Here is a 144,179-nt window from a genome sequence, read left to right on the forward strand (position 1 = left end):
GCCCTCAGAGGATGGATCCATGAAATCAATTTTTCTAATTCTGGAGCATGCTACAAACTCATCGTACAAAGAAAACGAGTAAGTTATTCCGATTTTATTGGTAGCCACTTTAGCTTGTTTAACCACTATCATCTCCTAAGTAGCAACTCCTTCGAACACTTGCTTGTTACAAGTTTTTCAGATGTTCCAACATAACACTCTAAATAATAGATACCAGTCAATATTATCATTTTGATCCAGCTTGTTATGGTTTCCATCGATCTCTATTTCACTCTATTGATCCATGTTGTCATTTTGTTTCAACGAGTTTCCTATTATAAAGGATAGTCATTAGTATGATCCAGCTAAGGATGTAAATAGGCTGGATCAGGTTAGGCTTTGGTTTAAATAGGTTAGGCATGTGTAAAATAGTTTAGGCCTAGCCTGGTCTGTTAGCCTTATGTAGGCCCAAATTACAAGTCTGCCTTGACCTATATTTAAGAAACAAAAGCATTGACATAGGTCTGTAAGCCTATTTAAGCCTATTAGGTATTATTTAAAAATAATAATTAAAATAATAATACTTTATTATTCAAAATCATTAAAATAATATTTTATATTATATTTTAAATAAATAATACAATATAGGCCACCTGTATAAGCTCGACATGTGAAAGAAAGCATATAACCTACTTTTTAAGGCTAAAGCATCGTTTTAAAATTTTTCGGCAAAAGAATTGCCCAATTAAAGTTGATTGGATAAGTTTTTTCAAAGTAATACAGTCAAACATGTCACTTATATTGACGAGACTAGTCCCATCAACAAAACTGACGAGACTTGTGCCACGTCAGCATCACGTAGGCAGTCTCATTACTGTAAAACTTCGGAACACCATAACTTTTGAATCAGGAGTCCAAATCAGATATTATTATTTTTTCACATAACTTTTCGATATCTACGCAATGACACCTCATTTGACATATTTTATCTCCCACAAACATAGTTTGAATTTGTAACAATAGTTTCACAATTACAAGATCATTTAAATCCAGAAGATGCTGAGTTCTTTCCGAACCAACACCATTAGCTGCTGCATGTGCCATCTAAAACGGTGGATAAAATATGTCAAATGAGGTGTCATCGTGTAGATTTCAAAAAGTTATGTGAAATAAAAAAAATCATCTGATTTGGATACCCGAGTCAAAAGTTATGGCCTTCCGAAGTTTTATGGTAACGGAACTGCCTACGGGACGTTGACGTAGCACGAGTCCCGTCAGTATAGTTGACGGGACTAGTCCTGTTAGTATAAGTGACATGTTTGACTGCATTACTTTAAAAAATCTTATCCAATCAGTTTTAACTGGGCAATTCTTTTGCCCAAATATTTTAAAACGTTGCTTTTCTCTACTTTTTAAAGAGACTTTTTTTTTAAGTCTGGACCTGTTCAATTTAACTATATATAATAGCCCGAGCTTGGCCTAATGAAGGCCGAGCTGTAGGCCCTTGTTAGTCAGCTAGCTCATTTACACCCCTAGTTCCAACTAGTTAAAATTAATATTTAATTAATTAAATTATATAGATTTGTTGACATTAATTAACATTCAAGGCAATATTATTGCAATAAATTCTAGGTAATAATATTAAACATTAAAATTATTCATATTAATCATCTTAATATTATATGTATGAGGAAGTAGCAATCAATACATACAATTATACAATCACATAATAATAAGCAAATCACACGAAAAAATTACAAAATAATTTAGCTAGTGTAGTTGGCAAAATGCAAGAAAAATAACCATGCGGACATTGGTTCAAATTATGTCTGACGACATGCGTTAATGCTAAGCATGCACCATTTAGTGATCAGTGGCGGAGCCCTGTGTTGTTTGGACGTGGTCTCTATCCGGACTAAATTTTAATAAATTATATTTATTATATATAATTATATAATTAATTATAATTTGACTTGGTTAAAATTATAATTTGTTCCGGGTTACAATTTATAATTTGGTCGTATCTAAAATTTAAAATATTTTTGATAAAAGATTTGGATAAGTTTTATTAGTTTATGTGTTCAATTTTCACTATATAAAATATATATATATAGTAAAATTAAAAAATATTTAATAAAATTATAATTCTTCTTAGTACTGTCTGCTCAGGTACTCTGTATTTAATATAATTTAAATATATTATGATATAAATTAACTAAAATTAAAAAAATTACACGTATAATTTTTTAAACCGAACTCAAATTAGAGCTCCGCTCTGCCACCGTTAGTAATGATACAATTTAAAATTAGAACAACAATTTACACAATTGACAATAGTGTACGTATCGTAAAAGGAAAAATCCCTACTACTTATGGAAGCCCGATGTTAAAATCTTTATTAGTGCAAATAGTTTTTTTACACGGCATTTAATTGAATAAAGGAAAGTTCTGACCACTGCAAGTGATGTTTATGAAATCAAGTAATACAAGCGAACTTGTATCTGGGTAACAACGTAACAATTTATTATTCACTCAATCAAAGTATCGAATACAACACCTTCATTTCCTATTTATACCAGTCAGCAAAAATTGCCACGTAGGCAAACTACTATTACATCATGAGACTAACCAACAGAGTATATACAACTAAGCCAACATGATTTCATTTTACATGGTCAATGGCCCAAGAAGGGAACCCTCTGACTCTGATAGGCCTACTCTTTTTTTTTTTTTGGAAATAATAGGAAATTAAAACAAAAACACAACAAAAAGAAACTAGGCACAAAGCCTAGACCAGTGAACACCTATAGTGTCACCATACAGACTATCAATACAACCTGACGGTGGACAATCAAATTCCTGAATTACCCAAGAGAAACCATAAGAGTAAGAGGCTAGAAAGTCCGCTACTCTATTTCCTTCACGGTGAATGTGAGACATATAAATCTGCCAATCTCGCTGCATCAAATTTCGAATACGATTCACCAAATTAGCCGCAGGGTAATCATGGTGGCACCCATTTGTAATGAGCTGTTGAGCTGAAAGAGAATCTCCTTTGAGCCAAACTTGCCTAAAACCTCTATCCCAAGCTAGCTCCAAACCAACCAAGCAAGCCCATAACTCAGCATGCAAAACTGTACCTGAGCCTAAATTTTTACAGAATCCAACGATCCAAGTTCCTGAGGCATCGCGAAAAACTCCTCCACACCCAGTCCTAGTACCATTAGCATCACATGCACCATCAACATTAAGCTTAACCCAATCCACAGGAGGACAACACCAAGCAACCAATCTCTCTATTCGATTCCTTGGTTGATTGCCCGCTCCAAAAACAGGGTTAGCTGCAAGAGCGACACTATCTCTGAAACCAATTGCTGAACGGATAAGTGAATAAGCATTCTGGCGATCACCTTCAAAAACCCAAGAATTCCTACATTTCCAAATTTTCCAGGCTAAGATTCCAAATAAAAGAGGCCAGTCCGACCCCATCCCCCAATCCTTTGAGCTGTCTAAATTAGAAATGATCCAATTGTGCAGGTTGAGGTTGAAAAATTCACGCTGATTTATATGAGGCATTATCATGCACCATACTTCCTTTGATTGTGGACAGTCGCGAATAGTATGAAGGATAGTTTCACTAGACTGATTACATCTAGGACACAGATCTGAAAGAGCCATATGGCGGCGGAGTCTACAAACATTAGTCATCAGCTTCTCCCCTGCCATTAACCAAAGAAAAAAGCGAATTATTTCTGGCCCCTGCCATCTCCAAACACTTTCCCAAGGAAACTGTTGGATTGTAGTATCTTTGATGGCTAATATTGCATATGCTGACTTAACAGTAAACTTGTCATCTGTCGTTCCATTCCAAATTAAATGATCCTGGTCATCTTGACTAGAAGGAGGAAGAAAATTCATAAATCGATGCAGCACAGAATCTGGAAGCAATTGTCGAAGAGAATTCCATTTCCATTGCCCCAATTCATCCACGTAGTCCACCACCTTCTGAAGAGTATCACTAATAGAAAACTGAGAACCTGCATATGAGATCAAAGGACCACAATTGGGCAGCCAGCTATCAAGCCAGAACATAGTGGACTGACCATTGCCTAACTGCACCCGACTATGATCCATTATAATATTCCAATGACGCGTAATTCCCTTCCAAAGCTGGGAGCTGTTGTTTGGAGCATGAATAATTGGTGTCATGTCTGCCTCCACATTGTACTTAGCACGTAATGATAGGCCTACTCTCTTGATTTGATGCTGCTATACCCCTATCATCAAGTTTGATTGTTCTTCGATACTTTGAATGAATTAGATAGGTATAAACTTATTAATGTATTCATTATCTTTAATACAGTGTCAATCGTTAGGTCAAAATCATTTGGCCAATCGATTCTTCGTATTTAAACTTGAATCTTATCTAAACTTTTATGATTGTTTTTTTTTCCCAATATATCCTCCAGTTAATAGTTCAAGATTAATTTTTTTAAAGCAAGAGATAACCAGTGGCAGAGCCACATGCATGCTAGGTGTGCTCTCAGTCCGAGCTAAATTTTAATAAATTATACTTATTATATATAATTATATGATTATATATAATTTGGCCCGGGCTACAATTTATAATTTGGCTCTATCTAAAGTTTAAGATATTTTTGAGAAGAGATTTGGGTAAGTTGTATTGGATTATGTGTTCAATTTCTACTTGTGTAAAAAAAATCTTTAGTAAAATTAAAAAATATTTAATAAAATTATAATTTTTCTTGGTATTGCCCGCTCAGGTGCTTTGTATTTAATATAATTTAAATGGAGAGAGTTATATTTACAAAAAATTTGTTTACAAACTACACTATACATTAGGTTACATTATGAATTTCCGAAAGTATATAGTATAATTTAAAAAAAATTGTAAACGGATCATTTCTAATTTTAAATGTATTATGATGTGAACTAACTAAAACTAAAAAAAATAAATACACATATAATTTTTTAACCTGAGTTCAAGGCTCCGCCACTCGAGATAACGTTAAATGAGTAAATCTTTTCCAATAAAATTTTTTCCACACATACAACGAGAGATTGCTTCACGGAGTGTTTGCGGTTTGTGTTACAGATAAAATTGTATACTGACCATCAGAAACGGAAAGACGGTGACCCTCCACCAAACCACAGCACCTCATAGAGGAATTGTTAATTGGGTTCCACTCTTCGACCAAAAAGTCCATATTATTGGAGGAGCCTAAAGTCTTCAAGGAGGGTGTTTTAAGATGGTTTTTTTAATAAGGCGTGTCTTATCCTGTTTAAGAAGTATTCATTAGGGTTCAATAAATTATTTTAATTATTAAGAACGAATATTTGTTTAATTTAAATGCTTTTATTTTGCAATATATATGTAATTTCTTAACTTGTGTTTTAAAGACACATATTAAATTTTTTTAGTAAAGTTATTATTTTTAAACTTCAATTCTGTATAGATTTTTTTTTTTTTTTGAGCTTTGGAATCCTTACCTAGTAGGGCTCTTTTATGCGGCTCCGTAAGTTCATTTAGCTATTTCGTATTTTTTTTTCCTTACTATATCATGTTAATTATAATCTTCCTAAAATCCTTTTAATAATTTAAATCAAAATATTTAAATGAAAAATAAAAAATATATATTAATTTTTTTTAGTATTTAGCAATGTTATTAAAACTGGCTCGGTTATTGACCCGGTTGAGGTACTGGGTCACTGGTTCAATCGCATGACCCGATAATTATATATAATTTTATAAAAAAATTATAAACATACTGAAATATCTAAAAAAATGATTAAAATTTCAAATATTTTAATATCAAAAATAATAAATCACGTATTATCATCCAATAAAGACTCAAACAAAAATATAATGATCGTGATACGAGGCTTTAGGTTCAGAAAATGACATCCCTAACTATAAATCAAATCAAATTTTTTTGCATAATGCATAATTGAGATAATATTAGTATTGTAAATACATAACTTATGTAAGTTAATAAGCAAAAAAAATTCAAATATGTCCATTATGATTTTTTTTTTTAAAAAATTGGAATTTTTTTTTGTAACCGGGCCGGGTCATCGGTTAACCGACCGGGTCACCGGTTTTCATAAAAACCGGTCGGGTCGGACCGGGTCACACCGGTTCTGATGCATGGCCGGTCCGTTGCTTCAACCAGAATTGTTATATGACTGATTTACCGGTTCCCGGGTCGACCCGACCGGGTTGGTCCGAGTTTAATAACACTTGGTATTTAGGTAATTAAAATATGTATTATAAAAAAAATGCCCTAAAAAGCTCGAGATTACAAATACTCAAGCAAATACGATACATTTAATTTTTTAGAGTATATTAATTGGGTTTAATATTTCTGCTATTATTGTAAAAAAAATTCTCTGTCATACTCACATAAAAGTGAATGGTCTCACTCACTTTTATGTGAGGATGACAGAAAAAAAATTTCTGCAGCAAAATAGAAATATTTTTCTCATACTAATTTCATGTATTTTAAGCTCAGTGTTGTGAAACTCGACCGAGTCGACCCGGAACCCGGCGAACCAGTCTTGGACGGCCATGCATCGAACCCCATCAAACCCAATCAAATCCAGTGACCCGATGACCTGGTTGGGTCATGCATTTATATATATATATAAAACAAAATTGTTTAATCTTATCATAAAAAAATTAGAACTCATTTTAAATTTTTTTGTAATTTATTTGCTAGTGGTATACTCTTCTACCATGACCTTAAATTTCAGCTTCCAATACTGAAGTAATTTGCGGAACAATAAATTAAGAGAATGTGACATATGTCATTTCAATGTAGGTGAATTTAAAAAATATGAGTTCATAATATCTGACCTTTGAATATCATTAAGAGGTATGTTCATGGGGATTCTTAGTAGCAACTTAAATTGACATAGAAATAACGTGCATTTTGTAGCAGACACATATGGGAGCAGACCCAAAAGACACACTAAGGAACCCAAATATTTAATGGATTATGAGAAGTGAAGCCCAGTCCCTATAGTTAGTAGTTAGATAGATGGTTTTATCATTTTAAATTCAAATAATTTGTTAGCTTAGCTTTTTATTGTTATCGCTTTCAGTTACGCTTTCAGCAATTGCAATTAGATTAGGATTTATTGTTATCGCTTTTAGTTACGCTTTCAGCAATTGCAATTAGATTAGGATTAGTTTAGAATTTCTTTCTTATCATTTAGTTATATGAGTTGTTCCTATATATTGCAGAAAATGGATTGAATAAAATAGCTTTGTTTAATCCCCAAATTCATTCCTCTCTTTTACTCTCCCTCCTGTCCTCATCCTTTCTTATTCTCTCCTCCTAATTTTCTTATATTATCCCCTTCATTGGTGCTTTCATATGATCTCTTCCTCCCATGGCAGAGAACACACGCTTACGAGAATTAGCACAACGTGTTGACTCCCTGGAACAGCAGTTACAAACTGCAAAACGGGTACGCGAGCAACAATTTCTTGGATTACAAGAATCCCACACCCAATTGCAAGAGTCTCAAGAACGTCAGTTTACTCTTTTAAACCAAAGTGTTAACAGAATTCTGGAGATACAACAAGCCACTACACATTCCAACAATTCCAGTTCTGGCATATTAGGGTCTGGACCTACACGTAATGGATCTAGTACCAGTGATCACGGTCAAAATAAACAGCATAAAGCGACTTTTCCACGCTTCTCCGATGGTGACCAGTCGGATTGGATATTTAATGCCACTCGGTATTTTGAATATTACAATATACCAGAACATGAACGTTTGCTGCTCGCCTCCTTCAATCTAGATAAACCGGCTTCAACGTGGTTTCAAGGGCTATTTAATGATGGCCTTTTGCATAACTGGCCAACGTTTGTCACAGCAATAATGCAGCGATTTGGGCCCTCTGAATTTGATGACCCAGCTGTAGCCCTTGCCAATCTACAACAACAGGGTACTGTTAGCGCTTTTCAATCTGCATTTGAAGCCTTGGCAAGCCGTGTTCCTGAACTCTCTCCAACAATGCGACGCGCACTATTCATTGCTGGGCTTAAACCACATGTTCGCCGCACAGTACAAACTTAGAGACCGACGGACGTTCATTCTGCTTTCTCATTGGCAAAAGTATTTGAAGGTCATTTTGCTGACACACATTCAACAGCAAAACCTAATCGGCCATGGCATTCTAGACCATCATTTTCCCAATCTTCCCACTCTAACACCAACCCAAATCAAATTATCCTTTTTTCTAAAACCCCATCACAACCCCCCTCACTCCCTATCAAGCGACTTTCTCCAGAAGAAATGCAAACAAAGCGGGAAAAGAATTTGTGCTACAATTGTGATGAACGATATGTTTTTGGCCATAAATGCAAAGGAAAAGCTGCCTTATTATTCTTTGAAGGCACAGACGAAGATAACCCAACATTGGATCTGGATGTTTCTGCACAAGATCATTCAGAATCATCCAATATCCCTGTGACGGAATCCTTTTCGGAAATTAGTCTTCATGCCTTATTTGGGAGTTTTTCATCCAGATCTTTTCGACTGACAGGATGTGTTAAAGGAAAGCCAGTACAAGTTTTGATTGATGGTGGAAGCACACATAATTTTATCACAGAGCGAATGGCTTATCATGCAGGTCTTATTTTACAGTCCATTACGCCGTTTAATGTACAAGTGGGCAATGGTGATGGCCTTTTATGCACTGCCATGTGCAGCGATGTCCAACTAGTCCTCCAAAATCACACCTTCAACCTGGACTTATTCGTACTAGATCTTAAAGGAGCTGATATAGTCCTTGGCGTACAATGGTTGGCTACCCTTGGGCCCATTATGACAGATTATGCACAACTATTAATGACTTTTTCCCACAACGATATGTCTATTAATTTACAGGGCGATCCACCTAACCTTCCCACCGCAATATCCTCCTCCACACTAGGTAAACTTATGTCCCTCAACACTATAGCTTCATGCCTTATGTGTTTTGCTACCACCACCACAAAAGCATCATCCACAGTTGAACACACTTCCAGCCTAAACCACCCAATATCAGACATACAATCCTTGCTTCAACAATACCATGATGTCTTTTCTACACCCTCAACTTTACCTCCAGACCGTACTCATAACCATCACATCAACCTATTGCCTAACTCCAAACCTGTCCAGGTAAGACCATACCGTTACCCTCATTTTCAAAAAAATGAAATTGAAAAATTGTGCAAAGAGATGTCAGCTGCAGGCATCATTCGCCCTAGCCGTTCACCATTTAGTTCTCCTGTCTTACTAGTAAAAAAGAAGGATGGAACATGGCGATTTTGTGTGGACTATCGCGCTTTAAATTCCATTACAGTCACAGATAAATTTCCAATCCCCACTGTAGATGAGTTATTGGATGAATTACATGGTGCCACTGTGTTTTCAAAATTGGATCTCCGATCTGGATACCATCAAATTAGAATGCATCCTGATGATGTCTACAAAACTGCATTCAGAACACATCATGGTCACTTTGAATTTCTTGTTATGCCTTTTGGTTTGTCTAATGCACCATCTTCTTTTCAGGCTACAATGAACGAGGTCTTCGAGAAATTTCTCAGACGTTTCGTGGTCATTTTCTTTGATGACATTCTTGTTTTCAGCCCAACCTTGCCAGATCATATTATTCATCTACAGCAGGTTCTGGCAACCCTCCGCACTCACCGCTTATTTGCCAAAATTTCAAAATGTTCATTTGCATCAGATGCTGTGCATTTTCTGGGGCATATTGTGTCTGCTAATGGCGTATCTCCAGACCCCGAAAAAGTCCAAGCAGTTAAAGAATGGCCAACACCATCTTCAACAACTCAAGTAAGATCTTTCTTAGGTTTATCGGGATACTATCGGCGATTTATTCGCCAGTATGCCAAAATTGCTGCTCCTCTTACCGATTTGCTTACCAAAGGGAAGTTTACTTGGACAACAGCAGCTGCTGAAGCATTTGATTGTCTAAAACAGAAATTGGTTGAAGCTTCTATCCTTGTTCTACCAAATTTTAATATTCCTTTTGTACTTGAAACGGATGCTTCGGGTACAGGTATTGGTGCTGTTTTATTACAGGAAGGTCGTGCAGTTGCTTATTATAGTAGCAAATTGTCTAAACGCATGCAACATCAATCTACTTATATCCGTGAGATGTTCTCCATCACCTCAGCTGTGGCCAAGTGGCGTCAATATCTCTTAGGATCCCAGTTTATCATTAGAACGGACCATAAGAGTCTGCATAATCTGATGTCCCAAACTATTCAGACACCAGAACAACAACAATTTTTAGCCAAATTGTTAGGTTATAATTATACTATTACTTTCAAATCTGGTAAATCAAATGCTGCGGCTGATGGTCTCTCACGTACACTCCAAGGGGATGTTTGGGCCCCCTTCTCTCATTTTACCATCCTCACCGCACCGCACTCAGATTATTCTTCACTATTACAGTGTGAATTACAACAAGATTCCTATGCGTCTACGATTATGCAAGCATTACAGTCATCCAAAAATAAATCTACCAACTGGGAAATAAACAATGGCCTTTTACTGCACCGTAGGCAAATTTTTCTACCAGCAGGATCCACCTTAATACCCAAACTTTTAACTGAGTTCCATTGTACTCCAGTGGGGGGACATGCAGGAGTCCATCGAACCTTGTCTCGACTCTGCACATTTTATACATGGAAGAGTGTTAGAAAAGATGTACAACGATTCATACAAAGGTGTGACATATGTCAAAGAATTAAACCCAACAATCACTGACCTTACGGGTTACTCCAGCCCCTGCCTACACCAGCTGCAATTTGGTCCGAACTATCATTGGATTTTGTCACTCACCTTCCCCTAGTGCGAGGATACTCAGTCATATTGGTGGTCGTTGACCGCCTCACTAAGGGTGCTCATTTCATCCCCCTTCCAACAAAATACACTGCTACAAAGGTCGCACAAGCCTTCTGGGATTCGGTGGGTAAACTGCATGGACCTCCAAAGAGCTTAGTATCAGGCAGAGACCTTATTTTCTTAAGCACATTCTGGAAGTCACTTTTCAAATACAAGGCACTCAGCTGCACTTTAGCTTAGCTTACCACCCTCAGACAGACGGGCAAACAGATAGGGTTAACAGAACATTAGAACAATATCTACGGGCTTTTGTGTTTGATAAACCAACAAGTTGGGTAAAGATGCTACCTTTAGCAGAATACCACTATAATACCGCTTTTAACAGAAGCATTGGGTTATCACCGTATGAAGCAACCTTTGGCAGACCACCTCCATGCACACTGCGATACTCTTTGGGTTTATCCCCATTGGAAGCTGTTGATTCTACTTTAGCGGAACGCACCTCTGTTCTGCAAAAATTGCGCAGTAACTTAAAACGAGCACAACAAGCAATGAAAAAGGAAGCAGATAAAAAAAGGACAGATTTCACCTTGTCAGTGGGTGACTTGGTTTTACTTCGGTTACAGCCCTACCGTCAATTATCCATCCATCGCCGTTCATGCCAAAAGCTTGCACCGCGTTTTTTTTGGACCATTCAAGATACTGGAAAGAATAGGGCCCGTTGCTTACCGCCTACTACTACCACCGGATGCTAAAATCCATCCTGTCTTTCACATCTCGCTACTGCGAAGATATTTTCCGGCGAAGGATTCAGCTCATGTTGCATTTCCGGTGCTACCTTTGCTACCGAAACTACATCATACACCTGCCGCAATAGTGTCAACTAGAACCATTTACTGTCAGGGACGTCAGATTCCACAAGTCCTGGTCCAATGGACAGACCTTCCCCCAGATGCGGCGACTTGGGAAGACGAAACAGAGGTGGAGCTACTCACACCACCCTTGACCGATGCTGACACATCAGCACCACAGCAAACACTAGACCCACCGGACACCAACACCGCCGTCTCAGAGAAGGCCGCCTGGTTAGAACCACCAATTTCGCAACAACGTGAGCTGGAAGGACTGGTCTCTCCACTGCAGTCATTGGGTAAGCACAGAAATGGCACGGATATACAAGCCCATCTACCGTCGGTCATGCGCGAACAGGAAGAACAACCGGAGTTTTCAACAACACAAGGACAAAACCTTCACAGTAATAAAAAGGGAACTCCAGATATGGTCAAGGCAGAGAAAGAAATAGCATTGTCTCGGAACACGACGCAAGGAAATAGTGCTTCTGCAATAAAGACATGCAAGCATGTACTTAAGGATTCAACATTTGAAGACTCTACATCTGCTACAACTCAGAGTGCGCGTCTCGAGGCTGACTTAGCTGTTACCAATACAGCCCCTCAGACTGCTAAGATAGGACTTGCACCACCTTTTCCACTGACCAATCAGATTGTAGAATCCAGATTTCCAACCAATCAAAATGTGAAGAGTGTGACTATTGATAAGCTTCCTTCCCAATCGATCACAGACGTCCATATTGAGATAGACCTTGAGGACAAGGTCAGTTTTCATGGGCCGAGAATTGTAGCAGACACATATGGGAGCAGACCCAAAAGACACACTAAGGAACCCAAATATTTAATGGATTATGAGAAGTGAAGCCCAGTCCCTATAGTTAGTAGTTAGATAGATGGTTTTATCATTTTAAATTCAAATAATTTGTTAGCTTAGCTTTTTATTGTTATCGCTTTCAGTTACGCTTTCAGCAATTGCAATTAGATTAGGATTTATTGTTATCGCTTTCAGTTACGCTTTCAGCAATTGCAATTAGATTAGGATTAGTTTAGAATTTCATTCTTATCATTTAGTTATATGAGTTGTTCCTATATATTGCAGAAAATGGATTGAATAAAATAGCTTTGTTTAATCCCCAAATTCATTCCTCTCTTTTACTCTCCCTCCTGTCCTCATCCTTTCTTATTCTCTCCTCCTAATTTTCTTATATTATCCCCTTCACATTTTCATTTATTTGTACTTCATGAACTTGTAAAAGTGTGATTAGGTAATTTTTGAGCTTATTTAGTGAACATTGTTTAACTTATTTTAAATATGAAGAATATAAATGTATATGTTCATATTTTTATATATCCAGGTCAACTCGTTCGACTAGTGATCCAATATTTCAATTGAGTCGATGCCCTAGTCGGGTTTAATAACATTGCTTAAGCCATCATTTTTTATGTGAATGGTAAATAAGCTCGAGCATTAAAACGATAAAATAGCTAACAACATTACCATACTAAATTTTTTTAATGAATGTCTTATCGATGTTGATTATTCACCTCAATTAAATGCTTTTAAGTATTTAAACAAGAAAACATTAAATGACTTATATATATATATATATATATATATATATATATATATATAGGTATAAAATGTATTTTATATTTTTAATATAATAAATATTACTTTTTATTTAATATTTTTACATTGTTTTCTTATCCAGCACCACCAAGAGCATATGCTTTAAGTCAATTTTCTACAAATTTCATTACGAAGATATACAATTTTCTCCCCTCCTTCGGCCATGAGTCTATAATTAAGTGCGGTGGGCCTCATCCACTAACAACTATGTCCCCAAGTATAACCAACGTTTTCTTCACTTGCCATTGCATTTGACGTTTGTCCCTTGAAGTCTTGGACTATGCACAGAACAAAAAGCTTGAGCTAATTTAATTATAAGCCACACACTGAACGGTTAGGAAATATTTTCCATTTCTCATGACCAAAGATTCTCAACACAAAAAAACAGGAAATAAAAGTCAAGGAAAGGAAAACAATTATGTGACATGCATGTATTCATAATTCCGGGAAATAAACAATCAAAAAAGGAGGAGATTAGAAAAGAATGTATAGGGACATAAAATACAAAAGAAAAGATGGAAACAAAAGTGATAAAGATTGGGTGGGTGGACAAAATCAGACTCCTCTATCCCTTGTCTTGTATTAATCTAAGGGATTCCAATGTCCTTAGTTTTGGGGGCAGTCTGTTGGAAGATTGCAGTTTCAAAATAGAACACGTTACACGGCTTCATTGAACGGTTCCTTACCACCCTTAATAATTTGGGCTTAATTAAATTTAATTAAAGTAATCAACTTATGTTGAATTTGTTCCGTTGTATTTGCATATATCATGCGCCATTGGTGTTAAACTAAACCACTGTCACATCTCACCTAAACTATTCAGGAACATCAATTATTACAACAATCAAAGGGAATAAAGTCAATCCATGCTTTAAAGTTTAACCCAATATCATCTGCATATTTACATCCCCTCCTCGTGGGGGAAGGGCATTCTTTTTTTTTTTTTTCTGACGAAATTTGAACTTGTGTTAGATTTTTCAACTTGTTTTAAAAAAAGTGCAAACATGAAAAGAAAGGTTGTTCTTCTTCCTAAAGCATGATCTAGTGCAAGCCCTTTTTAGTAAGAAAGTTGGCCAAGTAACTCTAGTTCACGCCATAATCACTTCGTCAATCAACCTGAGGAATTTGTAGGACAAATAAAATAATGCGCAAAGAGCATAATCTGTAGTACACCAATAAGAAGAGAAAGGAAATGGAAAAGGATGCTTTAATAGTCTTAGTCCTTAAGCACGAGAAAAAGTAGAAAAGCGACGTCGTAAATATCAGAAGCAAAAGCAATTCATGACATTGAGATTAGAGTGGAGACCACAATAAAACGGTGCCGTGCGGATGGCTTTACAACAGCGAGAATCATGGGATTGGGATATGAATGAATCAATGAGCTATTTTGCGAATCCCAATGCCAAAAAACGTAAACTCAAAATTAACAAAATAGGAAAAAAGAGTAAATATAGTGCGCTATAGCTGGCAAGGGTGGTGGTGGCCCATGACGCGGCGTTTCCATCACTTTCATGAGTTTACTATTTGAGGGTTCGAAAGTAAACAGACACCAACAGTATTTGCTACACAAGGATATGTTTGATTGTGTTTTAATTTTTTTTCTTTCTTAGAACCATTTTGTAGATCAATTTTTAAAAATTGTTTTGTAGAATAAACAAAAAAAAACTTGTTTGATGACAATGTTTTGAAAATAATTTTAAAAATTGAAGAACAATAAAATCTGTTTAAAGAGAGTGGATGCAAAAAGCAGTCTTTTTCCTGTTTAGGCACTGAGAGACACAAAATGCTCTTCAAATTTCTATTGTTTTCAATTCTTATATATTCATAGGGTAATCAATCGTTAATGTTACAGGATTTTTTTCGTTTTTCCTACAGAGACAATTTATCATGGGACCCATTCATTGTTTTTTTTCTCTCTCAAAATGTTCTCTCTGTGGGACAAATTTTTTTTTTTCCTACAACAGTACAAATGCATTCCCCATATTTATTATGTTGTCATTAATGAAAAAACAGCTCTCTGTGTTTTACCATGTTTCAGAGTCAAAACCCAAAGAAAGAACAAAAATATCTATGAGATGTTCTAGTTTTGGTTTTTTGACTTCACAAATGTGTTTTTTAAAATATTCTCCCAATTTAATTCTTTAACCAAAGTATTACTCAACTAATGTAAGAAGATGCGTATCAGATAGATACGCATCTAATATATGTTGGTTTCACGCACATATGCCTGTAACATACGTCTAGACATGATAATACCATGTGCACATTTAGACATATCCATATCAAGTGCGCGTATAGACATTTTAGTACTAGGTGCGCGTATAGACACTTTAGTACTAGGTGTGTGTTTCAGTTTGTCCAATCTGATCACATCAGTCAAGTCTGATCACGTTAATATCAGATACGCATTTCAATCTATCTGCCATGTAATACGCACACGTATACGCGTAGGCAACTAATACGTGTTTTTCTACATTAATCTGATAACACATTTGGTTAAAGAATTAAACTGGAGAAATATTTCAAAAAACGCATTGGTATGATAAAGAAATCTATAGTTTTAAAAATTAAAACAGATATAATTTTCAGATTTATTTTCATAAAATAACCATTATCAAGCAATTTTTTAAAAAAATTTGTTTTCAAAATTAAAAATCTGTTTTCCAAAACAGAAATCAAACAGAGTGACTTCTCCTACACACAAAAACAAACGGCTCTCCTGCTAATTCAGATACCGGGGGTGGTGACTTGACAATAAAGATGAATTAAAGAAGTGTGCGACAATCTTAATAACTAATCCAACTGGTGGCCATTAAAAGTGATTGTTTAAATTTTAAGATAAAAAACGTAATCCTTGAAGTATCACTACAAAACAATAAGATATATATCTAAAAATTATTTAATAATCAAAGATTTTTCATGTCATGTTAAAAATTATATTTATATTTAGAGAAAAATATTTGTCATTTTAAAAGATATAACTTTGCGTCATATTAGATCCTAACCGTTGATTTATGTCAATCAACGATTATAATTTATTGGGTCAAACTTTTAAATTAATTAGTAACTCACAATAATGCTTAAAAACTATCTTGAAGAATTAAATATATTTAATATTGTTTACAATATATATATATATATATATATATATATATATATATATATATATTGCATGAAAATCGAAAGGTAACTGGTAGGAAAAAATAATTTCTCTACAATATGAGAAAAAATTTCCCAATAAAAGATACTAGAAAAATGTTTACAAAAAAAAGAAAAATAATAGAAAACATGGTTATTAAAAATTAAAACTATTTATAATTAAATAGGGTTATATTTCGAAAGACTGTGACTGTTGGTTGCCATGTCAGAAGAATATGATAGATAGAAGTTTAAGGGCATGTTTGGTACATTGTATAAGATAAGGCCTAATAGTATAAGACCTAATAGTATAAGACCTGATTGTATAAGACCTGATTAAATTTTAATTCTATCCTGCGTTTGATATGGTATTGTATAAGATAATTTAGGCTTGATTAAGCAACATTAATACTGTACTTTTAATATATTAATAGTACAACATTAATACATTAATCCTGTATAAAATAATTTTAATATATTAATATTGAAATGATATATTAGTTCTTGGGAATTGTACTTTTAAGCAACATTAATACATCAACCCCTTATCAGGCCTAATCCTGTTTGGATCCTCTTATTTTTAAGCTAGAAGCTACTTATAAGCTAAAGCTAAAAAAAAGAGCTTAAAAAAATAAGCTAAAAGCTGTTTGGAAATTACATAAAAGTTTTAGCTTAAAAATTACTTAAAAGCACATATTTCAAGAAAATTATCTCTTTCTATCTTTATCACTTTCCATTTTAAAAAAAAAATCACACAATTCAAGAAAAACAAATAAGAGCTTAAAAAAAAGCTCCTCCTAGGAGCTTTTAGTTTTCAGCTTTTTTCTTCATTATAAAAAAAAGAGCTTTTCGTTATAAGAGCTTTTCCCAAAACCTGTTTGGCCTAGCTTATGCTTATAAGTAGCTTGTAGCTTAAAAAAGAGAGGATCCAAACAGGCACTACACCATTAGGCTTGATTAAGTTATACATTATTTTGATGTATAAAGAGATCATGCTGTATAAGCTTATACTATACGATGGTCACACCAAATAACTGAAAATGTCATAACGTATAGTATAAGCTTATACTATCAGGTCTTATACGTCACACCAAACATGTCCTAAATGTATCCACAAAGCACTATGTATTTTGAATGTTGCTAATTAAATTTAAAATTATTCAATTTAGAAACAATATTTTAAATTTATATATAAATATAGGGCTTTATACTTCTTATGCTACATGATAATACAATACTTTTCTGCTGATTCTTCGATTCCCGTGATGCCATTTTTCTCTCTCCCTCCTGATGAGTCTCATTTTGGTTGAGTTTGTAGGAGAAAAAAACAAACATATTGGATAAAAAGTATAAATTCCATAAATATATTGGTAATTGAATTCAAAAAGTAATATTTGACTATTTCAAAAATAATATTTGAACGATTAAAAGTTAATCGTAATTTTGTTAAATTTAAAAAAAAAAAACAACTCAATGACATGTATACTTGTATGTACCAATGTTTTAAGTAGATTAATACAGGATTATAAGTAGGGGTGTAAATAGGTTAGGCCGGTCTACAGGGGCCTACGGACTAGCCTATATTAGATCAGATTTGGCCTATTACAAATAGTAAAATAGAACAAGCCTGACTTTTAAAAAAATATATTTAAAAAACAGGCCATACTTTATTTTGTACATGTCGGGCCTATAAGCCTACAGGCCGTCCTATATCGTATTATTTATTTTAATAAAATAAATAAAATTATTATTTTGAATAATAAAGTAATATTATTTTAGTTATTCTTTTAATTGTTGAATGTTTAATAGGCTTAAACAGGCTAACAGGCCTAGCCAATGCTTGTATTTTTTAAATATAAGTAAGGTCAGACTTGTAATTTGGGACCTACACGGACTCACAGGTCAGGCCAGATACAATGTTTCTTACACAGGCTCGCTTATTTAAGCCAAAGCCTAGCCTAGCCTAGCCTAGCTATTTACACCCCTAATTGTAAGAGTAAGAGTACTTAGGAATTTCCTCAATTGATGAAAACAAATCTCCTTTTTTTTGTATAACCTGGAGATATCCATCCCCATTCAACTTTCTCCGTTTACTTTGTCTTTGGAGTACGGCTCTGAAGGTTACCCCTCATTAAAACAGCGGGTGCATTAAGCTTTGTCACCGGAGAAAGGATGAGACTAATCCTCATTCGAGGAGAGAGACATGTTCTCTGGCTCTAATTTTTTTTCAAAAATTTGCTTGAAGCAGAGTTTGAATCTCTCACTCATGTAAACTCTCGAAAGATTTGTGGATATATTAATAAAATTGAAATATTTATTATCATAAGTTATAAACAATAAACATTTATAATTCGTATTAAACCAATAAACAAATCGATAGAAATTGATAAAATAAAATAAAAAAGTAAAATATCATCTTGTTTAATTTATTCTTTTGGGGTGGGGCAAATTTGTTTCTAACATTTGGTATGAGGAAACTGAAAATAATTCGAGAATTTTTTTTTCCATTATTTTATTTTACACATCATATTCCCAAACAAAAATACCATCTGATATATGGTATTTTTATTTTCCCATAGCATCAGTAGAATTAACTCTACATTTTCGAGAAAATTTTGGACCTACCAAATACCTTTTCGTAACTTACCTTAAAAAAAAATTCTAACCATATTCCCAGAAAAAAAATTCAGTAAAAAAAATATCTCTTATACCAAGCACCTCCTATAATATAAATATGATTCCAAAAGTGAAACAAGACATCTGGGCCATCCAGCATAGTGAGTATTGACCAACGTTTCTCCCGTTGTCCTGTGGAGATTGAGCTATAAGGGTGTGTTTGGTAGAAGATTTTGTTAAGGATAGATAGGTAAATGGAAATGATATTTTTGGATGTCCATGTTTGATATCATGTTTTAAAAATTTTGCTAGGGAACTCATTTGCCTAGTATTTACTTTTTGTGTGTATAGAACACTGTTGAATAATACCACCTATAAGGTGGTATTTGCTGATAGATGGGAAAATCCAAAAAGGATTGCAAGCAAGGAGACCAAAATAACCCTGATGTTTGGGAAGACTACAGCAAACTAAAACCATATTTTCCTATTTTATTTTAGTCAAGGATTGTTGTGGTAATTTAACTATATTTTTCCACCATATTTTACCTTCAACCAAACATAGACTTATAAAATTCTACCCAATTTCTCCGGTAAAATTTTGGCTAACCAAACAAATTTTTTTTAATTTTCCTACCAAACTTCATTTTCTACCATATCTCTAGTAATTACATTTTCCTGTTAATTTTTTTTCTCTTCTACCAAATGCCCCCTAAATTCTTACTACCAAATTCTTATACATACTTGGCATGAGTGACGGAGGAATACATCATCGTAACACTAATTCACAATAATAATGTCGTCTATGTCCCACATTTGTAAGCCTCACATCCCTCAATCGTCGTAGCGGTAAAAATAGAGTATAATGGTGTTAAAAATAAGGATTTTATAATTTTCGTTTAACATGGGAATTGAAATTTTTCTACACATCTTCGATTTCAGTGCTGATATGGATCATACACATAATTTTTTTTAATATATGGGTCCCACATACTTTTTATCTTTACAACATAAAATTTTAATTATTATGTAACTTGAGAATTATAAAATCCTAAAAATAAACTAAAATTAATGAGATTAGGATTTCTTATATTATAAAATATAATTTTATTTCATATATACACATAAAAATATATAGAACATATATATATTTTTCTCTTTTCTATTCACATGCTATCATATGTTTTTATATATGTATAGAAGTTAAAATTATTTTTTACAATACGAAAAAAATTAATTCCAAAATTAAATATTAAAAATTATGAAAATATGAAGAGATGATGGGCAAAAAAAATTTAATTATTGCATTTTAATTAAATAATTACGCATTTATTGCAATTTTGGAAATAATTACGAACCTATTGCACGATGTGACGCTTTTGTTGGGAGTCACATGTGACGCCTCATTTAGGCGTCTCTCATCTGAGGAAAGACGCCCCAATGAGGCGTCTCTCACCTAAGGTTGACACGTGTCATTTTTTTTTCAAAAATAATAATAATTTAATCATAAAACTTCTGAAGGCCATAACTTTTGACTCGGGTATCCAATTCCGGTAATTCTTTTTTTGATTCCACATAACTTTTCCAGATCTACGCAATGACATCTCATTTGATATATTTTATTTCTCACAAACACAATTTTAATTTGCAAGAATGCTAGTACAAGAGCGGTTAAACCAAGAAGCCTCTGAGTTCTGGGTTTGTGATTTAATATAAAAAAATAAATAAAATTTTGATTTGTGATTTAATTTTTTTTATAATACTTTTTTTTATTATAACAAAAATTTGGTTTGTGATTTAAATTAAAATTAAAAATTATTATTAATAAGAAAAACAAAATAAAGATTTGATTTGTGATTTAAACTAAAAAATCAATTTGAAAAATCTGTAGAAATAAAGAAAATAATTAAATAAATATTCTAAATCTCTAAGGAAGAAGGAAATTATTTTTGAAATTAATGATTAATGCTATAAGCTTCTGGGTTATTATCCGTGGTCTGAAATTAATGATGGCTTATGAATCTTTTTTAAAAATAAAATTACCTAAATTAGGCGTGATTGTCTCTTGATTGAAACTCAATTTAGACGTGATTGGTGACGTGTCAGGTGTTGACACGTTTCACATTTTTAAACTCAGAAGCCTCTGAGTTCTGCGTTTGTGATTTAATATAAAAATAAATCAAGATTTAATGTGTGATTTAATTTAAATAATAAATTTTTTATTTTTATTATAAAAAAAATTTGGTTTGTAATTTAAATTAAAAGTAACAATTATTATTAATAAGAAAAACAAAATAAAAATTTGATTAGTGATTTAAATTAAAAATAACAATTATTATTATTTTCAAAATTGTAATAAATACATAATTATTTAATTAAAATGTAATAATTAAATTTTTTTGACGATGATGTATAGCGGAACAGTGACCATTGTGCCACTATTCCCACTGTTATTTACCTAAATGCCACGCACCTGAACTTTTTTCCCAAACTGCCACGCGGGCTAGTTCGCTGGCAGTAGTAGCGACCTCGTAATGCTGAGCTGTCAGCTTCCTAGTGATGTCAGAGTTCGCGACTGACGCAGGCGACCTCTGTTGCAATTAATGCCTGACCAGCCAGGCCACGTGGCGTGCATGCAAGAGAGGTCGCGACTGACGCAGGCGACCTCTGTTGCAATTAATGCCTGACCAGCCAGGCCACATGGCGTGCATGAGCGAGGTCGCTGCCCACGCAGGCGACCTGTGCCCAACGGATACTTTTTCGCCCTATATAAACCCTCTTCCCTTCCATACGCGTCCCCCTCCCCATTTTCTTTCTCTCTCTCTCTCTCTCTCTTAATTTTCTTGCTGTCACATTTGGTCTTTTTGTCTTCATTTGAGGTTAGTGATGTATAATTTGATTAATTTTTATTTTTTGTTTATTGTTAGTTAGTTGTTGTTTAATATATTATATGTAACATAAAATATTAGGTTAGATGACATTTTAATTGTTTTATTATTTTAATTAGTTTAATATTAGTAGTTTAGTAATTACATTTTAATGTTAGTAGTTAAATAACATATTGTTTAATTAATGTATGTAATAAATTGTTTTATATGCGTTATTCATTTATAGGTTTTAGAAGAAGATAATTTTTATGATTAATGTTATGACACATTAGGTTAGATGACATATTATTTATTTTATTATTTGAATTATTCTAATATTAATAGTTTAGTAATTGCATGTTAATTTAAGTAGTTAAATATTTTATAGTTTAATTAATCTATTTAATAAATTATTTTATATGCATTATTTATTAATAGGACTTAGTCAGGTTATATTTTTATATGTTAATGTGTCTATTTATGTAGTTAATAAGTTGTTAATTATGCAATAAATAATAATATTGAATTAAATAAAATAATTTATTTGTAGGATTGAAAAATAAGTTGTGTTAACTTTGAACATTGACTTATATAATATGTATGTTAATGTTATTAGGTGTAGTACTTTTTATTAATGTATAATTTAATAATATTAATTGTTTGATATTATTTATAGTCTTGGCATCTAGGTTAGAAAAGAATTATTTTAATTTTGTTAGATTTTGTATTTACTAAAATTTAGATTATGCAATAATTAAAATAACCGAATTAAATAAAATTATTTAGTTTTAGGGTTGACAAATAAATGTGACAAAGTTCTTTTACCACAATGTTTGTGTTTATTTAATTATTTTTTAGTAATTAGTATTTATTTTTAGTATTTATTTATTAGTAATTAATTATGGAGTATAGAATAATTAATTGAACTTGAAAATTAATATATTTATTAATCAATTTTGTATTTATTATTTGTAAATAGATTCATGGAGCAACAGAACCCACAACAAATGTGTCCCATCGATTTGGAGCATAGGCTTGCAATAATTAAAGGCATCACAACACTGTTTGAATGTCCAAAAAACCCTTTTAAACACCTTGTGCGAACCATCGAGCCGACCATCAATCCTATGTTCATTCACATCCAGTTTATAGGCAAACCCAGGAGAAAACAATAACATATAATCCAACCATCTTGGCAGAAACGCGTACGACTCATCCCAATCCCCAAATACCCTCACAATCGCCTTCTGCTTTGATTTCCAGGCTTTTCTGTATGATATATGAAATCCTAGACTTGATGCAATCCTCTCCTGTATTAACCCAATTTTAACACTAGGCTCTTCACGTATCATTTTTGCGGTTTGACAAACAACGTATTAGCGTTACACTCACAATATTAATTTAAACATTTACCAGATGGTTGACTTACCGATGATCAATTCACAAATGAAACTAGAGTTAAGTTGTTTGTGATCCTGTGAAAGTGTTTGAGATACACACGTATGGATGTTGTTCCACACGCCTATTATCCATTCATGACCGCCTTTTTTCAGATATGCTCGCATCCTCCACGGACAACCATCATTGTGATTTTGACAAATCATTATCAGCCTTTGCGTATCACTTTTTAGTACGACAGTTGTGCGATTTTTTGCCATACAATACTGTTTGATGGCCATTTGTACATCCTGCTTGCTTTCAAATTGCTGGTCCTTATAAAGCTCTTGACCTATTTGCCAATTTGGTACTTGTGCCCCTTGCATGTCATCACACTCTTGATCGGGGTGTGCCCAGTTAATGTGCGTGTAATGTGGTATTTCTGACCAAAATGGAACATTATCCACTGCTTTTTAACACACATTTCGAATGTCGTTAAGTACATAAAAATATAATTAAACTGAAACAGTAAACTATCTTAAAACTCAAATGGTAAACTACCTAACCTGCAGCAGGTGGTGGGTCATGCGCACCAATAATACCCGGTGATGGAATCGGTTCAACCAAAGCAGTGGACGTTTCCAACTCGAAATCACCATCAACGTCTGTATCCGACGAGTCACTGTCAGGGACTAGACCTTCATCAACCTCCTCCTTGGAACTATCAGTACGCCCCGATGGATCATCTACTTCATTGGCATGAATCACATCTAAAGGTTGTGTTATTGGGGGAGATGATGGTGGGGGTGACACATTCATATCTTCCGCATCTACTTCCGGCTCTTTGTTAATGTCTATGGAGTGACTGGTAGGGATGAAACATTGAGTGCTTGCCTCTCCATCGTTGTTTAGTTCCGCATATAACTCGATGTATGAGGACTCTCCATGCTGTCGAAATGCATCAACTACTAGTGACACATCTTCATCCTCAACCACCTCCACAGCAACCCATTGCACGGGGTTACCAGAAGCACATCTAACAATCAGTCGAGACAAGGATTGACCTCGTTGTAATCTCTACTTCTTGTATATTATTTTCTTGAGCTCATTATATTTGCAACGCGGACTCATGCGGAAGATCTTCGTATCTCCTTCAAACACTTGACCGTTCGGTCCAAAATATCTTTTCCCATTGTAATATAGAAGGCATATTACATCATTGTTATTCTCACTCATTATGTACTGAAAATAGAATTCACACACAGAAATGGAAAATTTTCCTTTGAAAACGAACGAGAATGAATGACTGATCCAGGAAGGGGGTCTAAATATAACACTGAGTTCGCTTTATGGCCCAGCGACCTGTAGCTGTCGGCAAGTAGTTCGCTGACCAAGGCAGCGGACTTCTAGGGAACTGCCACGTGGCACCTAGGTCGCCTTGGCCCCCAGCGAACTTGTCTGGGTTCAGACACGTGCCATCTAGGTCGCTTGAGTAGGCAGCGAACTCAAAATACGTTGCAGGCTTTATATCAACCAAGTTCGCGGCTTACACAAGCGAACTTGAGAACCATCAGCTTACTGACACAGTTCGCTACTACTCCCAGCGAACTAGCCCGCGTGGCAGTTTGGGAAAAAAGTTCAGCTGCGTGGCATTTAGGTAAATAACAGTGGGAACAGTGGCACAATGATCACGGTTCCGATGTATAGCCTTATTCATTTCGCTAACTGTCGTTTTTCACGTGCCTCAAATATACTAATGAATACTTAGTGGATGTACAACTGGCTAAAGTGGCCTAGGTAACTGAACCTGACAGGTGATACTATTGGACTTTGTTGTCTTCCCTTGGTTGCTTACCGCCAACTAAAATAACCATTTTTTATTTGTTCATACCGTTTTTTTAATCTTTACAACTTGTTTGTTACTTTCTTAATTTGCGGGGCAAATGGCTAGATCAGAATTTTCTCTATCCAAAATTCTATGGGGGCGTTTGGTTTCGATTTTTTTTTTGGAATAGTAGGGAAATGTAATAGATAGAGAAATGATGGGAAAGATAGATAAAGTGAGATAGCTAGACAAATGTAAAAAAAAGTAGTTTGGTGGGGAAAAACTTTACTGAGAAAATTAGATAACTTTATGAAATCAACAGTGCATTAAAAGCTAGATAACCGGTTTTCCGAAAAATTCCACCTTCAAATTGGGTTTCTAAACAGTGCGGATATCTATGTTTCTCATAAATCCAGACAAATTGGATAGATGAGTTTTTGGTGAAAATACGTTGAAACAAACATGGTGTTTCTAAAAGCCATACTTCAAAAACATAGATATCCGCTGAAAAGCTCCCAACCAAACAACACCTAAACTTATGTAACTCTTGGTCTCAACTGAAAAATATTTTCTTTATTATTATGGATGTATTAAAACATTTGGTATATTTTTTATTAAATATAAAAAAATAATATATTTATCCTATCTCTATTTGCTTAGAAGTATACTCATATGTGTTCATGTTTTTTTTTATTAAATACATGTTTGATTATAAGCTTGTAAGTTATTATTAATTAAATGTTTTTTTCTTATTCGAAGCAAGCTTTAGATGAGTTATCTTATTTGCAAAATCCGTTTGGATGAGCTTTTTCTCTCTCTAGAAGTTGTTTTTTTTTTGAAAAAAGCACTTTTCATTTTTAGTTCGTTTGGATGTCTGCTTTTAAAAAAAACATAAGTCACAAAAAAGACAAAAATCTATTTTTTTCTGAAGCTAAAAATTTTAACTTCTAAAAAAAGTAGAAGTCAAAAATCAATTTTTTTTTTCAAAATCTAAATATTTTTATAAAAATATAAATAGCTTTAACTTTTGTAAAAAAAACTTCTAAAATAAGAAAGAGATAAAAATTACTTTTTTCAAAAGTGTAAACAAACGTGCTCTAAGTGTACCCGACTCAACGTTTCCGGAACAAAAATACAAAATTGAGGTGCCTTTAACACATCCTCACTAATATATGTGTTACTTTGTTTTATCTAATTTGAGTGCATCTTAGCGCAGCGAGAGAGGGGGCATGAAATGAAGTTATTCACCTTCCCTAACACATCCTCGTCCGGTCATGAACCGTTTGTTCTCCACTGCAACCAAGACAAAGATGAATCGACAACGTCGTCAGATTAAACGATCTAGAGTAGAGCGGGCTCATCTGATGTAATATAAACTCACCACAACCACGGGTACTTTGGTAATTTAGTAGGTTGCCGCTTCAAGGGGAGCAAGTGCCACGTGTGTCTGCTATGCGCCACGCTCGATCACGTTATCTTCGCCCACGTGACTGTTGGAGTGCGGATACGAATCGAAGAGATTTTTTTTGAATTTGTTTAATTTGATCATTTTAAATGATTAAAATAACTCAATATGAAATATTGAATATATATTATATTTTTAATTCAATTTAATGAGTGTTATGCTTTTATTAGATTGAGCACGATAGATACAAGAACATGAGAATTTATCTCCCAAGCACTTGTTATTATTATTATTATTTTTAAAGTAAAGAGTGAATTATGTACTTTTAATAATTACATTACAATAACGTTTTCAAAAAAATAAAAAAAATAATTACATTACAAGGGTCTCTGCGCTAAGGCCTCAACAGTGTTAAGTAACAGTTTTTTTTTTTAAATGTTAAGTTACAGTTTTTTTTTTTTTTTTTTTTTTTTTTTTTTTTTTTATAACAAAGTTACAGTTTTTCGTATCTCTTGTTTTGGAAAAGAAAAAAAAAATGTTTATTTTTTTAAGAGAAAAGTGTTTGTCATCTTATATGACAGAAAATTATGTCATTTTAAAAGAGATACAGACACAGAAAATTTGAATTGTAAATTAAAAAAATCACTCATATTCTCTATCCTATGATTTCCGTTTTTCTGTGTCTATCTCTTTCCTAAAATGACATAACTTATGTCATTTAAAATGACAATCACCAAACCCTTTCTTTAAATGATATAACTTGTATTATTTCACTTTCACAAAAAGATGAATTCACATATTTTTTTTTATTCACTCTCTCTTCTATAATCTATTTTTTTTTATTTAAAATCACATAATTTTACATTTTTTAAAATCATACACACACTTATCTTCGAGAAATGCTATAATGAGTGATAACTCCCTCTTCAAAAACCCAATTTATGTTTCCCTTTAGTAAATACAGCTGTAAAATGCTAATTTGAAATGATGGTTAGTGTAATTATACACATCATTATCAAGTTCTTATCCACTACAGATTCCAATGCTCACTATATCTAATAATTTTTTTTTGGTCAAAACTGTATCTAATAATTAACTATACATTTTAGGGATTTGTATTTATTATTTAACATGACACAAGAAAATTTCCTACACATAATATTTTGTGAGACCCATACTTTTTGAAGAAAAAAAAACTATGGCACGCAAAATGAATCTCTATAACATTACAGAATCACTTTTCCTACGACATAACTTTTATAAAACTATACATTTTATGGCCATTCTTTGAAAACAATTTTTTTTCTCTTTTGGCTTATATAAAAAAATGTTATACTTTCTAAAATAAACACATTTGCTGACATATTTAGTTTGGTGGAGATCAACCTTCTGCTAATCACGCTTATAATCCCATTATTATCGTATGCTTGATGCATATTGACACAATTGTTTGATTTGATAATTTCAATTGAGAATTAGGGTTTGTAATAGTTATGTGAGAATGTCTACAACATATTTTGATTTTGTATCACAGTTGTTCAGGTATGGTGATGTCAAGTTTTTTTTTATATATAATTAAAATTAAGTTTTGAAGCGTATGTAAAAGAAATATATTAAAATAAAGAAAAAGAGAATATTATGGTGCATGGAGACGGGAACAGTAGGTAGTAGGTAGGGGGTAACAGGTACCAGAAAGAGATTGGATACGAATCCGTTGAATCATATCTTTGGCATTTTGAATTGGTGAATACCATAACCCAACCTACCCGACAACTCTCTCTCTCTACCTCTATCTCTCGCCCGTTCCCTATACCTTGCTTTAATAATTATACATCTCCTAATCCTCCACTTTATAGTTATTAATTCATTATTATTTAATAGTCTAGTACTTTATCATAACTGACAAATAAATAATAAATAATCATGGTTTAAAAACAGGGGCATGATGTAACATAAGAATTGCGGAAGATGAGAGGAATGTGATCCAAGAATAGAAGTGACCAACAGGTGTATGTGGATAAAGACGATGGAAGCAGGTAAATAATACAGCCTGGACTGACAGGAAAGCAGTAATGATTCTTGCTCCGATTCGGCAACCGATCTTGTCGTTTTATCCACATCAGCATATTGGTGGGGCCCTTTTCTCTCTCTTGTTTTTTTTCCTTCCAAGAAAAGGACCAAACTTTAATAATAATAAAAAATCCCTCACGAAATGCTCTACAGCCTGGAATAGTCATCGGTCAAACTCAAGCAACTAAGGAACCTCACTCATCATCACCCAACCGTTATCATCGTTATCTCTCTTTTTTTCTTTTTCTTCCTTTTCGTTATTTGTCTTATCTTTTACTTTATATAATATTTAAACCGCAGATTTCTGATTCTCAGCGTACGTTAACTTCTAAAACTGTTTCATTCACGTACTCATCCCAAATTCGCCCCAATCGCATCAATTTCATTTTCTCTTAAAACAACAACAGAGTAATAAATGCAAAAAAAAAAAAATTCTTAAATAAAAATAATAAGTTTGCTTTTTTCTGCAGTTACAATCAACTTTATTTTGGAACAAAAATCATAATATTTTTATAATTTTAATTTATTCAAGATTATTATAATTTTTATAATTATAATTTTTTAATGTTTCAATCTCGAAACGACATCATTTTTTAAAATAAATACAGACGTATCTGAAATAACTGCATAAATATTTTTATGAAAAACAATATAGTCTTGAAAATACTTAAATTTTTTTAGCTTATGGTTATATTTTAATTAAAAAAAATAAGGATTTAAAAGGATAAAATAAGAGAAAGTGGTATGACTTGTGTAAAGGGAAGCAGCTGAGAAGTGACGCGTGTCTATTTACAGCTGTATCCCAAAGCAGAAAGCAATCACTTTTACAGGTACAAGCAGTACCGATAGCGCCATAAGGTACGTTCAAATCCCCAAAAACATAACCTCCTTAACCGGTTTCCACTTCCCCAATCCCTCACAGATATAAGAAAATGGAAGGAAGCTCGAGCAAACCCAATGCTCCACAGCAATTACAAACTCTCCATTGCTATTCCCATTCCCTTCATCAGAAACCAACAGAACAAAAATTAACGCAACAAAAGAACATGATGGCCATGACCCGAAAGGACATGGATCGGATCAAGGGGCCGTGGAGCCCCGAAGAGGACGAGGCCCTGCAGAAGCTGGTGGAGAGGCATGGGCCCAGGAACTGGACGTTGATCAGCAGGTCGATTCCGGGCCGGTCCGGAAAGTCATGCAGGCTCCGATGGTGCAACCAGCTGTCGCCCCAAGTTGAGCACCGGGCCTTCACGCCCGAAGAGGACGAAACCATAATCAGGGCCCATGCCCGGTTCGGCAATAAGTGGGCCACCATAGCCCGGCTCCTCTCCGGTCGAACCGATAACGCTATCAAGAACCACTGGAACTCAACCCTCAAGCGCAAGTGCGTAATGATCATGGACGACCAAACCGCCGCCGGTGGTGGTTTCAGCCCGCGGCCGCTGAAGAGGTCGGTGAGTGCCGGAGCGGCGCTGCCGCCTGGTAGCCCCTCCGGATCGGACGTGAGCGAGTCGAGCGTTCCCGTCGCGGTGTCTCCTTCGCACGTGTTTCGGCCCGTGCCGGTTCGACCGCCGCCTGTGGAAACGACGTCGTCCTCCGATGACGACGGTCCTCCGACATCGTTGTCGCTGTCACTACCGGGGGTGGACTCGTTGGAAGTTTCGAATCGGGTGACGGCGGCGGGGACTAATTCCGTGCCTTTGATGCCAGTAACCGACGTAACGGCTCAGGCTACGCCGGCGGCGCAACTGCAAACTCAAGGGATTGGGTTGGGGGCAGTGAATTTGAATGGGGAGTTGATGGCGGTGATGCATGAGATGATAAAGATGGAGGTGAGGAGTTATATGGAGCAGCAAAATGGGATGTGTTTTCAGGGTGTTGATGGGTTTAGGAACATGTCGGTGAAGCGAATTGGGATTAACAGGGTCGATTCGTGAGAATTAGTGTTGGAAAAAAAAAATGGGGTTTTGCGACTGAAGAAGAAATGATAGAAAAAAAGGAAGCTTTTTTCCTTTTTTTTGTTAAGAATAATTTGGGTTAATGTACAGAGGGAGAGAGAAGCGAAGTGTACATGGAAATGGAATTTCATCCCTAACAAGCCCACACCGACTAGAGGCTTAGCATGGAAAATTTGAGATTTTCTAATTTTCAATGGCTTGTTAGCCTCTTGCTTCCTTGGTCCTGTTCTCTAGGTTTAGTTGGAAAAGAAAAAAGTGGGCTTGGAGATGGAAAGAGAGAGAAAAAAGGGTGGGATAAAAAAAAATGGAATATCCTCAAATTTTCAGTATTAAGTTCAATTTATTTTCTTATTTGCACAAGCATAATGTCAAATACTTGTTTTGGTTCAAATCCAAAATTAGGCAAACAATCTTTCACGCACCCTCAACAAAAGGAAGTGAGTACTTAAATTGAAGTTAAGAGTTGAGACTATGAAAAAATGAAAGGGCGTTAGTTTTTGTCTGTTGTCTTTTATGGGTAAATAACAGTTAATCAGACAAATGCTCGGCGTGGAATAGTACATCAAATTTTATCTTTTTTATAACTCAGACATAATCAGACAAAATGTACCAAAAAATAAAATAACAGTTAATCAGTTTCCAATATAATTTGGTTTTGATTTTGGAACCCAGAAAATTTGTAGACAGATTTAGTTTAGCTTAGATGTTTTGATCGAGTTATTGACCTTTGACTTAAATATAAAGTGCAAAACTAAAGTATTATACATGATTAAGTCGAAATATTCAAATTAAAAAAATTAAAATGATGAAATATTTTATAAGAAATATTATAATTAAAATTATAATATATAAAGGAGGTGTTATTCTACTTAATTTTAATTTGTCCACTCTTGTCTATTCTTTTCAATACCGTTAGATTATAATCTCATCTACTGGCGGAGATTTATCACATAAAACAAATTTTTTTACCCTATTCTCTCTCTCATCGTTTCTCTCTCTCATTGTTTCTCTCTCCTCCCCAAGCGTGGACGAAGACATCACTTTGAAGTCTCTTTTACAAATTGAACGATGATGCAACCAGCAACACCACCCTTCAAATTCTTGATCAGGTCTATCGGTTCCCTTTTCGTATATAATTGTAATTTGGTGAAAATTGAGAATGACTAATGTGGAGAGCAAAAACTATTTTAGGAAAATCGAGATCATTGTAAATTATCTTAAGGATGGTTGTGTTTGCTGTCATGTATGTATTCTTATCACAATTACATGTGTGTCTAATACATTCTGCACCATAAATAGCATAATGGATCAAATGGTTGAGCACTCTTTGTAGGCTTGCATCACTTTGTTAACTTGAGTCCCCTCACTAGGATAATTAATACATTCATCGTTCAAGTGTTTGGGGTAAAATCACTCAATCTATCACTGTAAGAGTACTACCATTGGCTTGATCCTATTCTCAAGTTCCGCCTGTCATGCGGACGACCCAGGTTCGATCCCCGGCAAACGACGCCAAAAACTTGTTGCGAACACGGCAAGTATACCCGTCGTACAAGTAATAAAGTGAAGAGTATTTCTGCCTATCACGCTTGTCGTTGTAGTATATTGGTGAGTAGGGGTGTTAACGGGCCGAGCCGAGCCGAGCTTTGGTCTTAAAAGGTTAAGCCTGTGTTTAAATGTGTCAGCCTGATCAAGTCTGTTACCTGTTATAAATATAACAATCGGCCTGTGGCCTGACTTATTTACAAAAAATAAAAGCATTGTTTAGTCTGTTAGCCTTTTTAAAAAAAAATAAGACAACAAAAATTTATCCAAATAGAATATACAATCATCAAAACTAGTATTTCCATGAATATTCATAAATTCAATTTATATCCAAACAACATAATATAAAACAAAATCATTCAAAAAGTCTGTTTAACCAATAAAATGGGGTGAAATGGATTGAGGAGAAAGAGAGGGCTATTACAAGTAGTATAAAAAATATAAAATATAAATAAAAAATAATATACTAGGACAACCTGAGAGGCTTTAAGGCCGAGCTATTAAATTAGAGCCTGAGGCTTTTTTATTAAACGAGATTTTATACAAGTCCAAGCCTGGTGCCAACAATCAATTTTAGACATGTAAGCTCAGGCCTTCACGAGCCAAGCCAAAGGCCCCTGATTTGTTTAGCATCCCTATTGGTGAGTATTTCCACCTGTCACCCGGACGACCCAGGTTCGATCCCCGGCAACAGCCAAAAACTTGTTGCAAACACGACAAGTATACCGGTCGTACAAGTAATAAAGTGAAGAGTAGAGTATCGTTCCCACGAGGACTAATTACAAGCAATAGTTTCCCCATTTTTATCTAAGTTAGACAATTCCAAAAGTGATTTCACATGTAACTAATATTTAATTAAAAATTTAATATAGATGACAATAAAAGAAATTAATTAAAAAGATTAGATTGAAATTATGAATAAAAATGCAGTTAGGTATATTTCACCTTCGATCCCCCTTAATTGGTTTGATTACAATTCAATAATATTCTATCTCAATTATTTCAAACTATTCATCATTTAAAAATTAATTGGTTAAATCCTAATGTCTTAGTTCTTTAACCCTTCAACCCAATCAGAATCCTAATGTCCTAGTAATCCCTTTTAGATTAAGCCTTAAGCGCGATGAATTACAAAAGTTTGCAATTCCTACAAGCCTATGTCTAGATTATGCAAGAATTGGTGTTCTACCTATGTCTAGATCAAGATCTCAATATGTCTATTATGATCCCTAACCCTCTTTATCCCTATATGGTTGGCCAGATCATACAAGAATTTAAATATGCAAATCAAGGTAAACACAAATAATTTGAGACGATTTATTAATGAAAAGAATTAAACCAAAATAAGAATTTACATCGGATCCATATTCCTAACTACAAAAGAAATTTAGCCAGACATAGCTAGCTTAAACACAATAAAGAAATAAAAGAAAATAGAAGAAGAAGAAATCAATGGTGCTCAAATTCTTTCAGTTCCTCTCTCTCTGAAATTCTCCAATCTCTAGCAAAAGCTTCTCTGTACTCTGAATGTTCTAGCCTCCTTTCTGTTTCCAAGAGTTGCCTTTTTATAGTGATGAAATCATATCTTTTAATTTCTCATAATATCTTCAATGGAATCTTCACTAGAATCTCCAATCATATATTTAATTAAATCCTTAAAATCTTTCCTTTTATATTTAGGGCTCGTTTGGTGGACAAGATAGGATAATGGTAGGATATGATATGGGGTTGATAAGCATATATCATGTCCTGTGTTTGATGAGCATATGATTAGTGTAACACCCCGTGTATACCCGGAATATTAACATTACATCGTATTAAGCGGTGCTTAATAAAAATTGCGGAATGTTCTTTTTCTTTTCAATTATGACGTCATTATCAATTACCAACTTGATTACTTAATCAATTTCATAAAATAACGCCTGTATGTAAATTGCAATACGACATCTACTGAAATGCCTCCATATATAGATAAAGTGTGTATCTAAATCACGGCATTACATCAAGTAATCCAGACAAATATCCTGATACATTATTACAACTCCAAAAGACTCAAGACATAATCAAGACATAAAAATACTATGTGTCATGGACAATCCCCATGCTCACCAAATAAACATAGTAAACAACAAGTCTCAACATAAATCTTCAAAACATAAACTGAAGCTATAAGCATAAAAGCAGCATGCAAATCCAGCATCCAATCAAGGCAGCATAATGTAACAGCAAACTAACTCAGCTCCGGCCTCCTGCCGCCTGAGGTCTCAACATTACCTGACCCTGAAATAAGCATTCCCCAAACGTGGGGTGAGATCTCTAAACTAGAAATCTTAGTAAAGCAAGGGGTCCTCAAGGATCTTCCACCCCAAGCTCACTTACATGTGCAATATAAGTTCAAAAAGCATTTATATCATTATCAGTTCCAAAACTATGTAGTGCAACAGATATCTATGGCATGTGTGTAATCACTATCTACTGGCCAGAGAAATGTAGGAATACGTCTATTCCCTACATGTAGTACAAGGAACACCGCTTGCACCTCACCCACAGCCTCACCCTATTATATGTTCTACATACTCAGGCTTACCGTATAGGTGGAACACCTTCATGCATATCAACAAGGCACTAACATATAATAGCTCAACAGCATTTCCAAAACATCAAAAGCATGTAACACAACATGCATATACCATATCCCCATGGAACATGGTGGAACCACAACATGGCTAAACCGAGGACACGAAAGCTTACCTCTAAGCTAGCTATCCAATGCCACAAGCTCAAAGTCCAATCACAGCAGATCACAATCTGATATGGACCAAACATAAATCAATAACATGTACCACATGCATACAAATTAAAGACAACGCCTTTTCATTACGTTTTCAAGTCTTAAAGATTCTAACAAAGCCACAAGCCCTTAATCCCATGATTCTGGCTTAATCCATTAAATACAGAAGTTCAACTTCATCAAACTAGGATCCACAAACCCCCAATAGCCTACTGTATGCACAACACAACTACTGTTCTGCGAAATCCCAGAATATCCGGATATCTCACTGTCCATATCCGGATATGCAATATCCGGATATACAGATTCACATATCCGGATATCCAATATCCGGATATCCCAAAACCACGTATCCGGATATCCAATATCCGGATATCAGTTCGACAAATATCCGGATATCTCACGACAGAATGCAGTTTCTGCATTTTCGTGAAGATATCCCTTAAAGGTTCCCTTTTTACCGATTTTAAACACCTAATCATGCATTTCAAGATGTGTTAAGCCTCGCCCAACAACAAGTTATCATCTTTTAGTCATTAGGTGCATCAAGGTACCATTTTTAAGCCTTAAAACTCAAGTTAAAGGTTGGTGATCATACCACAGCTCAAAAACAGCAGAGGGAGGTGCTCTTGGAGCTCACTAGAAGCTCCCACAGTTCTGACTTCACAAGGCTACGAAAATACACTTCAAGCTTGTCCCTTTATGCCAAAAGGTGGCTTCTTGAAGCTCAAGAAGCCAAGAACAAGGCTACACAACCCAAACTCAGAACAAACAGCCCCAAAAACATCCCACAAACAGCAAGCATCAACTCAAAAAGCTCCACCACCCCTTCACAATGCTCTCAAGCTTAGTGTTTACAACTCTCAAGAAGAAGACTCACAACAAAGATGGCTTCTTGGTCCCTTTTCATGATCAAAGGCCAAGACTTTCAAGAGAGAAGAGAAGGCTGGAGAGAATCAGCAAAAGAGTCACGTAGAGGCTGAGTATGGCCTAGGGTTTTGTGCCCTTAGGCTTATATAGGTTCACTTAACACTAACCACACTGTGTTAATTTTAATTGCTACGCTTAGCATTTAAATCCCAAACTTTAGATTCTGAAACTACATAATTTTCTAAGATTTATCATTTTTTTCTTATATTTTTCTGAGCAACTTTCCGGTACGCGCTTTTCCAAGTCAGTACCGGTTTCTAGCACCAGTTCTCATTATTTGGACTTGAAACTCGTTTTACAAGTCCTACATGTTATTATAGTAATTATCATGCACTTACTTTAATTTTCCGGGATACTTTTTCGGTACACATTTATACCGACTAGCAGAACCGGTATCTGCACTTTTCTTCCGAAAAGCGACTTCTAGCATTCTTAATCACTTATTATGATTATTAATCCTCATAAATAATTATTAGGGTCAATTATGGAATCATTTCTTATCTTTTCATAATTAATTAATTCAATACCTTAATTAACGGTGCGGGTTCTTACAATTAGCAATATGATATGATTATGTAGAAGGAGAAAGGAGAAAGAAAAATAAAATATAATGCAATAAATACAAATATATTTGGTAGCGTGGGGATATATTAAGTAGCGTGGAGATATATTTGGTATTCAATATTGGTATCCTATCCTGTTGAATTCTAACGCAGCTCCCCCCATAGGATAAGAAATCATGTATTTGATAGGATAAAATAAGACAATAGGATAAGTTAATCATATCCTATTGACCCACCAAACAAGAGATAAAAGTAGGATATGATAAGTTATATATCCTCCTACCTTCTTTATCAGGTGCTCCAAACAGGCCCTTAAAGGAAAAATTTCCTTAAAAATATTCAAGGAAATATTCAATAAGATTTTCAATGAATTATATGATTCAGAAATCCAAAGCAAATCAACTTGAACTCTCAAATTTATCTCTTTATTGAGATGAAAATTACTGCAAAATATAAGAATTTTTTATGAGAATCTTAATAAGAATAAAATAACAATTTAATTACAATTGTCATATCTTTTAATTATTTTAAATCAATTTCATGCTTATATTAATCCTTAATACATAATAAGCGCACCTGCAAAGAAAGAAATGTGCATTCATTATAGATTTTTATTTATTCAATTCTCTATTTATAAAATTTATTTTATGGTTTATGTTATTTATTTATAGATTTTTTGTTGTGGTTAATAAAATGATTTTTCATACAATTACATAAGCTGACAAATGCCGACTCATACTTGATTAATTCTTTCTATAGTCTCTGTTACTGTCATATTGGAGAGCTTATGAATTTTAATACTCAAATGATAACATATACTGTGTTTTACTGAAAGAGGTCAATCAAGTACATATGAGAAGAATACAATTGTTGAAAGAAAAGAATCAATTTTATTGATATGAAAAATGTTCTGTTACAATCCTGGCATGATTACAACTGAGATAGATACATTGAACTATTGTAATTTTGTTATTGCTGAGCATAGAATTTGTCAGCAAGCCAGCTATCTTGTGTTGATTGAACTTGCTCTCCAAACTGTGAATCTTTGAGCATAGTGTTTAGGTAGGATATAACCAATTCTCATATCCTAAAATGAATACTCAAATGGTTGAGCAATCTTTGCAGCAACTATAGAACCAGGATATACACTAAGCATGTCTGGGGTAGTGGTAGTCAACATAGAGACTGAAGTTAGAGGGCTTCCTAGTCATTGGCGATTGATTTTCAATTTCCTTTTCTAGACTGTACACAGTCTTCTTTACTAAATAACCAATAACTTTAGAGGTATCCTTTCCTGCACAGGTTTCCATTGGTAATAAGAATTTATACTTTCAAAAAATATCCATTGACAAGCACTGTCAAGTTTAAATACAAGAAAAATATCCTTTACTGAAGTTTCTCTGCATTTCTTACATGTAAACTGATGTTCAGTAGGGAGGAACCAAAAACCACAAACTCGAACTTTTGATGGCCAATATGTTGTCAATGCACTAAAATTAATCAGGTGATGAAACTGAAAATCTAAAAACAATTGTACCAGAGGAATCATGCACAAAATTTCATTTTGAAGAAATTTCTGCTTAATGTTATACTAATACCTGTTCAACAATGCACATAATCAGAGATAAAAAATAGAAATAATAATGCACATTAATTGAAAAGATCATGTAAATTTATCTATAACACAAATGTTTGAATCAAAAGGTTCTATCATCAAGTCGTATAAAAAGGAATGAATTCTTCCTCAGGAACTTTAATGTGTATAGTATTAACAAAAAATTTGCTTAGTAACAATTTTACTGGCTTAACAAAAATTTTACAAGTCATATACAATAAGAAACACAAGTTTTTGATATTCTGTATACAATATAATTAATAGAACTCAAGATTTATGAAACAATGGGAATTTCTTGAGGCTGTTTTTCTAGATAATGTTGATTTCAAACTACCACATGCCCTGAATTAAGACTGTTTAGCTAAATTACCCTAAAATTCCACTATATCCTAACTTTCCTTCATTAGTTTCCTGAACTATCGTATCACTAAAGAAGCATGACCATATCCACTGGCGGACCTACATAGTTGCCTATGTGTGCAAGTGCAGACACACACAAAAAACGTGAGTAAATACCATTTTGGGTCCCTAACAAAAAACACGGTCCCCGCTTTAGTTCCTTACAAAAATAAATTAGTCAGTTAGTCCCTAACAAATTCAAATAGGACCCATTTTAGTCCTTTTGAGGGACTAACATAAGTCTTTTTTGAATTTGTGAGGGACCACAATTTCAACTAAATGGGTCCACTTTGAATTTGTTAGGGACTAACTGACTAATTTATTTTTGTAAGGGACTAAAATGTGGACCGTGTTTTTTGTTAGGTACCAAAAAAGGTATTTACTCTTAATAAAATACAATAACAGAAAGATCATAAGCACAAATAATAGCTTATCCATAAAATCATAATAAATGGACAAAAAACAGCATTTACAATCATAATCATATTAAAAAAAACATAATCAGGACAATGAAAAGCTCAAAATAAAAATATTGACAAATTAACAAAAATTAAAAGCTCAAAATAATAAAAATATGGACAATAATAATAATATATTTGTTGTGGACAATTAAAAGCTCAAAATACCTTACCAAAAAAAAAGCTCAAAATAAAAATAAAAATTAACAGAAGCAAAAATAATTACAGCTCATATATAAAAAAAATACTAAATCATAAAATTAGTAATTCTCTCTTTTTTAATGCTTTTTTTATAGACTGGTACATTGTGAATGCTTTTATTTATAACAACATTGATGCACGATAAAAAAAGAAAAAAAATGAGGTTAAAGAAAAGACAAACCGACAGTCACAGACGCAAATAGAGAGAGGTAGACGTAGAGGAGAGCAAAGAGATTGAAAGAGACCTAACCGCGTCGAGGAGAGGGAGAAGTGAGTTGGCACTTGCGATAGATCAGAGATGGCATACGACAGATGCACGAGGAGAGGAAGAAGTGAGTCGGCCGACATAGACGGCAGATGGCAGTGAGCTCTCAGCGATTTTAGAACAGAGATGGCAGAGGTGACTAGGTGAGTATAGAACTAAGTGAGTCAGATTTCAATTCAGGATTTTTTTGCCAAAAATCTTCAGTTAGAAAACACACTTCAGTTTGTTAAAATTTACAAACATGGCATTTGACTGTATCAATTTTGTTGACTCATCCGATACGAGAAAATGAGTATCGCCAACCTATCCGTCTGGGACGCGTATCAGATACGTAAAAAAAAATTTAGCCGTATCGGTGCTTCATAGATATCCCTTTTACCTCCAATAGATGTATGGATGTGGTTCATCATCGAACTATACTCGGGACTAAGTGCTTGTAGTTTTACTGCAATAACATATGGCTTCTCAGTGGTATTTGTAACCATAGTTGATGAACCTCCTCTAAATTATGACTGCACCTTTTGATCTTTCTCCATTGCTTCCAGAATAGGCACCTTTTTATCTGTAATTCTATCCAGAACAACTTTCTGAGGCTGCAAATAGTTGTGAACAAGTGATTTTGCGACCCCATTTTTTGTCACTACCAAGGCTTTAGTTTAAGGAAATACAACAAACTTCGAGAAAGGGGAGTGTTTCTGCACCATAGATGAATTAGGTGGTTAGTACTAAAAAAAATAAAAAGTTAGGATCATAACAGGATCAGCTCAAAGAAAAAGGATATGCCCAACATAAACTATTCGATAAAAAAAAAATTGACTATAAAAGTAGGGACTTGATACCACAATATCGAAGTATTGGGAATAAATTCCTTCTACATAAAAACTTTGATTTATATTAGTCTCAGAGAAACAGAACCATGAGAAAAAAACTATATAAGCATTTTCATTCATCGAGAGAATCGTTACAAGGGTGAGAATATATTAGTCACTAAAGGTGCTAACAAAAAAGCCAAAAAATAAGCTCTCTAACAGAATGCACACGTGCTAGCATAAAGCACAACACTCACACCACACATTTATCATAACAGAATCAACAACCAAAAATTTAATCAATAAAAGATAAAAAAATACTGATATACTAATAGCCCCCCTCATGATGGAGAGTATATGTTCAACATTCCCATCTTGGACAACAAAACAGAGAATTTAGAAGGCAGAAGAGGCTTTGTGAATATGTCAGCCAGTTGCTTGAAAGAAGGAATTGGAAATGTCTTCAAATGTCTTTTAAGTATGTGCTCATGAACATGATGGCAATCAATCTCAATGTGCTTTGTCCTTTCATGAAAAACCGGATTAGCCGCAAGATGCCAAGCAGATTGGTTATCACAAAAAAGATGAGCTGGTTCAGGATGAAGAACATAAAGATCCTTAAAAAGAGAAAAGAACCACAACAACTCACAAGTAACATTGGCCATGGAACAATACTCTGCCTCAGTAGATGAACGGGACACAATGGGTTGCTTCTTGGACTTCCAAGACACCAAAGAATCACCAATAAAAATAAAGTAACCTAAATTGATCGACGAGTATCAGGGAAGCTGCCCAATCAGAGTCACAGAAGGCATTAAGATGAACATGAGATGTGGAAGATAAAAATAAACCCTGTCCAATGGTTTGCTTCACATAACCAAGTAAACGATAAGCAGCTTGAAGATAAGGAACACGAGGAGAGGTCATAAACTGGCTGAGATGATTCTCTGCACAGGAAAGGTCAGGCCGTGTGATGGTGAGATAAATGGGACGACCAATTAACCTGCGATAGATTGCAGGAACAGAAATCAGATCACCAAAATTCAAAGAAAGTTTTAGTCTAACATCCATAGGAGTGCTCCGAGGTTTGTAACCCAAATGACCTAAATCTTTGAGAATTTACAATGCATAGTGTCACTGACAAACAAAAATCCTTTTGGTATTGCGAGCCACTTCAAGGAAAAGAAAATACTTTAAGTTTCCAAAATTCTTAAGCCGAAATTTATCATTTAAAATAGAAGTAAGAAGTTGAACTTCAGTAGGATTGTTAGAGGCCACAATGATGTCATCAACGTACACTAAAATGGCAGTAAAAGAAGCAGTAGCAGATCGTACAAACAAAGAATTATCAGATTGAGACTGAACAAAACCAAGCTGTAACAAAGTAGATGAAAACTTAGCAAACCACTGTCTGGATGCTTGGCGAAGCCTATAAATGACTTATGAAGACAGCAAACAACATTGGGAGGAAGAGAAGAAATCCGAGAAGAATATCCATGAAGTAACTGCATGTATACCTCTTTAAGCAATTCCCCATGAAGGAATGCATTATTAACATCCAATTGAATTGGTATCCAGTAATAAACAGCAGCAAGAGCAAGGATGACTCTGACAGTAGTTAATTTTGCAATAGGTGAAAAAGTGTCCATGAAATCAACACCTTCCTGTTGAGTAAACCCCTTAGCTACAAAACGAGCCTTATAACGTTCAAGAGAGTCATGTGAAATGTATTTGACCTTGTAAATCCATCAGCAGCCAACCACATGCTTGTCCTTAGGAAGAGAGACAACAATCCAGATCTTGCTCAATTCAAGTGTTGATAATTCAAATTCCATGGCGTCCTGCCATTCTGGTAATTGAGATGCTTCAGAATAAGAGGTGTGCTCAAAATGTGAAGAAACATAATTTACAAAAGATGTATAAGGTGGAGACAACCGATGATAGGAGATGAAATTGGACAGAGGATGATGTGTGGATGAAGAACAAACATAATCGGTAAGGTGGGCAGGGGGGTTACGATTTCTCTGAGGTCTCAAGAGAGGATGATGTTGTGGGGAAACATCTGAAGAAGGGGAATTCAGAGAAAATGATAAAGATAAAAATTCAGTATGGAAAGAGGATAGGGAAGAGTTTAAGGCAAAGGGAAAAATGTGTCAAAAAAAGATCACTTCACGAGAAACAAAAGTAGAATTGGATTGTATATCAAGGAGTTTGTAACCCTTATAACCAGTTGGGTGACCAAGAAAAATGGCAGGTAAGGCACGAGGTTAATATTTATGACGATGTTTGGGAAAAGTGGAGCTATAACAAAGGCAGCCAAACACACGAAGATGATCATAAGAAGGAACTTTGTGGCAGAGGAGTTCAAAGGGTGATTTAGAAGAAAGAAGAGGGGATGGTGTTCTGTTAATGAGGTAAACAACTGTAAGAACACAGTCTTGCCAATACTGTAATAGGACTTGGGATTGCAAATGTAAAGCACGAGCTACATTTAGGAGATGCTGGTGCTTTCGCTCGACAACAGAGTTCTGCTGAGGATGGTCAACACAAGAGTGAAAAACTTGGATTCCTTTGGATGAAAAGAAAGAAGATAAAGTGAATTTAGGGGCATTATCACTCCTAATAGATTTGATAGAAACACCATACTATGTGTGAATTAAGGTATGAAATGCAAGAAAAACAGAAGAAAAGTCTGATTTATTACGAAGAAAATATGTCGATGTGAAACAAGTAGAATCATCTACTATTGTAAAAAAATACTTAAAGCCTTCCACAGAGAGGGTGTTAAAAAGACCCCAAATATCAAAATGCAGTAAATCAAAAGGGGAAGCAGAAAGTGTGGGATTTAAAATGAAGGGAAGCCATTTTTGTCTGGCTAGGGGACATATGAGCAGTAATGAGATACATGCAAATTATCAGAAAAACCTAAAGAACTTTTCATAGAATTCAAAACATTTACAGATAGATGACCAAGTCTAGAGTGCCATAGTATGAGATCTTTAACACTTAAAGAAGAACACAGGGGAGAGGAAACATCAAAATGGGAAGAAGACATTTACTATCCAGAATATATAAATCTCCACAACGTTTAGCAATCCCAATCATCTGGGATGAAACACGGTCCTGAAGAAAATAATAAGAAGAGGAAAAATTAGCAATGACAGGTGAATCTCTAGTCATAGCATCAATGGACAGAAGATTAAAGAAAAAGGTAGGAACACAGAGAACATCGAGAAGAGAAAGGGAGTCAGATAAAAAAACTGATCCCACGACAGAAACTACATCAGAAGACCCATTAGGAAAAGCAATAGAAGAATTTTTCGGAGAAGAAAAATGAAACAAATTAGTAGTGATACACAGATGGTGCGTAGCACCAGTATCTAGTACCTAGCAAGATGGAGGAAAAGAACAAGAAAGTTTACCAATGAAATTTGCCACGGAAGGAGACGAGTCAATGACAGAAGGAGCAACGAATGACGACGCGAAACCCTGCTGTAGAAGCGAAAGTAATTGATTTTATTGAGTGGGTGTGAAAGCAAGGGGAGCATCCGCAGCAGAGGAATTGGGGTTCGAAGATGTCACAGGATGAAATTGGGTGATGGGTTTGGGTGTGGATCGTTGATCACGGGTCATGCAATGAACAGAATGGGCTTGAGGTGATGGTTGATAGTTAGTGGGCCTGGGAGACCTGGGCTTGTAACCCGTGGGTACCCGTGAAGTTTGAAGCATTTCTCACGGGTATGACCAGATAGATGACAATATGTGCAAAGTGGGCGTGGGCAATGTTGAGCAGCGACGACCATAGACGCCGGAGAAGAATCAGTGACAGAGTGTAATAATGGGGTGTACGAAACGGCAAGAACTGGTAAAGATACTGAACATTAACGTTGACGTTCTTCCTGAAGAATCATTGAGAAAACCTTTGCAAGAGAAGGCAACAGATCAATCAGTAAGATCTGAGCACTGGCAGCGAAGAAGGAATCATTAAGTCTGATTAAGAACTGAAGAACATGGTCTTGCTCATTCCGAGAAATCATCTCTCGAAGTGTACCACAAGTGCATCGTTGAAGAGGAAGGTAATCTTGAAGTTCGTCCCATAGAGATTTCAATTTATTTTTATAGCTGTTGATATCAAGTGAACCCTGAATAGAGAAGAAATATGTTGCTTAAATTGAAAAATTGAAGGACCATTCGCCTGAGAATATCAGATCTTCAAATCGGACCAAACTTCAGAAGCATTTGAAAAATACAATAGATTATCAGCTATATCGTTGGCAACAGAATTCAATAATCGTGATATGACCATGAAATTACAGCGATTCCAAGAAGAAAAAAGAAGATCATTAGATGGAGGACGAGGTAAAGAAACATCCTCAAACGCCAATTTGTTCTTGGTAGTCAGGGCAAGAATCATTGCACGATGCCAGGAATTAAAATTGGATCCAGAAAGGGTATGAGTAACAAGAATCAAACCCGGGTGATCACCACTCTACAAAAAATAAAAAATAGAAATATCGTCCATGAATGCAGAGGACCCAGATGAAGCTTCAGTCGGAGAAGAACGAGCAACGTTGTTATTGCCACAAGCCATGAGTAAGGGCTAGAAGAAAACTCTTGATACTATATTAGTCTAAGAGAAATAGAACCATGAGGAAGAAAACTGAATAAGCATTTTCATTCATTGAGAGAATCGTTACAAGGCTGAGAATATATTAGTCACTAATGGTGCTAACAGAAAAGCCAAAAAATAAGCTCTCTAACAAAATGCACAAGTGCTAGCGTAAAACACAACACTCACACCACACACCTATCATAACATAATTTGAACCAAAAAAATAATCAATAAAAGATAAGAAAAAATACTGATATACTAATAATGTATTTGTTTTTTCCTTTCATGGGATCTCCACAAATCTTTAAGAGGACAAATAAGAAGCTTACCTAGAAAAGAAAGCACATTTCATCAACGCCAAGGGAAGCAGAGAGAAAGGATGAGAGGCGGTGGAGTGAAAAACGATCAATTTTCGAAATGCTTCTATGAGTGACTAGAAGAAATTTTTGCAAGGCTTGTCAAATTCATTGGGGAGGAGAGAGAAACAAGGGGAGAGAGAATAGGGTAAAAAGTTTTGTTTTATGCGGTAAATTTCCATCATTAGATGAGATTATACTCTAATGGTGTTGAGAGGGGTAGGCAAGAGTAGGCAAATTAAGAATAGGCAGAATAATTCCTCCCAATATATAATCATCGTATATAAAAGATATGAATTCAAGTCTACAAATTTTATAACTTATTAACAAACATTTTTTTTTTTTGGTGTGGGTATTAACAAACATTTATTATTATAGAATAATATAGACTAGTTGGTTTAACATACGCTCGGCGTGGAAAATACCACAAAATTTTCTTCTTTTATTTATAACAAATTTTAGCGCCCTTGATTCTGATCACAATCACATTACGTCCTGGAACACCACTTGATGCTTCTTCTCAGTTCTATATTTTTTTCTTATACATAACTTATTTTGTGGACCAAAAAATAAAATATAATTACAGAGCTGATATAGTGTTTACTCATAACTTACATTTTTAAAGAGCAACATACCGAGCACATTTTCTGTACTATTAGAGTACATATCTCTTTATTAAAAAGGAAAAAGAGAGAGGATATTTTAGAAAATAACCATAATAATAAGGATAATACAAATATGAAAAAATATGTGTCCTTTTAAAGGATACAAACTTAGGTCCTTTTAAGATAAAGATAAACACAAAGAGATGTGAGTTTCACTCAAAAAAATAAAGAAAAAAAAATAAAGATATGAGTCTCACTTCTCTGTATCTATCTCTATCTTAAAAGGATCTAAATTTGTATCTTTTAAAAACATATATTTTTGCCTATAAATATATTATTTTTTTGTATATTTAATAAAAAATGCACTAAATAATACTCCAGCAATCAACACCGAAAATATTTTCAAAGAGAGTACTAATGCCTTGAGAATCCAGATGGATATTGCACTTCTCCTATGCAAGGTAGTCAAAATCGAGATTTTACCTAAAATCGGAAGGAGAATAAAAAAATCGTAAAAAGGTAAAAGCATTTAGAACTTTGATGAAATCGTTTTAATTAAAAATATCATAAAAATACAAATTTAAATCAAGATTTTTAATTACTATACTCTCATGCATAGATGAGAGTTAACTGGGACAATTGTGATAATAACATAACCGCCGAGACTTAGAATAATCAGCAATAAGAAAGGGTTCGTTGATAACTCGGGATTTGTGTAGTTTACATCATTATTATTATATATATAGGGGCAGGATATTCTTACACTCAATCTTGACTATAGATCCATTTGTATCCAATGACTCATATAACTAAAAAAAATTAGTCCTTAGATATAAGTGAGATTAACAGACAAGATTAAGAGTATAACTTATACTGGTGGTGACCCATATATATATATATAACTGAATCATTTAATATATTTAAAAATAATTATATCTGGCTGAATTCTTTTTTATAGGAATATTTAAAATGTTATTATCACTATATTAATTTATCATCATTTACTAATTTAAAGGTAAAGTTTCAAAAATTAATAATACTTTATTGACTTACGTAAAATGAGAGATAAAAATCGATATTTCTTCTAAAGCGATAATAAAATAGCAGCTAGAACAAACAATTTATCTGTGTTTCAAGCTGCAGATGGTCAACAACCATAAATTTTGGGCTATAATTGTTTTCAGATGTATCAGTAGTTGTAGAAGAGCAGCCTGAACCGACAATTTATGTCTATTTTTCAAGCACCGGATAGTCAACGATCATAAATTTTGGGCTATAATTGCTATCAGATGTGTCAGTCATAACTGTAATGTAATAGTATGCAGTGGCATAGAGGCCTTCAATTAACAAAAATTGACATACATCTACATAGTTATGACAGTGTTTTTCGAAGATTGTAGAAGTTGGGGGCGTTATCTTATCTAAACTTTTCATAGGTGATTCTAAATCACTCGCTTTTATGTATTGACATTGGGGTTTGCATTTGTCATTTAATATGACACAACAAAATTTTTTATACACACAACATTTTGTGGGGCTCACACTTTTTGAAGAAAAAAAAAAAAAAAACTGCGGCACGCAAAATGAATTTCTATAACATTACACAATCACTTTTCTTACAACATAACTCTTATAAAATCCATTGGTATTTCGAGTGGTCCTTGAACAGCAGATCGGATTACATAAGATATAAATGTTCGATCTTGTATCAAGCAGAAATGGAGTTTTGACGTTGCAGGTGAACAGGACGGGCCCTTTCGTTTTACAAATATACGTAACATTTTGTCATTTTTCTTTCCTATTTTATAGGCATAAGTATAGTACAAACTTGGGAAATGAGGCATGTGGTTGTGGGAAATACTTCTTCGCCCAGTTGAGCCTGGATCATCTGTATAAAGACAACCAGCCTTGACCAATTCAATTAAGATATGTTTGATGTATTTATATTTGCAATCAGACAGTAACACAAGCCAATATTTAGTCAACTATTGTTTTATTGCTCGGACTATTATCTAAGCTACAAAGAAAACATGTCTAACATCGTAGTAAAGGGAGGTCGACAACTGCTGGGTTAACAGATCGATGATGTAATTACTCAACTCCTGAGGGCCCAAGTAACATCATAAGTCAACGTGAGGACTTCTCGTGCTATTTTTTGCAGCTATATTTCTTCGTATAAATCTTGTCTAATGACTTCGCGACAAGTGCATGCATATTCTTTTCTTCCCTTAATATGCCATTTTTCTTATTCAATTTTACAGGGATATGAAATGAAATTAGCCTCAAAATAATAGGAAATGTTCAAATCTCTGGGATGAAAAAGATGACTACAGATATAAGAGGAGGAATATTGACATTTTTCTCAATAAACGCTACAAATAACACTAAAGTTACAGTTTACTTGTACTAAAAAAAAAAGTTTCAATACACTACAAATAACACTAAGTTACAATTTACAAATTCGCAGTTGTGATGCTGCTTGAGCCCGTAATATTTGTCCTTAGAGAAAGAAGTTTGGATTTAACCTCGATAATCAAGTGCAACATATCCTGCTTCCAAGACCAAGATGGTTCATTTAAAGCACGTATCGAATTGAGACAAACAAGCAGGGTTCCACCTTCATGCAAAAGAACCTGCATGCATGTAAGGGATAAATAAGAGACTTGATTAAAGAGCACCATAGAAAAAGGCTGAGAGAAGCGATCAGGAGTAGAGCAAGAGGACTTTTATTGAGGGGCACAAAGATGAATAATACTTTATTTAGAGGCCAGTTAAAGAGTTTGTATACTTTTCAACAAAATTATAAACGAATGTTCAGCAGCAGAATCACATTCATCCTGTTTACATGTGTTAGAAAGTAATATAAAACTATTAAAAAACTCTCACCCAATACCTTAAGGTTTTGGGTTGAAATAGTTTTTTACATGGTATCAGAGCTTTAGTGATCACAAGGTCACGAGTTCGATCCTCACCGCTTCCCACTTTCTAGTGAAATTAAATAAAAGCACAAAAAAGTAAACAAAAAATTGGGCCTGTGCAATATTCACATTTCAAGCTCAAATGGCTCTTGTGTGAAGGAGTGTGTTAGAGAGTAATATAAAACCATTAAAAAGACTCTCACCCAACACCTTAAGATTTTGAGTTGAAATGATTCTTTACAACATGGACTATAAAACATGACTGACAAATAGCAGAAAGACTAAATTGAATTATTCGTACCGTTAACCACAATGGCAGAAATCCCAAAACTGATGGAAGAGAAGCCATGACAATGCACGACAATGCCAGAGCCACATTTTGTTTAATCTGCATGTGCATTCACATATAAGGCAAAAACACCCAAGTGCAGAAGAAATAATTTATCGTAACAGTTGACATAAAATACCAGTGAAGTTGTTTGGCGAGACTTGGCAATACAAAATGGCACTGCAGAAATGTTTTCTCGAAGCAACAACACATCTGCAACAGCTATGGCAGTTGCACTAGCACGATGAGCAAGAACAATCCCTACAGTTGCAGCAGCAAGTGCTGGGGCATCATTGATACCTTCACCAACCATAATTAAGCCTCCGCCTATCATAAAAATAAGAAAAATAGAATAAGCGCACAACAATGTATGCGAAAAAGAGAGCATGCAATTTAGTCAATATTATGTGGGAAACTGGTTGAGAAAATAGTCTCATCATGAAAATAAGACAACTGAATTGCTTCATTGATCAACAAAGGTACGATAAAAGAAGACTTGGAAGTGAAGCGTGTAAAGGTAATATCATGGGTTTCAGTTCTGCACAATTTACTTGTACAGTTGAAGCTAGAAGCAGCGACAGGGGCACAAGAGACTTGTAATATTAGAAAAGGAACCAATTAGTATGTACTTTTTATCAAAAAGAACCATTAGTGTGTCGCTAAAAAAGGAAAAATGATAAGCATATGTATTAGTACAGGAATCAGCTCAAACATAAAATCATTGTTATTGTTGAAATTATAGGGTTTTAGGTAGGGAAGGAGGAATACTCACTGTTAGAGAATAATATAAACCATTAAAGAGGCTCTCATCCAACAGCTTAAGCTTTTGGGTTAAATTGATTTTTTACATGGTATCAGAGCCTCGTGTCCCAGGTTCGATCCTCACCGCCTCCGCCCCCCCACCTTTCTCTTGTGGAATTTTCTTAGCACAGGTAGGTGAGTCTGTGCATTATTCACCCTTCAAGCCCAGCGGGCTCTCGTGTGAGGGAACGTGTTAGAGAATAATATAAACCATTAAAGAGGCCCTCATCCAACAGCTTAAGCTTTTGGGTTGAATTGGTTCTTTACACTCACAACAATACAATTATATTTATAATGGTGTGAAAGATGTGATATGATGCTACTAAGCCTTATTTATATTAATAGAATACCTCTAATCATAATTAACAGGGAAACAAATGTATAAAGAAATACGAAAACTATTCATTATAGATCATCTAAGATACTATTAACTATTTTTAATGACAGTGTGAAATATTTTCTAATATTCTGTAAGGTATCTGGAAGAGACACTAATTCCTCGTGTAGAGAAAACAAGGAAATTGTGTTAATATACCTCAAATAACAATTGACAATAGGTATTGTATGTAAAACATTTACGCAACTATTATCAAGAGACTACACTTTACTGATCAGAGCTTTCGAGAGGCTCTTTTCTCTGCTCTGCTATCTTACTTTCAACCAAGTTGCCTTCCCAATGAAAACCCTCCTCCCTTTTTATCTCTACTCTCCTTGTAACCGTGTTTTTGCCTCCGACTCAAGTTCCACTTTCTGAGTTGGTTATGAGTCTTGCTCCCCTATGTATGCGCCTACGATACACTCTAGTGATGGGTGGTTTCCTAACAATACTGCCCCCTCCCTCCCCCAAAGCATTAACCTTGTCCCCAAGGTGGAAATTAGGAACTTGGAGAACCAGAAGGAGTGTAATGAAACAGGAGAACTTCCTCTGGTGCAACTAGAAGCTCCCAATCCTCAGACAAACTAGGAGGCAAAGGCTGTGAATTCTGAGTTGCAGACAGGGCTTTCTTCAACTAGGAGAAATGGAAAGTGTGGTGAATCTTGCAATCCGGTGGAAGGTCTAGCTTGTAAGCTGTTTGGCCAATTCGTTGGAGAACCTTGTATGGTCCATAAAACCGAGGATTAAGCTTCTCATTTACTTTCCAAGCCAACGATTTCAAACGATAAGGCTGCATCTTAATATAAACCAAATAACCAGGTGCAAATTCCATCTCACTTCTATTCTGATATCCACATGTTTTCATCCTGCTTTGAGCTTTACACAAATTTTGCCGCAACTCTTTCAAAATTTCATCACGGGTCTGCAACAATTGTGTAACCTAATCAACATGGGAAGGATAACTGCCGCCCCAAAAGAGAATGGGAGGATCTCTACCATACAATGCCTTGAATGGAGTCATATGAGCTGAAGCATGGTAATTTGTATTATACCAAAACTCAGCCCAATGGAGCCATTTGCTCCATTGTTTGGGGTGTGGACTGCAGAAGCATCGGAGGTAAGTTTCCACACACTTGTTAGTCACCTCAGTCTAGCCATTAGATTGAGGATGGTAGGCTGAAGTAAAACGCAGTTGCTTGAACATTTCAGACCAAAAATGGCTCATGAAAAGGCGATCTCTATCCGACACAATCAACTTTGGAAAACCATGTAACTTAACTATCTCCACAAAAATCTAAGCAACGTCCTTTGCCGAAAAAAGGATGTGACAAATCAAGAAAGTGTCCGTACTTTTTCAGGTGATCAATGACTACAAAATGGTGTCAACACCATGAGATTTGGGCAACCCACCAATGAAATCCACTCATATGTCAGCCCATACCTAAAATGGAATAGGCAAGGGCTACAACAAGCCCGCTGGACATAGCGAGCCTGTCTTGTGTTGCTGGTAAATAACACACGTTGCCAGATAATCCTGGACAGCTCTTTTCATGTCTTCCCAAAACATCACCCCACTTATGCATTTGTAAGTACGCAAAAATCCTGAATGACCTCCCATGGGGGAGTCATGGAATCCACTTAGAATTTTTGGCCAACACTAATCTATTCTTATAATATAGTTTGCCTCCCACTAATTTAAACCCGCATGTGAATAAGAATTGAGTAAAAGGTCCTGCATAATACCTCTGATGTTCATCCTGTTGTAGCTCATCATAAAGATCATCCCCACCAGCAAAGTCCACTGTAGATACTGCCATATTAAACATTTGACTGGAGAGGGCATCTGCTGCCTTATTATCCTTTCCCGGACAATACTGTATTTCAAAGTCAAATCCAAAGAGTTTTGAAGCCAATTTTTGCTGTTCAGCCCCCAATAAACATTGCTCTGATAGAAATTGAAGACTCCCTTGATCAATTTGGATAATAAAATGTCTCCCAAGCAAGTAGTGGCGCCATTTTTGGACTGCAAAGATGACCGCCATCAATTCCTTCTCATATACTAATTTGTTTAGTGCCCGTTCAGAGAAACCTGGGCTGATAAATGCAATAGGTTGTTCTTCTTGCATTAGCACAACCCCCATCCCTTTCCCTGATGCATCAGTTTCTACCACAAAATTGTTGTCATAGCTTGCTTAAGAGTCTCAAAAGCAGTTTGATTCCAGTGAAAATTATTTTTTTTAGTAAAGAGGTTAACGGTCGAGCAATTTTTCCATAATCTTTAACAAACTTCCTAAAATAGCCGTTGAGCCCTAAAAATCCCCGTAGTCCTTTACTATCTTGAGGTACTGGCCACCTCAAAATAGCTTCCAGTTTTTGGGGTCAGCTTGCACTCCAACACCTTAAATAACATGTCCTAGATACTTCAGTTTTTGTTGTCCCCAACTACATTTCTTTTCATTGAGAAAGAGGCAATGTTGTTTCATAACTCTCAATACTTCACGAAGATGGCCAAGATGTGTGTCTTTGCTGTAAATTAGAACATCATCAGAAAACACCAGTACAAATTTCCTTGAAAACGGCTTCAGAATTTCATTCATTAAGGCTTGAAATGTAGTTGAGCCATTTGACTAGTCAAAGGGAATCACTAAATATTCAGTGTCCCTCATGCGTCCTAAATGCAGTTTTACTCTCTTATTCGTATCTGATTATATCCTGACCTCAGATCCAACTTAAAAAATATTTGTGCCCCTCCCAATTCATCTAACAACTCATCTATAGCTGAAATAGGAAATTTATCGGGGATGGTTACTGTTGGGGTTCTATTTGCAAGGTATGGAACTTGGAGTCCCACATTGGTTGTATAGGCAACTAATGTGGTGTTTATAAGGCCTTGGGCACTCCCACCCTTTGAGCTAGCTTTTGGGGTGGTGCATCTCAAGGTCTCATTAAATGGTATCAGAGCATCCATCACGTGGAGTTGTGCGTGGGGGCACGCACTAGGGAAGAGTGGTGGAATGTTGGGGTTCTATTTGCAAGGTATGGGACTTGGAGTCCCACATTGGTTGTATGGGTAACTAATGTTGGGTTTATAAGGCCTTGGGCACTCCCACCATTTGAGCTAGCTTTTGGGGTGGTGCATCTCAAGGTCTCATCAGTTACCTTGTTTAAGGCTCTATAATCTATGCACATACGCTAACCTCCATCCTTCTTCTTCACCAAAATAATAAGGATGGAGAAAGGACTCAGATTTGGACATGATGTCTGATGCTAACATCTCATAAAGAAGCTCCTCTATTTCATTCTTTTGGTAGTAGGGGTACTTATATGGACGTAAATTGGGAGTTGAGGTACCTTCTTTCAAGACAATTGCATGATCGTGCCTTCTATACGGAGGGAGTCCTTGTGGTAGCTGAAATATACTCTCAAACTCTTTCAACAGCCCTCGTATTCCTCCCACAGAGATTGTGTTTTGTTCTCAACTTCTTGTAATGGTCTTTGCTCAATCATAAACCCCTTGCCAGTGTTTTAAAAATCGGCTCGGACCGGCCGGGTTGACCCAGGTCTCGGTGATCCGGTGGGTTCCCCAGTCCGAGCAGCTACTTGGGTCGGTTCTGCAATCAATTCCGTTTAAACCGGTTAACCCGACTGAGTTTCGATGACTCAGTGGGTTAAACGAAACCCAGTTTAGACCGGTTGACCCTCTTTTTTTTTTTTTGGTTGCTGAGAACTCTTGAATTAAATCATGCTCATATTTTGTTATAAATATGATTAGAAGGTAAGGTGAAAATAAGAAGGTATTTTTGGATTAGTGCAGTTCTTTTGTGTAATTTAGTTGCATCTTATGATGATCTCAGGAAGTTGAGTGGGGATAAATACTGATGGTCTCATCGCAACGTTAGGCACTTTCTCCTTAGTGTATATTTCATGCCTACCATTTGTTATCATGATGTAGTTTATTTCTGTTAAGTCAAGGCACGAAAGGTGCATTTAGCTTACATTGCAATTTTAATCCAATGTTAGAATATGGTCTAGAACTAGAAGTATATAATATCTGCTATCACTAAGAACCAATTTATGTTTTAAAGTCCATTGATAGTTTTCTTATGTGAAATTTTAAATAAGTAATATATTTATATTTTGTTAATATGCGAAAAGTAAATCCGATTGAATCCAGTTAAACCCGGTTAAACTAATGACTCTGTGACCTAATTCCTCGGCCGAATCGATGACCGATCCGAGTTTTAAAACACCACCCCTTGCCTTCAACTTGCAGTGTCTTCATCATGGCTTTGAAAGAAACCAATGATCTTAGATAGAGACAGATCCCTTTCAATGATCACTTCCTTCCCCTAGTGTTCCAACTTCAACATTAATTCCTTGAAGTTTGCCTTAATTTCTCCCAAACTGCTTAACCAATCAAGGCCTAATACCACATCCACACCTCCCAGGTTAAAAAGAAACAGATCTTGATTGATATTTAGTCCTTACATGCGAATCCTGACATTCCTACATACCCCGTGGCATTTAATCTTGTGTCCATCGCCCACCTCCACATAATAAGGGTTGGTATCCACAATTACCAGCAACAAATTCGTAACTGTCCTTTCCCCAATGAAACTGCTGGATGCACCGCAACCAATCAAAACTACCACTGGTTCGTTCTCAATTGTTCCCCACGATTTAAGGGTTTGACTAGATGTTAGCCCCATTAAGCTATGAACAAAAAGATGAACAAATGCCTCATTTTCTTCCATGACCTTTTAATAGAGTTCAAGGAAGCGAATGTAGAAACTCTAAGCTGATTCTATATTATTGAAGAATGAAAGAAAGATACAAGAGATAGTGCAGTATGATTTATTTATAGAGCAAAGAGCTGAGTCAAGGATGAGTTAGCAACTAACTAAGTCTAACAAAAACTCTAACCAATCATAACAAAGCATAACAGAACACCAGAAAAATAATCACATGCAGTAAGTCACATAGTAATTACAATAAGCACCACTTAACAGAAAGCTAGAATACTGATCTATTCTACGTATACTCTAATACACCCTCTCAAACTCAGGATCTTTGAGAATAGAATGTAAGGCAGAACCAAACATGCTGAGCTTGCTTCTTAATTCTTCAAATCTGGTGCCTGGAAGAGCTTTAGTCAGAGTGTCAGCAACTTGATCAGAGGCAGGGACATGAGCAACAATCAAGTCTTTAGCCAAAACCCTCTCTTTCACAAAGAAAATGTCAAGCTTCATATGTTTCGTGCGAGTGTGAAGATCAAGATTGTGAGAGAGTGCCACAATACTTAAATTGTCACAATAAACTACTGCTGTAGACATAGGCACACGTGGTTCACATAAAAGAGATTGAAGCCACAATATTTCTGCACAAGTCAAGGCCAAGCTGCGGTACTCAGCTTTAGTGCTGGCCCTAGCCACCAAAGTTTGTTTCTTTAACCACCACGAGACAATACTTGGTCCCAAGAATAAGCAAGCACCCGATGTTGATTGCCTATCCTTAGGATCACTTGCCCAATCGGAATCATAGTAGGCAGTGAGGGATAAAAGGCTGTTAGAAACAGCTGATTTCAGTCTCAACCTGAAGGAAATAGTACCCTTGAGATATCGCAAAATTCGTTTCGCAATCTTCCAATGATCCATAAGAGGCTGAGTCATAAACTGACAGACTTTGTTAATAGCAAAGCTTATCTCGGGTCTAGTGATAGTAGCATATTGGAGAGCCCCAACAATAGACCTGTAGTGATGAGGATCATCATAAAAGTTAGACCCATGCTTGGAGAGTTTACAACTAGAGGGCACAGGAATGGCAATGTTGTTGGTTGCATCCATATTTGCTTTAGTTAAGAGGTCTCAAACGTACTTGGACTGATTAGGAAAGATAACACTTGATTCTGGTCTATGTACCTGAACTCCAAGAAAATAGTCCAGATTTCCCAAATCTTTGAGAGCAAAATTGGAGTTTAGTTGAGAGATAAGCCGCGGAATGTAAGTTGAATCATTGTTGGTCACAATAATGTCATCCACATACACAAGTATGTAGATGCATCTGTTGGCAGAATGATGAAAGAATAATGAGGGATCACAGCAGCTGGAAGTGAAGCCAAAAAAAGAAATAGAATGCTTAAGTTTATCAAACCAGGCTCTGGGAGCTTGTTTGAGGCCATAAAGAGCCTTGTTAAGCTTGCAAACTAGCCTTTTATCAGATACCTGAAATCCTGGTGGCTGAACCATGTAAACCTCTTCTTCCAAATCTCCATTTAAAAAAGTATTATTTACATCCAATTGTCAAAGAGGCTAGCCATGAGTGAGATCCAAGGTAAGCATGACTCTAATGGTGACAGGCCGAACAACTAGACAAAAGTTTTCATTATAATCCAACCTAGCTTGTTGGTGAAACCCTTTAGCAACCATCCTCGCTTTGTACTTGTTGATAGTGCCATCAACATTTTCTTTAACTTTGAAGACCCACTTACATCCTATTGCTTTCTTGTTAGAAGGTAAAGACACAAGAGTCCAAGTATTATTAGCTTAAAGTGCATTAAATTTAACCTACATTGCTGCCGTCCATTGTGGACTGGCTAGGGCCTGTTTGACCGTAGAAGGCTCAATGTGAGCAAGGAAGGCAACTGGCATAGTAAGGGTTTTTGAGCGTGTAGTTATAGAGTGGGTTGGAGAAGGTGTACCAATGGAAGAAGAAGGTACATATTGAGACGAAGAAAAAGGAGAAGAGGAGTTTGAAGTAGCAAGTACACCTAAAAAGGAAGAGTAACCCAAAAATACGCACTCTTGGGAACGAAAGTCAAATTTGTTTTTGTAGTAAGGACGAAGAAAATGAAAGCAAGCACACCCAAATTTTTTGAGAAATTGATAGTCTGGAGTGGACTTGAATAATAATATGTAAGGGACATTATGACTTAAGGTTGCAGTGAGAAGTCTATTAATGAGATATACAGCTGAAGTGAAAGCAAAATCCCAAAATTATAGTGGAAGAGAAGCATGGTAAGACCTGTCTCTACGCTATGTCTGTGTTTTCTTTCCACAACACCATTTTGGTGGTGTGTATGAGGACAAGTTAAATGATGCAATATACCATGAAGCTTGAGATATTCTGAAAAAACCCAAAACTCACCACCCCAATATGTTTGTATAGCTTTTATGGGTAGTTTGAATTGAGTATTAACCATAGAATGCAATTGTTTGAAGACACTTAGAGCATTAGACTTCTGTTTTAAAGGATACATCTAAGTATACCTAGTGCTTGCATCAACAAATAAAATATAATAAGAGTAGTGTGAAGATGATTTCATAAGGGCAGGGCCCCAAAAATCACTGTATAACAGTTCAAAAGGATAATTATAAACAATGGATGAAGAAAAGGAGGGTAATCGATGAGATTTGCCAATGCAACAAGAGTTACAGAAATCTGATACAATTTTATTATCGAATGGAATTTTACAAGAGGAAAGAACATTCTTTACAGCTATAAATCATGCTTCCATGGCTCGTACCATTCAAAGCTTCTCAGATTGGGAGATCTGATACCAATTTGTAAGGTATCTAAACAAGTCACTAATTACTCATGTAGAGAAAAGAAAACAAGGAAATTGTATTGATAAACCTCAAATAACAATTGACAATAGGTATCGTATGTAAAACATTTACACAACTATAATCAAGAGACTACACTTTAATGCTCATAGCTTTCGAGAGGCTCTTTTCTCTCCTCTGCTATCTTACTTTCAACCAAGTTGCCTTCCCAATGAAACCTTCCTCCCTTTTATCTCTACTCTCTCCTTGTAACCATTTTTTTTTTGCCTCCAACTCAAGTCACACCTTCTTAGTTGGTATGAGTCCTGCTCCCCTATGTGTGTGCCTACGATATACTCTAGTGATGGGTGGTTTCGTATCATATTCTAACACTCCACCTCAAGTTAAATCTTACTAAGCTTTAAGCTTATTACAAATGAACCCTTTAAATATAATCTAGGTTCTGCAAAACAGGGCTAGGAACACAACTTAGGTATGTTGAAGACATCAAAGATATGAGAATTGTTGGAAAGACAACTCTGCATGATATCTAGAACAATCATCAGCATGAAAACCATTTATAATGCTACATGGCCAAGGAAGAGGAGACTCCATTGAAATGATCACGATGGGCCTAAATTTATATACACTCGTAGGAAGATTAATAAAGAAATCCAAGTCCTAAGAATATGGGGGTTGTTTCTAATAGTGATAACGAAAACAAAGTGGTTATGGAGAGCGAAATGAAGTTGGTTAGAGGGGACAACTAGCAAATTCTAAATGGAGAGGAGTTGGGAGGAAGTGGAATTGGAAATGGGAAAACGATATATGGAGCAGGGGAAACAGTAAGAAGGAATTTCATAAGAACTTTAGGATGCACCACCCTATAAGCTAGCTCAAAGGGTGGAAGTGCTCAAGCCTTATAAACCCTACATTAGTTGCCCATACAACCAATGAGGGATTCCAAGTCTCATACCTAGCAAATGGGTTCTAACATTCCATCACGCTCCGCAGCCTCGACGCCCACGAAGGCTGGCTTTGCGCTAGTCTTTTTACTAGCCCTAAGCAAACACTGCAATGCCAACATCACCAGTCGCGCCACTCAATTGCAACTAGGAGACAGTGGAAGCCTCTAATACCATTTAATAAGAACTTTGGGAAGGACTTATAAACCCCACATTAGTTGCCCATACAACCAATGTGGGACTCCAAGTTCCATACCTTGCAAATGGGTCCTAACAGAATTACTCCAGTCTTTTGGTTGGGGAATTTGAGAACTTTGGAGTATAGGTTGCTAGGCATTCAAGGCATTGTTGTTAAAACGTAGTGTCAACTCGTAGAAACGAACGAGTTTACGTTTTTTGGGGCAAAAAACGTGTCAAGACTGTAGTAAACTCGTAAAATGAGCTGACTCGGTTGAAACGACGAGTCAACTCAGTAAACTTGATTGACTCGGCGAGTTTACCGAGTCGACTCAGTACTAAAAAATAAAAAATAAGGAGGAAAAGGCTCGTCTCCATCTCTGTGGGTTATTATTTACAATAGCTCACCCATGTCTGACACCCATGACGACCACGACCCCGAGCCGCCGCTAGAGTTTCTGCTCGGTCGTCCATCGTTGGCGGCGCCACTTTACAAGCAGCTATCGTGGTCGCCGGATCTATATCGCGATGAGGTGTGGCTCCGCCGCTAAGGGAACTAGAAGAATCATCGCAGCAAGAGCGAGGACTTTGCAAATCTCTGCTTCAAAAGAATGCCCATTTTCAACCTTTCGCTCCATCTACCTACCATTCCTTTATTTTAATAGTCTTTTTTTTATGCACGATGGCACCTACTGACTTAAGCTAGAAAGTTAGATATATTCCACCCAACTCTTATTTTATTATTTGTTTTGCTCCTTTGTTAAACCATCTTAGTAGGATCCAACCTTTTGTCCATCTACATACTATTTTCTTTATTTTATTATTATTTCTTGGTTAACATGACGGCACCTTTTGATACAAATTAGATATTATATATTCCACCCACTTTATATTTTATTGTTTGGTTCGCTTCTTAGTTTCGTTTCAATATTATTATTTATATTAAGTGATTATATATAGTGTGATTTTTTTCTATTCAACTTAGATTTATATTTTATATTCCATCTTTTTATTATATATTGATTATATATTCTAATCATTATTCATGGCTTCTTCATAATGGTTTTGATAACTATAAATATATATTGGATATATATAGTACGTAGTAAACTCTTACGTTTCACGATTTTACGTTTTTTCTCACCCTCACCGTTTCTATGTAGACTCTATGTTTTAACAACATTGCTTCAAGGGGATTATAATCATACCATATAAGTAATTAGGAGTCATTTACTGTCATCAATTTGTCTGTACTGTGTTGCTTTTCTTAATTTTGTATTGTTGTAGAAGCTAGGCTTTATTCGATATTTGTTTTAATAGAAACATTGGTACCATTAGATCATAAGTGTGCGACTTCCTAGCAAGCAATTATAAACAGCAAGATCTAAAACTTTAACTCCGAATTTATCAAGAATGGTATTTGGAAGCTTCAAACCGGGAAAAAAAAAAAAGCTTCGGGGAAAAAGATAAGGTCAAGGACAGGCATGTCTAAATCGTATCTAGGACTGGAGACTAGGATTAAGACCGATAAGGTCAAATCACGTCTGGGACAACGGCGGCCAAGGCTAGATTGCATTTGGGAGGAAGGCTAGGGCCATATAGCATCCAACTTTTCTTCCCTTCAATGCTCTACTAGCATTGGAAAAAAGGCACATAGCAATCAAAACAATGAAAAACTATAGATAAAAACCACAAAGAACACCAAGAAATAGCCCAAGCACATCAAACTTGATAGAGAGAGAACGAGTCGGATCTAACAATTACACGCAAAAAAACACAGCCCAAAGGAGCAAAACAACTATACGGAGGTGGTGAATAGGGGACAAGAGGGTTGGATAAGGACAACGAGGTGAGTCAAACGACAATAGTGGCAACTAGAATGATGGCCAATAGTGTCCACACATGCCAAAACATGGAACAATGGCTTGACAGGCTATGACAGACCGTTGAACAATGGCTTAGTAGGTTGGACAATTAGAGGTCGCTAAAGATAATGGCGAGGTTAGGCAGTGGAGCTGATGCTCGGACAACGACAGGTCAAGATGAGAGGGAGAAAGAAAAATGTGTACTGACATGTGTAAAGGTGATTTGGCTTGATATTTTGAGAGAGGACTGATCTGGAGGAGAAGATGGCGATAGTAGGGTCACCGACTGGAAAGCTCGCCTGAAAAGTCTTCCGATGGTGGTGCGCAGCTACAGATGGCAATATTTAGGCTGGCAAAGGTAGATTGAAAACCAATTTAGGGATTTAAGGGAAGCCAGTGGCTGGCAAAAATATCCACTGATTGAGAAAATTAGTATTAACAATAGTCAACATCAACAACACCTTTACCCCAAACTAATTGAGGTCAGTGGTAGATGAACTCAAATAAAAGATACGAAAGGGTTGAAAAAAGATAAAAATAAAAATAAAAAAAATAAGTAAAATAGTAATAATATATATATATTATATATATATATATATATATAAAAGTAATAAAAGAAGGGGAAAAGAAGAAGAGGGGGGAGATGAAGAGAAAAAAGACTAAAAATGGACCATTTGGAACATAGGAATAACAACGGATCTAACACTCCACCATGCTTATAGCTTTTCTCCATTTCGTTCTGAGGCAAACCGTCTGCCAATCTATATCTCAATCCATGAAGTCTTGTTTTAATACCTTCTCCCAAGTAAGTTTAGGTCTACATCTACCTTTCTTTGTGTTGAGCTCGTGGTAACAAACTTTTGCTCTTATGGGAGCATCCAGGGGCCTTCTCATGAAGCGAAGGAAAGAAAACATAGAAAGAGAGACGATTAATAGGAAGGAAGAAAATAATCATGGAAATAAAGTAAAGCTCCAAAGTTTAGGGAACTCAATAGTAGAATAGTGATGGGACACGTCATAAAGGATGGTATTGTCTGATACCATGTTGAAATTATAAGATTTTAGGTAGGGAAGGAGAAAGAGAGAAAAGGAATACCCAAAATAATGAAATTAGATTGATATTGGTGAGAAGGATGTGACATGATGATACTGCAAAATCTTTATTTATACTCATAGAAGACTCCTAATCCTAATTAAATAAGGAAACAAATCATGAAACATAAAGAAACACGGAAACTACTTGAGAGATCATTGATACTCTAAACTATTCTAGGATATAATGATAATATTAGGTATTCTAATATTATAAGTTATAAAAAAATAAAGATTAAAAAAAAAAAAAAAACTCTAATCAAGGAACTTACCCATTTCTCTTGAGATGTCCTTTACATGACTCAGCTTTTCTTCAGGCTTCAGGTTGCAATAAAACTCATTGATGCCCACAGCATTTGCAACTCTCCTTGCACTAAACTCATGATCCCCAGTTAACATCATCACACGAAACTTCGCTTCATTTTGCAATTCTTGAATAACATTAAAAACCCCAGGACGAGGCCTGTCCTCTAAGTGAATCAATGTTACCTGCATCAAGTGGTTAGTCAGTTAGGTTCAAGTGGAAATTGATGAGAATGAGACTGTAGCATATCATCATATACCGACCCTGAATGTGTTTTGTTTGGGAAAAGGGGTTAAAAAAACAAGGAAAGGGGACCAAGGTCTATTTCAAAATAAAGAGGCCAGAGAAGCTAAAAGGCTTGGGTATGAGGCCAGCTTCTCAAGCTGGAGAGATCTTTTCATTTTTAATATACTCAAACCATTACCCCTCCCCCAAGAAAAGAAGTGTAGCTAACAGTACACCACCTTCTGATTAACTGAAAGGGCAGCTTGAATAAATTCACTTCCATAAGAAGATGTATTAACAGCTTCCTTGATCTTTTTTGACTCATCTTCAGATTGACAAAATGAAGTGATGAAATCTACTGATCCAAGTGATGCTTTCAATAGTTCAGCACCTCCTGTTCCTGACTATAGCAAAATAAAAATCAATTTGAGTCATTTAACTTGTCATTAAAAAATAAACTATATGAGAAGAAAACATGCATACATTAGAAGTCTACCTAATTACTTGTCACTTCATGGGACCATTCATAATATATAGTTAGCACTTGAAGTAGTGTCAGTAGGCAAAGAAAACAGATGCAAAATAATGAAACACATCTTTAGAAAAGTGTAAAAGGAAACATAGGGAGGTCTCTAAACGAAATGTATGCAATATGAGCTCGATATACTGATAAAACATGGTAGTGACTATGATAATGCTTGGCTTTGTTAAGCAAAGTGAATATTTTCAGTATTGGATTGAGTAATAGACATAATAACAACGTACCTCAATACTATTAACAGTAGCAGTAAGGCCTTTACCGGGAAAGTACTCAAAACTTTCAACAGAAACAGATGGGAGGTCTTTGCCTTCACTATGGTCAACCACAGCCCTGTAATTCATTTTAAGGGGAAAAAAATGTCTAAAGACTGACGAGATAATCAAGTTCAAGATCGTGCTTTATTTTTATATTTGAGATGGCGTAACTGAATGTTCAAGAATTAAATTCAATAGGTTCATAGCATATGCACTTGCAAGCCACTGAGAAATTAAATAATGAAAACCCAAATTAAATTCAAAAACCAAAAGGAGAAACACACAAGAGAAAGAAAACTTACTGCTCCTCTTCCTACATTTGTAACTTGCAAGAAGAGGGTTAAAATGTAACACATACATTCTTATCAAAATGATACCTTCCAATGGGGTGAGTAGTACCCTTTTCCATAGCCGCAGCAACAGCAAGAGCTTCTTTTTCACAGGTGGGAATGCAACAGGAAGAAATGTTCGATTCATTGTTTCTAACGTGATGACCATAAATGGGCTCAATTGCCTTGAATACAAGTCCACCAGTCGTTAATGTCCCTGTTTTGTCAAATGCAATAGTATGGCAAGAAGCTAGAGCATCCAGAACATGTCCACCCTTGAGTAATATCCCCTGCAAATTGAGGTAACTATCACACCCACAACAAAAGGAGCATCCCAAGTTTAAAATTTTGAATTACTTTCTAGGTCACTCAGACCAACAAGCATAAACTACGTGAAGAGGGACTTAAATAATATACTTAAAAGTATGAATGTATTCAATTCTATGTAAAACTGTATAAGAGTCCTCTATTTAAAGAGGCTAAATGACCTAATGGGCTAAGCCCAAATAACCTTTTAGAATAATAAAATAATAATAATAAATGCAATACTTTTTCTAACACTTCCCTTCAAGCTGATGCGTATATATCATAAGCTTCCAGCTTGTTACATATATGATCTATTCAGGGACCTCTAAGAGCCTTGGTGAAAACATCTGTAAGTTGATCACTAGAATTGACAAATGTTGTCTCGATCTCTTCTAACTGAATCTTCTCTCTAACAAAGTGACAGTTAATTTCTATATATTCGGTCCTCTCATGAAAGACTGGATTTGAGGATATGTGCAATGCGGCTTGATTGTCACAAATGAGTTTCATGGGCCGTTGTTCACAGAGATATAATTCCTTAAGCAATTGTTTTAGCCATATGAGCTCACAGGTTGCATTTCCCATTGCCCGATATTCTGCCTCTGCACTTGATCTGGCGACCACAGTTTGCTTCTTACTCTTCCAAGAGATCAAATTTCCTCCGTGGAGAACACAATACCCCGAGGTGGATCATCTGTCTGAAGGAGAACCTGCCCAGTCAGCATCTGAATAGCTAGACATTCTGCATTCCCTTTATTAGAGTATAATAAACCTCTTCCTGGTGCTTTTTTGATATATCGAAGAATCCTGATAACTGCATCCCAATGAAAGTCACAACTAGGGGTGGTAAACGAGACAGGGGCCTTTGGCTCGGCTCGTGAAGGCCTAAGCTTACATGCCTAATATTGGTTGTTTGAACCAGGCTTGGACTTGTATAAAAGCTCGTTTAGTAAAAAAGCCTTAGGCTTCAATTCAAAAGCTCGACCTTGGAGCCTCTCAGGCTGGCCTAGTATATCAATTTTTATTTTACTTTTTCAACTGTTTTGTATCTTTCATGTGGGTTCATCTACCACCGACCCCAATTAATTTGGGATAAAGGTGATGTTGATACTATTTGTAATAGCTCTCTCTCCTCTCAATCCATTTCACTCCTATTTTATTAGTTAAACAGACTTTTTGAATGATTTTGTTCTATATTATGCTGTTTGGATATACAATGAATTTATGAATATTTATGAAATTCTAGTATTGTTGATTGTATATTCTGTTTGGATAAAATTTTATTGTCTTATTTTTTTTTTAACAAGCTAACAGGCTAACTCAGGCTTTTATTTTTTTGTAAATAAGGCAGGCCACAGGCCGATAATTATCTTCATAACAGGTAACAGGCTTGGTAAGACCGACATATTTAAACACAGGCTTAGCCTTTTAAGACCAAAGTTCGGCTCGGCTCGGCCCGTTAACACCCTTAGTCAAAACGAGAGTCATAACTAGAGTCAAGGAATTGACTTGCCACACTAACTGAAAAAGATATGTTTGGTCTTGTCACAGTAAGATAGTTCGACTTTCCAACTAGTCGGCGGTGACGACAGGGTCTGTCAATGGCTCCCCCTGTCCAGGTAATAGCTTAATATTAGGATCCATAAGTGAATCAATGGGTTTACATCCCAACATACCAGTCTCATTTAAGATATCCAATGCATACTTCCTCTGACAAAATGAAATGCCCTGCCTAGACTGTGCCACTTCGATTCATAAGAAATATCGAAGTCTGCCAAGATCTTTGGGCTCAAACTGATTGAATAAGTACTTCTTTAACTGATCAATCCCAACTTGATCGCTGCCAGTAATAATGATGTCATCAACATAGACCAGGAGATAGATGCACTGGCCAGAAGAACTATGCCGATAGAAGATAAAATGATCGGCTTTACTTCGGGTTAAACCGAAAGATTGAATAGCGGAACTGAAGCGACTAAACCAGGCCAGAGGAGACTGCTGCAGGCCATATAAAGATTTACGAAGCTTACATACCATTCCAGAACTCTCCTCCTGAGCAACAAAACCCAGTGGTTGCTCCATATATACTTCCTCCTGCAAGTCACCATGTGTTGAGATATATAAAACCATTAATGTAGCCTCACCCAATAGCTTAAGTTTTTGGGTTGAATTGGTTCTTTACATGGTATCAGAGCCTAGGTGTACCGGGTTCAATCCTCACCGCCCCCACTTTCTTTCTAGTGGAATTTCTTTCTTCGCACAGGTAGGTGGGCCTGTGCATCGTCCACCCTTCAAGCCCAATGGGCTCTCGTGTGAGGGAGCGTATTAAGATATATAAAACCATTAATGTATCCTCACCCAATAACTTAAGCTTTTGGGTTGAATTAGTTCTTCACACCATGTAAGAAGGCATTTTTGATATCAAACTGAAGAAGAGCCTAGTGATGAATGGTAGCAAGTGCAAGAAACAGGCGAACAGAGGCCATCTTGGCAATAGGAGATAAAGTATCCCCATAGTCAAGACAAAAAATATGAGTGTATCCTTTAGCCACTAATCGAGCTTTGAGGCAATCAATAGTGCCATCAAGACCAACTTTGACTGTAAATAGGGGTGCTAAACAAGCCAGGGGCCTTTGGCTCGGCTCGTGAAGGCCTGAGCTTACATGTCTAAAATTGATTGTTGGACCCAGGCTTGGACTTGTATAAAAGCTCGTTTAATAAAAAGGCCTCAGGCTCCAATTCAAAAGCTTGGCCTTAGAGCCTCTCAGGCTTGCCTAATATATTATTTTTTAATTTTTTTTAATTTTTTATACTACTTGTGATAGCCTTCTCTCTTCTCAGTTCATTTCATCCAATTTTATTAATTAAACAGACTTTTTAAATGATTTTATTTTATATTATGCTATTTGGATATACATTAAATTTATGAATATTTATGAAATTATTAGTGCTGTTGATTGTATATTTTGTTTGGATGAATTTTTGTTGTCTTATTTTTTTTTAAACAGGCTAAACAAGGCTTTTATTTTTTGTAAATGAGTCAGGCCACAGGCTGATATTATATTCGTAACAGGTAATAGGCTAAGGCCAGTCTGACACATTTGAACACAGGCTCGGCCGTTAAGACCAAAGCTTGGCTCGGCTCGTTAACACCCCTAACTGTAAATACCAATCGACAACTGACAATCGACTTCCCGAGAGGAGCATGAACAAGATCCCATGTGCCATTAGAGTGAAGTGCTATCATTTCATCAATCATCTGGCGCCAACTCGGATGAGATAGTGTTTCACCTGTGGTTTTAGGAATGGAAACAAACGAAATACTAGAAACAAAAGTAAAATTCGGAGAAGAAAGTTTATAACTCAAGAAACTGTAAAGTAGATGAGGGTTGCGAGTGGATCGAATACCTTTGCGAAGGGTAATAGGAGTAATCTCTCATGGAGGATCCAGAGGGGAAAAGTCGACAGGAAAAGGCGATGAGTCAACAAGAGTCAAGTCCGCAGGAGGCGCAGTCTGACGACGTTAATATGTGAGAAAAGGGCAGTACTCAGGGATGAAGGCAAGAGGTTGCTCCTCTGGAATAGAGTTACCTGCAGTTGGTAAAGACAAGTCAAGAAAAGGAACAGGAAGAACTTGATCAACCTGTGATATCTGAGACGGGATAGAATGAAAAGGTTGTTGATCAAGAAAAATGACATCAGCAGAAACAATATAACGCTTGAGGTCAGGAGAGTAGCAACGATACCCCTTTTAAAAACGAGTATATCCAAGAAAAATATACTTGAAGGCTTTGGATGTTAATTTGTCTTTTCCTGGAGTGAGATCATGAACAAAGCAAGTACATCCAAATACATGTGGAGGCAGAGGATAGAAATTACTCCTGGAAATAATACACTAAGTGGAACTTCATTATTTAGCACAGAAGAGGGCATGAGATTGATAAGAAAGCAAGAGGTGATAATAGCATCTGCCAAAAACGGAGTGGAACATTCATATGAATTAGAAGGTTACGTGCAATAAAATAAAGAGACTGGATCAGAATTGTAAGAAAATAAAGAGACAAACAGCTTTTTGGGCCCAGATAATCTGGATTTTCTGTATTAATTTGGAAAGAAATTACAATACTACAGTCTCAGCTAATTGCAGTAAAGGGAAGCAATAAAATAAACTACCACTATTATGATCAGAATGATAACTACCCTGCACCCACGGATACAGGTTCAGTACCATTGAAGAGGTACTGATTCTCTCCCAATCCCACGTCCTAATTCTTTTCTGCCTTTTTGCTCACACCCCTTACCCTTATTTATTCCTTCTAACTGACTCACCACGTCAGCACTACCATCCTTCTCTCCTCTAACAACTTATTCTTCTAGAACTTTGTCCAATAATCCTCTGTAACGCTTCCTAGCGTACACCTTCATAGGAGTCCTATCACACTCATATGAATTAGAAGGTTACGTTCAGTTTCAACCAGATGTCTATTTTTATGTTCAGCCACTCCATTTTGTTGTGGAGTGTGCAGACAGGTGGTCTGATGTAACGTTCCATGTTTTTCCAAAAAATTAGAAAATTCAAGAGATACATACTCTTTCGTATTATCAATACGCAATATCTTAATAGAAGCACCAAATTGGGTATTTATCTTAGCACAAAATTTCTGATAAATTGAAAATAATTCAGAACGATTTTTCATTAAATAAACCCAAGTACAACGAGAGAAATCACCAATAAAGGTTACAAAATAATGAAAACCCAAAATAGACAAAGTTCGACTCAGACCCCAAATATCAGAATGAACAACAGAAAAAGGGAGCATCAGCTCTTTTATTGGCTCTATTAGCAAAGGAGGAGCGAGTGTGTTTTCCTTGCTGACAAGACTGACAGTTTAAAGACTTAAGAATGGAATAAAAAAGGAGCCATATGTTGAAGCTTGGAAAGACTTGGATGACCTAGATGGATGTGGATTAGTTCAGGAGACTCCGTGAGAGAGCACGTCACTGGAGAAGGTGGTGCAGTCAGATAGTAAAAACCTCATGACTCGTTGCCCGCTTCGATCGTCTTCCCCGTACCCGGATCCTACATAGAAAAAGATTGTTTAGAGAAGGTAACAGTGCATGAAAGAGAATGAATCAACTGGCTAATCGAGATTAAATTGAAGGGAATGCCAGGTATATAATAAACAAAGGTCAAAGTCAAAAAGGGAGTTGGGTTGGCTTGCCCAATCCCACGAACAGGAGCCTTAGTGCCATCAACAAGAGTAACAGAAGGTAAATTATTAGAATAAGAAAGTGAAAAGATCCTTATTACCACAAAGGTGATTAGTAGCACTTGAGTCTATTATCTAGGGTTCAAGAGATGATTGAGAAAGACAAGCAACATGATTACCAGTGTCTTGAGGACGAGGTTGGGAAGAAACCTTCCTGAGAAGTACCTCATAGTCAGCACTCGAAAGAGTTACTGATCCAGTAGAAGGTGGTGTAGCATCAGTCTGAGCAAAGTTGGCAGTTGGTGGCTTCAAGTGAAGGTACTTCCTATAGCAACGTTCTTCATAATGTTCAAGGTTCTGACAATAATTGCAACGAGGCCTCTGTCCGTGGCCACCCTGTCCACGGCACGTCCGCGACCGCGTCCACTGTTCCAATTGGAACCATTGGCACGAGAAATGAACGCAGTTGAATAGGTGGCTGGCACATGTGTGGGTGCTGCTGATTTATCCTTGAGATTCAGAAGGCGCTGGAAAGTTTGTGACAGGCTAGGAGTCTCAGCAATGGTTAGAATATTTTCACGAACACTTTCTAATTCCTCTGAAAGGCCGGAAAGGGTTACGACCATAAAGAAGCGCTCCACCTGCTTCTTGTATGCAGAGGCATTTGCAGCATGAGGTAACATAGCTAAGAATTCCTGCATCAAAGAATGAATCATACCAATATAAGTCTCCATTCGAGCATCTGGTGATTTGCGCAATTCCTTTATCTGAGAAACAATGTAATAAAGCTACTGAATATAATTGGTGTAGAGATTTTTGACTTCCTCCCATACGTCATAGCAGGTCTCAAAGGGGATGAAAATGTCTATAACTACAGGATCAATGGATTGCCAAAGGATACTCAGTAGTTGAGCATCAATATTTTCCCATTCAAAAATCTGATCCTTTGGAATATCAGCAGACTTGGTCGTGAGATGTTTACCGTGTCCCTGACCAATAAACTAGATCTTAACGGAGGTAGACCAGGTCTTGTAAGTAATAGATCCGGTCAGTTTCATCGTTGTAATGGATGGGGTGGTACTGGAGATGATGTCGGTAGTGTTTTTGAGCGCTTTACTTGAGCTCTCCATCACAAAAATAAAGGAGATGATCAAAGAATAGCAAAGAACTGCAAGCAAGCAAGAAATCGCGCAAAAAGGTTGCAAAAAGATGTCCAAACAGCGGACCTACAACGAACGGAGACCAGATCTGGAAAGAGGACGAGGAGGCGAGCAAGACGGTAGTGGTCCGGCCCGGAACGGTGGCTCACGCGCCCGAAAAGTGGCTCGTCCGCCGAAAACTTCCATAGGCGCGTGGCTGCTCTGATGACCACGCGACTTGCACAGATAAGGTCGTCTCCTTGATCTGCTTTTGATCGCGTGGTGGTTGGCCGAAAAACTCGCCTGAAAAAGTCTCTGGCGGTGGTGAACAGTGGCGAATGGTGGTTTCCGGCGATGAATGGAGGCTGACGATATTTTTCTTGACGATCCGAGGTTGAGGACAAGCAATTGGTGACTAACTAAAGGGTTAGGTGTGAAAAGAGGGTTGCCGGTATGATGCACGGCAGGATAAGGTTTTTCTGCAGAAGCAAGGTTTCCCAAAACACAAGCTCTAGTACCAACTTGAAAGTATGAATGTATTGGATTGAATTGTATGTAAAACTGTATAAGAGTCCTCTATTTAAAGAGGCTAAATGACCTAATGGGATAAGCCCAAATAATCTTCTAGAATAATAAAAATAATAATAATAAATACAATACTATTTCTAACAAATATAATTAATAAGAACAAGATAATCATATATGCCATTCAATTCAGCTTATTGACGGACCTAATCAGGTATCTTTAGTCAACCAATAAAAATTAATATCACTGATGGGCTTATAGAACCTTCTGGAGAGGTATATCAAAGGAGAAACAAGGCTAAGTCCCAAGACAAAGGAAACAGTGGCCATACAACCCAAGACAAAGGAAGCAGTGATCACGCAGAGGAGAAAGTGGAGTGGGATGAAGAGTTAGTTAAGAAGAATGCCACGTGGCAAGCTGTGAATGGAGAGGGTAATGTAGGAGGAATGGAGAATAAAGAGGGAATGGGGAGCATTGTGGGGTAGGGAATTCTGTTAGGAGTGGTGTAGTGGCTTTTGAGATGTGGAGTCTCATTGGCAGGGGAAGGTGTGAGTAGTTTGAAATTGTTATGCTTTGTTAATTTGTTTCTTTTTCCATTAGTGTCTCTTCCTTGGAGTGTAATCGAAACAGTATCCATTAATGAAAAATACTCGTCTTCATCTTTACATTCTTATCTGTTTGAACTACTGTGACTGTTAGGTGTAAGTTAGTAATTGGTGCCATCAATCACCATCTTGAAGACAATACTTGTTTCCTGGTTAGAAGCATCAAGCATGTTTATGGCTTAGTTTTTCTTCAATCACAAGTCTGATCAAGTATCAAGTTTACTAATTAGTGATATGGGCAGGGAAATTGGTATTAGAAAAAAAAGATTCTACTCCATGTACAATACCTGATATATAAAGCTTCAAAAGTTTGTTATGCACGTGACAGTTAAAGAAAGCCTTTCCTCTTTTTTGAAATGGATAAATAGGAAATTTAGATGCTAATTTCAGCACAACCTAAATGATTAAGATTTCACAACATTATTTACAAGAATATCACTATTTACCAGTAAGTTTCAGAAATTATAACCAGCAATTGATTTAAGTATAATATTAGAGTAAATACAAGCAGGATTATACTAGTGGATTCAGAAGGTAGGACTATAATTCTTGAAAATATAATGTTTAATACAAAAATGAAAAGCACAAAATCATAGTGACAAGGTGCAAATACTTCATAATTGAAAAACTGGGATAACACTTGATTCTAGCACACACAAAAAAAGATTCAAGGAGCAATTTAATATATGATGTTAAAATTTGAAATATATTCTGACTTTGGGTATTCAAAAAACCCCATGTAGTTGACTGATACCTTTCTTGCACAGGAGCTGATTGCTGTAGCATATGCCAATGGGGCCACAGCCAAGGCACATGGTGATGCTGCCACCATGAGCCCTAGGGCTCTGTAAACTGAACCTCTGCAAGCTACACCAAGCAGACACTAAATAAGCTGAAGTATGAATGATAGTCGTATATAGATATGCAACAAAAAAAATTTAGGTCACTATCGCCCTTAACAAAAAAAAGAGAGAGGAGAAAAGCAGAATACTAAGAAAGTTATTGCTCAACCTGTCAAGTACCGAGGCGTTCAAGAATAGATAAGAGATTTTGTGAACTGTCTAATATTATCGATTTTAGCTATAGCTAACTTACCCTGACCAATGGGCTATTTGTTAAAACATCTATCTATACAATATTTTATCTCACAGGGGTCTACTATTTAAGCTCCAGCACTATGACACATTATATCACCTCTTGAGATTGTTAAATCAGTTAGCACAAAACAAAGGCAGTTAGCACATTATTCTGCTTTTGTACATTAAATTGGTTATAACAGTAATAAATAGGAATCCATAATTCAAGACTTTTGTACCACTTGAAGAATGATGATACATGCCTTGCCCAAGTCTATACAAGGACGAAGAAACAAGGGCTATGTCCAAATGGGCAGAAGCAAGGAGGGCTGTGTGTATATGAAAAGAGGAATATGGCAGGAATAGGAGGGTCTGTCCTCACAGCAGAGATAAATGCAAAAGAGGTTGTCAACAGCCTGGACAGCTGGTGCAATATAATTGGGGAAGGGTAAGCGGAGAGATTCTGGCATTACCACAAGAAGGTAGGATAAATGCGGGGGAGAAGAGTGAGAAAGGTTTAGGCAAGAGTAGAGAAATAGTGAGGTTTTGCAAAGGGGTGGGATATTTTGTGCATCTGCAGAATTTCCCCTTGTAATTTTCTTTATACCTGCACTTTGCGATTTCAATCTTAACAGAAGGACCTTTGCTTGTAAGGAGCTTGATCTCCATTATTTCTACTTTTGTGGGAAGTTTATGTAATTATGAGTGATGAGTTTAACCCACTTAGTCTTTTGTTGTTTTACATACGATAATTAAGTTCTTTCCTTTTTTACCCTTATGCTTTTACTATATGTTGCAAAATTCACTCCATTTGTGATAGATGAGTGAAACATTCAGTTTTTCACATGGTATCAAGAGTTCTATGGTCCTCATAAAGCCTAGCCACCAAAACCAAGTTCAAAACTAAAAATCCCGCGGCACATCACCGGTAAACTAAAAGACCAGCCATTGTCAAGGCTGTTTTTTCCTCTTACAAAGCTCCAACGGCAAAGTAAGGCTGCTAGTCACTATAAAAGGCCAAAACAAGTCGAATCCCAACCTGTCACCACTGTCAGAAATTTTTTCCAGCAACCTTTCCGGTCAAAACGTGCACCATTGGAATTAGAAGAAGCCAATCTACAAGGTTCCGAGAAGGACCATCGGATTCTTGCAGGCCACACGCTCTTGGAGAGTGCCGCCCACGTGCAATCAAGTGCGGCTTCCCTTCAGCCCGTGTAAGCCACGCACCGCCCTACAAATGGCTATTCAACTTCGGACCAGTCTCGATTAGTTCGTCCTCCTCTCTCCTATCTGTTTGAGGGCTTGAATAGGTGATTGGAGACATTTTTTTCTGGATAACCTTGTCTTCTCTCATATTTATGATGGCCAAGTGTGATCCTCGCCATGGAAAATAAAATGTGAATGTTGTTGTTGGAACAATCAAAACCAAAAGGACCATTTAGTTTGTGGATTGGTCCCCTACTTCTTTCAAGTGTGATATTAACTATCAACCACCTACTCTTGTTCGGGAGGTGACCTTGCCAAGGAGCAGATGGCAGTTTGCATGATTTCTTCCTCCACCAGCTATACCGCAACATCTACTAGCCCTAAACCCAGTGTGCCATCTAGTAATGTGGCTAAACAAGCTACTGCGTTTCATGTTGATGGTAGTACTCGTTGGATACTTGATTCCGGGGCCTCTAATCACATGACATGTAATCTAACATTGTTTTATTCCTATAATCCATACTACGGGGATTCTCGGGTCAAAATAGCAGATGAAAGTTTTTTTCCAAATTGCAAGGAAAGGATTAGCTAAACTCTCCTAGAAGATTGTGTTAAACTTTGTCCTACATGTCCCTAATTTAGCATGCAATCTCATTTCTGTTAGTAAGCTGACAGCAGAGCTTAATTGTGTTGCTAAATTTTCGGTGCATGATTGTGTTTTTCAAGAACAGGAATCGGAGAGGATGATTGGCAGTGCTAAAGAAGGAGGACACTACATTTTTTAGGGATCTAATCATGTGGAGAATCAAGCTGTTTTTTGCTGAAAATGATCATTTCTTTGTTTCCAATTGCAGTGATGATGTAATGTTGTGGCACTGTAGGTTATGGCACCCAAATTTCCATTATCTTCAAAAATTGTTACCAAATCTCTTTGTCAATGAAAAATCTAGTGTCTTTTCTTGTGACATCTGTCAATTAGCAAAACACTCTCGCGAATCATATTCCATTAGGAAATATAAAGAATCCTTCTCATTTACTCTTGTTTCTCATTTACTCTTGTTCACTATGACATATGAGGTCCATCAACATCAACATCAACATCAACAACACCTTTATCCCAAATTAATTGGGGTCGGTGGTAGATGAACCCACATGAAAGATACAAAACGGTTGAAAAAAAGTTAAAAAAAATAAATAAAAAAAAAAAAAAGTAAAAAAGTAAAAAAGCCAAAAATAAATAAATAAAAATAAACAAATAAAATAAAAATATAAAATAAGATAAAATAAAATAACAATATATGTATATATAAATAAATAAAAGTAAAAAAAAGAAAGGGACAAGAAGAAGTGGGGGAAATGAAGGGGAAAAGGACTAAAAAGGGACCATCTGGAACATAGGAATAACAGCGGGTCTAACCCTCCACCATACTTATAGCTTTTCTCCATTCCGTTCTAAGACATACTGTCCGCCAATCTATATCCCACTCCATTAAATCTTGTTTTACTACTTTCCCCCAAGTAAGCTTCGGCCTACCTCTGCCTCTTTTTGTGTTGAGCTCTTGGTAACAAACTTCTGTTCTTACAGGAGCATCCATGGGTCTTCTCTCCTATGAAAAATATTTCTGGCTCGAGATGGTTTATATCATTCATTGATGACCATTCTTGAGTATGTTGGGTCAACTTCTCAAAGAAAAGTCTGATACTATACAAGTTTTTAAAAAAATTCATGCCATGGTTCAAAACAGATTTGGCACCTCCATAAAAATTCTTCGAACAAACAATGGTAAAAAGTATTTTAATTCAATCCTTGGAGAATACTTGTCTCATCATGGCATCCTTTTATCAGAGTTCATGTCTTGATACTCCTCAACAAAATGGGGTAGCCGAGAGAAAAAATAGGTGCCTAAATATTTGAGGGGGCAAATCATTCTAACTGTCACCTACCTCATCAACCGGATGTTTTCCCTTGTCCTTCAGTTTCTTTCTCCACTATCAAGTCTTTTAAAGAACTATCCATCTCTTAGCTCTATGTCTTCACTTCCTCCAAAATTGTTTGGGTGTGTTTTTTTCGGGTGTGTTGTGTTTGTCCATGTTTCATCACACCAACGATCTAAACTTGATCCTAAATCTCGTAAGTGTGTCTTCATTGGATACTTTCCTACTCAAAACAGATATAAATGTTATTCCCCATCTCTCCAAAAGGTTTTTGTCTCTATGGATGTCACTTTCTTTGAGAGTCGATCTTTTTTTTCCCAGCCTTCTTTTCAGGGGGAGCTTCTAGATGAAGACCAGTATTTGGAACCCGCAGTGTTACCTCTTCCCTTATCCATTCCTTCATCACAGAATTCACCACAATTGGAAACAGGGGGAGATGAGAGGTTGAAAAAAGATAAAGACGATAATCAGTAGATAGCCCTCTCAAAAAGTAAATAATCCAGATTCTTTGCACTGCTAGAATTCCACTTCGGCTTCTGGTTCCAACAATTTGGATCCAACCCAACATGCCTATGAGGATTTACATTTGCAAATTTCTCTCAGGAAAGGAACTAGGTCTTGTACTTCGCATCCTATCTCTCAATATGTTTCCTATGATACATTATCTCCAGGTTTTCGTGCCTTCAACACAGTCTTGGATAGTATAAAGATTCCTAAAAATATCCAAGAAGCCCTTAATGATCTGAATTGAAGGTTGCCTGAAGAAATGGACGCTTTGGAAAGCAATAACACATGGGATATTGTGGAACTACCAAGAGGAAAGCAATCAATGGGTTGCAAGTGGGTGTACACCATTAAATTCAATGCAAATGGCAGCATCAATAGATATAAGGCCAGACTAGTTGCAAAGGGATACACTCAGACGTATGGAATAGATTATTAAGAAACATTTGCTCTTGTTGCCAAACTCAACACTATTAGAGTTCTTCTATCCTTGGTTGCTAATCTTCATTGGCCCTTACAACAGTTGGATGTGAAGAATGCATTTTTGAATGGTGACTTACATGAAGAAGTCTATATGGATGTCCACCTGGTTTCGAAAAAAGGAGCTGGCTTGGTGTGTAAGTTGAAGAAGTCTCTCTATGGGCTCAAACAGTCTCTTAGAGAATGGTTCGATAAATTCACTCAAGCAGTCAAGATGAAAGGGGCTTACAGGCCCAAACTGATCATACACTTTTCCACAAACATTCTAAGAATGGTAAGGTTGCCATTCTTATAGTCTATGTAGATGACATAATCATTACTGGCGATGATCGTGAGGAGTTAAATTCCTTAAAGGAATATCTAGCAGGTCAGTTTGAACTAAAAGACCTTGGAGTCCTAAGGTATTTCCTTGGTATAGAAGTGGCACAGAGCAAGACAGGGATCACAATCTCCCAAAAGAAGTACATCTTAGATTTGCTTCAGGAGACATGCATGCAAGGATGCAAGCTAGCTGAAACACCTATGGAACCCAACATTAAATTAGGTATTGAAGATAGGAAAGAGGTGGACATGGAGCAGTATCAGAGATTGGTTGGAAAATTGATCTACATGCCTCATACTTGGCCTAACATTGCTTTTACAGTAAGCACGGTCAGCCAATTTATGCATTCACCCAAAGAGAAACATCTTGGTGCAATTTATCGTGTCCTAAGGTATCTTAAGAGTACACCAAGAAAGGGATTGTTCTTCAAGAAGGGGTACAATAGAATGATTAATCTGCATCAATTGGGTAGGTTCATCTGTAGACAGAAAATCAACCTTAGACTATTGCACCTATATGTGGGGAAACTTAGTAACTTGAAGAAGCAAGAAGCAAACAGTGGTTGCAAGAAGTAGTGCTGAGGCAGAATTTCGAGCACTAGCTCATGGAGTTTGTGAGGGAGTGTTACGGTTAGGCCCAAAAGATTACCATTATGGGCCAAAGATTACAATATGGATAGGTAGTCTTTATGTGTAAACATTGTATTTTTGTATAGTATCGGTTAGTGATGTAAGTAAGGGTGAGTTGGCATAATTGTAAAGACAGGTGTCACATGATACTGAATAGATATAAGGATGTTCCATTCACGAAGGAAGCATCCAGACAATTGTTGAATCATTCTTTTTCAGTAAATAAAATTCTCTCTGTTTTTCTTATCTCAATTCTTGTACTCTCTTGATTGAAGAACTCATCATAGGAGCAACCTCCTATCATTGGTGCTTTCATCGAGTTCATCGTTCATCTTCGATCGGCAGTAGCGATTCAAGATGCGTCTTCAAGAATTAGCTGAGGAATTTGGGGCTTTTCAAGTGCGCATTGATCACAGCTTGGAAGAGATGCAATCGCGAGTTGATCAACGATTCATCGAGCATCAATCGCAATTTTCCAACATCAATGTCCAGTTACAACAAATTCATGCAGCGGTCACAGGAGGAGATCATCGGGGTGGCGAGAATGCACCATCGCGAGGTTCACAACCCTCTTTCGTTACTGATCCTTTAGGGCAACCTCGTTTGGACCCTAATGATCCACGTTTCTTGCTTAAAAATGTCAGAATGGAGATTCCTATTTTTAATGGAACCGACCCTAATGGCTGGATTTTTAGGACTGAGATGTATTTTGGGTTGCAGCAAATTCCAGAAAACCTGAAAGTTCGACTTGCAGGGATGAAGATGGAAGGTATGGCGGGGCCATGGTTTCAGTGGCTGTTTAATGGAGGAAGTATACGTTCGTGGGAAGATCTCAAGGTGGCGGTGAGGCAACGATTCGGAGGGACAGCTTACACTGATTTGAGAGGTGTGCTTTCCAAATTATCTCAAGATGGAGCCTTGAGTGATTACATCAAAAATTTCGAGGCCTTAATCAACCAGGTGACAGAATTTTCTGATGAAATTTTAATGAGTTTTTTCGTCTCGGGGTTGCAACCTGAGTTGAGAAGAGCAATTCAACTTCATGTTCCTACAAGTCTCCACCAAGCCATGCAATTGGCCATGACTTATGAAGCTCATCATGCAGAGCTTCGATCCACTTTTACTTCAGGCACTAAGAAAACCTTTACTAAGGGATCTTATTCCGTTGATCACCCAACCCCTATAAACACTGTTCCACCGGTTCAAAAATCAGTGTTTCCTCCGTTGCCAGCACCTTCAGTGTTCCCTGCGTTACCAGCACCTTCTTCATTTAAAAAATTGTCTCATGAGGACCTACAAAAGAAAAGGGAACTTGGTATTTGCTATTATTGTGATGAGAGGTGGAATTCTAAACACAGATGCAAGGCTAAGCTGATGTTGATGGTTGGTGATTGGGAAGAATTGGGAACTGATGGGGAGGAGCAAATAGTGTGGCAACCTGACACTGTGCAAGGAGAACCTCAGGAAGCTGCTTTGCATTCGTTAGGGGGAGAGAAGAATCCTCGAGCCATACAGTTTCAGCTGAGCTTCCATGGTAGACCCACTGTTATTCTTGTTGATTCTGGCAGCTCACATAACTTCATTCAAAAGAAGTTAGTTGATGAAATAGGGTTGTCATATGTTAGAATTCCTAAAATGCGGGTATTTTTGGGAAATGGGGAGTTCCTTCTGTGTGAACGGAAATGTTTGGCAGTTCCTCTGGATATACAAGGATTTAATTTTGTTGCTGATTTGTGGGTGATAGAATTGAACAGTTTGGGTGTGGTATTGGGCATATCTTGGTTGAGTTCATTGGGAAGAGTTATTCATGATTATGAGGAATTGTCAATGGAGTTTGTGTGGAAGAATAGTAGGGTGAAGTTACAAGGGGATACAAATGGTGTAATGCAGAAAAATGTTATTGCTAATTGTGCACATATGGTGGGACATGTGGAGGAAAATTGGGAGTCTTTAATGCTGCCAGAATTGTTGGAGATTAAACAGAAAGTCCCTACTGTTATATGGGATATTTTGGTTCAATTTTCAGCTGTGTTCCAACTTCCCCAAGGCTTACCACCATCTAGGAAGTGTGATCATGCTATCCACTTGGTGGAAGGGGCCAAACCTGTCAATGTGAAGCCTTATAGGTATGCTCACCATCAAAAGGAAGAGATTGAGAAACAAGTTTCTGACTTGTTGGCTGCTGGTTTTATTAAGGAAAGCAAAAGTCTGTTTTCTTCTCCTGTTTTGTTGGTGAAGAAGCATGATAATTCATGGCGAATGTGTATAGATTATCGGGCTTTGAATGGAATTACCATTAGGGACAGGTTTCCTATTCCAACAATAGATGAGCTCTTGGATGAATTAAAGGGAGCTGGTGTATTTTCTAAGCTGGATTTGAGAAGTGGGTACCACCAAATTCGGTTAGTTCCTCAAGATACTTCAAAGACTGCTTTTAGGACTCATGAGGGACATTACGAGTTCTTGGTGATGCCTTTTGGCTTAACCAATGCTCCTTCAACTTTCCAAGCAGCCATGAACAATATGTTTAAACCATATTTGCGCAAGTTCATTATAGTATTTTTTGATGATATTCTCATATACAGTGAGTCATTAGAGGAGCATGTGCAGCATCTTAATGTGGCTATGCAGTGATTACAACAGAATTGTTTCATGGTCAAGCTCAGTAAATGTGGGTTTGCTCTTTCTGAAATTGATTATTTGGGTCATCTAGTATCAAAGGAAGGTGTGAAGGCTGTAAATGTGGGTTTGCTCTTTCTGAAATTGATTATTTGGGTCATCTAGTATCAAAGGAAGGTGTGAAGGCTGATCCAAGAAAAATTTCTGCAATGATTGATTGGCCCCAACCGAAAAATATGAAACAATTGAGAGGTTTTATTGGGCTAACTGGTTACTATAGAAGATTTATTCGGCATTATGCTACTATTGCAGGTCCATTGACGGACATATTAAAAGCTGAACCTTTTAATTGGAGTGCGGCAGCAGAGGAAGCATTTGGAAGGTTGAAGGATACAATGTCAAAAACACCAGTGTTGGTATTGCCCGATTTTTCCTTGCCTTTCATTGTTGAAACAGATGCTTCATCCATTGGCATAGGGGCTGTCTTGCAGCAAAATAACCGTCCCATTGTTTTTTTTAGCAAGAAACTTGGCCCTAGAATGAGGGCAGCATCTACATATGTTAGGGAATTGTATGCTCTAATGGAAGCAGTAAAGAAATGGCGCCATTACCTCTTGGGATCCAAATTTATCATCAGGACAGACCATAGGAGCTTGAAGGAACTGCTCACCCAAACTGTCCAAACAGTGGAGCAACAAAAGTATGCTTGCAAGCTAATGGGTTATGATTTCACGATTGAGTACAAGGCTGGTTCAACTAACATTGTTGCTGATTCGTTATCTAGAAGTTTTGAGGAGGAAACAGGTATGTCTTTGTCCCTGTTGTCAGAAATTTCATATAACATTGTGGATCAGATCAAAGCTGAAAATCAGTTTGATTCTGAACTGGCTGGAATTAGACAGAAATTGCTTGCTAATGAGCTGGTAGATAGTAATATAGTGGATAGAGATGGAATTCTCTACCATAAACATCGTTTTCTGTTAAGTTCTTTCTCTCCTTTACGTCAGCTTGTTTTGAAGGAAGCACACACCACTCCTATTGGGGGACATGCTGGAATTACACGCACATTGTTAAGAATAACAGCTACTTTTTATTGGTTCGGTATTAGAAAGGATGTAACTGATTTTGTTAAAGAATGCCATACATGCCAAGTAATTAAAACGGCAACTGCTCCTCCATTGGGCCTGCTGCAGCCTTTACCCATACCAGAGGGAGTATTTGAAGATTTGGGTATGGATTTTATTACCGGATTGCCCATGTCAAAAGGATTTAATGTCATTTTAGTAGTGGTTGATCGCCTAACTAAATATGCTCATTTTGGGGCATTGTCCAATCCCTACACTGCTGCCAAGGTAGCAGTTCTGTTTTGTGAGATGGTGGTTAAGCTCCATGGGTTCCCGAGGACAATAATATCTGATCGTGATCCTGTTTTTTTAAGTCAATTCTGGACTCAACTTTTCAAAAATAGTGGCACAATCTTACGGACTAGCACCGCCTATCATCCTCAATCCGATGGGCAGACGGAAGTGACCAACAGGTATCTTGAGCAATACATTCGAGCTTTTTGTTGTGATGAGAACCACCGTTGTGCTTTGTATTTGGGGTGGGCAGAATTGCATTATAATACTGCCACCCATTCATCTATTGGTATGAGTCCTTTCCAAGCTTTGTATGGCAAGGTTCCTACTATGATTCCACCATATCAAAGGGGGTTAGTCCGAGTTGAAGCAGTGGATGCAACCTTGGTTCATCGAGATATATTGTTGAAAAGGCTAAGGGATCATTTGAGTGGTGCTCAAAACCGAATGAAGGTGTGTGCTGATAAGCATAGAAGGGAAATGGAATTATCTGTTGGTGATTTAGTTTTGGTTAAACTAAAGCCTTATAGGCAAATCTCTGTGGCAAGAAGGAGAAACCAGAAATTAGCCAAAAGATTTTTTGGTCCTTTTCCAGTGACTCAGGTTCTAAGTCCGGTTGCATACAAGATTGGGTTGCCTGATGGTTGTAAAATTCACCCATCCTTCCATATTTCTGTCCTTAAGCCTTACCGTGGAAATGTCACAGCTATGGCATTGCCTTTACCAGAATTCAGCAATGGAAATAGTCCAATCCAGTTCCCTTTAGCAGCTGTTTCTAGTCGAATCAATGAAGGGCAGAAGGGAGCTCAACGCCAGTGGCTAATCCAATGGACTAATGCTCTTCCTGAAGATGCCACTTGGGAAGATGAGGAAGACTTAAAGGTGCACTCCCCAGAATTCAGGTTTCCACCTATGAACCTTGAGGACAAGGTTCCAATTGCAGCAGGGGCGAATGTTACGGTTAGGCCCAAAAGATTACCATTATGGGCCAAAGATTACAATATGGATAGGTAGTCTTTATGTGTAAACATTGTATTTTTGTATAGTATCGGTTAGTGATGTAAGTAAGGGTGAGTTGGCATAATTGTAAAGACAGGTGTCACATGATACTGAATAGATATAAGGATGTTCCATTCACGAAGGAAGCATCCAGACAATTGTTGAATCATTCTTTTTCAGTAAATAAAATTCTCTCTGTTTTTCTTATCTCAATTCTTGTACTCTCTTGATTGAAGAACTCATCATAGGAGCAACCTCCTATGAGGGAGTCTGGTTAAGAAGACTCCTACATGAACTGAAGATTCCCTATTCCTTACTGTTGTATTGTGATAACAAAGCAGCCGTCAGTATTACCCAAAATCTTGTTCATCGTGACAGAACAAAACATGTGGAAGTTGATCATCACTTCATCAAGGAGAAATTGGATGATGGGAGTGTGTGTATGTCATATATCCCTACCAAAGAGCAAACTGCTGACATTCTTCTAAGTCTACACAGATCAGTTTTTGATAACTTAATAGACAAGTTGGGAATGATCAATATTTACCTCCCAACTTGAGGGGGAGTGTGGAAAGTTTATGTAACTAGGAGTAATGGGTTTAACCAACTTAGTCTTTTGTTGTTTTACATAGGATACCTAGGTGTTTTTCTTTTTTACCCTTATGCTCTTACTATATGTTGCAAAACCACTCCATTTGTGATAGATGAATGAAACATTCAGTTTTTCACAACTTTTCTAAGCTTCTAGTTTTACCAAATGATTATTAAAGGAAAGGGTAAAATATCTGATCCCACAAAGAAAAACGAAATGAGGATCCAACAGCATAAAATCATTACTTGTATACAAATTTTCATAATTCATAAACTATATTGTACAGCAATACTACAGTAAAAGAATTTAAAAATTACCTGATGTACTAATGAATGGCCACTTAAATACAAGTGGCCCAATAACAGCAATAGCAATTGATAACACCACAACAACTTTGCTGTAACGTTCACCAAATTCGTCCAGCCACCTTTGAAGTTTAGGTTTATTCAGCTGTGCTTCTTCAGTCAACTGCACAATTCTGTTGAGAGTTGATTCCTTCCATGTCTTTGTCACCTGCGATTAAATAATTTTGTACTTTGTGGTAAGTTCTTAACGAAAGAACACTTTAAAGAAGACAAGCATCTATTCAGAAATTAGTTTAAGTTTTGAACAGGACAGCATTATTACTGACAAACTAGCACCAGCAACCTAGCCTTACAATCTCTAGCAACTTATCCATACATATCTTAGAACTTGATTCATCTCCCTATTCTTCAATCTTCATAAATAAAACCAAATTTCTCAAACTTAGGTCTTGTTAATGTCATGTGAAACTCAGACATCAACATCAACATCAACATCAACAACACCTTTATCCCAAATTAATTGGGGTCGGTGGTAGATGAACCCACAGGAAAGATACAAAACGGTTGAAAAAAAAAAAAAAAAAATATATATATATATATATATATAAAATAAGATAAAATAAAATAACAATATATGTATATATAAATAAATAAAAGTAAAAAAGAAAGGGACAAGAAGAAGTGGGGGAAATGAAGGGGAAAAGGACTAAAAAGGGACCATCTGGAACATAGGAATAACAGCGGGTCTAACCCTCCACCATACTTATAGCTTTTCTCCATTCCGTTCTAAGACATACTGTCCGCCAATCTATATCCCACTCCATTAAATCTTGTTTTACTACTTTCCCCCAAGTAAGCTTCGGCCTACCTCTGCCTCTTTTTGTGTTGAGCTCTTGGTAACAAACTTCTGTTCTTACAGGAGCATCCATGGGTCTTCTCATCACGTGCCCAAACCACCTCAATCTATGTTCTCTCATCTTCTCGGCTACCGGTACTACTCCGACCTTTCGTCGAATATCTTCATTTCTTATCTTATCCATCCTTGTGTAACCACGCATCCACCTTAACATCCTCATCTCTGCTACTCCCATCTTATGCTCATGTTGCCTATGTGCTGGCCAGCATTCTGCTCCATATAGCATTGCCGGTCTTACTGCCGTTTTATAGAATTTTCCTTTTAACTTCAGGGGGATTTTGCGGTCACACAAAAATGCAGATGCACTGCGCCATTTCATCCACCCTGCTCTGATTCTGTGATTTACATCCTCATCAATCTCTCCACCGTTTTGTAAAATGGAGCCCAAGTATTTAAAAGCATCTTTTTTGGGTACCTCTTGACCATTTAGATGCACAGGTTCTTGGTCCTCATCTCGTACCAGAGAAAACTCACACTTCAGATACTCAGTCTTGCTTCGACTTAATGTGAATCCTCTGGATTCCAATGTGCTTCTCCACAATTCAAGTTTTCTATTAACACCCTCCTTACTCTCATCAATAAGCACAATATCGTATGCAAAAAGCATACACCATGGCACTTCCTCTTGAATATCTTTTGTTAGTTCATCCATAACTAAGGCAAAGAGGTAAGGACTTAGAGCCGACCCTTGGTGTACACCTACCGTGATAGGAAAATAACTTGATGATCCGTTACAAGCTTTTACACATGTAGTAGCCCCATCATACATATCCTTGATTGCCTTTACATACTTTAATGGAACCTTTTTCTTCTCCAGGACCCACCATAAAACTTTCCTTGGAACCCTATCGTATGCTTTCTCAAGGTCTATGAACACCATATGCAAGTCCTTTTTCTTTTCTCGGTATCTTTCCATTAGTTGTCGCATCAAGAAAATTGCTTCCATGGTACATCTTCCTGGCATAAATCCAAATTGATTTACAGAAACCTTGGTATCTCTCCTCAAGCGATGTTCAATAACCCTCTCCCACAACTTCATAGTATGGCTCATTAGCTTAATGCCTCTATAGTTTGAACAATTCTGTATATCTCCCTTGTTTTTGTAAATAGGCACAATCATACTTTTCCTCCATACATCAGGCATCTTATTCGTCTGGAGAATCTTATTAAAAAGATTGGTCAACCATTTTATTGCCACATCCCCCAGGCCTCTCCACACTTCAATAGGGACGGCCCTAAGGCTTTATTAGTCTTCATCCTCTTTAAAGCCTCCTTAACTTCATGTGTATTAATTCTGCGTACAAATCTTCTATTCATATCATCACACGCGTCCTCTAAGTCCACCTCGCTTGTATCTCCATCCCCATTATACAGCTTGTTGAAGTATTTCAACCACCTTTCATTTACATCTTCATCTCTCACCAGAAGTTTTTGATTTTCATCCTTGATGCATCTAACTTGGGTGAGGTCTTTACTTTTCTTATCCCTTAATAATAATAATAATAATAATAATAACAACAACAACAACAATAATAATAATAAAGATATTTATTTTCAGCTGAAACCTATAGTAATTCACCAGCTATCTACCCATAAATCTATCATCAACTCCATTCATCCCTATCACCACCTAGCTACCTCAGAAATAGCAGCTTAACCAAAATCATTCCAGTCACCCTCCAACAATAAAATATATTAGAAAAAACCAATCAACAATGTAATAAGATTAATTGTACTATTGTACATCAACCCTGTTATTACTATAGCTTTCCACCCATTAACACCACCAGTTTGACCTTCTTGTCCCACCTGTATCACCCAACACCATAATAACCAGTCACCATACCACATCCATTACTGTCCACTGCCTTTTCTGTTGCTCACACTACCAATATCAGTACAACTGTTTCCATTGTAAATAAAAAGGCAAAATTTTGAAATTTAATAGAATATAAAAAAGTGCAGAAGCTTGTTATAAACTTCCAAAATTTCAATTGCTGAAATATCCAACATTAATATAAAGTTGAACATACCTTCACAATTATCCTCCCATCTAAGTTCCTTGCACCACCAGGAATTCTATCTCCAACTTTGGTCTCCAAAGGTTTGACTTCCCCTGTCAAGTGCTCGATGGTAATTGTGGCACTGCCTTGGAAAAGTTCACAATCTACAGGCACAGACTAATCACAATACCATCCCCATTATACATCAATAGTCTGCTGTATAAGACTTGAGACTCCACATTGTGCATGTATGACTTTGTATGAGTCAGTGGCGTGCATTAGAATGTAAAGTTTGAATGAAGATAATATGGTTTTTTATTGTTATTTTAGGAGATGGGCAGTGAAAATATAAAAGAACATTTTATTAAGAGAGAAAGGAGACATAAAACATGAGGAGCAGGAATGCTCCTGAAACGGAAAAAAAAAAAAAAAAGACATTCAAAATAAAATAAAAAAATCCTTGCAAGGGGACTGAAAAGAACTACTGAACTCTGAGAATATTTGAAGGCAGTCTTTCCGAAAGAAATTTTCCAATTTTGGTCTGTGATGTTTTCAGATCACAATTATATGTAATACAAAATGTCAAAAAGAATAGGCTTCGTAGGCAACCAAATTTTTTTAGATTATAGTAATGTCCTTAGACTAATTATCCACACAATTAAAAACATTCATATTACCAAATTGATTTCGCTGCTTAATTTGGCGCAGATTATGCACTTGGTGTACTTGTTTGTATCAAAGAAAGATAATATATGCTGCTGAAGCCCAATGTTTAAATGTTTACATACTTTAGGGCTTCAATATACACAAGACAAAATTAATTATAATTTAAAATATTTCTTTCAATCTTTGGATACCAATAATGTTGGATATAAATTTTTAATTTATTTATTTCAATTATTGATTTATAATGCAGCAAACCATATATACCAAGGATTCGACATATCAAAGCCACCAAAAATTGTAATGAATTCCAGCTAATGATTGCTGTAAAAAATGCTTAAACCTCAAAAACCAACACAAGACAACAGTCATGATTATGCCTACTTCTAGAATTTGAATGAAATTATAATGAGTTAATATACAATTTGATCCCTGAAAATGACAGTTTATGTCGATCTGGTCCTTGAAAGTACATGTCTACACAAATTGGTTCCCAAAAGTAACAATTTCATAACAAGTTAATCCTTCCATCAGTCGGTGTTAGTGAGACACAAAGGAAACGATGTAGAACGTTAAGCTCAGACATGTAGCATTACATGTCAACTAGATCACCGAATGGAATCCCTAATTGATGTCGTCACTTTGGTTGGAGAGATTTGAGGATTCACACAAATCGGAGATGTCTGTTTGGGGATATCAGTGTTTGGTGAGAAGAAGAGAGAGAGAGAGAGAGAAGGAATCTGAGAGAAAACCATTGTATTTACTATAAGTTCATTCTAACAATCTGATACACAAAAGAGCACAAAATGACTCAGATCTGAGTCAGCCTATAACAAATAGTTTAACCACCTAACTAACTGTGAAACAGAAAAGAGTAGTGATCAGGTACATACAGAAGTACAGCAACATAAGCAAAGCTAAAGCTAAGTGAACGATATCTCTAATAAGGGAGAGCAGGTTGGAAAATATCAATCTTTTTAAATGTATAAAATGATGATGTCATTCAGGAATTCTATGTAAGCAATCTAATTGGCTGATTATGTTACACCTGTGTACTTAACATTCCACAATAACGTTTCCTTTACATCTTATCACCTTAACTTGTAATGAAGTTATCACTTCTGAGACCAATTTGTATAAACATGCACTTTCAGGGACCAAAGCAACACATGTTGCCACTTTTGGGGACCAAAATGTATATTAACTCAATTTTAATTATTTTTGGGGACCAAAATGTATATCGAACCAATTCAAATTTCAAAATTATTGCAGGGCAACAAATTTACTAAAACTTACCTCGCCGGCACTGACCAGGATATATGATCCTACAGTTACATCATGCACAGGAACCCTCTTGTACGCCAAGTCAAAGGTATTAGGAAGTTTATCATCAATGGTATCCAGAACAAGGACGAATTCTGGATAATTTTCCTTCAGCTCTTTAACATCAACCATTGAACGGCCGGTGAAATACTCCTCGGCTGCAGAAACCATTCACTTAAGCAAATCAAACTTACTGAGGAGCACAGAACCTCGAACCTTGATATGCAAAACAAATTTCAGCAAGCATGTAAGTCTGAATACTAGCTCACCTATATGAGCCAGATTAAACATGGCAAGAAGTAACCCTCCTTCCAAAGAATTTCCCATGAATATTGATGCAGAGCCTGCCATTGCCATTAATACATGGATGTTCACTTTTCCTCCGCTAATTTCAATAAGAGCATCAAGTGATGCAGAAACCTGATACAAACACACACACAGAGAGAGAGAGAGAGAGTGTAATACAATTATTATTCAGACAAGCAAGGAATAGGGCAAAAAAGAGAAAGGAGTGAGAGATTGTTTCGTACCCCAACCAAAGGAAAAGCGATAAAAATGAGAGAGTTTTGAAGAGGCTTGATGAGAGGCTTAGGCAAGGTATAAGGGCAAATGGCGGCGGCAACAAACAAAGCGGCGGAGAAGCAGCATAGATGCAAGTGCTCCCTAAGGATATCTGCCAAGTCCATCCATCTGGTGGCTTTGGCGAAACCAATGATCGCTCTTTGAGGACCGGTAAGATTAGCATCATCGATATCGTGTGAGTGGTGATGGTGATGGTGATGGTGATGGTCGTGGTCGTGATGGTGGCGACCGTTGTGATCGATGTGATTGTGGTGGTGGTTACTGGTGGATTCAGCGACACAACGGAGCCTGTGGTGATGGAGAATGAGACATTTGGAAGAATAGAAAGGTTTGACTGAAATTGGAGCGGGGCGAAGAGTGAGGTTGGAGGAACGAATTCTAGTAGCTCTGGTGTAAATAACAAGTGATTGAAATTTGGTAGATGAGATTGAGTAAGGAACTGCTTCCATCTTGAAATTGGAACTTCGAAGAGAAGCTTCAGGCCATCGTTGAAAGAAGAGAGAGAGAAAGAGAGAGAATCAGAGTTTTTTGGGATCTAAGTCTCTGGCGAAGTGATTAATTGTTGTTCTGGTCCTTCGCACTGAGTCACTATGGAGTGAAAATGAACCATCCAGTTCGTCGTTATGTCATCCACACCACATAGTGTGCTCATTCCTATATTTTGGGTGTGGGACCCTTGGTGAATTTGTGTGTGAACCAATAACTAAAAAGGGAATGCATTACAGGGAAATTAAAAGAATGTTATATTCTTATACTCTATTGAAAATACATGGGTACAGAAAGGAAAAGGTGTACAAATTAAAATAAAATAAACTAATTCAGTTGAGATAATTTGACTTGATGAGAATAAGATTGAAAATATCAATATGAAATTAAATAAATTTGGTTGAGAGTTTATATAATGATAATACGATATTTTTAAGTGCTTTTAATCTTAATCATTAAATCTTTATAGTTAAGATTCACCGGTATCATTTTTTCACATGACATTAAATTTGTTAAGGCGTAGGGAGCATTATATAGAAAATTACAATGACAAACAGACAAACCTAGTTTGACTCAGGTTGTGTACAACCACGTTGAAAATGGGTCGCAACCATATTTTTTTCTCAGGTTACAAAATATAAGAATCCAGCCTAACAAGATTTCACTAGTCAATATTTTTGCTCGTTACAGACCTTATGTGGTCATAATAGACAGCGGAGTCATGAAATGTTTCAATTTGTGTCACAGCGTTGGCAAAATATTTGTGTAAACTAGAAAAAAAATAATGAATGAATTAGTCAATATTCTTACAACAACAACTGAGTTTCTTCCCTGAATTTTTTAGGGGAAACAAGATATTGTTCATATGCCAATCATTAAGAATACAACGATGAGGAAGACTGAGATTAGGCTTTGCTTCTCACTCATCCTTCCCCTTGCCTTTTCCTTCAGAGATTTTGGGGGCATCATATGCTGACAGAAAGAAAGTACTCTGATTTTTCTGCAAAAACCTGCAATGAGTTTATTTATCAAATCAACAGCAACAAAACCGGATACAGAACATAACAGTTAAAATAAACCTTGCACTATTGAGATTGACAGATAGTATTCCCCAACCAAAAAGGGAAGAAATATAAGCGCATTAAGTTGGGGAACGTACATATTTTAATTTATTAACTTAATCAAAATCTAAAGGTTACATCATCACCCCATACATAATTACATTAGTAAACGAATGTGGGTAAACCGGTAAAGTAATATCTCTGACATTATGTTCCAAATCCCTGCAATAATATAGACAAGCTCACACCTTCTTCGTGCATGTATGTCAATGACATTTTTTTTTTGTATATTCATTCTCTTTATCACATCATATAAATTATTAATAGATCATTATGAAATAATTAGTATATTTGCAACATTCTTCTTTCTTTTCAAGGATAACAAAGTCAGAGCTCAATTGATGGCTCATGGCTGAGACTGACTTGTTCTCCCTAAATATGAAAAAAAAAAAAAAAAAAAACTGTCGAAGTGCCCATCCAACAACTAGATGTTAAAATTGAATTTATTTTAAATCTCTGGCTGGAAATTCACTTAAGTAATGCAATCATGAGCTTGTACACAAGGTCATGACGACGAGATGTTTTAATTATTAAATACATTAATACATATATGATTGTTTTTGTCATTATCTCAGCTGGGAGCAATAGTGCATTAGTGCAGTATGTAACACAACACTTTAAAAAGTGATGAGATTTTTCAGTAAGTATTCAAAACAATCTCTAATATCTAAATATAATGAGATAGGTTTCAGATTTTACTTGAGAAAGTCAAGTAATTTCAGCTGCAAGCGATTCATTGTTTCCTCTTCGATGTTCACATATGCTAAAAGCTCAGGTAACTTAACTGCAAGCACAAGAAAAAATCTATGATTGTTTTGTGGAACACATGATGAAAATTTCGTCAGGTATATGGATCATGGAGTAGTGTTCAAATGCTACACCCCTAACGGCAATATATCAATGTGTCTAACAATATTCCATCATTTCAATTGCTAGAAAAACAAATACACAACACATAAATGGGATTGGAATCTAAAACTAAATTGTTGAGACTAGTCAGGAACCATCAAATGATAAGAGATGTCAAAATTTTACAGGTACATCAAAAGTTCAGGTAACTTAACAAGGTAATCACCAGAAAATCTGTGTATTTAGCAGATAACACATTAAGAGGGTCAAAACCTAAATTTCATATTCTTACAACTAACCATGAAACATTTAAATGCTAAGAGATGTCAAATTTTTATACTGTCATCAAATAAAGCTGACTAAACATTATTTTAATACTAAATCCGAAGAGCCCACAAAAGAAACGAGAATAAGAAAAGAAAAAAGGCATATCCCAAGACACAATGCAGGTACAGGTGTGGGCAGACACAGCATCCTCATTTCAAGCTCAATTAGAAGCAGCAAAAAGTAATGAACATACCAAAGAGGCGTAATAAGTGTTCAGCACCATATATGGTTGACGGAGATACGTTATCCACAATTGCTTCGCTATATTGCTTGCGTTCTTTTTTATATAAGAGCATCATAGGCAATGCTTTGTCAAAATAACACCTTATTCCTTTTAAAATTTCTCCTATTGAATCAGCTGCCCTATATCACAGACACATTGTATATGCCTTTGCATTAGTGTAAGTAGCGTGTCCATAGCTTACTACTAATAGCTAGTAGGTACAACTAAATGCACGAGAATAGCAAATAAAAAAATAAATAGCCAGACTCTTAACAAGAGGAAGGATATGAATTTTTAATTAGCAATTGTTTCTTACATGCCGTCCTTCTTTGATTTGTATTCAAGGTACTTTGTCAGAATTTCATCAACAGTTGGTGAACGAGGAAGTTTTACAAGCTGCAGGGACAAATATCAACAAATAAACACATGGTGAGCTGATTCATGCACTAAAATAAGTTACAGTTTTTGAAAGTGATAATTGAACAGAAAGTCAAACAATCAATTATTGCATCGGAACCAGAACAATGCCATCAACAAACTTTGTAAGCAAAAAGATAAGCTCAGATATGTATTGTAGAGAATTTAGGGGCAGCAATCTCTTATTATAAATTTATAATACAACCATAGAATTTGAGTGCAATAATTCTCTTTGATTTGGACAAAAAATTAATAAATCATAATATTTGCATTTCAATATTAAGATATGATAGCACAAACCACAAGAACTAACCAGATTTCATTTTGAGGCAAGGAAGCCTAAACAAATGAAAGCAAATTTGTGAAGACATTTAAAAGTTGTCCTTAAGAGAAGACACCAGAGTTGGTGTCAGTAAGATCATTTTCACATAATGGTTACTAAAATATTATCACCAAAGGAAAATTTAATAGAACTTCTGTGACATATTGCAGTCAGATGGCTTCAAATTGCTGAGTGACATGTTACATTGTACTAGTACAATGTTATCCTTTAATTTCAAGGGAAAAAGAAACGTCTTAACTACAGTTTATCTCTTTCAGGTTACAGTGACCTTTACAAGAAACATGCATCAAATATAACTCTAGAAAAGTGAATTTTAAGCATCTACAAGAAGACAACAACTGAAAGAGTGAATTTAATAGTTTTCCAGTACCTTTTCCTGCTCAGCAACAAAGTCCCAATCGTCAACAAGTTGTTTCTTTAATGTTGCAGGAATTTGAATCTTGACAAGCTTTTCAACAGTCACACTGCCCTTCTAATAATTATAAAACCACACTTAGCAGAATTTTCAATGAAAAAGATAGTGGCAAAAACAAGGAATTCCAATCAAATATCAAACAAACAGGGAGGTATTTCCATTTTTAAGTAAACAAAGAAGAAAGTTTGAAATCAGAATTTCTTCATGTTATTACTAAATTGAGTTTCAGCCTTACTCCCGTAAAACACCTGATACTTATTGTGATATTTTGTCTCTATCATATGAAATGTGAAATTAAAATAGGCAAGTAAAGCACTTAATTCATGATATGAAGGGAAAATTCAATGTAAATGGAAAACCTTCCAGGATTTTAGAATAAAAGAAAATGCAAGCAATAAAATAAAACCACAATATAAAGCAAACCTCAACTCCTGAATCATTTTTTCGTTTCTTCCCCTTTGACACTGCACATAGTTTGACATAATAGACTTATTAGTGCAACCAAGTTGTAAGACAGCAAGCAGATATAACACATTATCTAAAATTCAACAAATCAACAACAACATTGTGTCCAATAGAGGAAAAGTGAGGCCCAAATAGAACTCTTTCTAGGCAAGGGGCTTGGTCAGGCCTCAAGCTCAATAATGACCTCTATTTAAGGGTAATATCATTTATCAGATGCAAGCAGTTATAGTTTCTACACAAAAGATCTTATTAACAAGGGAGATATTGTTATTGTAGGATTTAAAAGGCTAAAATTTAGCAGATTAGGCTGTGCAATTCTGGCTTCAAATGCTGACCCAAATGCACCAAGTATTGTTGCAATCACAAAATTTGAAGCTAAAACCTATTATAGAAACACGTCTTTAAACGAATAAAATGCATCATCAATAATTTTGTTAAGGGATTAGTGTTTGTCCTTATAAAAGATATAAAATTATGTCAGTTTAGTCAAAACTACTGTGTTTTATAGTGAGAGAAAGAGTTACACAATAGAAATCATATTAGGAGAAAGTGAGAGATTTTTTTTAATTTAAATATTAAATAAAAAATAGTAGTTTTAACTAAAATAACAGTCCTTTAAAAGGACAAACATTTTTCCCTTTTGTTAAAGGCAACAAGTATTTATAAATAATGCCTTAAAAATTATTAGCATGGGCAACAAAGAATGAAGTCAAACAATATAAAAGGCTTTCTTAATTAGTAAATTTTGTCTCCTTAACAAACCTCCATATCCCTTTTATTAAATGGAGATTATTGACTTTTCTCCGGGATATATAGGTAAGAATCATTGTGTGTAGATTACAATATTAATTCAATAATCAGGGAGTACATAATAAGTAGAAAAACGGCTAACTTTTTCAGTAGGATTTAAATCCAAAAAAAGAAAAACATAAAAAACTTTCAAGCCTCTTTTACCCAAATGCTCTAAATTTACTTCTAACAATGCATGCTTATGGAATCTAATATCTTATGTCTTTAAGACACAACAGAAATTCAATCCTAGTGGTCATGAAGGAAAAATAAATAAATAAATAAATCTGCAAAAACAAAACGGAAAGATGAAATTAATGAATACCATTATTCTTAATGTCTTCTTTATCCCCTTTTGCATCTACAAAATCCAAAGCAAATTGACAATTATCAAGCTAACAGAAAGAAGTATTCTAAGAATCTAAGTATAATCTTATCAAGTCTAACAGTTACGTAAAAAGAGCAGAATGGTGCCTGAACAAATGTACATACATATTGTCAAGTATTTAAAACATAGAAGGACTTACTATAGAAGTCTGCATACTCTTAACAATTTCAAAAGCAAAATAAAAAAATGTTTTTGTGCTTCCACGGGAGGTCCGGAATTAATTTGGGCAAAAGTACTAGCACTTTGCATCCAATCATCAGAAGTATAGATTTTTATCTCATACCTCTTTTCCTTTTGAACAGTCCAGTTATTCTTTCCCCAATAAAAACCAACTACGTTAAAAAAACATACACAAAACTTTTCAGAGGTCAGTTGATGAAGGCCCTTTTGAGAACCTCGTTACTCATAACTCACTGATAACATAAAACAAGGATTACACTAATGGAAAAGGTAGGACATAAACTAAGATTAAACTAATGGCAAAGGTCTCACTTCCACATAAAAGAATTTCAAGGCAATTGCTTACTTCCTTAACCCCTGCTAGTCCAAACTCCCCCGAAAAAACCAACTAAAATGGAAAATAAATGCCTTAAGGTGTCCACATCAGCAACTTAAAAATATCAGATATAAAGAAAAACACATCAAGTAAAGAGAGATTCAACAATTGAATGCACAATCTAAATATTCTAGAGAGTAAAGAATAGAGAGCCTCTATAATTTTAAATTTCAATCAAAACTTAGGGGAGTTCAGAGCCAATTGCCAAAAGAGAGGTTCATTATGCACAAACTAGATTAGCAAAAGAATCAAGAAGCTCTTATAATACATTATCAACATTTGAATGGGATATCGACTTACCCGTAGAACTTTTGGCCTTTGTTTGAGATGAACGCCCAGATTTAACATTCTTGTCTGTACTTTGCTTTTTGTCTACGGTCTGCTGTTTCATGACATTCTCTTCGGTATGTTTCATTAAACGCTCCTCACCTACCCATTCGTCCCAACTGTTGGAAATATGTTGAACCCATCATAATGATTCTGTATAACCTTTTAAAGGTAATAATTATCATTTATCACAAAATAAGTCACAATCAAGTCAATTATCTCAAAAAACTATAGATGATCATTACAAAGACTCTATAAACAAATTGCAAAACAAGTTCCAACAAGTATCTTATACACCACTTTCATTGACATTTAACATGAGAAGTTGACTTTGGAAATTTCCCAAGTATAAATCTTACTTGATGCTTTTTACCAATTTTGGGTCACAGACGTACCAAGAACAGCCATAGTACTTAAGAACACATAATGTAAACTGAAAGATTGGAGCATCATCATCAAGATGATGCCATTGGTACCTTATTACTTCAAATGAAATAGAGGAAAGATAAGAAACTCACTTTTTATTCCAGCCCTGCAAAATAGAAAGTAAAGCAACCAAAAGTCAATAGCATATCCTGTAATGACTTGAAGGTTTCACATTTTAATTTTTTAAGAGATTTAATATTTCAAATCTGTCAAACTTAAACATTACTTTGAAAAGTTACATTATGGAACATGCCAGAGATGAGTTAACCAATATAAATGACTTAAGTCCTTCGTACAAGATCGATGAGGAAAGAATATTATGGTTGAACTTACAAGGTAGTGAACAAAGTACTTCCATTCTCTCTTTCTGATCTCAGCTTTTTGCACCTGACAATCAAATCATGCAGTAAATTAGATCACAATTACAAGAAGACTAAGGGGAAAATAAGTACAAAACACACTTTGCCTAGACAGTGGTTAATTTGTATTTGAAAGGTATGGAGAAAATTGAGATGGAGATGAATAAGAACTGATGAGTTGGATGTATACTTCTGATATCAACGGAATATTAGAGTCAGTTATGTATAGCTACATAAGAAAAGTGAACGAAAACACTCCCAGAACAATTGGAGAGGCTCTGAGTTCTAGCCTAAATTCTATCTAAATTCTAATTATTTAGCATTGTTGTTGCAGCTAAAAACAATTCCAGCCTAAATAATACACACCTCTTAAGTAATTTGGTTCGATTCTCTACACCTCTTCCTATCCCCCCAAAAAAGCATGCACCTTGTCCTCAAAGTGGAAAGCAAGAAATTGATTGTTAGTGACTGCTGAAGATTCCCAATTGCTCTCAAATTCCAGCCTAAATACTACACACGGTCCTAATTATTTAGCATGCACCTTGTCTTCTAATTATTTAGCATTGTTGTTGCAGCTAACAACAATTCCAGCCTAAATATAACACACACTACACACGGTCCGAACTAATTTAGGGTGTGACCCCTACAATTCAACACACACTCCATACCTTTTAAGTAATTTGGTTCGATCTCTTCCTACAGTATACCCATAGAATAGCAGGAGATTTCCTTACAATACTCCCCCCAACCCCAAAAAACAAAAAGCATGCTCCTTGTCCTCAAGGTGGAAAGCAAGAAATTGATCATTAATGTCTGCTAAAGATTCCCAATTGCTCTCAAATTCCAGCAAGTGCAACCACTTAACCAATACTTCCATAGTTCCTTCATCAGCAACTCAATAGTGTCGCACTTGTTTAGGCTGGACCAGAAGCTCTAAAACCTTGGAAAGCAATGGAGATAGAGGTTGAGGCTGTTGGCTTGAGGATAGGGCTCTCTTTAATGTGGTGGATGCGGAAATCTGCAAGTAATTCAAACTTGTAGGCAGTTTGACCCACCTTTTCCAACACTTTAAAGTTTTTATTAGCCCTCCTAGTCAAGGACTTCATCCTGTATGGTTGAAGTTTGCAATAAACAAAGTCTCCGGGCTAAACTCCATCTCCCTGTGGTTTTGATCTGTATAGGTCTTGATCCTGTTTTTCTTTAGATAAGCTAAGAAGCTGCCCCTCTCAATCAACTGTTGTGTTACCTCATCCACAGCAGAGGAATGGAGTGGTTGCCCCTATTGAATAAGGAATGAGAATCCCTGCCAAATAAGGCTTTGACTGGAGACATTATTGGGGACCAATGGAAGTTGGTATTGAACCAAAATTTATTTTTCTTAGGAAATAATTTAAAAATATATATTAAATTATTTATTTAATTATTTCCTTTATTAATACAGAATTTTCAAATTGATTTTTGAGTTTAAATAACAAATCAAATCTTTATTTTCTTTTCCTTATTAACAATACTTTTTTAGATTTTTTTTAATTTAAATCATAGATCAAATCTTTATTTCTTTTTTTATATTAAAAATTAAAAAAATTGATTTAATTTTCGTATCATGTGATACATGTATCGTATCATACAATACAAATCCCTTTCCGATACATATCACAATACGTATCACTACGCTTGTGAATAGTATCATATCATACGAATCATATCGTGTATCGTAATATACTGATAACTATGCTCTCCTGGACTATTACCCACATTGCAATGCAACATGTTATTCCCCTTAGACGCTTCTGAGTTCAAATTCCCTCCAATCCCAACATTTCCGAAGACTGTCTAGGAAGAAGGGTAATTTCAGTTAGTTTGTCCTCCTCTAAATGTGTCCCCAATCCCCCTTTATTGCAAATCATTATTTTTTCTTCTAGCAATTGTGCTAGATCAATCATCTCCACTAATGATTCGAGTCTGTGGAGCTTTAACTCACAAATCTCGTTCTGTAGCCCATTCATCCACACTCCCCTCAATATCTCAATTGCATATTGAAAAGGACCTACAATCCTCTCAAGTTCCTTGCAATAATTGGAGACATTTCTTGTTTGTTTCAAGCTCAGCAACAATTGATATGGATTTTGCGCTAATGATGGAAGCATCGGATCAAGGCTGTTCTGAATGTTGATCAAGTTCCACCGATGGTGTGTGACCCTTCCACAATTGATACCAGTTGAGAGCTTTGCCTTCGAGAGCGAACAAGACCGAAAACAAAATTCAAATTCTGGCATGTACTTGGGTGAAAGAATTGTTTGACACAATTGAACCACCCGTACGTGTTCTTTCCTTTGAAGATTGGAAGCTCCAATCCCTTCCCACGATCATCCCATGTTCGATGGTTCGCTTCCAATGTAGCCCTTATTCCACCATTGTCGCCAGATCTGCCTTGGGTTTTAGTTCTCCCTCTTCAGTTGGTAGCTTCCTCTATTCCTCTTTGATCCCATCCATGAGCAAGTCTCATAGGAGGCATCAAAGTTTTTCCCCCTCCTCCTCTACTTCGCGAAATTGCGTCTCGTACACGTCTTCCCAGTGCATCAGCCCTTCTGGTGCATCGAGCCCGCTCTCCATCTTGCATGTAGCTACCATCCACAGCTCCTAGATCGAGAACTCTGGAACCAATTATAAGGTACTAAGAGGAACGGGGGATGGAAATGAACAAGACGGATGAATTGTATGTTTACTTCTTATATCAACGGAATGTTAGAGTCATATGTGGATAGTTACAGTAGAAAAGTGAACGAAAACACTCCCAGAGCAATTGGAGAGGCTCTAGGTTCTATCTTAATTATTTCTTACCCACAATATGTTTTCCTTCCCCAATTTAGCATTTGTGTTGTAGCTATCAGCAATTCCCGCCTAAACACTACACACTGACCTAACTAATTTGGGGGTGTGATCCCCCAGAACTGGACACATAATCCACACCTTCTAAGTAACTGGGTTCGATCGTCTAGACCTCTTCCCACAGTATACCCGTAGGAAAGGAGGTTTCCTTACAGTATGAAGCTTTGCATTAGGTATACGTATACAGAAGAAAACATAGATTGAAAGAATTTTGAAAACACTCTAATTCAGAATCCTACAGCAGTTGTACATTTTTTAATGGTAGGAGAAGTGGATATATAAATCCCAAAGCAAACATTAAATCAATCACACATCAGGAAAAAAAAAAGGTCATACGATAAAATCACCATAAATATTTTAGATTAAAGTAAACAAGAGAAACTAGGGGAAATTATGAAAACAGCAAAGACCTTCAGAAGGTTATCCTTCACGGGAAAAGCTACTGAATTGTGAATTCAATCACTAACCAAATCCCTAACACAGAAAAGCCTAGCGCGAAACGATTACTCAACAGCGAGCAACTACAGAGGTTCCATTTCTTTACCGTCACGGTAATTGTTAAATTCCGAACGAGAAGAAACGAGAACAGGCAAATCGAGACAACAAAGCAAGCATTCAAAAAGACATTTTCAAAAGAATGGAAGTGAAGAGGTAAAGTTGCCTTGGCTTCGTAGATGCGAGGGCCATGGTAGGCGAGCACTTTCTCGCCGTCGGAGTAAAGGCTGGAATTGGAGGGCGGAACGTCACCGGCGGAGGCGTCGCCGGAACTGGCGGAATCGTCCTTCGACGAGTTTCCCATAGTGGAGTTCGAGAGAGCAAAAAGGAACTGGGCGGGAACCGGGAAATGACGCGTTGTTCGAGAAGAAAACCAGAGCCTATTCGAGCGATTAGTAACCAAATAACAGGCCGTTTTGGGGGGTCTTTTTTTTTCACTCCAGTTAGAACATCATAACACACGGTTGGCTTGCAAATGTAGACAGTTTTGAGTGGTTTTTCTTTTTTCTGAATTCTGGGTTGGCCCGAGCCCACAGTTATAGTCTTATAGACCCGAGCCCAAAGTTCTGGTTTGTAGAAGAAATAATAAAAATTGTGAAGTAAAGTTTGCCTGCTTTTTTTTTTTTTTTGGTAAGCATAAGCTTACCTACTTTTTGGGTTAGATTAAAGGAAAAAATTACTCTTATGTTACATGTGATAACTTTCTCTCCTACACCCTTCGATAACTATGTCATCCTTTTCTTTTCTATTCTTTTTATTTTTCAGATGGTGGAGCCCACAAATTTATCTCTATGACATGAGATAACTTATCTCCTTTAACATTAGATTAATGAAACCCTAGATTAAATTACAAATAACCCCTTCTATTGTTTTAGCTATTTTTAACCTGGGAAAAGAATCTCTTATGTTACTGTAAAACAGCAATCATCTCCAGCCCTCACAAAGTTATTTGTGGGTCCTATTTTTTTAACTTTCTCTTGCCTCTCTTTTTTTTCTCATCTTATGTTTGTTTGTACAGGAAAGAGTTAGGGGGCGTTTGGTACAGGAGGAATTTTTTTTAACCAGGTAAATATGATTAGTGGAGAAATAGTTGTAAATGAAAATAAGTGGGGAAATTTTATAAATGTTGTTTGGTAGACAAAAATATTACCAGGGAAATTGTATAAAATTTACTGTGACTATGTTTGGTTGAAAGTAAAAGATTGATGGGGAAATATGACAAAATGTCAAAAATACCCCTGAATATAATAATAGACACTGTGGCAACGTTCTTCTTGTGTTGTTATGTGTTTCTGTGTGTCGGTGGTTTAGAAGAAAACCTCCATCTGAATCGTTTACGACCATGATTATTGGAGATGACATGCCTCGGCTTCATCATTTATTGCTGGTACTGTTTTTGGAAAAAATCTGTTGGACAGTTGGTGGTGGTTTTGCAGGCTTAGAGCTTGAAGCACTTTCCTTGCTTGGTTGTGGTTGTGGTGGTTTTGAAGGGCAAAGAACACTTTGGGTAGTAACTTTCTTTGTTGCTTCCATGGATCCTCCAATGAATCTATCTAGCAACCACATGCATGACCATGGAGCTGTTTACGAGAGAAGAGCAAAATGCAGCAATGTCACTTCATACTTTATCATCGTTCTTGCAAGCGAACGGGTATTAGAGGAGAGGTGATTTCAGAAGGGCATTAGCGTAACTAAGTTGGCGCCAAATTTATGACTTCCCTAGCTTTTTCATCATACCACCTCCAAGAAGGTCTTCTCCAACAGTGCAGAGTGTTTCATTTTCCACTGAAATTTGCTTTTGATGGGGAAACGTTATGCCCTGCTATATTGGGGAAAAACCTGTATCAAACAAGTCATTGTCATTTTCCCACTTTGACTTACCCATCTATCCCCTCAAAAACCACCTACCAAACACCCCCTTAGTGTGTTTTCCAGTGACATAAGATTGCTTTCCCTTTTAACTTTTAAACTTTTTTTTTTTTTTAAAAACATAACATAATCCAGATGAGGTTTTGGTCGAACTAAAAATTGTTAATTTATATTAGTTTTAGCATCTATAAATCATACAACAAACAGGTGCATTTTGGAAGAAAAAAAATAATCGTGAGGATTGGCTCAATTGATAATATAATTTCCAATGATAAATGAAATGTCGGTTTGAATTTTGGAAAAGATCCTTTAAAGCCAGATGTTGATAATTATGAGATTAATTCATATATGTAGAAACCACCTTTCCCATATGATTAGTCTACTAATTTTATTTTATTTTTAACTCCAAAGAAGTCTGCTCGAACTAATATATCCAATGCCTACGTATTTAGCCACTACGTTTAGAGGTTTTATGTTGGGTTTAATATCTCTCATATATATATAAAAGTGAAAAGCAAACGTTATGTTACATGAAATATTTGTTTCCTTCAGCTCTCAGATTATTTTTCGTGCAAGTTTTTTTCTTTATTTTTTTTCCTAATATTTGGTGGATCCTACAAAAGCACGTCTCTGTGACATGATGTATCCATTTTCATATTACATGACATTAACAAAATCCATATATAAATATGTGTGGTTCATTTTTTTTTTCTCCTCTTCGCTTTACATGACCCCACATGGATGCCAATGCCATACACTGTTATATATATAAAAGATAATTTTATTTGGTATAACATAAAAAATCAAATTCATTGACCTAAAACATACATGAGCTTCCTTTTTATTATCTGTTAATATTATTAAAAAATATATTCCACTTTTTTTTTTTATCGTTTTAAGATATTCCACTATTTTGGTTACCTGCCAAAAGCTCCATTACTTTTTTCTTAGGAGAAAGAAAGGTTAACTGGGGTTAGATATAGGTATCTTATTAGGATCAGGAAAGATCTTTCAACCTTTTTAAGATTTTTCAGAAGGAATTACATATCACTAACTAACAAAATTCTCATATTGATCAGCGCTGTTTGAATTCATATCTTTATGAAGTATGGATCAAACTCTTAATCAACTGTATCTTCATTACTTTATTCATGCTATCGGTTCATGTTGACCTAACGGTGTTAAATTGATTTTATGTACAGAATTTTAATGTTACTTCTTACACATTAATTTCCATATTAATAACTTACATAAATTGTTATTTATTTCAGTTTTAATTTCTTATCTTTTTTTTTTTTTTGGTACGCGCCTCTCTTTTTTTAACTTCATATTCTCCGTTCTTTATTTTTGTAAATTTCAAATTTAATTTAAAATCTCTTATAACAAAAATATTCTTTATAAAAAAACTCAAAGTAAGGTAGAAATTCATTTATATGATTTAATTGTAAAACAAAAATCAAGTTTGGTTCATTCATAATTAGGATTATTTTACTATGTATGTTATTAACCTTTAAATTTTTACAAAAATGACAAAATAATTATTAAAAATAAATAAATATATTTTAATATTTTGGGGGGAGAAACTAAAATTTGTTAATTTATCACAAATTAAAAAATCCACATGTTATCTGACATCAACAAACTAACAATCTTACTAATTTTATAATATAATAGTTATTTATTTAATTTTTAATATAAATTATTAAATTTAGATATCTTTACCTTGAATAAAAGTAATTTCTTTTTTTCTTACTTTTTTTTAAGTACAAGGAAATAAAGCAACTTAACTACAAACTAACTCTACAATCCTGCGGAGTAGGGTTGGCAAAACATGTCAACCCGCATTCAATCCGAAAAAAATGAGTTGGGTTACGGTTGGTTCGAAAAAAAAAATGAGTTAGAAAACTCAACCCGACCTGATCCGAGTCAGGTTAGGGTTGGCTCGTGAGTTGGCTTGAAAAAATAGCTCGCGAGTTGGCTTGAAAATTTGCTCGCGGGTTGGCTCGAAAATTGCTCGCAGGTTGACTCGTTTTCAGCCTATTTAAATGACCCTGTAGTATTAATGCATCAGTTATGTGGCTTCCATCAGCTTAAACAAAGGGTTACAAAATGAGAAATAAAAGCAAAATATTTTATTTTTGAATTTTTATCACAACAAATTTGCATCAACATCAAAAAACAATCAGAACCACTTGCTACTAAGAGTGGGTAAGATATTTGAACCAAACAAAGCTAGTACAGCCTAACAATATAAAAATGGCTGGGATGTAAGAAGATTAGAGACTTGTGTTTAGAGAAGGAAGAAAAATGATGACACCATGTGTGGGTTTTGTCCATTTCTGTATATTGTATTTTGTATTTTTTTATTAAAAAAAAATTCAACCCGCGAGCTGGCTCGTTTGACCTATGGGTTGGCTCGTTTTTTCACGAGCTGGCTCGGGTCGAGTTGGCTCGGGTTGGCAGCTCATTTTTGCCAATCCAACCCGACTCATTTTTGACGTGTTACGAGCCAACTCGACGGATTGGCTCGTTTTTGCAAATCCTAGAGTGAAGGGCTCTCAAAAAGATTAATGTCCCAATTGCTGTCAACAATTACTCAACATTATTGGCTAGCCAATCAGCAATTTGATTTCCTTCTTTATGTGTGTGGGAAATTTTAATTCTACAAGGTTTACTCAATAGAGCTTGAATCCATCGTATCGTCTTTTGTAAGGTGATAAGTCCATAAAATGTGACTTAGAACATGGGATTTTAATATGAAATTGTAAATGAAAAGAATAGTCTGTGTATAATGTTAGCCCCAAATACATTGAGCTGATTTATTCTGATTTAAGAGCTAATGGGCTTGTACTTGTATTTTTCAGGCCCATTTGTGACACTGTCCACGCAAAGAAAAGAAAACAAGGAATGGGCTGAACGTTTGAAGAGCAATTCAGAAGCCCAAGTGGAAAGAAACCAGAAAGTAAAGAGAAAAACAAAGGAAAAAGAAAGCAAAGAAAAAAAGAGACAAAGAAGTGGGCCGATCTTCCACTTTGAAAAACCATAAGCCCAAAGAAGAAAAAAGGAAAAAGAGATAGGAAGTAAGAAACAGACCCCAAAGCGTAAAAGAAAGATTGAGAACCACAGAACCCTAGCACTCACCTTGTGATCGAACCCTAACCCTCATCATATTTTCCAACCCACCTCTATTTCTTGATCCCTCTTAACAAATCGATACACTAAGCCACACCGGTCTTTGTTTTTGAGAGCCATAGAACCTTAGCCTTCACCATCGGTTCCTTAAATGAATCAATCCAACCCTAGCCATATTTCCTAAACACAGAAATTGCTAAACACTACCTTTAACTAAATGGATGAGCTGGAGTTTGTTAGACGTGTGGGCTAAAGGAATTTCTGGTGTACGATTGTGACTCTTGCAAGGAGATCGCACGGATAGAAGGAGCATGTGGGTGACTGCTGATGTGTGAGGCAAAAGCTCGTGCATGCAAAGGAGGAGATCTATAAAAGGAGAAGAAATAGTGAGTGTAGGGGGGTTCTCATTTATTTTTCTGTATTCTTCTTCTTCAGATTTTTAGTTTTTATTTTTGGTACTGTACTGAAGTTTTATTAGGCTTTAAGCATGTCGGTATAGCACTGAGGATAATCTGGTTGTTAGGACTCGTGCTGTACTTTTATTTTTCTGCATTTTAAGTTTCAGTACGTTTTATTTTCGTTGTTGTTTTGAGCTCCATTCTTATGGATAGGAGCTAAATCTTTCTAGGTTGGGTGTAGGTACCCGAACCACAATATGGATGTTTGTTAATTGCTTTTGTTAAAAGTTAATTCCCTGTTGTTTAATACTGTGCTTGCAATTAAATATTCTGTTATTAAGGCCTGATGGTAGATATTATTTTAGGAATTAGTCATTGAAAGATAACTAAGTCCAGAACTGTGTTAAGCACATGGACTTGAGTGTGAAAGCATTCAAGGGATGTTACTCAGAGATGAGAACAACCTCCATGTAATTTTGGACCGGAACTATAAGGGTCTTTGCTTCATTTAGCATAGAGATGTGCAAATGTTTGTTTAGGACAAAATGGTTTTAATTAAGAGATTAAAATCAATAAGAAATGGTCTATTACTTGGGAGTTAATTTTTAGTAATTTGTAATTAACATTCATTCAGTGGCTGTTGGGAAAGGAAACCGAAACTCAACCTGCTTTTACAACCTATTTTTACAACTTATTTTTCAACAACTCAGATTTCTTTTCATTTGATTTCTAAAATTTCACTCATAATTCTGTTTACTAATTTCTTTAGATAAAATCTCTTTCAATCAAATGTTTAATTTGCTATCTTTCCATTTTTCACTCTTTAGTTCATGAAATCAATTCTTAAATTCAGAAAATTATAAAAAAAAAATAGAGCCACTGGTCTGTAATATTTTAACTTAGTCTTGTGATTACTTTGTTTTTATTTTTACTCACTTTTTAGATTAGATTCAGTTTTAGCAATTGAAAATTTTAGTCAAGTTACAAACGCCAAAGATCTTTGTGGGAACGATAGTAGGATCTTAAATACGCCCTTTATTACTTGTTGTTACGTATACTTGCACGCACACTTACATATCTGTTAGCAAGGCAACATAAGAATTTCTAAGTTTCGTAACCTTTCTTCAGGGTGTGTTTATCATTGTTAACGAATCACTGTAACCATGTGATTCTCAAGCCTTCTATCCAAGCCACCTCCATGCCCATTATTTTTTATCATCTCTTATTATTATTGTTTTTTTGATATAAATAAGAATTAAATCCATAACCTAATATAATTTATCGAAACCTTCACCACGAGATAACTCCTAGTGGCTTCTTATAATCATTTTCCCTGTAACTTTTATAGATGAGTATTCTAAAATATATGAAATCTCACAAAAAGTAAATAAAGCTTAACTTTGATACAGTATCAATATAAAGTTTTTTTTACACCGTTATTTAATTTTATATTAGAACTTATTTAATAAATTTGATTATATTAATAACTACATATAAAATCAATTTTATTAAATAATATGATAATATATCATTTGATATAAATGTATTTTTTAAATTACAGTGGTATGTCAAATTTTAATTTAATATATCACTTGAAATCAATGGTTGAAAAACAAAATTAACTGTCATTAATTTTAAATTGATCTAACGGTAACTAAATAGGTGGTAAGAATAATAAAAGTAAAATTATAATAAGTATAACTTTTTCCTTTATATAATATGAGATTTATACTTCTTATACAACATAAGAAGAGAGTTTTTGCAACACACACATATTTAAATTTGTCCCACTAAAAAAAGTAAATAAAAATATTTTAAAAATATTTTGTATAAGCAGGATAAACCCCGTATTACATTGTTTCGAAGTCTTGAACATTTGAGATTAAAAAAAAAAAAAAAAGTCTTGAACTTTTCATGGCAAGAGCGCAAAAGAGCAAAGTCAAACGGGTATGCAGTGACACGTACTTTTTGTATTCCTCTCTCCTTAAAACTTTTATAAATTTTTTAAAATAATACTACTTGTACATATTTTATTAACGGAAAAGTTATGTTTATTATAATTTTCGTCTTATTATTCTTATTATTTGTTTAATTATCTTGGATTAATTATAATTAATTTTTTCTTTATTCAACTGTTGATTTTAAATTAATTTAACGATAGCCAAATAAGTAATAAAAATAATAAAATTAAAATAATAATAAGTATTACTGCCCCCTAATATAAATAAGCGAAGCCACTTATTTTTTGTTTTTTTGGTGGAAATTTGTTTTCTGTATTTAATATATCCCTTTTAATATATATTAGTTATTTAATATTAATACAAAATTTAAAAATTCATTAAAAATCTATGATTTTAGAAATTATTATTATATTCTTACTCTATTAATACTTTTCAATTACTAAGTGAAGATATACAAAATTGAAAATAGAAATTAACTTTTTTCTTATTTTTTTTAAAGTAACAGATAAAATAAAATAAAATTTATACTTTAAAGTAATTGATATTTTGAAACGGACATAGTGCTAATTTCTTTCCATCTCACATGAGCCACTTTAGCTTAGCACATAGTGCTAATTTCTTTCCATCTCACATTAGCCACTTTTGCTTAGCACACGTGACTGAAGAACTAAACTTAATTTTTAATACCCTAAAAATATTAAAAATGCGTATCAATAGTGCCCATGAATAGTCCTAAATAGTAATTCACGTATAAATTGCATATGAACAGTAATTAATAGTATCCCGTATATGAATAATAACCATAAACAATACTGTATGTACACGTGGTTACACTACTATTAATAAAGAAGATGTAGAGGTAGGAAGGTGAAATATCCATAAATTTATTTCATAACATCAAACAATTTTTTTTCTTTTATTTTGAGAATGTCCAAAACAATTAAGCTTAAACAACAACAAAAATGTCCACACAAAAAATTAACAGTGATTGGTTGCTGTGATGATGGATTTCGACTTTTCACTTACAATGATAAAGATTTAAATCCTAAAATCATCATTTTGGGGGAAGGCCTGAAATTGCAAGTGCAATTGTTTCTATAAAAAATGTTGTGAAAAAGTGAAGTTTAATCTATATATAGTACATTCACCCACCGTAGTTACTATGAACTTACTTTACTATATGGTATATCAATTGGACTATTACAGTATGAATAGGCAAGTGAAAAAAGAATACAAAAATGAAATGAAGGAATTAAATAATCTGAAATTTCCTTGCTAACTATAGATGAATGGTGTGAGGGCCGGGAACATGCTAGTGTCCTTGGCCAGGGCTTGGACCTGCGTCCTTAATTCCACCAAGGGTCATAGTGTTGGTAAATTTGTGACCCTCTCCTCCGGAACTTGGACCCGAGTTCTTAATCCCTCCAAGGATTTCAGTGTTGGTAAATTTGTGACCCGCCCCTCCGGAACTTGGACCCGAGTTCTTAATCCCACCAAGGGTCTCAGTGTTGGTGAACTTGTGTCCCTGCCCAGGGCTTGGCCCAGATTGTTTTATTGCTCCCAGAGATAACCAATCAAAGAAGTCCACAAAATCCCTCCTTGTGGCTGAATTTCTTGTCTCCAAGATACTCAGTGGACGGGCTTCTAGGACCATGAAAGCAGAGTTCAGCATTAGGAATAGAACTAAGAAGCCCTGAGTTTTGAGAATGGTGCTTGTCATCTTTTTTAAACGTTGAAAGGGCAATCAGAGACTAGCTATGCAAACTTTAGGAATCTCAAAGAGAGAGAAGGAGGAAGAAGATTGTGTATGATACGTGTGTAGTATGGGGATATATGGTGTCCTTTTTATAGCTTGGGTGGTAGCATTTTGTGTTTGACTAAAATGTATCCTAGTGTGCATATTCAATTGTGGAAGGAGACTTGAAACATGTACTTTTTTTGTATTCAAACTTCAAACAACGTGAGTATATGATTTTCTCGTGTAGGAAACAACTTCGGAGGTTCTTATTTCTGATAGTCAATTTGGATTTTAATTTGGGGAAAAAAGTGCATATATAACAATATTGTTATTCAAGAGAAATGAGCAAGAACGAATTAAAAAATGGAAGAATTACGGGTCCAAGTTGAGTAAGTTAGTAAATAATTAAAACTCAAGTGAGTAGGTTTTTTCTTGGTGCCCACGGCTTTGGAGTCGTCCGAAAGTTTGTATGAGCTGCTTGAAGTGGAAGACCAAGACTATTTTAAAGACCCAAACGAAAATAGTCCGTTGGAATTTTTTAATATAAATTTAATTATTTAAGATAAAGCAATGAAAATAAATATAGGTTCGGTGTTTGTCTTTTTAAAGGACACAAAATTGTATCATTTTAAATGAGAAAAAAGAGATAAACAATAAAAATTATGGGGGACAGTGGGTGGATTTTTTTTTCAATTTAAATTTTAAATAAAAAATAACAGTCTTAACTAAAATAACTATCCTTTGAAGAAAAAATATATATATATATAACCATCTTTGTTTTAAATAAAGTTTGAATTTAATAAAAAAAAAACTCCATATTCTGTCTGCAGAATAAGTGAGTGGAATAAAAGAAGAGTTCTATTTCTCTTATGTTACTAGAGATAAATATCTCGTATCATAGACACATGATGTAATAAATTCACCATCTATTAAAAAAAAAAGTGATGAGATAATTTTCATGTGAGAAGAGCAATAATTTCATGTAAAAGAATGTGAATAAATGTGTTGAAAAAGGAGGGGGAGGGGGGACTGCGTTCGCATATACCATTGCGACCAGTCAAATAGTCGTCTATAACCTATCTGTAGATTACTTAATAGAGATTAGAGAAGTGGCTAAGTTTTTTGAAGACAAGAGCCAGTATAGTTGTTTCTTGACTCATGTTTCTGACTGAATAGACCCGGTAGGCGTGTACCGTTTGCTTCGGTTCAAATTTTTATATTGAACCGAATCAGTTTTAAAAATTGATTTGGTTCATAAATTAGTTTAAAGTGTTATAAAATAAAGGGAGAAATGGAAGAGAGAAAACAATAAGAAGTAGGGCAGAAATCTAATTCTCATTCAACTGTATACTCCAATATAAACAATGTCAATATATAAGATTACAACCATGAATAAAGGGAGTAATAATCCATCAGTGCGGTGGTTACATAATCATGAATGAGAAATAATTACACCGTTACTGCTAACGGTATCGTCATCCATAATTGTACGGTTACTGCCAACGGTAACGTCATCCATATTTTACAACACTCCTCCTTGGATGACTAAACACTTTGAATATGCCTCATTAAAACCTTACTAAGAAAAAATTCAGTGGGATAAAAGCTTAGCGAAGGAAAAGAGTACAATATTAATATACAAACTTAATATACAAACTTTTGTTATACGCTAACATAGATTGCCTCGTTAGAAACTTTTCCAAGAAAATTCCAGTGGGATAAAAATTTGGTAAAGGAAAAAAGAGTACAATGCGTATAACTCCCCCTCAATTAAGCCAGATAGCTACTACTGGAACTAAGGCAGTGGAGTAACAGTTACAACTATCCATAATGGAAATCTCTTAATATTCTCATATAGTAAATTATAATTATGTCCATTTATAACATTTCATGGACATCATTGCGCTAATATTCATGCCTCGTTAAAACCTTGCTAGAAAACCCAGTGGAAAAAACCTAGCGAAGGAAAAAGAGTACATGACATTAAACTGCCTCATTAAAAATCTTTGGCTAAGAAAAACCCGTTGGAAAAAAAAAACCTTAGCAAAGGAAAAGAGTACAGTAATAAACTTTCAGGGCTCCATCAAGGAAGCACAGTAATAAATCTTCTCCCCTTGATAATCTATCAAGGAAATAGTGACTAAGCTTAACTTTACAGTCTTCCATAACATTGTAGTACTTCCACAGAGAGATGCATCTCTCATCTGTGATTATATAGTCGACACCAAAATATTTCACCAATGTAAAATCTCCATATCATGGACAGATCCTCAAAAATATGATTAATATTAGTAGAGTATAATAGAGTTCCTCATGACGCTTGAGATTAGGAACTTCAGGTCCTAATATCTTCTCGTTAATTTCTTTTGGTTTAAATGGATCTATATTCGTTTATAGTGAACGGACCATCATTTGGTCACTAATATATTAACACTGGTGAAATAACCATTTTTTGAAATATGCTCGATCTGCAGGCCGAGACAATAATATGTTTGAGACCACCATACAGTGATCTTTGCAGCTCGATACTAAACATGCTGCTAATTTCATTTTTTTCATATAGGGTATGGAGAATCCTTCAGGGATATTCATATAAGTATTATCGTCAAGTGACCCTGCAGTCACGACGTCCATTAAATGCATCTCAAGATGCATACCAGTTGCCATACTGATCGAGTAACGGAACGTAATATAACTCATTTTAGGAGAATAAACATCATAATTGATGTAGGGTATCTGCGAAAACCCTTATTCTTACTTAATTGTCTCATTTCATTCATTCACATATGAATGCTTCTGGTATTCTTGAATGATTTTGATTCTAGATCTAGATTTTCTCTTGAGACAACAAGAGTTACTGAGAAGGCAAAAATGTCGCCGACGACAGATAATATTATCATATTTTCTCCCTTATCATTATAGTGTATTACAAATTTTATATCATTATCAACCAAATCTGATCTTCGTCGTTTCCCATGACATCCAGATTTGACCGTTCTGTATGCCCGGGATTTGTTGCAATTAGCAGCGCTACATTTATTTCACCGGGTTTGCTTTCTTCAGGATTAACCTCTTCAGGAGGCGCAATGAGTGACTTATTTTTATTTTTCGCGGATTTATGTCATTAGTCTCATTCATGCTTCCGGTATTGTCTAGACTCAAATAAATTTCGTGTCATTAAATTCTCCACAACATGTGGCTCATTTTATGTAGTGATATGAGACTTAGTCACTCTTTTGTGATTAGTAAATATATATGGCATTTTCCTTGCTAATGATTGCAAGCTAATGATATTTTAAACTTCAAGTTCAATTATACTTATACGTGGACCATTATAATAATTCATTTGGTTTTCATTCAAAAGAATTTCTCGGGGTTCATCAAGATTCTGGCTTTCTCCCCTTAATGACGGGAAATGTCTCTATTTAACAAGTGAATTGTGTATTAAACAATTCGCCCATCATGGGCTCCAAATACTTGATTTTGTATTGAGTTTCACAAACTCACAATTCTTCAAATGACACAGGACATATATTATGCAACCAAAAAAAAAAAAATGCGTAGATGGGAAACATCATGTTCAAATCCACATACAAGTTCAAGAGGAGAACATGCTTAAAAGCATTTGAGCTAGTGAACTTTAGGTTCATAATCATTTTGGGCATTGGATGAATAATTCATCAAATTGATTCATCTAAATAAACAACTCTTCTAAAGATATTGCAAACATTGTTGTAGACATGCCCATGACCACATTCATAATTATGTAATTATATTGCATTCACTTTAAAGAATGATACATAAAATGGTCAAAATTCTATTGGATCTAATGAATCCTTTTGCCATAAAAATTTCACTTTGAGATCATCATATAAATGATGAAGAAATATTATTTCATTGACATTCTCCTGCCGGGAGATTTTATCACATTCCTTGATTGCTTGATCTTATCACATTCCTCGGTTGCTTCTCAAGGTAACATAATACAAGCTCTTCTGGAGCCTTCAAATTAAATTCATAAAATTCATTAATATAAACAATCCTTCCGGGATGTATATAATGTAGGCGTATACATATTTTTAATAGCGTAAAATTCATCATTCTTGCCTTTATTTAATTTGCCATATTCATTTTCATTAGCCACTTTTGTTTGACTTATTTTTTTTCATAATTTTACCCAATGTTGGATTTTCAACCACCCCCTCTCAAGGGTTATATTATTGGTTGCGCTCATAGCTCTCAAAATAGCTAGAGTCTTTCATAAATTTTGGCATTTGCTTCAGGCAATAGCTTTGAACCAATAGGTTTAAAATTATAATTATTTTCACTCACTTTAAGGATGTGAAAAATATGGTTTTTCCAATGTTTGACATAATACTATACTAAAAAATCTTTAAATCAATAATAAAGATTATTGTCAAACATTCATTGTTATTTTAGGAGCAAATGATATAATTTATCAAATATTCAATAAAGAATTTTCAATAATATATTAGAATATATGGATATAAAAGAATTTAAATAATCCACAATGATATATTCTAATTAATACTTTATATTTAAAATGTTGATAATATACTATTCAACTTGCTTAGTAATTAGTATTCCCATTTCGATTTGATTTATTGATAAACATTTAGTTTATCTTGTTTTATAGACTAAATTAATATAAATTATCAAGTTGAACAAGTCAAAAACCAGGGTTTTAATATAATAATCATGAACTTTATGAATTATTAATTAAATGATATACATTTGCTATTTTGAAGGAATTTGAAGATAAAAGGAGGAAAAATTGCAGATATGAAAGATGAAGATCAAAACAAGAAGAATTGAAGATCTTATTAAAATTATCAAGTTGTTAGAGAGGAGACTTAAGCCCCCATTTCGAAGCTAAAGCCTCCTAAATATGCAAATAGCCTCTGCCTCTGGGCGCTTAAGCCCTCAACTCAGGGCTTAAGCGCGAGCCTAGAAGAAAGTTCAGACTCGAAGAGCACGCTTAAGCGCGCCACGTTAATTTTCCATGCAATTCTCAGCAGGCTTAAGCGCACCCAAGCAAGCTTAAGCGCGAACGTTAATTCTGCATTCGTAAATTAGGAGGCTTAAGCGCCCCACAACGAGCTCAAGCGCCCCGAAAGACCCAACTTAGGTCCACTTGAAGTATCCACCTAGGACACGAATTCTTTGCCTTTAAAAACACATTTTGGGTCAGATTAAGAAGTTTTACACATTCAAGAAGAGTTCTTGGAACTCGGAGGCAGAGGGAACGCAGAGGAATCCACAATTCATGTTCGTAAGCGGCGGAGACGGATCAAAATCAAGCTTTCGCTGGAGATATTGAAGATTCACCAATCATCTATGGAGTTTGGGGAAGCTTTTCTATTTTCTTTCATTCTTGATCTTGCTATGTCCGACTAGTTCTTTAAGTAGTAAGGGTTAGATGGAATTCAATCAATTTATTATGTTTTGAACGATTCGCTATGTTAATTTTCCTTTTTATTATGAATGAAATTATCCGTTTTTAATGCTTTATATGAGCTTGAATCTTATATATTGATCTTAGGTAAATGCATGACAATAGGAATGTTGATGTGTGATCCATATCCGATAATTACAGCGTAAACTTTATGATTCTAGGGATAGACATCGGGTTTGCGTAATCTTTATGATTCTTGAATTTAATGCTTACCTTCTTGGGGAATAACCGGGGAACTAGGGTTCTTGCAAGATTGTAAAGGTTTACGGTAACAATGGATTGAGCCCTAATTACATAAGAAAGAATTGATTAGATTGATATTAAGGACGATTAACGTAAAGAAGGAATTCAAACGTAATAGAGATATTGAAGAAAATAGAAATCCTAGCTACGTTCTTTTATATTAGTTAAATCAAATCTTTAAATTCTTGCTTTTAATTCTTGCGATTAATTAGTTTTAATATTTAAATTTCAATTCAAATCCTGTTTCAAATACAATTTTGCTTGTCCAACTTAAGTTGCAATAGTGAATTAGTGCTTGAGTATAATCCTCGTGGGAACGATCTTTTATTCAATCATATTTCGTAACAATATACTCATGAACAAAATTCCTTCACTATAGGAAACGATTTCAAAACAATTTTTGTGTCAATAGATAACTAAAAACTTGTTTTTCAAAAGCCCCAAAGCAATTTAAGGTTTCAATGTATTGATTGAAAAAAATTTGAATTTTTTTCTAAACTTTCATGTAATGAAACCCAGAAATTCAGATTTGAAATTTTCTTAGAATATTCAATGAAAACACACATATGATATATGGTTAGAAAACTCTTATCACGTAGATAAACTGTCTCTATCTTATCTTCTTCACCTTCAGTTGGTGGCTCTTCTTGTTGACTGACTTCTTCATTGTTTCTTTGAGTGGTTTCTTTCCCTATATCAACTCAAACAAGAGGTATGGGTTCTTCATGACGAGCAACCCAGATTTTGGATTGTTTGATATCCTCAATTGTCTGGTCTTCAAAGAAGACAATATCTTGACTTTTCCATATTTTCCTATTGAAAAGGTCACACAGCTAGAATCCAAAATCTCTTTTCGGTGATCCAAGGTATATGTACTCCTCGCATGTGGATGAAAGGCCGATATCCAAAGACTTTGAGGTGCTTATAAGAGGCTTTCTTACCTTCCCAAACTTCATCCGAGATTTCTCCTTCAAGAGGTCTAGAGTGTGATAGGTTTATCATGTCCACTTCTGTTTTGACGTCTTCCCCCTAAAATGACTTAGGAGACCCAATATGAGATAAGATACTTCGAAATATTTCTTCTGTGGTTCGGTGTTCATTCTCTCTAATACCTCATTTAGTTAGGGTCTCTTAGGCGGCGTTTTCTCTAGTCTAATACCAGTCGACATACAATATGCTTGAAATGGACCTCAATTCTCACCCCATTATCAGTTTAAACTATTTTCAATTTCTTCCTAGTCTTTCATTAAACCAAAGTATGAAACTCCTTAAAGGCTTGAAGAACCTAGTTCTTAGAATTCAACAAATTCACCTAGATTTTTCGGGAATGGTCATTAACAAAGGAGACAAAATAATATGCTTATTGTGCAATTTCGCAATCAAATATATAAATCAATTACACAAGTACGCAAGTGCACGTGTCACTAGTAATAAAGTGGATGTGTGAGTCCAAGTATCGATCCCACGAATATTAAGTAAAGCTACGACTTTAAGTGAAGGAATAAAAGTAAGAATAATGATTTTTAAATAATTAATGATTAAATTAATAACTAATAATTAAATTAAGCTAAGACTACTGATAAAATAAGGAACATAATAGATCATTATGTATCAGTTTGGTTTTGTTGGGCAGGTACTAAGAAAAATGTTTTCATTATAAATTTTCATGTATCTTTGTGTAGCTTTGGCTCTTCGCTTTAAATCTTCAGTCATGGACAATTATATGTGTCACTATCAAGAGTAAAGAGCAAATTGGGATTGAAGACAGTGATACTTGATGTGTAGCTTTGGCTCTCCTCTAGAAATAGATAACATTGTTGTTTGGTACAGTAAAATCAACAAAAAAAGGGAGTTCTTTTTTATTACAGAGATTTCTCAAGTAAATGTTTGCATTTTTCATTTATGTTCCTTTATGTTTATACCTCCACCATTGTACCATTCATGTCTTCATAACAAAATGAAGTTCTTGATTTCTTTTATAGCTTAACCAACCACGGTAGACAAAAATTCCTATTATTTCCCCCGTGCAATGCACTGCTATTACACTAGTATACTAGGAAAGTGAATTTTTCATGAATGTTACAAAAAATTATTTGGTAGACCAAAATATTCCCAGGAATGTTGACTCAGTTTTCTGATTCTATGTTTGGTTAACCATCAATGATTCCTGAGAATGTTAGCTGATTTTACAAAACTAAACTTTGATTAATTTTTTAAATTTTTTTTGATATGCCACAAAAGGGTCAAACACGGCGTAGGAGTTCAAACCCAAATTTACCAAATGAATTTGTGAAGCGGATTATCACAGCTAGGGCTTTAACAAGAAAGGGTATTTCAGTTATGAAAATATTAAAGCAGAGTTATTTATGTCCTATAAATTATTTAAATTTTTTCCTTCAAGTGGAAATCCAAGAATACCACCCACATGATGATATAATTTCATGTGATTCTTATTCACAATTGTAATTCCCAATAATTTCATTTTCCCAAATTTTTTTAAGAATTCTTGTACCAAACATGGGTAACTAAGATTCTCAATGTGAGTTTTCTAAGAATCTAAAATTTATCCCTCTACCAAATGGTCTCTAATAAAATATGTACAAGTAGTATTGTTTTTAAATTTTGAGCAGAGTTATATTTACAAATTTTTTGTTTACAAACTACACTATGTATTTCGAAGAATACAAATACTTAAATGTGTATTTATCAGAGTACGTAGAATATTTTATAAAAAAAAAATATAAATATAACATATCGCTTAAATTTTTATAAAAGCTTTAAGGAGAGAGAAAACATATGTTGGCTAGTCAAATTGGCAAGAGAATACAAAAAGCAAGTAACGTACCACGTCACTGCATGCCCCGTTTGACTTTGCTCTTTAACGTTCTTGCCATGAAAAGTTACGAGTTATGACTTTGAAACAATATAATATAAATAAGCGAAACCACTTATTTTATATTTTTTTGGTGGAAAGTTATTTTTTGTATTTAATATATCCCTTTTAATATATTAGTTATTTAATATTTATACAATAATTTAAAAAATTCATTAAATATCTTTGATTTTTAGAAGTTATTATTATATTCTTACTCTATTTTCAATTTACTTAATGAAGATATACAAAATTAAAAATAGAAATTAACTTTTTTTTTAAATTCTTAAAATAACAGATAAAATAAAATAAATTTATACTTTATAGTAATTGATATTTTGAAACGGAAAGAGCGCTAATTACTTTCCATCTCACGTTAGCCACTCTAGCTTAGCACACCTCACTGAAGAACTAAACTTGATTTTTAATACCCTAAAAATATTAAAAAGGCCCTATTTATCAAACATACCCTTGTTTAGAATTAGATACAATCTCCCCCCGGCCAAGAAAAAAGATTACAATGAAAAAGAGTTTGGATAAATGATTTATTTTGTTGAAGTTTGAAAGTTTTCAAATGTTATAAAATTGATATAAATATAAGAGAAAGAAATATAACTAGAGTAAATATGTTTTTTGATCTCAACAAATTTTACGATACCCGCTTTAGTCTCTAACAAATAATAAGGTTTTTTCGTGGTCCTTAAAAAATTCAAAATGGACTCATTTTAGTCTTTTTGAGGAACTAATGTGGGTCTTTTCTGAATTTGTGAAGGACCATAATTTTAACTAAATAGTTCTATTTTGAATTTCTTAAGGACCACAAATAATCTTTTTATTTGTTAAAGACTAAAACAGATATCGTGAAATTTGCTGAGGACCAAAAATATATTTACTCATATAATTATTGAGAGAAAGAGAATGTATTGAGTTTTTGCTATAATAGAACACTGGAGTAGGATACTACTATTTGTACAGTAAAAGTGTAAACGCGAATGAGCAATAAATCATGCCATTCGTGTATGAATAGTAGCATTTAATGTGCACGGGACCGGACTTTTTTAATATGTACTTGGTGCACAGTTCTTTGTGTGCACCTTTTTCAAGAAAGAAAAAAAACAAATCATTTAAATTTCTCTCTTTTAATCAAATTCTATCTTACTTTTTTTTTTTCATTTTTAGTCAAGGACTATGAAGTACGGGCCCATCATAAATGAGTTCACTAAGATTACTATTTTTTAGGTGATCCCTTAGTGTAAATATGAAAGTAAAATTAAAAAAAAAAATAATAGTAAAGATAAAAAAAGAAAGAAATTAAAAAATTAGTATTGTGAGAAAAAGTACCAAAAGATTCAATGTTGCTGAAAAAAATAAAATATTTCCAAATAGTACCCATGACAATACTGAAGAGTAACTTGCGTATAGACAGTAATCATAAATAGTATTGTTTGTACAAGTGGTTGCACTACTTATAATAGAGAAGATGTAGAGGTAGAGACATGTGTCCGTAAATTTATTTCAAACATCAAACAATTGTTTTTCTTTTATTTTGAGAATGTCCAAACAATTAAGCTTAAACAACATAAAGTCAAACAAAATACTAAGACATAAGAGAGTTGAAATGCAATATATAAGTAAATAAAGAATAATTGAGTTTAATACAGTGTCCACAAATTTTTTTAACAGTGATTGGTTGCAGTGATGATGGATTTCGACTATGTGACGTACAATGATAAAGATTTAAATCCTAAAATCATTATTTTGGGGGAAGGCCTGAAATTGCAAGTGCAATTGTTTCTATAAAAAATGTTGTGAAAAAGTGAAGTTTAATCTATATATAGTACATTCACCCATTGTGGTTACTATGAACTTACTTTACTATATGGTACATCAATTGGACTATTACAGGATGAATAAGCATGAGAAAAAAGTATACAAAAATGAAATTAAGAAATTAAATAATCTGAAATTTCCTTGCTAACTATAGATGAATGGTGTGAGGGCCGGGAACATGCTAGTGTCCTTGGCCAGGGCTTGGACTTGAGTCCTTAATTCCACCAAGAGTCATACTGTTGGTAAATTTGTGACCCTCCCCTCCCCTCCTTAATTCCACTATAGTCCGTTGGAATTTTTTAATATAAATTCAAGAGTAAATATCTTTTTTACTCCCCAGCAAATTTCACGATGGCCGTTTTAGTCCCTAGTAAATAGAAAGGCCATCGTGACCCCTGAGAAATTCAAAATGGACCCAATTAGTTGAAATCGTGATCCCTCACAAATTCAAAAAAAATCCATATTAGTTCCTAAAAGGACTAAAATAGGTTTATTTTGAATATTTTAAGGACCACGATGAGCTTTTTTATTTGCTAGGGACTAAAGCCGGCATCGTAAAATTTGCTGAGGACCAAAAATGATATTACTCTAAATTCAATTACTTAAGATAAAGCAATGAATATATATATATATATATATATATATATTAAAGAATCACTTCAACCGAAGGTGAGGGCTTTTTTAATACTTTATATTTTATTCTCTAACACATCCCCTCACGCAAGAGCCCTTTGGGCTTGAAGCGTGGATATGACACAAGTCCATTATTGATCTGTCTTGTGCTGCACAATCCCATTCTTTGGTCTGCCTTGTGTTTTTCTTAATTCCACCTGAAAGTGAGGGCGGTGAGGATCGAATTCGTGACCTCATGGTCACTGAAGCTCTGATACCGTGTTAAAGAATCACTTCAACCCAAAATCTTAAGGTGTTAGGTGAGGGCCTTTTTAATACTTTATATTTTATTCTCCAACATATTAAGAAAAGCACAAGGCAGACAAAAAAATAGGCTTGTGCAGCACAAGGAAGACCAAAAATGGGCTTGTGCCATATCCACGCTTCAAGCCCAAAGGGCTCTTGCGTGAGGTGTGTTAGAGAATAAAATATAAAGTATTAAAAAGGCCATCACCTATAACCTTAAGGTTTTGGGTTGAAGTAGTTCTTTAACATGATATCAGAGCTTCAGTGACCACAAAGTCACGAGTTCGATCCTCACCGCCCCCACTTTCAGGTGGAATTAAGAAAAGCATAAAGCAGACCAAAAAATGGGCTTGTGCAGCACAAGACAGACCAAAAAGGGGCTTGTGCCTTATCCACACTTCAAGCCCAAAGGGATCTTGCGTGAGGGGGTGTGTTAGAGAATAAAATATAAAGTATTAAAAAGACCATCACCTATAAAGTTTTGGGTTGGAGTGGTTCTTTAACAATATATGAGTTCGTTTTTTCTGCAGTTAAGCCTAATACGACGTCGTTTTGAGGCAAAAATCATGGTGTTTTTGTAATTTTAATTTATTCCAGGGTTATTATAATCTTTATAATTATAATTTTCTAATCTTTCAACCCCAAAATGATGTCGTTTTGGAAGTAAATGTAGATAACTTATCTCATTAACTGCAGAAATATATATATATATATATATATATATATATATATATATATATATATGGCTTATAGTTTCTCAAGTCACTTGAGTCCGGCCACTAAATCATAATCATACAAAGATTGATCTGGTATTTCGTAGAGGTAAACGGATACAAGAATAATGATAAAGGAAGAAAGAGAAAAAAAGAATCATAACTATTCAAAGGTGAATCAATTAATATAAAGAAATAAATAAACAAAACGACGTAGTTTTGGGTGTAAAAAAATAAATATATATCAAGTGACTTGAAATATTTTTCTCATATATAGGGTAAATGATTTCTCCCGTCAATGGAGATAAATTATCTCAGGTGAGCCCAAAACAATGTCATTTTGAGGTAAAAATCAAAGTGTTTTTGTTATTATAATATTGCAGGGTTATATTAGTATTTATTATTATAATTTTTAAATTTTATAATTATAAAACAATGTCGTTTTGAGCTCACTGAAAATAACTTTAATTGAAGAAATACATGCATAAAAAGTTCGTTAGTTGTTTTTTTTTAATCCAGTAGACCCTACATATTATAAGTTTATGTTGTAACATAAGAAACTTATAACCCATATATATTAATAAGAATAAAAAATAAGGAAAAATATTTCTGCAGTTACTGTAGATAAGTTATTTGCATATATTCAAATAATATTTCTGCAGTTACTGTAGATAAGTTATCTGCACATATTCTCAAAATGAGTTTTGGTATTGAAATCTTAAAAAATTATAAATATAAATACTATTATAATCTTAAAATAAATTAAAATTATAAAAACATCATGATTTTCGCCCAAAACATCATGATTTACTGCAGATAACTTATCTGCAGTAACTACAAACAAAACAAACTCTAAAAAATAACCATGTTTGTTTTAAGGGTATTAGTTTTCTTATGCAACAGGTAAGAAATCTTATCTTAGGCTGAGACAAAACAAAATGGGTCCTCAAGAAAAAAGTTGGGGCTCAATTTTCGATGTGAGAGGAGTAGGAGATAACACTTTTATGTAGCATAAGAAAACAATTTCCGTTGTTTTAAATACTATTATAACCATGTTTGATTTTTAAGATTTTGAATTCCGATAAAAGAAAAAAAAAAAAACACCAGATTCTGTCTGCGGATTAATTGAGTGGAATAAAAGAATGTGAATAAATGTGTTGAAAAAGGAGGGGAAGCGGGGGGCTGCGGTCGCATGTATCATCGCGACCAGTCAAACAGTCGTCTATAACCTATGTGTAGATTAATTAATAGAGACTAGAGAAGTAGCTAAGTTCTTTGAAGACAACAGCCAGTCACAACAGATAATTGTTCCTCGACTCGTGTTTCTAACAGACTAGATCTTTATACCCTGTAGGGTGTATACAGTTTAGTTTGGTTCTTAAATTAGTTTAATTTTTTTTAAATAGGTCTAGAAAAAATATGATGCGTTCAATTTAGTTAACAATTTGATTCAATTTATTTAATATTTTCATATTCCTAGAAAGTGTACACTGTTCCTTGCAATTTTTAATTTAAAGCGAGTTAGATTTGTAAAATGATTTTACTTTTGAACCGAACCGATTTTGAAAAATCATTCAATTTTTGAATCAGTTAAAAAAATAAAATAATAATTACTAAACCGGTTAAAAACAAATTTATAATTTTTTTATGCAATTTTGATCAATTCACGATTTGGTTCCATTCATATTTTTTTTTTCACATCCCTAATTTCTGGTACTTGCAACCCCAACACATACATACGCATCAATAGCTGGGATTATAATACTTATAGGGCCCGGTTTCATGCACAGCCCAATTCGTACGTAGCCTTGGGCTCACCTATATCAAAACATTCCGAGTAGCAGCACTATAGTATCTCATTCGAAATATGGTTGTTTCCTTTTTGGGGGGTCATTCGCCCTTTGGCTGAGCTTAAAAGCCAAAAGCCCCAAACAAAAATACTAATAATGAAAATTAATATTACCATATCTGTATTTTTTTAATTATTAATGAAAAATAATATTGAAAATATAATAATGAAAATCCACTACAAATGTAAAATTTTATAACAAAAGTGTAATTACAAAATAGGAGGTTAAGGGGTGTTTACAATGATAAGCTAAAAACTATTTATGATTTTATCAATTTGATTAAATAGCAATGATATTTTAGTAATAACAAAATTATATATATATATATATATATATATATATATATATATATATATATGAGAAAAGTGTTCAAACCCTTTATAAAATTAGGAAGAGAGAGAAAGTGAAGGACAGAGAATATAAAAATCATCAATTATGCACCAAAATGACGTCGTTTCATCTAAAATGCCACAAAGTTATATCCTTTAAAAGGACAAATATTTTTCATATATATATATATATATATATATATATATATATACATTTATTTATTTATATACACACACACACACACATGGGATTAATGTCTTTCATGTTGTAGGAAATAAATTTATCTCCTAAACATACATAAAAGTATGTGAGCTCCATATTTTCTTTTTCTCTATCTTCTCTTCACATGAGTCCTACATATTTTTATGTGTGTATAGGAGATAATTTTATCTCCTTTAATATGAGAAACATATTTTTATGTGTGTATAGGATATAATTTTATCTCCTTTAATATGAGAAACACCAAACTCTCATAGGATATAATTTTATCTCCTTTAATATGAGAAACATTAAACTCTCTCTCTCTCTCTCTGTGTGTGTGTGTGTGTTGCAGGAGGGGAAGAAGATTCCTACAGTGAATATCATGTTGCAGGAGGGGAAGAAGATTCCTACAGTGAATATCATGTTGCAGGAGGGGAAGAAGATTCCTACAGAGATAAGATTAAGTAGGGCTCATGCTTTTTTTAAAGAAAAAAAATAAAGCACATAAATCAATGGGTCTATGACATAGTGTGTGTGTGAATATCATGTTGCAGGAGGGGAAGAAGATTCCTACAGAGATAAGATTAAGTAGGGCTCATGCTTTTTTTAAAGAAAAAAAATAAAGCACATAAATCAATGGGTCTATGACATAAGGGAACAATTTTCTTGTTGCAAGACAATTATATTTCCATATATATATATATATATATATATATAGGGAAAATATTTTTGCAGCCACTTTAGATAAAGTTGTCTACAGTTACTCTTTTTTAACTAAGTACGACCGGTTGTACATTAAAAGTGCATTTTCTTTCTCCGCCACGTCAGCCAACAATGTCTCAGGAGAGAGAAAAAAGAGCAACTTTATTGTTATAACTAAGTACGACCGGTCGTACTTAGTTAAAAAGGGGTAGCTGTAGATAACCTTATCTGAAGTGGTTGTAGAAATACTTTTCCCTATATATATATATATATATATATATATATATATATATATATAGGATACGATCATTTGACATTAGTGTCAAATTTTGAAATTTGACACTAAATCCTAACCTTTGATTTTCACCAATCAAGGATTATCATTTATTGAGAATTAATATATATATATATATTAATAAGTTTGATTCTCAATAAATGATAACCGTTGATTGGTGAAATAGGATTGGGTGTCAAATTTCAAAATTTAACACATATGTCAAAGAATCCTGTCCCAATATATATATATATATATATATATATATATATATATATAGGGTTTTATAAGAGTTATGTTGTAGGAAAAGTGATTGTGTTATATTATAGAGATTCGTTTTGCGTGCCGAAGTTTTTTTTTTTTTTTTGCTGCGGGCCCCACAAAATGTTGTGTGTGTAGAAAATTTTTTGTGGTCATGTTAAATGATAGATGATAAACCCATATATATATATATATATGAAGTTACACACTACCCAACAAGCTAAGGGATCAAATTGACCTTAATTGTCAAGTTGTTTCAAAGTCGTAAGACTCCAACCTCAAGAATGGTGTAAGTAGGGTCTAGGAATCCTTCTTATACGGAATGTAACAGGAAAATGGAAATAGAGAATCAACAAAATTCTGGTTGGACAATTGGACTGCTATAGGTAATAATAACTTGATAAGCCAAGCTTAAGTTTTTTGCCCGTTGAAGACTTGCAGTTGTCAATGACAATGTGGGCGAAGGATGTAGGAATGCCTTTCTTTCGGGTGTGTATTCGATTCATTCATGTACCCCTTTGCTGGAAGCTTGCGAGGAGTCACTTTTTGTTCGTGCCTCTTTGCACTGGCGATCACTCCTCGTCCTAGTCAATCACCAGGATGTTACGGTGGTGGTGGTTAGTGTGATGGTTGCAGTGCTGACGGTGACCAGTGAAAATTGTGAGGGCTAGTAAATGGTAGTGGTGGTTAGTGCCTGGTGGTTGGGGTGGTAGTAGCAGGTGATGGTGGTGGTGGATGGTATCTTATGGTAATGGTCGATGGTAGGTTAATGGCTAGTGGTGGCCGGAGTGGGTGATAGAGGTGGTAGATGGCCAACGACGACAACGACGATGGCCGGTGGCAAGGGCTAACCCTCACGTGCCTAGTACGATTTGTAGGAGAATAGTATATGGCTATATGTAGGATAAGATAAATGTGACATTTGGTATCCTATGTGGTTCATTTATAGCCTAAGTCCCCCCTTAGAATAGTTTATCTTGCTACTGACAAAATAAAATTAGCCAACAAGATAAACTTATCATATCATGTTGGTTCACCAAACAATGGATAAGAGCAAGCTATGACATCCTATTATATCATGTTCTCTTTATCTTGACTACCAAACGGGCCCACAATGTAAAATTATTAATGTGACCTTCACTTAAAAACTTAAGTTTTTGAGTTCAAATGGTTCTTTACATAATATCAAAGCCTTCATACTTGTTTATAAGTTTGATCATCACCGCCTCTATTATATTATTAAATAATTCAAATATTGTGGAGTTTTTTTTCTCTCCATATTTTTCACCCTTTTAGCTCAACGAGCTCTTGTACGAGGGGACATATAAGAGAAATATAATATAAAATCATTAATGTGGCATTCAATTAATAACTTAAACTTTGCTTTTGGGTTAAAATGATTCTTTATTACGTAAGAGTTGTATGTATTTATTATTGCCAAATTTGTAGATATTAATCAATGTCCAAAGTCTTAATGGACACGACTAATACAATTTCTGGTTTATGCCTCTCCATCCTTTGAACAGGTCAAATCCTAGGGTTTAACTGGGTCGCGACTAAACCAACAACTCTTAGGTGTATTGTACTTACTTTTAAATGGTATAATTTAGTGAGTGATATGCATGATTATTTTTAAATCTAAAAATTATTTAATATTTTTGAACATATTTTTAGTACCAACTCGTTCATGTAATATTAGTTTTTTTATATTTAATAAAGGGCAAGGTGTGCTTATTTTTGTGTTTACTTCTTTTTGCAATAAAAAACAAATTTCTCAGCGGTATCAAAATGCTTTATTATTAGACATATTAACATTTTCTTAAAAGATATATACAAAATTACTGTTACACATAAAATGTAAAATTATTATTTTTTCTTTCTTGGTTAATTATTTTCAATTCCAATTTTGTTCAGCCTTTTATTTGAGTCACTAATAAATCTTGTATTTCTTATCCACATAATGATATATAAGAATCTGTCTTTCAAACGATCTATGGCTCTACTCTCATACTAGTTCATTTTTCAAATAATTACAATATATTGAGTTCGTCAATTATTATGTTTCACGATTTTCTTAAATTCCATAAAAATGTAAGAAAATATAAATTGATAAGCATAATAAATTACAAAAAATTAATTAAATTAAAAAAATAAAATTTAAAGATATGCATGTAATTTTGTAAAAATAATGGAAGAGATATAATAAAAATCATTCTGTCTTCATTCATCCATTTAAGCTTATGGAAAAGTTATTTGCATGAGATGGTATCAGAGTCTATGACAAATGGTTTAGTGATTTAGAATTTGATCTTTGTCGCCCCCAATCATCTAATAAAAAAGTTAAAATTAAAGCATAAGGTAATCAAAACAAAAAATAGGCATGTTCTTTATCTATGTTCGAGAGCCTACGCGAGGTGGCATGTTAAGCGATATAATAAAAATTATTCACATGGGTCTACGCAGTAAACATGTCATTCTATAAAAAAATGAAAAAAGAAATAAATTACTTTTAAATAAATGTATTCTAATTTATTCTTGATAATATATCAGCCATATATATCCATGTAAATAGCGCGAATAAACGCAAGGGCACATGATACAATTCTATGAATTGTATTAATCTGCAATAAACCAAGATTCGACTAATTGAGCTCATGTCCCCCTCCACCAGGGCTAGGACCTGAGTCATTCTTTACATAGCTTGTAAACTTTTTTCCCTGACTAGGACTTGGCTCGATCTGGTTTATAGCTCCAAGGTTGAACCCATCAAAGAAATTTACATAAGAAGCACCACCACTAGAATGATCAAATTTTTAGGTCGTGATGGGCCTAGCCTCTGATATGGATGCAAAGAACAAGAGGAGAAGTACAAGCATAATGCTTGAAAACTTGGTGAGTTTCATAGCCATATTGATGATTATGTAGAGTGTAAGTGTATATAATGGACTAATGTTTTAACAAATTAAATATGATGGCCTCATGGTCCTCAATCTAATATATGTACACATGAAAGTATATCGTTGAATCTTAAGTCAAAGGTTACATAGGTAATTGTGCTTATGGTTGAATTTCAACGTTCCACAACATGAGTGGAAAATTTGGTTGAATTCTATCTGTTAATTAATTAACTTTAAGTAATTCTCTAGAAGATTTGCCTCCACATATAAGGATTCGGTCTTAAGAATTTTTCTTTACCCTTCAATTTTTCATATAATTAAATATTTTGGTCAATACATATTTCATAAAAGCTTTTATGGAAATAATTTAATGAGTTTACATTAGCATAAGAGGCATATCAAAAAATAAAAAAATTTATGATCATGTAACTTATTTGGTCAATACATATTTCATAAAAGCTTTTATGGAAATAATTTAATGAGTTTACATTAGCATAAGAGACATATCAAAAAATAAAAATATTTATGATCATGTAACTTATTTGGTCAATACATATTTCATAAAAGCTTTTATGGACATAATTTAATGAGTTTACATTAGCATAAGAGGCATATCAAAAAATAAAAAAATTTATTAAGTTACATTACAAGCACGCGCACACACATATATATGTTCTGGATCGACCATATTGGTCTACCTCCACGGACCGGCCATGAAGACCTGTTTAAGGTCACTTTCCGGTATCCACAAAATGAGATTTTTAGACCCTCGTACTAGATTCTCTCAGTCCCCTACCCCAGCTCACGTCAACCACATACAAGAGGTGCGCTTGCCTCATTCATATAGTGGGGCCCACGCTAGAAGATTTGTTTCCCTATATAGAGATTCGATCTTAAAATTTTTCTTTATCCTTCTCATTTTCCATATGATCAAATGTGTTGGTCCACGCATATTTCATAAGAGCTGTTATGAAAATAATTGAATGAGTTACGTTAACACAAGAGGAATATAAAACAAAATCTATGATCATTTAATAAAGTTACAATATATATAAGTTTGTGTGTATGTGTGTGTGTGTTTTGGACCGGGCACATTAGCCCTGCCCCACGGGTCGACCACTAAGGCCCCTTTATTTACCTTCCTTGCACCACAAAGTGAGATTTTTAAACCCTTATAGTAGAGGATCTCACTCCCCTACACCATATCACCTCTACTACATACAGGAAGTGAGTTTTTCTTAGCACACATGGGGCCTATTATGCAAAACAACTGTGGCTCCATCTTATAATTAGAGAATATTCCCCCTTATAAATACCCAATCTTCAGCCATTGGGGAGGCATCTTGAATCCATTGTTTTATGAGTTATTACTCTGCCAAAATACAATGTCATCGTGCCTTTAATTATGGGTGTTCAAAATAATAAAAAAATCGAACTCAATTGTGAATTGAAATACACGCACTTAAAAAATTATTTTTTAACAATTAATGAACTCAACTAGTTTTTTAAAATAGTTTACAAACTGATTTGTTTTTTAAAAATCTAGTTCATGAACCGAACTGATTTTTTAAAATCAATTATTGAAATAAACCAATTTTTTATGTTATTCTAATCTTTTTTTATTATACACAATGCTTCAATTATCATATTCAGACATTGTGCAATGTAACACCCCGTAGTACTCCGGTTGTTAACATACATGATATTTAGCGTATACAGCGGAAGACTTTATTTTAAAAATATAATAAAATGTCTAATAAAAATATGAGTAAACTTTTTTCAAAATATTTTCTAAAACATTTTCAAGGCGTTCATATGATATATTGTATTAGCGTAACCTAACATCTAAGTCTATTGATTAAAACCATTGGCCATCACTAGTGACCGTTGACCATCCGGATATGACCTTAAGTGTCATTCCTGACAGAGTCTCACGGACAGCATAACAACTGTATTTTTGATAACTGGGAACATGAGTCTCACACATACACAACCTGATAGATACAATAATTAAACAGATAGCTTGCAAGTCCCACACAGACTGCAATCCCCTCAATGGGTCAATACAAACAATATGGCTCAATGCCCAATTAACTGAATACATACATCAAGTCTATATAAATTTCCAAACGTCTAAGCATCAGTAAATAATCCATGGCTCCAATCATACAATCATGAGCCTAAATAAATACATCATATAATCTCAAGATAAGATAATTAAGCATGTTAATAAATATACATTCCATCATAGAGTCTAAACATAATAAAGATAAATCAGCAGCGTTATTCACTACTCTAAGGCGGGGGCCTTACCCCTAGAAGCATCACCACTACTCTGGGTACCTGAAATGATATCCCAAACGGGGTGAGATAATACATCTCAGTAAGCTCAAGGTTCATAGAGGATCCTCTAATCCCTTGATCCCACTTCCTGCATGACAAGTCAGATATATAGCATATAATACAGGCATACAACATAAACATATCATCCTTGTGTAACCCCAGGGTCAAAGTCATAGACGGTTACACATGTGTGACTATAGGGTCAAGCCATAAACAGTCAATACAATCTCTGTATGAAATAGCTCCCAGAGTCAAGTCATAGGCAACCTACATACCATAATCACTGGCCAGGATTCTCATAACATATATCATCAGTGCATCATCATAACATCAAGAATCATATAACATCTATATGAATGTGAATAAATGCACATATATATTATACCACATACTTTCATACAAGAAAATCATAATTTTCACCATCATGGTGGGGCCACAAGAGAGAGGAGCAACCAGAACTAGGAGCTTACCTCACTGAGCTTATCATAAGCCCAACTCCAACAGTAAAAATACGTATGCTCCAATAAACCCTCAAGTGCCAAGTCCTTTAGGCAAACCTAGAGCAGGAATCATTTACATCATTAATACTCAATCACTTAATGATTCCACATTTCATTCTTACATGAAAATAATATGCCCATTACAAGTCTAGACCATTTATTACTTAATTACATGTTTTTAGTACATAAGGAATTGTTCACTAAGTCCACAATAACTCATTAGACACTTAGTCCATTAATAGTATCTCTTAAATTAAGGAATTTTCCACTTAAATTACAACTAATCAAGACATTTATCATCAATATATGTCATTCATAAACTTGAATATTATTTATTATAAGTTACTAAGGGTTCTCATAAGCCCACTTAGCCTAAATATCACTTTTACGATTTTCCCATAACTGTACATGCTTCTGTTTTTTAGTCACTGTGCGCAACCCACTTGTTATAATACTCTCATCTTTTAGTATGTTAATCTAAACTCAATTAAATTTCCAAAAAGGTATTACATGTCATATTTGGAGTTTTCTAGCTCCGGTTATCAACGTTTGAAGTTGGACAAGCAAAGCTGCCTGCCAACTCCGAACAGAGCCCTAAACATCCCTCACCATTTCTACGATTCTGGAAAATTTACTAAACCAATTGCTCTGAAATTTTTATATAGACAACTATACACCTTCAGCTTTAATTTTACATATTATGAGACTAATTTGAGTAAGAACTGAGGGAGAAAAAATTCATGGAAGATGAAACCACGTACAGCCCCTACACATGGCCTCCCTGGGCAGTCTCCACTCAATCGGACCTACATAATGCTACACATATTCAAATGGTACCAAATTTTGACACCACATAGCTGACATATCAAGCTTAAAAATGATGTATGGCACATCCCTATTGAGCCTCTTTGAAGGGAGATATGCTCTCCTAAATTTAGCCTAAAAATTGGTCATTTAACCAAAATGTGTTTAATTAGCACATCCTAATTAGGTTTAGTTGGAAACCCTCAGTGAACATAAATTTAGGTTTTTTCATTTATTTATATTCCTTATGTAATTCCACATTCTCACTTATGCATTAGTTCATTTACTTCACTAATTACATGATTAATGGTCCTAAACAAATTTTAGGGTTTTAAAAGTTAATTAATCAATTATGCTTAATCCACCTCATTTAATCCCTTCATTAGTGTCCTAATTAAGTCTTAGAACCATTTTAAAATTTCAAACCCTAGGATGCACACACATGGCTGAATTGTAAGGTGGTTAGATTAGGGTTTTTACTTGTCATTTGACACATTTTCTTTGTTTAATCAAGTCCTTTAAGTCTCTATTCCCCAAAGGTATCATCTTTATAACTTTTAACCATTAAACACTAATATTAATAAAGAGGGCAGAATCAAAGCATGGGATTTTTAGGATTTTTAGTTCATCCACATCAAGAACAACTCACACATTAACCAAAGGTGACACTTTCTCTTACAAGTCATCATCTTTCTTGGTTTTAAGACATCCACCAACACATTTAAACACCAAGATACCACTTTTAAGAATTTAAACATCATCCTCATCATTATATCATTATGGCCGAAATGGAGAATGGGAAAAAGAGGGGTTTGAAGTCATTTTTTCCATGGATTCAAGCCTTACTTCTCCAAGATGGCTCCTTTAACTCAAGTTCAAACTTTTACCCATCAAGAATGCTTCTTCTTCACCAAGAACACACCTTCATAAAATATTCAAGGATTTAGAACCAAGAACATAAATTTAAAGGAGTAAAAGTAGGGTTTTTCAAGAAGAAAATGCAAGGAACTTACACTAGAAACTCAAAGAACGACCAAGGGAAGTGTGTTCTTCAACAAAGAGCTTCAACCACCATTTTTTGCCATAAGAGGAAAGAATATGAAGCTTCTGTTTGGAGGAAATGCAGCCACGAAAATGAAGGTCCAAGGGTCAAGAACACAAGCTTTCACAAGTTCAAGGGCTAAGAAACAAGATTGGTGAAGAGTGTTTTGGATTTTGATGAAGTTTAGGTGGTGGAATCTCAGAGAAAAGGTGGAGAAAATTTGAAAACTCAAACTTAGAGAGAGAGGGGGCTGCTTGGGTGCTGATCAGAAATGAGGGGAAGGGTCCCTTATGTTTTTAGGGTTTATGTCATGTCATTAAGTGGCTTTCTGTTATTTAGTGACACACGATGTAATTTTTCTTTGAACTGTTATCAAATTTTTACCCGGAAACATCCAAGACTCTAAATTTAAGTAATTAACATTAATTTTGTCTAATTACCATATTCATAACTTAAAAATTTGATTAGTAGATCACAGATCCACTTACCGCAATTTAATTGCACTGTATGCTTTACCAATGTTCCTAACTGTACCCGGATTTCATAATTTTATTAACTTTAAATTTTTGGTCTAATTATAACTTGTTAGGCATATATTGGGCTTTCATTCCATTATTTCATCTTTTTCCCATTCCAGGATTCTACCGGTTGCTGCTACAATCGTACAAAATATCCGGTAAAAGTGACTTTTCAGAAATACCCCAATATGGGTATCAGTCTTCACCATTTCATATACTAATCTCATTCATGATGTTTATATCATTAGATTAGGTCTCTAACTCAGATTTTCTAGATTGGAGCTATTCTACAGACTGTTATTGTGTCAGCAGTCAAAAACAACAACTGAAAACTCAATTGTTCAGAATACCCCTAATATGGATATTAAACTTCATCAAATCTTATGCTTATATCATTTATGATATTCATATCATTAGGATAGCTCTCTAACTTAAATTCACTGTACTGAAGCTATTCTACAATCTATTACTCTGTCAGCAGTCAAAAATAGCAGATAAAAATTCACCTGACTGGAATACCCTCAATATGGGTATCCAAATTCTTAGAATTTTATTCTCATTCTATTTATGACCATTAGGTCCTCATCATAACCTTCTAATTTAAAAATCATGTAATTAGGGTTATTATATGCAAAACCTTTATACAAGTTGTAACATTGATAAGCCTAGGATATTTTATCATGTTATGTATCTGATCCAATTTATTATACTAGAATGCTCCAGTTATTGTTCACACACGATTGTTGTACCAAAAACAAAAGTAAAATACAAATGGCCATCATTCAGAAGATATTCCTGTGAGAGTTTCATGTATTATCTAAAGATTTATTGCTTGGAAAATAACTTAAAAAGGTTGGGAATGTGACAACTTCAAATTTTCTTTATATAATAGGTAAAGAACATGAATCAACATATGCTTGAATTGTTAAGTCACAGGTGGATTGGTGGGATATCCAAAACGAATTCAAATTAGTTTAAAACAAAACTAGTTTAGTATTAGTTCTAAATAAAACCAGATCAAAATTATTTAAAAACTAGTTCTAAACTAGTTAAAAACAAGTTTTGACTTAGTCCAAAACCAATCCTGAATTGGTTCGAAAATATAATCTGGTTTTATTTTTCGAATTGAACTATTTTTTTCAGTTAAATTTGATCCGGCAAAGAAAACAAAATTGAACTAAATTATGCACACTCTTACCCTTAACAACATCCTCACTCTCATCCTTTTCTTGAGATACTCATGGCGACTCACACAAAGCTTTTGTCCATACCATTACCTCTTAGAGCACTGATATATTGAGATACTTCACCCTATCAAGGCAAGTAAATCTAATCCAACATTCAATATATATATATATATATATATATATATATATATATATATATATATATATATATATATTAGCTCTTAATCTTACATAAATATTAAAAATTAATTTAAAGAAAATTTAATATTAACTATTTATGAATAGCTACTTCTAGATCCCCATTTTAGTTATAATAGGCTCTCACATAATATGTTTATCCATTTCTCTTTCTCTCTCACCCCCACTTGCTCTCCATGATTAAAGGATATAGTCCTCCTAGTGATTTGTAATACATCAAAACCTAGGAAAACACAACATTGTTTCACTTCTCTCACTACAAGAAATCCGAGATATAGAGGCGGTGTCTTAGTGACTGTTTTAGAAATCGACCGTAAATCTAGCAAATAAGTACGCCCCTAATTTTTTTTTATTCTCTCTTGATGCTAAGCATCCCACTGACATATCTCATTTTTTCCCCCTTTTTTCTTGAAGCTAAGTCTAAAAAAAAAACCCTTGAGTTTCTCATTGTTCATTTCTCTCTACTGTTGCCATACCAAAAGCCACCATTAACACCAATCCCATCGATAAGAGGTTCCTATGTATCTTCTCAAGCTCGTGTCATCTTGCAGAAAGGAGATAATTTTATCTCGTGTACACATATAGAAGTGGGTGACCTTCATTTTTCTCTTTCTCTCTCTTTTCCTCATAGGGTTTCACTCACTTGTATGTGTGCGCAAGAGATATAGTTATCTCATATTGCAGGAAAACATTAATCATGTATATGTATTATCGTGAATGGTTCAAATCAATAAGTCGATAATGTTGAATATTGATTTTGATGAGGGCTTATATCAAAATAAATTTGTAATAATTTAATAGGTGTAATTTAGTCATCAATGATTATAGAAAATCACCACTTAATTTGATTTTAACTTTAACAAAAGTTAAGCGCAAAATTTCTTGAGTTGATATCATAAGAAGGATGGACAAGAATATGAAATGATAAGTTGATATCATATCCGTGTTTGATATGCAATAGATAAGCAGTCTGAAAAGATAATGTTATCCTCTCTGATGTTTGAGGTTAACCATATGGTGTCGTAATATGATATAAACATACAAAATACCTTTTTTAACATAATTTTATATTATTATTTAAATTGATTTTTAAACTATTATTTTTACGTATTTACACATTAATTTTTATTTAAAAATATAAAAATATTGTTGACCAAATTTTTTTTTAAAAAAAATTAAAAGTCACGATTTTAAATAAAATATATTAAAATAAATAAAGAACTTACACAAAAATTTAAAATAAAAGATTATTTATCTTCACCGAATAAATTAAAAAAAATTAGATTTTAAATTGATTGTCAATATTGATGGTCAATGGCTAGTGACGGTGGTTGTGGCGGTGGCAGGTTGAAGTTATGGTGGTGGCGATGACCCGGAATGGTGGTGGTAGCCAATGACGACAATGGTAATGATGGTGGCTGACTGGTGGTGGTGGTTGGTGTGATGGTGGTAAGTGGGGGTAATGGTAGCATCGATGGTGATCGATGAAAATTATGAGGGTTGATCGATTGTAGTGGTGGTTAGGGGTAGTAGTAGTTGATGGTGGTGGTGGTGGCTAGTAGCTCATGGTAGTGGCGATTATGGTGGTTGGTTGATGGTTGATGATGGCCGTAGTAGGTGGCCAATGGCCAATGACGTCGATGGTGGTGGCTACTTGGTGGGAAGGGCTAACCCTCACATTTCCAACACCGTTTGTAGGAGAAGATCATATGGCTACGTTTGGGATGAGATGATGTGACATATGCTATCTTATCTTCTCCATTCCGGTGGGAAGGGCTAACACTCACATGTCTAACACATCCAATCGCATTGCTTGCTCCAAAACGACACTTGATCTGATGCAAAATAACATCATATTGTGTCAGTTCGCCTAAACAATGGCATAAGTGGGGGTATAAATGGGTCAGTTGATCTAACAAGAGCGTATGACTCGGCCTATTACATATAGAACAAGCTTAAGCCTAAAAAAACCTATTTAGAAAGTATGTCATAAGCTTTCTTTTACATGTTGGGCCTATTAGCCTCATGACGGCCTATATTATATTATTTTTCTTAAATAAATAAAATAAATTATTATTTTAATGACTTTGAATAATTAAGTAATATAATTTTAATTTATTTTTTAAATTATTGAATGCCTAAGAGGATTAACAGGCTTAAACCAAAATTTTTATTTTTTAAATATAGATCAGACTAGACTCATAATTTGAGTCTATACAAAACTAACAGGTCAGATCAAATTCAAAATATTTTACACAGATTTAATCTCTTTAAAGCAAAGCCTAATTTATACTTAAAAAAAAAAAAACAAAGCCTAATTTAATCCATACTATTTACATCCCTAGATAAAAGCAATGCCGCGTACGAAAAACCAAGTTGGTCCATTGAAATGACATGTGAGCTGATGCAAAATATAATTACGCATACGTTTCTGTGCAACTGACGCAATATAACTAATGTCATATACCTATTTTTTGTAGTGTAATAAAAATTTGAATTACAGCACAAAAACAAATAAAAAATAGGAATGTCTTTTATCTACTTCAAAACCTGTGAGAGGTGGTATATTAAGTGATATATTAAAAATTAGGGTTATATTTTTATTATATTACATAAGAAAAATATTATATTTTATCTAAATAATAAATAGGAGAGAAAAAAAAATTAGAGGTGAGAGAAAAAAATTCTTATAAAACCCATTTAAAACATGAGTATAGAAAATAATATTTTTTATACAACATACAAAAATATTATCCTAAAAATTATTCACATGCCTTTACACAATCGCTTAAGTTTTTGGGAAAGTTTGTTGTATGTCAAGAATTAAAAATGAAACATGTCATTCTATTAAAAAATAAAAAATAAAAATTAACCCACTTTTAAATAAATGTATTCTTATTTATTCTTTGTAATATATCAGCCATACATATCCATGTAAGTAACATGAATAAACGCAAGGCCATGATACCGTTCTATGAACTATATTATTGAATCTACAATAGACCGGTATTAAACTAATTGAGCTAGTGTCCTCTACCACCGCCGCTGGGACCTGCGTCATTAATTACATAGTTTGCACACTTGTTTCCCTGACCAGGACTTGGCTCGAATTGGTTCATTGCTCCAAGGTTGAACCCATCAAAGCAATTTACATAAGAAGCACCACCACTAGAATGATCGAATTTTGAGATCATGAAGGGCCTGGCATTTGATATGGATGCAAAGAACAAGATGAGAAACACAAGCAGGAAGCTTGAAAACTTGGTGAGTTTCATCATAGCCATATCAATGATGACAAAGAGTATGACTGTGTGTGTATAATGGACTAATGTTTGGAGAGTTTAAATAGGATGGTCTCCAGGTCATGGATCTAATATATGAACGTTACATAGGAAACTATATTATATGGTTAAAATTTAAGTTGAAGGTTACATTGGAAGTTGTACTATATGGTTGAATTTCAACGTTGTACAAAATGAGTGTAAAATTTGAGTGATTGGGGAAAGAAGTAGCTAAGGAGGTTAGTAGAGTGATTATTGTAATAAATTAAAGAAGAGGTAAGATATTGTAAAAGATATTTTACTATCATTTTTTTTATTACCATTCTAATCATTATTCAATTAAAAGTTTTTTTTTTATTATTCAATTTTTTCTAATCCAATATTGATTAGAGTGACAGTGGAGTTGAAGTAAAAAATAATAATATTAAGAAAATCTTACCTCATTTAAGAAATAAATGGACCACGTGGCCGCTATTATGTTTCACTTGTCCAAGTAAAGCCTGACCACGCCATCTTTAAATTCAATAATTTTTATAACTTTATGACTTTAATTATTCAATTTGGCACAAAATTTTATGATTAGAATATTGTACATACTCTCTTTTAATTATTCAAATTTCGGCGAAAGTTTTCGACAGAAATATTTTCGTCATCAAAAAATTTTGACAAAATTCTTTCCAGATTTCAAATTTCGGCGAAAGTTTTTGAAGAAAAAATTTCGTTAAATTTTTTGACAAAAAAAAATTTTCGTCGAAATTTTTAGCGAAACACATTTCCATCGAAAATTTTCAACTAAATATTTTCGTCAAGTTTTTTGATAAAAAATTTCCATCAAAATTTTCAACGAAACACATTTCTATAAAAAAAATCCGTAAATTTTTTTGACAAAAAAAACATTTTGACGAAAAAAATATTCTGTCAAAATTCTTTAGAGAATCTAAATTTCGTCGAAAGTTTCAAATGAAACATTTCCCTCGAAATAATTTTCGTCAAAATTTTCGTTAGAACACATTCCCATCGAAATTTTGAACGAAAAACATTCCGTTAAATTTTTTGACAAAATTCTTTTTTCGTTTAAAACATTTGATGGAAGAAATCATTTTCGTCAAAACTGTTGACGGAAACTAAATTTCAATAGAAATTTTTTTTTTTTGTACAAATTTCGACGAAAAAATAATTTTGTGACGAAATTTTCGTCTTTTGCAACATAAAAATTTCGACAAAATTTTGTGAGAAAACCAAGTCAAAAACGGGTCAGGTCAGATTTGACCCAGTTCAGAAACCAAGTCAGACCCACTTCAGAAACCAAGTCAGGTCAGATCCAAACTGGTTCTGAACTAGTTCAACAAAATCCAATCCAAGTCAGACCTGACTTGGATCAAATTAAAGCGGGGCGGGTCAAAATACCTGACCTATAAAAACCAAGTTGGGTCGAGTCGGACAAAAACCTGACCCGACCTGACCCATGCACAGCCCTACCCATATATTATGTTGTCGTATTAGGATTGGTATCCATGATGTATATCTTTCCTTAATTATGTCTGATTTATGCTTGGATTGTCTTTTGTTGGACTTAATAATAGTGGATTAGGAGAATCAAACCCTTGGTGAGCAGAGAGTGGAGAGTTGTTTTCTCTCATACGTATAGAGAAGGCAATGCAGTAGCCGATTGGTTAGCATCCTCCTTCAATGACCAGATATGAGAGGTGGAGATATTGGACAGACAGTCCATAGAGTGTAACCAATTTTTGTTGAGGGACCAGATGGGGGTTGCTTCCCCGAGAATGGTCTGAGTTAGGCCCCTTTTGTTGCTTGTTTTCTGTTGTAACCTTTCCTTTTATCCAAAAATAATAATAATAGTGGATCTTAGATATAGGTCCATAACATACCAATTTAGAGTATTGAATATAAAATAAATCTTGACTCTTTAGTGATCGGTCTAAAGTGCAAGGAGGAGATTTTCATCGTATATATGGTAGAGGAAGGGTGATGATGTGTCACCAATAAATTGCTTGAGGTAAGGGGAGTATGCGAGAATGCAATAGAAAAATGGCCGAACTGTCTCTCTATTTTTATTATTTATTTATTAGAAAAATATTTCTGCAGTTAATGCAGATAAGTTATTTACATTTATTTTCAAAATGACGTCATTTTGAGATCGAAAGATTAAAAAATTATAATTATAAAGATTATAATAACCCTAAAATAAATTAAAATTGCAAAACACCATGATTTTTGTCCCAAAACGACGTCGTATTAGTCTTACTGCAGATAACTTATCTGCAGTAACTGCAGAAAAAATGAACCCTTTATTTATTAGAAAAATATTTTCTTCAACATAGGAGATAATTATCTCATGTCATAGAGACATAAAAAGACGTGCCCAGAGTTGGCAAAACGGGCTAACCCGGCTCAACCCGACCCAACCCGCGTTCATCCCGAAAAAAATGAGTCGAGTTAGGGTTGGCTCGAAATATAAACGAGCCAGAAAACTCAACCCAACCCGACCTGAGTCGAGTTAATGTTGGCTCGCGGGTTGGCTCGAAAAATGGAAAAAAAATAAAATTCCATTGATGCTATAACTTCTAATTTTTTTTCCTAAATTATTAATTCATTAAATACAAAGACATTATACAGATAAGCCATAGAAAATTCCTTTTGCATTTGGACTTGGACTTATTGGCAGTTGGCACTATATTCATAATGTCACACATACTATAGAAAAGGTCCTTAATGCACGATTTTAGACTTATTGGCAGCTGTAGGGTATTTTCGTTTGGGTCTTTGGAATTGAGATTTTAGGTTTTAGCTTTCCACTTTACCTTCATTAATTTTTATACTTTTATATAAAAAAAACCATAACCCGCGAGCCAACCCGTTTGACCCGTGGGTTAACTCGAGTTACTAACTCATTTTTCCTAACCCAACCCGGCTTATTTTAGTCGTTGGCTCATTTTTGCCAAGCCTAGACGTGCCTGCAATTTCTTTTCTTTAACTTGTGAGTTCCATATTTCTTGTCAGTGTAGGAAAAAAACTTCTCTCATGTTAAATGAGAGAAGTATTACCCTTATTTATTTAGTAGTATTTTTTATTTTTATCTTTATTTTTATTACTTTATTTTTTCTTTTCTTTTCAAAATAGGTTTAAATCAAACTGATTTTGAACCGAACCGATGTGGGGTTAAAAAATAGTTTGGTTCTTTTTTTTTGGTACAATAGAGGGGAAAAGCCCCAAGAAGACAAAAAAAAAAAGACAAAACAGAACAGAAAAGACTAATCTGGGGCAGCAAGCCAGATCTGGCTGGAAGACCCTATAATATTAGAGGAGATCAACTTCTGAAGATCCTGGTCAGGAGAGACTATAACCGATGCACCCAAGAACAAGATAAAGCTCTCTTTGCAATCCAATCCGCACAGCTGTTACTGCTTCTCAAGACATGAGTAAATTTGACAGTCCAAGATCTATCAACAAGGGCTCAAATCCTAACCACTAAATGCAGTTCTCGAGCATCATTACCAATTAAGGTAAGAAGTCTAATAGCTTGAGATGAGTCGCTCTCAACTATTAGATTTTTAAAACCAGAATTCCAAATGAACACTAGACCATTATAGATAAAAAAATCAATTTGACCTAAATGGTTTAAACCAATTCGATCCAATTCTTAAAAAAAAAAAAATCCAGTTCAATGCAACCTCTAATGGTTAAATACTCTATCCATTAATTACTAAGTGATATCTTCTTGTTTTTAATCTTCCATAGTTTTTTTTTCTAAAAGCGTTACACTTTGATTTTTCGTGCAATTATTTTTTTATTTTAATGCATTAAATATTGTTCATAATTACTAGTGCATAGTATTCAAATACTTTTATTCCTAATAAATATCATATTGTGTGATTGTAGTCAAACAAATGTTACAATGGACGGTGGATTGAATAACTGATATTTTACTAAAAAAATTTATTTTATTGCTTTAACGGGGAACGTTCATTTATTAGCTATTTATGATTTGTAACTGTGTAAAGGAGAATAGTATGTTCCGACAATACTCATAAATAGGTGAAGGAAAAAAATGTCCATAAAACAAAAATATCGATGACCAATATTGATTGAATGGAGTCAGACATTAATTTATCATATTTATTAGAAACAAAAATAATTTATTTGATGATAGTATAATTACATGAAAAAAAACGGTGGAAAATAATGAAAGGTCAACCATTACTAGAAAAAGGCTATTTGACCATTTTGCCCCACATTAATTAATTATTAACCATTTTGTCCCTGATTCGAAACTATCTATCAATATGTCCCTCTTTAATCGACTACTTTGTATTTTTAATCGATTAAATGATTGTTGGGAGATTTAATCGACTAAATCTCCCTACTTAATCGATTAAAATCATACTGACTTATTTTCCTTTGTTGTCAAATATGGAGATTTAGTCGACTAAATAGGGAGATTTAGTCGACTAAATCTCCCAACAGCCATTTTTTGTCTATTTTGATCATTTAGTCGATTAAAAATGTAAGGTAGTCGATTAAAGAGGGGCAGATTGATAGATAGTTTCGAATAAGGGGAAAAATGATTGTTAATTAATTAATAAGGGGAAAAAGGGTGAAAAAACCACTAGAAAAGTCTCAATTTTCGACATAAAATATTCCGTCAAAATTAAAGACGTGTTGTAAAATATGGATGACTTAAATCATGTTACCATTATGAATGATGTTACCGTTGGCGAGGCTTGTTGAATGAGAATTAGAATTCTACCCTATTTGTCTACTTTTCTCTTTATATCCATCTCTTTCTATCATTCCTCTTTTATTTCGTAACACGTTATCAGGACGATAGCTTCTATCTTCTTCATTGTTCCCCTTTCCTACCTCCAATACCACCGTCCGATCCAGATCATTAATATCCATTCTACCCTATTTGTCTACTTTTCTCTTTATATCCATCTCTTTCTATCATTCCTCTTTTATTTCGTAACACGTTATCAGCACGATAGCTTCTATCTTCTTCATTGTTCCCCTTTCCTACCTCCAATACCACCGTCCGATCCAGATCATTAATATCCATTTTGTAGATATTGAATTTCCATTGAAACTTTTTTTTTATGGGAAAATATATTGTAACAACCAAGTTGTGTTACTATCATGTTACTACCAATCAATCTTACTGTGTAACACAACTTGGTAGTAATATAGTAGTAACACAACTTGATTGTTACAATATCCTTCCTCGTCTTTTATATGCTGTTTTTATCTTTGGGGTTTTTCTAAATTCTTTGTTGCGGTGATTGAGGACATGTTATGATTTTCAGCGTCATTGCACCATCGTTTTTTCCATTTATTTTCTTTCGTTTAAGAAACTCGGCAACATTTGATTGCTCTTGTCCATTGTTCATATTTGTTTTCAATTTTTATTACAACATAAGTTGGCGAGGTGTGGTATATTATTTAACTTAATTTCTAAAATTATTTTAGTAGTTGTCAAGTGATAAGAGACTTTTTGTCTTTTTGTTGTTATTGAAATTTTTTTTTAAGCAAATCCAAATGAAAGGTGTTACTGTTCGGGTACCACTGTGTTTGTCTCACTCTCATTCTTGTTTGTTATCAACCTTCACATGACACGAACATGAGATGGTTACCGAGAAACTTCACCACCCTAATAATCTTGTCGACGAGTTGGTCGGAGTTTCAGGTCTCCGGCGATGGCTTATACGACGTCATTTTCTGGTCTCAGTCTTCCCCACTTTGTTCCAATTTGCTGACACAAAAACGATGCTCGATTCCTGGCTCTCAGCTCCCCTTTATGATGGATTGTAAAAAGGTATAAAGGTATATGTTTTTCATTCTCAGATCTGCAATTCTTTTTATGAAATAAATGTTTGTTATTTTAAATGACATAAAGTTATCTAATTTTAAGATAAAGATAGACACAGAATAAATTTTTTTATTTAAATTTTAAATTAAAAAAATTCACCCACTCTCTCCCATTTGTCTATCTCTCTCCTAAAATGATATAACTTATGTCATTTAAAATGACAAACACCACGCCTTTTTTTTTATTCATTTCTCAATGTAGAGAATAGAACAATGTGGATCTGCAATTTATCCATTTATATTCATTGTAGCATCGGGTAATTTTATTCTAACCTTGTTTTATGTCATAAAGTTAAAGCACCTGACAAACATAACAATTGATTACCAACAAGAAATACGATAATAAAATGACAAATAGAAATAGAATAGAAATAGGTCATAGGAAGCATCCTACATAATATGATTAGCGATGAGACAATTAGATACAGATTCTTAAAAGACCATCAGTACCTCTACCATCCAATTGTGCGTGAAAGTGTTAACGATGATCGGTTTGGTAAGCGGTTTGATTCCAAAATATTAAAATTCCAAGTGTTAACATAACGCACACGTTATGGAATCAACTATCTTTTTCTACAAGCTCTTTTTAGTTTTTGTGCATATATTATTTTTTTAAAAGCACATATGCTGACCTTTCTATTTAGTTATTAGAGATTTTTCTTTTTGAGTTACTATTCTTTGTCTTTGTTGCTTTATGGCATGTTTTTGTTTGTGTTATTGATGAATAATGAATTAGTTCGCATAAGAGTACAAGGACACTGCATTCAAATATTCAATAATGAATATTATATTATACATGCTGTTTTCACTTAGATAATCCTTGTTTTTGTTTCATCAAATTTTGCACACACAAAAAAAGATTTTAGTTGCCCATATTACGTGTTTTGCAATTGAAAGGAATGCATATGAGGAAATTCATTTACCCTCGTTGTTGGATTACATATATTTTTAAGTGAGATTTTATTATGTGAAATTTTATTAGAGAAAGAATGGGTCAGTGACTCACTACTCTTAATCATGTGGATTATCAATTTTATATACCCCTCCAGTAGTGAGTGCCTTATGCTCCTGAAGTAGCAATGAGTGTTTGAAAAAAAATTCTTATATT

General features: G+C 34.8%; 5 protein-coding genes across 7 annotated transcripts; 1 reads left to right on the top strand and 4 right to left on the bottom strand.

Moving 5' to 3' along the window:
• The first annotated feature begins 19,949 nt into the window (after positions 1 to 19,949).
• Positions 19,950 to 31,066, top strand: LOC133286573 (transcription factor MYB44-like). The gene is made up of 2 exons (XM_061484002.1): positions 19,950 to 19,970; positions 29,722 to 31,066. Exon 2 carries the CDS (start codon positions 29,725 to 29,727, stop codon positions 30,589 to 30,591), a length of 867 nt encoding a protein of 288 aa, XP_061339986.1. The 5' UTR covers positions 19,950 to 19,970; positions 29,722 to 29,724; the 3' UTR covers positions 30,592 to 31,066.
• A 13,003-nt stretch (positions 31,067 to 44,069) lies between these two features.
• LOC133286596 (uncharacterized) lies at positions 44,070 to 44,870 on the bottom strand. The gene is made up of 3 exons (XM_061484029.1): positions 44,835 to 44,870; positions 44,417 to 44,677; positions 44,070 to 44,330 (listed from the first exon to the last, which is right to left on the bottom strand). The coding sequence occupies exons 1-3, from the start codon at positions 44,868 to 44,870 to the stop codon at positions 44,070 to 44,072; spliced, it is 558 nt and encodes a 185-aa protein (XP_061340013.1).
• Positions 44,871 to 48,046: 3,176 nt separating this feature from the next.
• Positions 48,047 to 89,372, bottom strand: LOC133286576 (probable cadmium/zinc-transporting ATPase HMA1, chloroplastic). The gene is made up of 13 exons (XM_061484007.1): positions 88,724 to 89,372; positions 88,463 to 88,613; positions 88,167 to 88,351; positions 86,238 to 86,384; positions 83,301 to 83,496; positions 72,018 to 72,130; positions 63,526 to 63,767; positions 63,119 to 63,224; positions 62,593 to 62,757; positions 62,097 to 62,313; positions 49,147 to 49,334; positions 48,981 to 49,067; positions 48,047 to 48,394 (listed from the first exon to the last, which is right to left on the bottom strand). Exons 1-13 carry the CDS (start codon positions 89,222 to 89,224, stop codon positions 48,215 to 48,217), a joined length of 2,478 nt encoding a protein of 825 aa, XP_061339991.1. The 5' UTR covers positions 89,225 to 89,372; the 3' UTR covers positions 48,047 to 48,214.
• A 574-nt stretch (positions 89,373 to 89,946) lies between these two features.
• Positions 89,947 to 100,048, bottom strand: LOC133286586 (protein MRG1). 3 transcript variants are annotated; one of them, XM_061484018.1, is made up of 11 exons: positions 99,817 to 100,048; positions 96,241 to 96,294; positions 96,000 to 96,013; positions 95,455 to 95,600; positions 94,536 to 94,571; positions 93,380 to 93,420; positions 92,912 to 93,013; positions 92,098 to 92,177; positions 91,752 to 91,921; positions 91,082 to 91,166; positions 89,947 to 90,261 (listed from the first exon to the last, which is right to left on the bottom strand). In XM_061484018.1, exons 1-11 carry the CDS (start codon positions 99,952 to 99,954, stop codon positions 90,123 to 90,125), a joined length of 1,005 nt encoding a protein of 334 aa, XP_061340002.1. In that variant the 5' UTR covers positions 99,955 to 100,048; the 3' UTR covers positions 89,947 to 90,122. The 3 variants fall into 3 exon arrangements, with proteins under 3 accessions (XP_061340002.1, XP_061340003.1, XP_061340004.1); XM_061484019.1 differs by having other exon boundaries at positions 89,947 to 90,271; XM_061484020.1 differs by lacking the exon at positions 94,536 to 94,571 and having other exon boundaries at positions 89,947 to 90,271.
• Positions 100,049 to 108,322: 8,274 nt separating this feature from the next.
• LOC133286606 (PAMP-induced secreted peptide 2-like) lies at positions 108,323 to 108,730 on the bottom strand. Its single transcript, XM_061484039.1, has one exon. The coding sequence runs from the start codon at positions 108,728 to 108,730 to the stop codon at positions 108,323 to 108,325; it is 408 nt and encodes a 135-aa protein (XP_061340023.1).
• Between the last annotated feature and the right edge of the window lie 35,449 nt (positions 108,731 to 144,179).

Source organism: Gastrolobium bilobum, unplaced genomic scaffold, assembly GCF_033153095.1.
Source record: "Gastrolobium bilobum isolate Gb01-03AN ecotype WA unplaced genomic scaffold, APGP_CSIRO_Gbil_v1 utg6309, whole genome shotgun sequence".
NCBI classification, from domain to species: Eukaryota; Viridiplantae; Streptophyta; class Magnoliopsida; order Fabales; family Fabaceae; genus Gastrolobium; species Gastrolobium bilobum.

Coding starts and splice junctions, on each gene's coding strand:
- LOC133286573 (XM_061484002.1), top strand. CDS start 29,725: ATGGATCGGATCAAGGGGCCGTGGAGCCCCGAAGAGGACGAGGCCCTG.
- LOC133286596 (XM_061484029.1), bottom strand. CDS start 44,870: ATGAATGAAAATGCTTATTCAGTTTTCTTCCTCATG. Junction 44,678..44,834: donor ATTCAGTTTTCTTCCTCATG/GTTCTATTTCTC, acceptor TATTTTTTGTAG/AGTGGTGATCACCCGGGTTT. Junction 44,331..44,416: donor ATTTTTCAAATGCTTCTGAA/GTTTGGTCCGAT, acceptor TTCTCTATTCAG/GGTTCACTTGATATCAACAG.
- LOC133286576 (XM_061484007.1), bottom strand. CDS start 89,224: ATGGAAGCAGTTCCTTACTCAATCTCATCTACCAAATTTCAATCACTT. Junction 83,497..86,237: donor ATGGGAGGATAATTGTGAAG/GTATGTTCAACT, acceptor ATTTAATCGCAG/GTGACAAAGACATGGAAGGA. Junction 72,131..83,300: donor GCCATTCATTAGTACATCAG/GTAATTTTTAAA, acceptor TGCTTGGTGTAG/CTTGCAGAGGTTCAGTTTAC.
- LOC133286586 (XM_061484018.1), bottom strand. CDS start 99,954: ATGGGAAACTCGTCGAAGGACGATTCCGCCAGTTCCGGCGACGCCTCC. Junction 93,014..93,379: donor AAAATGATTCAGGAGTTGAG/GTTTGCTTTATA, acceptor TATAATTATTAG/AAGGGCAGTGTGACTGTTGA. Junction 90,262..91,081: donor AAATTACTTGACTTTCTCAA/GTAAAATCTGAA, acceptor AGGTTTTTGCAG/AAAAATCAGAGTACTTTCTT.
- LOC133286606 (XM_061484039.1), bottom strand. CDS start 108,730: ATGACAAGCACCATTCTCAAAACTCAGGGCTTCTTAGTTCTATTCCTA.